This window comes from Nymphalis io, chromosome 17, assembly GCF_905147045.1.
Source record: "Nymphalis io chromosome 17, ilAglIoxx1.1, whole genome shotgun sequence".
Lineage (NCBI taxonomy): Eukaryota > Metazoa > Arthropoda > Insecta > Lepidoptera > Nymphalidae > Nymphalis > Nymphalis io.
The window spans coordinates 4,842,573-4,986,751 of NC_065904.1; the positions used below are offsets into that span (position 1 = coordinate 4,842,573).

General features: G+C 32.8%; 2 protein-coding genes across 4 annotated transcripts in view; both read right to left on the reverse strand.

Annotated features, from left to right (window-relative positions):
• Positions 1–1,129: 1,129 nt before the first annotated feature.
• On the reverse strand, positions 1,130–107,170 carry LOC126775079 (membralin). Of its 3 annotated transcripts, none has more exons than XM_050496831.1 (11): positions 107,028–107,170; positions 106,090–106,635; positions 103,306–103,600; positions 99,113–99,152; positions 97,873–98,107; positions 96,386–96,476; positions 91,132–91,189; positions 80,414–80,497; positions 56,187–56,319; positions 7,462–7,561; positions 1,130–2,339 (listed from the first exon to the last, which is right to left on the reverse strand). In XM_050496831.1, the coding sequence occupies exons 2-11, from the start codon at positions 106,566–106,568 to the stop codon at positions 1,596–1,598; spliced, it is 2,259 nt and encodes a 752-aa protein (XP_050352788.1). In that variant the 5' UTR covers positions 106,569–106,635; positions 107,028–107,170; the 3' UTR covers positions 1,130–1,595. The 3 variants fall into 3 exon arrangements, with proteins under 3 accessions (XP_050352788.1, XP_050352787.1, XP_050352789.1); XM_050496830.1 differs by having other exon boundaries at positions 106,955–107,163; XM_050496832.1 differs by having other exon boundaries at positions 107,073–107,157.
• A 21,095-nt stretch (positions 107,171–128,265) lies between these two features.
• The window catches only part of LOC126775131 (growth arrest-specific protein 1-like), a 19,191-nt gene continuing 3,277 nt past the window's right edge, over positions 128,266–144,179 (reverse strand). Inside the window, exons 2-3 of the mRNA XM_050496911.1 lie at positions 134,375–134,608; positions 128,266–131,705 (exon numbers count right to left, since the gene is read on the reverse strand). Coding sequence (XP_050352868.1) covers positions 131,211–131,705; positions 134,375–134,605 — 726 coding nt within the window. The 5' untranslated portion in view covers positions 134,606–134,608 and the 3' untranslated portion in view covers positions 128,266–131,210. The remainder of the gene's footprint in view (positions 131,706–134,374; positions 134,609–144,179) is intronic.

The window sequence follows — 144,179 nt, forward strand, 5'->3', positions numbered from 1 at the left end:
AGTGTAACTACAGGCACAAGGCACATAACATCATCGGTTTACATTGGGAATGTAAGAAATGGCAAATATTTTTTACATAGCCAATGTCTATAGGCAGTGGTAACCACTTAACATCAGATGGCCCATTTCCCGTCAGCCTGACTATAATATCAAAGAATAAAAAATGGCTTAATGCTGAACAATACCAGATTGTTTGTTGTTACCCGAGGTGCAAAACAAAAACAAATTATATTTTACAGAAACTTGTTTACTTGTTATGAAAATAGAAGTACTAGTTACCACTAGGGAGCTAAATGTTAGGTATCCTATATCCATTTCTATACACCTGACAACGCGTATGCAAAATTTCATGATCGATCGGTTCAGTAGTTGGTGTGCAACCGTAACAGACAAACAAACTCACTTTCGCATTTGTAATATTTGTAATTGTTTGTTTTGTTGATATATGTGATATTCTTAAAATAATAGAATACAAAATTAATTGCTCGCAGCACAATTATGTATTCTGAAATTGGAGTATAAATTGTTTTATTCCAAGAGTTGATCGTAGTGATCATTATTTATTTATATATATTATTATGATTTAAATAAATCCGACTGTGTAACACATTTCAAAAATTAAAAAAAAAACTTTTTTTTACTAAAAATATCATTATGTGAAAACTATTGCATGAATTTTAAGGTTGCCATATTTCTAAGCCCAGTTTAAGGGCCTTTACCTACGTTTTTTTTTCAGACGCCGTCGACGCGCGTTTCACGCAAGTTGAACGCACTGCGAACACAATTTTATCGCAACCAATTTACCTATTGACCGGTTCATAAAATTGTAGTATGCGGACGCGCTGTAGCAGAAAAAAACGTGGTGTGCAATGGTCCTAAGATACACACTTATTATCATGATGTGATTGGATTAGTCATAAAGCTGGATCCAAGTAAACTAGACAAAAAGTAGAACATTTGGTATGAAATAAATAATTACGAGAAAATAAATAGGAAATATTTATTCAAACTCTAATAACAAATCCATGAATGTGGCCCGATAATATCGTATAAAATATCTTAGAATATTAAAATGTAAGATAAAAAGGTCATATCCATTTATTATTTATATAATAAATAATACACGATATTGAACAAAAATATTTATTGCAATAAACTAAATCACTGAATGAAATGAATACGCCGACTTACAGCACCTCTCACTACGCCTATTCGATGTAACAAAAACTTGATACAACAAAATAATATCCAAATAAATATTTATCGACATATAGGTATTTACACTCGCTGTAATGGCAGCCATGACTTACAACTACAATCACCAATGCATATGAGAAGTTACCCATAACGTCCGCCTAAAAACTCAATACAATACAATATCCCTTGCATTGTCCAAAACACATCTCTCATTCTTGTCTATCACGTCAAAGTATCTTCAAGCCTAAATTAAAAAGTACCTTTAGAAATAAGTACCATCTACTTCACAATAGTCGATAAATCTATATTTACGGCCATGACTTTGAATATTTTAAATCTAAGTGAAATATTAACTGAATGTTTTATCGAAAGCGTAGAGGTACATAGTTTGAATGTTATTAGTCTAAATCGTCAGCCTCGGGGGACGCTCTGGGAGCCAATGTAACCGCAGTTGTCGCTGTGCTCGAAACAGGAGGGGGATCGTCTTCATTTACCTCCATGGTCTCTCTTCGTCTACGATCTAAGGTTAAACTCTCAATTTTAGAGTTATTTTTATGCATAATGTCGTCGTTAGCTCCACTTGGAATACACTTTACGTCACTATCAAGTGTTACGGCAGCCGAGCTGCTACTATGCATCGTCTTAATGTCGTCATTTGACTTCTTTCTTTTGATTTCTTCAATTTCTATAGCCTTTTCCTCGACCGGTGTTACTGTTGGAGACTTTTCTCTATTGGTAAGTACTTCTGCAACTTGAGCAGCTACGGCGCGCTCTTCATTTGGATTTCCTGTAGTTGTAGTAGTATCAGTTGCTGTTGTATCTGGTGAAGTACTGCGAGAAGATATCACTTCTCCAGTATGAGTAGTATTTGTTTGGACAGTCGATACGGAGGGTGACGTTTGCGTCGTAGATTGAACTGTATTATGAACAGTTTGCGTTGTCGATTGCGTAGTGGGTGGCGTAGCCTGGGTACCAGTACCGGGAGCGTCGTGGTAGGCAGCACCACTGGCTAAAGCAGCTATACCGGCTAAGCCCATCATGCCACCCATGCCATGATGTGTCCGTAAAAGAAGCTGTTGTAACTGCGCCTGCTGTAGTATCACTGGAAGCTCGTAGTGATGGAAGAAGTATAACATTGAATGCTGAAACAATGAAATTGTTTATGTTATTATTCAAAATATTGAAAATATGAATATATTTGCAGTGACGTTTATTTGAATGTATAATATTTAAGGAATACGTGGAAAAAAACAATCAATTTACGGTAAAGAGAAAAGCCGAGACAGAACCGTGTGCGAGGAGCGGACTCTGTAGATACTACAGATATTTGTGGCGCATTATGAGACACGTCTGTCGAAGCAAACTCCCTTAGACAAATAAATGAGCGACTCGTGACAGTGTCACGAATGGTCCCTGCGTTATTTATTTATTTCTGGGTCAAAGTACCCTCCCCTCGCGACACCCAACGTAAGTTTTAATTAAGAAACTTGTGACCGCTCCGACTCAACTTTTATTTGAAATTATATTTTCTCAATCCTACGTTTTCATTTTTTTTTTTTTGAGTTACGGGTGAACGTAACGGGTTATTAATGAGTATTTAAGACATCTTGAAAATGTGTTAGTGTCGAAGTAAATGTAAAACTTGCTGAAGTAATTCAATTATTATTTATTACAGGCATTACGAATATAAAATATAATTTTTTATCCTATCTTTTGTAATGGCATTAAGTCTTTACGTACATATGAATTTATTGCTAGCATATAAAATATAAAGAGGGACGTGATATGTTATGTGGACATTGGCCGGATCCAGAGGATGCGGAATTAGGATGCTACGCCGCCTTAATTAACATGGACTACGGAATCTGCTCGATGATCATCACCACGGCAAATATAAAAAAGGATCAAACGTTTGAACGTTATTTAATGGAGAGAGATGGTAGCCTTTTATGCGTTCATTAAAACCGCTTTGAGATTTACCTCAACCATATTTGAAAGGTACGTGAATAAAAAACGATGTCTCTTTATCAATTTTCAGATCATTTGTAACAGATTATGTCGGCTTTTGGTAATATTTAAGCTTATATTGCTATACATAAACGTTATAATGTGCTTATATTATATTTACATAACATCGTCATGGTCGTGCGTATATAAATGACTGAAAATACGTCTCAGGTCGTTGAGTGCGAGGGCGTAACCCTCCACAACTGTAATTATAGGACACTTAGAAACAAAGACTACAGACAGCTCGAGAGACGACTAAACTTTTCAAAAAGAGGCCAGACCTCTTTGTGATCGTAAATTTTTTTTTCCTGCAAAATAGTCTTAAACTCTTTACGGGCGGCGCGTTGATTATGCCAAGACGGTAGAAAATTTTGTCGAAAATGAAGTTATTTTGGATTTAAAATGCAAAGAAAAAACAAATGAACGACAACGCTCTGAGCTTTCCACCAACGAGAGATATTCTTCCGAAAAAAAAATCCTTTTCATTTAACTAATCCTGACGTAGACAAAGAGACTGTTTACGAATTATAAAAGAAAATATAAAATTCTAAGAATTTCGAAGTGCTTTATTAAAAAGATATCGTTTTTATTTTAAGGTAATAATAATAACATATTCTTATAGCAACTTAAGCACATATTGAATATATTTTTGCTAACTATATTTAATTTTTATTATAAATCAATATTAAAAAACATCTCTAAACTAATTCTAAGGACAAAAGGAAATTGCGATAAAGACTTATAACTTATACGTTTTACTTCATCACATCTTAAACATAATATAATATTCTGATAGATCGCTCTGAGCGTGATTGTATACGTAAATTTTATGAGGAAGTATTAGTTAAGGGCATACCGCAGTTTGTGTAACTAAGTGTAAACTACGATTAGCAAGATATCTCGAAGATTACGCCACTCCGCTGCGCTTTCATCACAACTTATCCTTGTTTATTTAGGACTTCCTTTAAATTAGCCAAACAATCTGTTTTAGTCCAGCAATTATAACAACGCGGAACACATTTTTTATAGATACAAAACTATGCTTTTATGCAAAAAGATTGACATTAAATTATGTTTAGTATTACATATTTTAACCTTGCCATTTAGGTTTAATATCAAACGCTTTACTATTCTAACGAAAGATTCAATGACTTTATAAAATATGTATGCAGCTTGTAAAAACTTAAATAGTGTTGGTGACTATCAACTTGTTCCGGTTTTAAAATGAATGTAGCGAGTCTCAAGCGTATGCTCGTCGCGTCGACGCTAGCGGGGAGCATGAAATATGATTTTTATTAATAAGTTGACACGCTCGATGATTATAAGATAAGCCCCACTTTGCATTCCGTAGAGCCTTCCCGTTTTTCGACGTCCCTCGCCCTGTAATCTGACAGAGCTTGCCGTTCCCCTTTACGGATCGTACAGCTAAATATATATCTAATAATTCAAATAATAAATCGCTCTTTAAATATTTTTAATTATGATTTAAGTTCTATTTACGTGTACATATTTTTTAAAATATAATGTGGCCCGTGTCTTGTTTTTAAAAGATTATACTTTTAGATTTTTCATGTTTTCAGTTTTCAATCTTGAGATATAGATATCTCTATTTATAGATTCTGCACTTTTAAATGAATTATCTTTCAACTAACATATCTTAAATATAATCAATCATATTGACTGCAAACTTAAGCCAAAGCGAAATTATTGAAGGAACTTGTAGCAGGATGTTTTTCGTATTTATAGGCGAGATATGGGATGTCATTAAAGTAGTGTCTAGTGTTGGTGCGGACCCGTTTGGACTTCTACTCCTTCTTTTCATTCATTTCATTTCATTTCATTTTACTCCTAAATAGTAATAATACTTTATATGTGTGTGTGAGCCGATTAAAAATATTTTGTGTATAGGCCAAAGCGAGTTATCATCAGGTACAACTTGTTCAAGGCGGGTTGTTTTAAATGTCACAAATAAAAAATAATCATACCAAATTGTATAAAAATATACAAAAAAGACATTAACGTTATATCACCTTTAAAAAAAATCTTATTATGGATACCTGTATTATCAGAGATCATATAGACTTTTTAGAATTAATTGAACTATATCTGTGCTTAAGTAGGGTAACTACCATCATAAATAATAAGTATATTTATAAGGTTGTATTATAAATAATACCTCAAAAATGAAAAGAGTGCTAAAACTATGAAGTTTTCTGAGCATTGGAATGTAAAGTAAATCAATGTAAATAGTCAATATCATAATATAGATCATATTCATTTTATTTTATAATATAAAAGTAGTCTTTGTTTATTTAAATAGCTTTCTAAACTGAATACAATATCTGTCAGCTACCGACCGGGGTCCGTGGCATGTTATTAGTTCCGCCCCGGAAATCGACCCCCGACTACTTCCCGGCATGCAACGATGCCCACTTCCCCGTCTCAAATGTTTGTCCGCTTGTTTCTTTATACGATAATTTTTTCCTGCCTTTAACGATACAATGTATTGACTGAAACATGTCATATTATTTATACTTCAATAATTTGCTCGTCTTGAATTTATTACATTATATTTGAGCTAAAGTCTTAAACAAAGTGTTATACAACAAACATATTTAGGACATATTTGTTTATAAAATTTAAATTAACAATGAGTACTTAAAACGATTCAAACAAATGATATATCATATCAAAGTCTTGAATAATTTAATGCGGAAATTTCAGCTTCAATTTTACGTCGACGTCACGTTGAAATTCGTAAGGTGACGGGCGTCAAGAGTGCTAAGTCATAATAACGTATGGGGACGTGATTTGTTGACAAATGCTCGGGGCCCACGCTCTGAGGATAAGAGGCTTTCTCCTTTAGTTTAAAAATAATAACCACGAGGCTCGCGAAGCGGATATATAGTACTTGTGTGCGTAAAATCTCATCGCGGTCCATGATCCCTCCGGCGTACCCCTGACCCGTCTCATTGTTGCTCTGTCAGCACTATCCTATTTATTTAATATTTCGTTGCGTCTTTGACAAATAAATATCCGGTTATTTCTCTTAATATTATATAAAGTAGAAGACTTTCGATGGTCCGTCAAAACGATTTCAATATACTTACTTATAGTATAGCATTATATTAGTATTATCAGAGTACAAATTTATTAAATAAACTTTATCCACAAAATGTTAATCAAAGTGAAATCCCGTTAGTTTTGTGAAATGAGCGTAAATCAACGTTAACTATGAAAAGCGCAATTATTTTGTTTTTATTGCTGTATTAATAACCGCATCCCTGTTTAAGAGCTAATATCGAGTTGTACAAACAGTTTGTCAAGCGGACAGCTTGCCCCGCGGCATCTGACCGACATCAAAGTGGACTGCGCAAACACAGCACTAGCATGACGCGAGCGACGAGTTGTAATGAAACGCAACTGCGTTTTACACTCGCCCGTGTTGTTTTAAATTGAAATATTTGTATTTATAAATAAAATAATACCAATTCATTCGATTATTTTATATATTTTACATTTTCGAAACGACTTTGTTTAAGAATATAATAATGGCCGACATAATTATGTTTACAATTGTAAATAACAGCACCACTTCGTAATTTTGAAGATAAACAAAGTAATATGATTAATGAAATTTTATTCTAAGCGCTCGATTAAAACGGAGCGCAGAGAATTTACTAAAAGGTGTAATACTTTTAGAAGCGAGCAAACTATGGAAACATTTATAAAAAAAGACGAAATGGTTTGTTTGAGATCTGAACTTTATCTGGTAAATCAAGTTCTGTTTATGCAACCAGATATTATATCTCTAGTGTCAAATCTCAAACGAATAAGATTTATCATAGCGTTATTGAAATTGTACTCTTTAAAATACGTTTTTTTATACATTAGTATCTTTTAGCTTCATTTTTTGTATTTATAATGTATATTTTTAAATAACAACTTTTGTTATCTTCAAGCAGTCAAATACTTGGTGACGACAAGAGAGCTTGTTTGTGAAATAACGTATGTGTAGGTTTCGCCTATTCATAGATTATTCTATCGCTAAAAAGCACTACTTAATATTGCTGTATTCCGGTTTGAAGGGTCAGTGGGCCAGTGTAATTTCAGGCACAAGGGATCTAACTACTCAGCTCTCAAGCTTGGTGTCGCATTGACGATATTTCTACGGCGCCAATTCCTATACGTGGTGGTCCACGCTAGGTGGGCTACAATATTATATATATAAATGATATAAAAAGAAATAATACTTACTTGTATAAAGAGCCAAGAGGTGACGAGTGCTAAGCTGCTGTACTGCCCGTTGAATCGGTAATGGTATGCGTAAAACGAAAAATGGTACAGGTAGAAGAATCTGTGGACAATATAATTGTAACATATTAAAATTATATTCAAAGATTTAATAATATTAATATATATATATATATATATATATATATATTTCTTATAAATTGTTGATCAGTTGATTGGTTATTCTACTACCGAAAACTCTACCACAAACACCGTTGAGATTTGATTTGAATTAATGTGTTACAATTCGAAGGGCGAGTGAGCCAGTGTAATAACAAGCACAATGGGCATAAAATCTTGGATCCTAATGGCGAGTGGTTTATAAATTTATACTGTCAATATCTACGGTTAATTGTGATTACTGACCATTAGACTATTTAATAGACTATTTGATAGACTATTTCCCGTCTGCTTTTATAATATCGATAACCTAGGCGATCGAGCTTTATTCGACTCTAATAAATTTATTATAGAGCCGTTTCCGAGATAACTACACGAAATAATTGTATATACAAATTTGCTCATTATAATATTACATAAATAAATAAACGAACCTTACGTTTTCATACACTAATAATAAGGGTTATATAACGGGTTGTATTAAATTAAATACTACATCAAAAATATTTAAACTTAATAACGACTTTTGAATGAGTAGGCACTTTCACCCGCTCACAATATTGATTCTATAGCGAACTTAAACGAACATAATTAAGACCTTTTATTTAAAATATAAAAGCCGAGATGGCCTAGTGGTAAGAACGCGTGAATCTTAACCGATGATCGTGGGTTCAAACCCGGGCAAGCACCACTGAATTTTCATGTGCTTAATTTGTGATTATAATTCATCTCGTGCTTGACGGTGAAGGAAAACATCGTGAGGAAACCTGCATGTGTCTAATTTCACTGAAATTCTGCCACATGTGTATTCCACCAACCCGCATTGGAGCAGCGTGGTGGAATAAGCTCCAAACCTTCTCCTCAAAAAGAGGTGCGGAGGCCTTTAGCCCAGCAGTGGGACATTCACAGGCTGTTACGGATTTAAAATACATACAATCATTTCATTACTAATATTATAAATGCGAAAATGAGTTGGTTTTGTTAACCGATAACCGATAAATATGAAATATTTATAATAATACGTTCACAGGAGTACTGACAAGGACATCGGACAATAAAAGCCGCAGACTTAAACTAGTTTCATATAAATTCTAGCTTATGATAATTTCTAATTAAGATCCAAAGATCTTACTACTATTATATATTTTTGTCAGATAACAATCTATTTGTTTAAACAGTGACAACATATAACTATAAAAATGTATGACGACTTTCCCCATCACCAGTATTCACAATACTTTTTACAGACGTGATAATGGAAATTGTGTTTGTTTAATTTTTATTATCATTAAAATTTATTTGTAGTATAAAATATTAGTTTATAGTATCAGCATTAATTTATACACTTACATACTAAAATATATTTGTAACAGAAACTGTATGTAACCGTGAACTATAAAAAAAATATTAGTTATTTTAACCAACGTGGTTAATGCGGTAGAATTGACAAAAATTTTCACTATTAAGCCCTATTACTGTCCAAAACTTTTAACAAATCAAATATTTATTAGCTATTGTTCTATAATATCGATCAAATGTATCTTTTTCGTCGTTTTTGTACAATTTTTGACAATTCACTTCAATAAACACGTAATCGCTATACTTGAGAAGAATTTTTCACAGTATTATTACTGAACCGAATTAAAACAGTGTTATTACCAAATAACAGATACGAAATTCGAAGCGTAATAAAATAAAATCTTAAATTTGCCATAAAGAAGTTCCGTTCTCAACAAAAAAATGCCGTAGGATTTTTTAAATAGCATAACAAAAGCCTGAAATATTGCATACATGGTATTAAAACCCACAAATGCTAAATTAAATATAAAAATAATTTCCAATAATAGTATATTATGGGTATTGCATCTAGGCTCCGATATACACGGCTTTAATAAAATGGAACTTTAAAAAAATTTCTCTTCTCTCTCTCTAATATGTTCGACACAACACTTAGTGTGAACTTAAAGAATTCTACTATCTTCTTCTTTCTAATGTCAAATTAATGATGACGGAAACAGACAAATGTATGTTAAAACTATTCACCCAATACACAACGTTTATTCAACTAACCAAACAAAATATTTTTTAATAAAGTTAAAATAACTCTATACCCATATTCAAAGCAAATAAAGTCGAGGATATATGTATGTAGATCCTTATAATAAATAAGAAGTGTCATGAAAGACCAGCGTCGAGATATCGAAGAGCAAGCTTGCCTTGTAACTGGAAGCAACAAGTAGCTCGGGCCGCGGGGTGGACAAGGGTGAACAGAACCAATACTTCACGTATAAGAAAATATTTTCAAGATTCTTCACGTTGAAATTTTATTGTAAATAAGCATTAGCAAAATTGTACTTTAAATAAAAAAAAAAAACTTAATAATGCGAGCATGAGAGTAATTTTATTGAAATAAAATGTAAATCGTTCCTTGTTTAAGTGATTTTTTTAGTGTCAATAAAATTTAATGATTATAGTTAACATCATTATGTACCGTGATAACATATGTGTCTCCAACTCATCGTTAAGCTACTGCAACAGGCTGCAGCGCCGATTGCAGCGGCGCCAAAATGGTTGAGGCAAACCAAACTAATATGTACAAGCAACACGTTCATCATATTTGATAAATATTTTCACGTAACATTTAAGGTGATCATTTCAAGTTCATTTTGTTAACATGCATAAATAATGTATGTATGTTACAAAAACTTTACAACCAAAAGTAATGTTAGTTAGATAATTTATAAATAAATAGTGTATTATTACTATTATTAAACATATAAAAGAAATATTAAATCAACAATTAACATGCGTTGTATTTTTAAATGATATAATTATAACACACATTTAATTTAGCATTTCGTTTGTGAACATAGGTATACGAGTTCAAAACTAAAGCTGATGCCCCTATCGTCAAAGGGAGCTATGTGAGACTGATTACTCTGACTAATGATATAAATTATTACTAGAGACAAGTCGCGAAGAGGATCCATCGTAGTTATAGTACTACTGAATAAGTACATATGTATTAATAACGGACATAATTATTGCTTATACGTAATCATTATAAATGAGTCGTGTACTTCATTACACTAAAAGATACAAAGCACTGTTTGTTAAGTTTCACTTCTAATCCAAATAAAACTGACTTACTTATTTGACGTATTAAAATTATTTTATGAGGCAGTCTCTCGATATATCACACTGGTGGGCAAACTTCTACAGTTTTTGAATACACGTGTGTCAGAAAAATATTTCAAAGAATGAGACGAATTTATTGTATGAAATACTCTTGGATTATTATGTAATCTAATTAACATAATTGATCATCAATATTTTGAATTATAAAAGAGATCGTTTCTTTTCGGCCGCCAGAAAGTGGCGTTTTCAACTTAATTAAATAACATTACATAGAAAGAAATAATATTTATATTATAGGAATCTCTAAACGGAATGAAGTATACATTCTCGACAAAAAAGCATCGCCTCTCACGAGCGTCGCGAGGCCAATTCGCACATTCCACGGTTCAACCATTAGCTTCGTTATCTCCTTATTTCGGTGTATAAATTCCCAATGTACGAGGCGACAAGCCCCTGAAAAGGGGAAATATCACCTCGTTATCTGAAAAGGTTGCAATTTTATTTGAAATCGATATTCACTGAGATACAACATTTCTCTTGTCGATGCGAGTGTAAAGGGATGCTCTTTTGTGAGACGCTCTTTGTCGGTAGGCAAGTCCTTACGCTTATTGTGTGGGTGTGATTTCTTTACAGAATTTTGATGCCAATTAGACGAGAGATTTAAAAATACGTATTTTATATATCAATATTCATACAAGTACGAGAAATAAGTAGCATTTAATATTTTAAGCGCCTTATCTAAATTTGAATTTCAAATGTATTTTTTTGCAATTTTTATGTACTTTTATCAAAATATTTTTGAAAATCGAACTAATTTTAAAGAAACGTAATACCCATTACCAGTTACGATATAGAGATTAATATCGTAATCTAAAATTCGCGGTTAACAATCATCCGTAGACCAACGTTTAAAGCTTAACGTAATCTTAACACAAACATTAACAAGTCGAAAACCGTAGCAGGTTAATTATAATTAAGCCGCGCACGTACAAACGCGCACAAACGTATTTGAATGTTAACATGAGGACTGAGCACGGAACACAACAGTCGCTAATTAGTTCGAGATTAATCCGACGTATCCCGTGTGCTCGCATAATACCGTATAAACATGCCCCACGTGTACTGATGCTTCGAAATCAATAAGTGTAAAAGCATACGGATCAAATACACGCTCGGCATGTTACATAACGTTCGTGATAAATATGGACAAACATTTCATATTATGTTTTAAATATCAAAATGCATTTTTGTTTCAGTAGACTTTTTTTATAATACGTTGAATAATTTCTAGCTTAACTAACTTATACTGGTATATTCAGTTGTATTCTTATTTCGTAAGATTAGTTCATTACTCACCATTCATTGCGACAATTCAATATATATTGAGACCTTTTGTTCATTACGGGATGCATTGATAAAATTGAATGTCGTGCAGTGATAATGATGTTTACTCGGAAAATAAATGTTTTAGAATCTTTATAAAAATATATGTATATATAAAGAGACACAATTGCGATATTGAATAAAAGAATTTATTACATAAAAACAACATCGAGGATGAATATAGCTTGGTACACAAAAATTACCAAATAATTTAGTTATGTCTGATTTGAAGCCATCAAAAGTAGCTGAGAATACAAAATCATTTTAAGAAAGAGTTCATTATTGTAACGAGATATCGTCAATAAAAAGGCATTGGGTTGAAAGCATAGAATGATTAAGTACACCTTTGTTTTATTTCCTGTCTCATCTTAAAGTACACGCTCTAGAAATTTTATTACCTATTCATTGATCTTAAGCGGTGAAAATCAATCGATTTAAATTTTGATATTATTTTTATCTATTTTCATAAGGATTGCAATTATGGCACAAATAAATCGTCGAGTCGAAGCACGAAATTGAGTTTTCCATTTTTAATTTAAATCTTAAAACTGTAAGTATGAGAATAATAAGAAATTTTCAATTTTGACAAATTTGTCGTCACATTTTTAATACTTGTTAGTGCCATATTATATGAAAGTTTTTGAAGCACGTACAATACAAGGCGCGTGAGACGAGTAGGAACAATCTTTTTTTATATGTTAAATTGTCATTACGAGCTAGTAATATAATATAAAAATAAATATTTACACTAAATTATAATATAAAAAACCTTTACGAAGTAATGGTTATATGCCTATTGGATTAATATTTTTGTGAAAACTGTACACCTATAAAAAAACAAATCCTTACAAAAAACTTTTTTATATTCTTCGCATGACTAGAAATTCCGTTCCGAAATTCGCAAAGAATTATTTTAAATGGCACAAAATGTAAGAAATCGTTTATCTCTTGTATTTTTCTAAATCTCCAAAAAAGAGGAAGACGAACAAAAGAATGAACGACACGCTAATGTATTCCAAGAGGCTATTTGTAAAACATTTTCAACAGAGATAAAAAGACCACTGCATAAAATAGTTCTTAAGCAACAATTTCACGGACAGATCGCTACCGGAATAATTTAAAAAGAGGGAGTGAAGTCGGCAAAGGTGATTCTCTTGTCCACTGCTAAGCCGCTTCCGAGGCGTCGGGCCTTTAAGCGACATCAAACAAACACTACCTACGCATTAAACATACATTGAGAAAAGAAGCAAGCGCTGTTTTCTTAATGTTATTTCGTACATAAATATTTTATTGGGCTCCAGTTTTAATAGAAATGTAAATGGGGTCACAAATTGACGACCGCTCGGCAGGAGCGACGATTGATCTGGAATGGTGTTATAGGTTAATCTTTTTTACCGTTGCTTTGAAGTTTATTTTAAATTATGTTTTATTTAAAAGTAGACTAGATTGTTTTCTATATATTATTATGCCCAAAAAACTTTAATTCTCCTCAACAAAATAACGCAAGGTTTTATGGTTATATATATATTTTATTTTTATAATCATCATAATTAAATAACATTAAACAGAGACTAAAGCCTGTCAACGTTAGTCTCTGCTTAATGGGTAATATTAAAAATAAAACACTTCATTTTAATATTTATATTTTTCACCCTAAAAAATGAGCCTCGGGCGATGTGTGAAGGAAAATGAGGAGAGGTGCTGTGACCAAAGTTCGTATAAAATATCAAAAGTCGAATGCCCATTTACAATTTCCCTTATTACATCAAAATTATTCAGAAGCCGACGAGGAGGGGCGCAACTGAATCTTGTTGAACTAACTCAGTGCGAAATCACTTTCGCCTTGGCCTTTGATCTCGGCTGAGCCAAAGGAATGTTATTCAGTAAAAACATGCAAATTCGATAAAGTATAACACAATATTACGGCTCAGCTGCCGTCGAGACGTTCCACAATGCTGTAAGCATCGAAGGACGCTTTGAATATTATTTGTTCGATACTGGAACAACAGTCTTCTTCGATAACATATATTTGCAATGAGGTTCTTAAGTTTTTCTTTTCATTACAACATCAAATTTACAATAAAACACTTAGTATATATAGTGTAATTTACTTAACAGCACGGGTAATTATGTAATGAAACTTTTTTTCTTTTATAAATAAGGTAAAAACCTTTATCTGAACGGAGTATCAGTACACACATGTATGTATGTGTAAGATTAAAAGTAAAAACAACTCATAATGCCTGTTACGAATTTCACGTGCTATTTTCTTTTGTGAATATTTCATGGCTTTCAACTTTACTCATAATGGATCGCTAAAAATTGTATTTCTTCCTAAATTAGGTTACAATGAAGCTATTAACACAAATTTTGTTTTAAAATATTTATTATAATACTCAATCATTTTTATGAGGAAAACTCTTTTGAGTTGTTTACATGCTTTTAAAAACAGATGATTACATTTTCGGGATTAACAGAAGCCATGAACCGGGTTGTAAAGGGAGGAGTATATAATGAATGAGAGGTTGAATAGAACTATAGGCGTTTGAGCGTGAAGCAATATGAATGAACGGTCAGGATCCATGGGAGACGGCACGGACGACCGCAGGAATCCGCAACCCGGGGAGCGCCACTAACGAAATGAAATTCCGTGGACATTCCGGCCTGCGTCCGCGGACTACTACCGGTATGAACTTCAGTTAGTGCAACATTGACATTATACATTGACATTGATATTATAATCCTTGACATTTACTTAGAGAAAATAAATATAATTTTTAATAAAACTTAATTAATATACTTTACTGATACTTGGTTTAAGGAAGTGAACCATCAGTAATGAAACCCAGCAAACACATATTAATTAGTTTTTTAAATGTATTCGTTTTATGGTTCAAAACAAATATACACAAATGTATTTGCAAAACACTACAAAATTAACATAATTGCTGTAAGGTATTATATAATTTTGATCAAAGAATACTAACATACGGGTGATTGATTAGTTGAACAATTCTGGGTCTTCTTTTGAATGTTAAACCAATACGTCATAGTTTATTATTATATAACAAAAAAGCCGAGATGGCCCAGTGATTCGAACGCGTGAATCTTAACCGATGATCGTGGGTTCAAACCCGGGTAAGCACCACTGAATTTTCATGTGCTTAATTTGTGATTATAATTCATATCGTGCTTGACGGTAAAGGAAAACATCGTGAGGAAACCGGCATGTGTCCAATTTCATTGAAATCCTGCCACATGTGTATTCTACCAACCCGCATTGGAGCAGCGTGGTGGAATAAGCTCCAAACCTTCTCCTCAAAAAAGGGAGAGGGACATTCACAGGCTGTTGCGGTGTGTAGTAAAACACTTATTCCTCTATTTATATCAACACGTATGTTCAAATTCAATCAATCAATCAATCAACAGCCAATCGTTGTCCACTGCTGAACATAGGCCTCTCCCAAGGTGCGCCAAAGCTCCCTGTCCTCCGCCTTCCGCATCCAGTTGGTGCCCGCCACCTTCTTAAGGTCGTCGGTCCACCTGGCTGGAGGGCGCCCTACGCTGCGCTTGCCGATTCGCGGTCTCCACTCTAGGACTCGTCTGCTCCAACGGCCATCGGTCCTACGACATACGTGACCAGCCCACTGCCACTTCAGCCTGCTAATTTGCAAGCTATGTCGGTGACTCCGGTTCTTTTCCGGATAATCTCATTTCTGATCTTATCCTTCAAAGATACTCCGAGCATAGCTCGCTCCATAGTACGCCGAGCGACTTTGAATTTGTGGACTAGTCCCGCAGTTAGTGTCCACGTTTCGGCACCGTATGTCATGGCAGGTAAGACGCATTGGTTGAAGACTTTCGTCTTCAAACATTGCGGTATAGACGACTTGAGGACTTGACGAAGGTTGCCAAATGCTGCCCATCCCAAGCAAATTCTTCGATCGGCTTCCTTCTCGAAGTTGTTCAAATTAATTAAGGATTATATATTGCTTACGTTCCAGGTGTCCTAATGTACGTACTCGGAAAAATGCTTTGTTTAGTTTGTCCTTTTTAAAAACTAATTATACGCCAAATTCCTCCTTTCATAGAGTTTGTAAGGAATATAACACTAAATTTTCCAGTATTGATTTATTTACTGAATCAATCGCAAACTTTAGGAAGTTTTTGTCAGAGCTAATAAATTCTAATTCATTAATTTAAATTTCCACTTCTCTATTGTTTTTTGTATTATTATTATTAGTTTGTTCTACTCCAATTATGTTTTAGTTATACTTGGGAACTTGACTGGTATGTGTGATAATATTAATATCATAGTTTTAAGAATGAATGTACTGTTTGTTTCCCAAAAAAAAATATATTGAGGTGACATTCGAAAAAAGAGGAAAAGTTTTGTTTAACTAATCACCCCCAAGATTATAGGTAAAGTTGTTAATTTTTTTTAAATATTTCACATAGTATATCCGGCATATAATATTACAACACGATTTCTTTAAAATTTAACATTTTATTATTGCATATTAAATCGTCTCGCAGGTTATTCATAAGTTTCATGAATGTTATAAATGAAAGGTCATTTAAGTCACGTATACAGTCATACTCAAAAGTCAATTGAAGGAGTTAAGAGTCCCTATCGACGCCGCGATTCAAACTCAAGTCGAGCGAGTGTGAAAAGCGTGACCCGACGCTCGACTTGTCAAAAGGAAGCCTGTTGCAAAGAGTTCCACAAGTTTCCAAACCGGGACCTATTCTCCACTGTTTCGAACGACAAAGTTTCACCGAGATCGGTCGGGAGCCGATACCCATATTGTTTACTATTGTTGCCTTAATTCGCTTGCTAAGTTTCAAACACTTACAAAACCCTGACTTCTTGTTTTAAAGTTCTGTTCCATAAAGTCATAATTTATATTTGAAATACAATATTAACTATGGTCATTATGTTATCTATGTATACGCACAATAAAAAAAAGTAAATGTATGGTACATTACAAACATAATTTCATTTTTGTTATTTGCCATATTTCTTTCTTTAATTAAACTACTTCACTCACACATAAGATAGATAATGATGGAATCACATTTTCAAGCTTACTTAACATATTTTGATTGTGTTTTATTTTTTTAAAACATAAATAAAATAACACAAGTAAAATGAATAAAGTCATAATTAACGTTTGAAAAAACATATTATCAACGTTATACAAGAGGTCTTGTTTAAGGTAATCGATACAGTGACAGTTTATTGAAACGTGAATTTAATTAACGTAATTGATGAACTACTCCACTTCATTCTATCAATAAACACGGCCGGTGGGATATAAAGTTATTTAATATAGGTCTCGATTGCATGGGCCTTTGTTATATATATTTTTAGTACTGTCCATTTTAATATGAATACTTTATTCACTACAGTACCTACATAAAATTATATATTACGTAGCATTTCACCGATGTATATGATGTGAGCGTAGGTAATATAACATTGTATTATTATTTTTTTATTTTATAAAACGGAGTAATACTTATGTTAGTCGAGACTCATAACAATGTTTGACGAGCCTGTTGGGGTTGGTTGGTACATACTTGCCTTTCACGCCGAAGGTTGTGGGAACAATTCCCACCCAGGACAGACATTTGTGTGCCTGAACATGTCTGTTTGTCCTGAGTCTGGGTGTTATTATCTATATAAATATGTATTCACAAAAGAAAAGTAGTAAAGTAGTAAATGCCTGTAGAAAATAATAAAAACGTATTTAAATAAATCATTAATACTGATGATAGGGACTTTGTGTAGGTTCACTAACTTATTCTACCGCTAAATTGCAATACCTTGTAATGCTGTTTCGGTCTGAATCGTTATAAATTCAGGCACAAAGAACATAACATTTCAGCTGCCATGGTTGGTGGTCCATTGACATTAAGAGGATTTTTTTCCGACGGTGCCAATATCTACGAATGGAACACACCATGGAAGATCTAAGATCGAAAGAACACAAGAACACATGGGAGATCGAACTGTAAGTATGACCCGTCCTCTTTGAAAGAAAATATCAAAATGGTTGTTTTCTTTTTATTGGAAATGAGAAGAATAACCATAACACATAGCTGAAATGAGAAACTTAACTTATACAATGGGGCAATTCAGAAAATTGTCGGCAAGACGTCAATTGTGTTGCCAGTGATGACTTATAGATCAGAGACGTGGTCGCTCACAATGGGCCTCATAAGAAGGCTCAAGGTCACTCAAAGGGCAATGGAGAGGGCTAACACAAGACCGGCCAACGTGGAAATCCTTGGGAGAGGCCTTTGTCCAGTGGACGTCTTTCGGCTGATATGATGAGATGGGTACCACAAATGTTGAAAACAAAAACCGACCTTTAGCCGCAGCGTATTCTCGAAATGTTCCAGCGTGATGTGGATCTCTTTTGCCCACGTCTTTTCGCCGTTGATGATACGTCGAGGTGTTTGTAGCGCCGGCAAAGTTATGGTCTCAGTGATCTGAGATAGCGAAGGAATCTTTTTCATGGATTATGGCAAATAATAAACAAGTATTTTTGTTTATTTTTTTTATACTATGTTATTGATTCCAAGCACTTTTTAATTCGCCCTCGTATTAAATTTGATGCACTAAAAAACTATCAAAAATAACATATCAACATGATAGACATTATGGTTAAGTTGCTACGAATAAAACAAGATCGTCGTCGACACGCAATCGCGTTGTCTATTATAATATAAAGCTAAATGATATAAAAGTGCGGATATTAATGCAAAGTAGGTGTGGAGTGTCGACGATTTGTCGCTGTCCGCGCCGCGCGTATTAAATTAACTTAGAGTTACCGCTTTATATGATCAAAGAGTAGATAGCTAAGTTCAGCCACTTACCACTCATTTTAAATTCCAAATGGAGGAAATATTTAAAGATTTTTAAAAATCAATGTACATAGACTTGTTTGTACTCTTTTCACAGTCTTAACTAATAATAATATTACGTTGTTTTTGAAAGGATATCTGTGGTTCCCTTTAATAAAACCTATTTTTTTTTTACCGTGGGATCTGCGGCCTTATTTCTAGTCACTAGACCAACGAAGCAGTAAGTTGAATATTATAGAAATTGATGCGCCCCAGCGCCATTTAGTGGCGAATGAAAACAAATTATAAAAACTACCTCCGTTAATATATATATATATATTTGTCATCTATCGGTCGAATATCGGTTTCTATCAATATCAAACAGGAATAGAAAAATCGATTTTTATATTATAAATAAATAAAATATTAGGTATTAATTTAGTAATTATTGCGTTTCTTTAATAATTACACGCAAAATATAAAATTACTAAATTTATTCTATTGAAACGTCTACGCTGGCTCATGGTTTGCGGTCCCGGTCACGTGCCCTTTTATCACAAAACGTTTTTAGAGAACTTCCGCTTTTTGAACCGACGCCAATACCGCAGACACCGCAGATTTAAAAGCTGGCAAATTTGAAGTAAAAACCTTTTCACACAAATGCACTCGGTACGCACCGACGGAATACTGATTGTAATTTTATATGAAATCATAAAATACTGAGTATTAAGAACCAAGAACAAAATTTATGTACAAAACGTAGGATAAACATAAGTATGGATTATATGTTTTTTTTTTTTTATATACAAATATGTATTTTTTTATTGTATCACCCAAAATTATGAAAAGTAACTTGGGATTAACATAATTTATTCATATAATAATAATTTATTAGCAAAGTTAAATTAAAAAGAAAGAAATACACTAACACTACACTAACACTAACAGCCTGTTAATGTCCCACTGCTGGGCTAAGGCCTCCTCTCCCTTTTGAGGAGAAGGTTTGGAGCTTATTCCACCACGCTGCTCCAATGCGGGTTGGCAGAATACATGTGGCATAATTTCAATGAAATTAGACATACAACCTTGGCCAAAAGTTTAAGGCACCCCAATTTTTGCCTTAAAATAATGAATAAAAACAATCTCTTAGTTCTAAACATATTTATTACTGTTTAATTATTACAAAAGGAATATAAAAAACTTAAAACCTAGTTGGTCCACCCTTGGATTTGATTACAGCACTGATTCTGTCGGGCATACTGCGTACAAGATCAGTACATTCCTGCCTTGTGATGGCATGCCATTCCTGCACTAACGCATTTTCTAAAGCCGTTTTTGATGTGATGTTGTGCTCTTTGATCTTCCGCTTTAAAATGCCCCAAAGATGCTCAATTGGATTGAGATCTGGGGACTGGGCAGGCCAATCAAGTAGGTAGATGTTATTTTCTGCAAACCAACGCATCGTAGTCGCCGACTTATGACAAGGTGCGTTGTCTTGCTGGAATACGACTCTGTCACCGTAAATACTCGTTAGCGAAGGCTTAAGTGCAGTTTCTAGTACTTCTATGTACTTTTCGCTGTTCATGCGACCTCACAATTGTTTCACAAACAAACATTTCTCCAACACCATCAGCTGCCATGCAGCCCCAGATCATTATGCTGCCTCCTCCGTGCTTTACAGTGGGTACGACGCAGTCTGGATGGTATTCTTCCCCGACACGTCGCCTCACGAAGGTGACACCTGGTGTTCCAAATACCTGTAGGCGAAAGAAAAAAATTTTTTTTTTTTAAATGATCTTAACTTTCACGATTGAAGTGAAAAAAATAAGTGATCATTCTTATTTATAACAAAAGCAGTAAAATAGGCTTACCTCAAAGTTTGATTCGTCAGACCATACCACATTGGACCAATCGTCCTCTATAAAATGTTTGTGTCGTAGAGCCCACTCGTAACGTTTTCTTTTGTTGGCTACTGAAAGCCAGGGCTTCTTCCTGGCTTTGCATCCTTTTAGGCCCGCTTCTCCAAGTCTACTTCTGGCTTTCCGAGCACTTATCGGCTTTCCGGCCTCTTCGGACAAGGCAGCAGCAAGCTCCGAGGAAGTTTTCTTCCGATTTTTTATTGACTCGCGTACTATTTTTCTATCTTCGCGCTTCGTAGTTATTCGTTTTCTGCCTGTTCTGGGTTTATTAGAGTGAGAACCAGTCTGGGCAAATCGTTTTATTGCAGATTGCACCGCGCAACGCGAACATTTCACCAATTTGGCGATTTCCTTTTGCGACTTCCCGTTTTCATGGAGCAGTTGTATTTTTATACGATTTTCTAAAGAAATTTGACTTCTTTTCGGCATTTTTGAGTAAATTAGGAGTCAACGTAATCGCATAAATGGAAATTGCAGCTTGTTCACTTGTCAGAGTTCCGAACACAAGTGACTAAACTTTCACTGAGATGATCGCAAAAATATCAAATCCTTTGTTCTCGGTCGCCACGTGTTTTATGACCTTTACAAATAGCCGCTTGCTGTTCTAAGAAATTATTTACCACCCCGGCGCGTCATCTAAGATAAGCACTTATTCATTGTTCGATTAGTAAACAAGCTTTGAGCATTTTTTTGGGGTGCTTAATACTTTTGGCCAAGGCTGTATGCAGATTTCCTCACGTTGTTTTCCTTCACCACATACTAAGCACATGAAAATTCAGTGGTACTTGCCCGGGTTTGAACCGTTTGCTGGGGTTAAGATTCACGCGTTCTAACCACTAGGCCATCTCGGCCAAAGAAATACAATAGTTTAAAATACTTAAATTCACAAGAAACTATTTATTATTATTTTTTGTTACTTTTAGGTTATATTATGTGAGACTGATATCTTGATTTCATCAAATAACTAACATAAAAAATTACTAAAAATCAAGGTCCTGGGTTCGAAGCCCAGGTCGGCCCAATAAAATGTTTAAATTAAGATTAAGAAAAACGAGAAAATAAATTACGAAGGAGAGCTTCGCCGAGCCACGAGCTGAGCACAGCACGGGAGAGGCGGCGGATGCTTTATATCAACACGATCCCGCAGCCTCTCCGATCCGTACCGAGGACGGCTATCGCAGTGGTTTTAGTGGGTAAGAATCCCACATAACCCAGTTGCCCCTTTTCCATGGGAGCTAAGTACCTTTCTGAAGGTTTCCACTGCGTGAAAAAAAAGGAGACTTAGGGAATAGAGAGTGCACCTGTGTTTGCGCGCACACTTTGTGCACTATAATACGTCCTGCGCAGTTGGCTATTCTCTCTTGAGATAGACCGCCGTGATCGAAATCGGTCTGGAGGACTATTATTATAATTTCAAAAATATTTCAAATAAATTAAAAATCATAAACATATGCGAAGACGTCTTAAAATAATTTAAGCGAAACGTATAACGGGAGCGAATGGACAGTGGATGCGATGTCGCGCAGCGGACGAGTGTGTTTATTTGTCACAAGACCTGTGTCGGTAGTGTTATTAAATTCCCGTCTTTTTTCCCTAATCTCGTTGTCGACATGCCCTCGGGCGGGCGGGCTCTCATCGGAAATGGCATTATTTCGCGGAGCCCGGAGCGGACATCGGATACTCCCTATTTCGCCCACCCCGAAACTCTTGTTTGAGATATTCAAGCTATTTCGTCGGCATCCGCTTTACATTTTCCCGGACTTTTAAGATTTGAACTCAGAGGATTTCAAAATTAGCACGATTTTACATGCATCACAAGACTTTTTTTTAATTACAATCTAATTAAATTATAAAACGGCTCACGGGTATGTATTTTTGTAAAATAAATTGCATGCATACGTATTGTTTATTACTTTTACTCTGTAAATGAAATTTCTATATGAAAACATTGAATATGTAAAATAACTCATACAAAGAATAGTTAAACGAACATAAATGCAATCACAACAATACAAATACAACACACACATACATAATAGTACACGTGAATTCGAGCACTGCTTTCATGTGACCGCTATTATTTCACGTTTCCACGTAATCCGTATTGTTTTTACATCCGATGTCGATATTATTTAAATACCTTTTCGAACAATAACCACATTGCAAAGCAGGATTATTTTAAATACAGAACGTGTAATACAACAAATTAAATGTCGAATATTCATATAAAATGAGAGAAACGACATGCACATGAATTAATCATATTAAAGACGAAATAATAAAAGCGTAGTCGATGAGAAAACAAAACATGCAATGTTTACTTTCGTTGTTTAGACGGATTGTTTTTCTCTTGCTACTTACTTTTCTTACACTTTGGATATTCGATAGGACTGTCGAGGCACTAATTAAGTTTCAATGAAGTTGTTCGTAGGGCATATTAACATACGCAAGAAACTTATTGGGACGTTATTTTGGTGGTGGTATTTTTATACATATAATAATTAAATATTATTCCGTCGTCGAACAAATCTATTTACCAGTATAAAATTATACTGAATTATAAGAAACATAAATATAATTAACAAGCAAGAAAACGAATATTTTTATTTATATTAAGAAGTAGGTACTTAGAAAAATGTCTTATTTTATATTAAGTAATAATTGTATATATTAAACAGAGTTTGATAACAATGGAATAGACATAACAAATTCAGAGCCAGCGAGCGTTAAACGTTCTTAAAAAATTGAAAGCGTTTCAAAGTATTTCATACGTACGTTACGATAACCGTCCAATGGATACCAATAAGGTAAAGCGATGTATCACTATAATATCATAATGATGCGTATTATTTTTTTCTTAGATAGCTACGAAAGATATTTATTCTCATAGTAATTGTTGATATAGATCATTCTCATAAGCCTTATAGTAAATATTTTAAAGTGCACGAACGCTTAAATAATTCCATTATCGAAATCGAAAATTAGATAAAGATGATCAATCAATGTCGCTTCTGCTTAAACATAGTACCTACCAATTCTTTTTGTCTTTTTTTATGGATCTCAAACAGTTCCACCTACTTACATTTCATAAAGAATGCACAACATAATATTTTATATATACTCCCTATGTATAAAATATTATGGTCTCCTATAATGATAGAAGAACAAAAAGGAGCTTTATATAATTTAAAAGTGTATCAGTGTTAGAAATGGCTTAAAATACAAATTAAAAAATAATGTATATTAAAGACCATTTTAAGATACAAATATTAGTTCACATATATAAAAAATATTCGACTTTGAAGTTGAGTGGTAGTGGTACATCACGGTCTAGTTCTTTCAATATTAAATACGGTTAAAACGCTTCAAATGTGATGGAGGAATAACCTAAGAGCGCCACCTGCGAGAGCTTATGAGGAACGTCTGTCCACCTTTATTGTACCGCAACCACCCTGCAACTTGTGCCCTCGCTTATTGTGAGACTACTCAATTGTTTCGTTTTTAAATCGTTGTGAAATTTGTTCGAGTATATTGTGATATTCCTTTTATTGTATTTTCTGATCACGTTAATAACTTTAGTGATAAAAATCAGAAATTCTGTTGAAATGTTTATAGCATTCAGAACGTCATGAGATTTAAGTTTATAAGTTCTTCGAAGAAAATCCATTTACTCGTCAAGAAACCTTCTTCCAACTTTGTATTTTAAATATTTTAGATGCATTTTTCTTAAAGAAGAGAAGGCATTGCAAAACTCAATAATGTCATATATAAGATATTACCAAGAAAACTTTATTTATGCAACTGAAGATTTATTTATACTATAAATTCATAAAGAATATAATCGCATATAAATATTACAAAATAACATATACAACTATTGAGTCGATTAATACCTCATATTAAAAAAATATTTTCCAGTGAATTCTTTCGATATTCTTTCATAAATTGTATACATTTTTACTTTTATTAGTACTAGTACATCTAAAAGTAATACGAGTACGTTAGTAGTTCACATTGTAAATTTCACACAGTTATGATGGTGAAGTATTGCCTCTGTTGTTTAAGTTTGTTGCTCTCTCAAGCATTGTTATTTCTCGAAAGTGCTGAAATATTGTTGTGTCAAGTTTTGAAAGCAAGTCTAGTCTGCACGAAAGCGATTCTTACAGCGAGTGTTTTGAACGAGTGGTGTGTCCGGTATGAACGTTTTTGGTGTTTACACGATAATGACACTTTAGTGTATTACATTTAAGAGCTCATTTCGCGTGTTTCGTGGATGGCGCAGGTGCAATCTGTGTTGAATCTTGCCTGTTGCAACGCGTATATCTTAGCTCCCGACGTGTCACGCCTACTTGCTCCTTTTACACACTTAGTTCATCATACACTTCGCTTGCATCTTAGCGTAATTAGGAGCGCTTCCTACAAGTTACGCTTCGTATAATTTCTTTAGATTACCTGCTACAGACCAGGTGGCTAATTTATCTGAGAATATTACACAATGAAATAATATGTGTAGAACTTACTAAAGAATATTTTAAAATAACTTCGTTGTTAAGGAAAATTATGTTTTTTTTTTATTTATAAAATAATTAAATTTATTAAAGCTCTAAAAAAACAGTTTTTGTTATTATTATATGTATGTATTTCTTACTTCTAATTACCATTATATAAGCAAAATTTGAGTGTATGTTTTTGTTATAATACTTAATCACGAATCACGATGGGCACCGGAACGGGTTCTAATAACCTGACATAGAAATCAATTCAAAAAAATTAAAATTACTGTCATGATAAAGTACAAACTAATTCTATCACCGGTTCAGAATGCAGATTCTACTACGAAATTAAATTGGTGGAAAAGAATTACTGATATTCTTGCCGGTTCTTCTCGTTAGAATTTTCAATTCGTAAAATAATGTTTTAAAAGTGATTGTTACCTATTCGACAAAAGTACTCGATTAAATATTTGATTTGATTTGAATATAATCAAAGAAATGATCGATTCTACATATTGTCCTGTTAAGCTTAATTAATGACTCTCTTATACCTAAACGATTTTAGTCATTAACACGCATTACGATATGAACATTCACTATAATAAGCTTATGAGATTATATATTCAAATATCAATTGCAATATCAAATAAATCGCTGTATTTACTAATTCGATGTGATTTTAACATAACGCTCATTAAGTTAAAATGTTTTAATAATGTTACAATCATATTCGATGCCAACGTACGTTAAATTAATAAGGATACAATTTCAAATGAGGACCGTTTATTAATCTCTTATAAAGGAAAATTTGAAAAAACAACAAATCTATTGAATCAAATGTGAAGGAAAATTTTGGTAAATAGATGTGGATTAAGATTTTTTTACATGTACCAACTTCGCTACGTAATGCCTGAGCTAGAGTAAATACTCGCTTAGCAATGACGGCTGTCAAATTTGAGGCCCTGATTATTTTTAGGTTTTACATTATATTTAGTAGAATATTTATTATCATATTAACCTTAACGACCTCATACAGGCTACTTTATAAGACTGCACATCTCGAAGTCGGATTCAAGCCCCAATTCAGGCGTTTAATATGTGATTGGGTTTTTTGTCAAGAAATTCTCAGTATAAATCAGCCCTAAAGTTTGGAAGTTGGCTGTGATAACACCCGTTTCTCGGAAAGCCGTTGTACCTGCGCCTTCTCACAGGTCGTGTGGAATTGCCGAAGCATCGGATTATGAGAGTGAGTTTGCAAAAAAACTTGTGCACCATGATATCTCCTGCGCAGTTGGGTAATTTCTCTTTGAGATTGATCGAAATAAAGATAAGTCGATTTGTAAAGACCGATTAATCGATATTTGATGATAATAAAATAATTTATTTCAATTTATTTTTAATTGTAACAACGCTCGGAATTTGATACAGTTAGTTAATAAAGCTTTTCATTTGTTGTTTTTTAACAAGAAATATTTGAGTATAGTTAAATGAAACCATCACCATTTATACAGTAGTAAAGCATTACAAAGAGGTAGAGCAATAAATAGTACGTTTACAATTGAACTGGTATAAAAAATGAACTTATTCTGAATATTTAAGTTGATAATTATCCATATATGTATTTACTTAAAAATCTTTAATGTAGATAATTAAACATCGCATCACTAAATTGAATTTATAAAAAAAACATTTGAATTACTTATTTTACATCAGTATTTTTATTTCGAAGTAATTCATATAAAAATAGAATTAAAATAAAATCAAAAGATATCAACACGGTCTATATAGTTGAGTAGCTGGTATTTCATACACGACACGCGGGGGCAGTGAGTATGGCAGTCCATTAAGTTCTCAGTGTCACACACAATACATGGCCGCGACGGCCGTCCCAGGTAACGCGATATCGACGGCTATGGATAATATTTACCTTGATACATGCTATTGATTGGAAATCAATCCTTGTTACGTTTTTAATCTCAATAGAGATAATAAAACTGGCCGCCATTTTGATACGTGTATTGTTCGTATACTTTACAAAATAATAAAGGTACTTACTATTTGCAAAATATAAAAGTTGATATACTATACAAACATATATTATGGGAAAATATTTTGTATCCAAACAAAACATTGTAAGACAAATAATTTCGTAACATATTCTTCAGAAATAAAAATGTATATCTTTTACTTTTTAGGGTACACTGGTATTTCAAGAGCATGAAATAGATAGGCCACATACCCTTCAGATTTCGAAAGTAACGTACTCAATTCGATTCCGATCGCGCCTTATTCAAACATCTTAGAAGCGTCAGAATATCAGTTACGGACGCACAACGGCGCACCTCAGTCAACGTGTTTGCGCGAGCAAATACAGGGGAGAAGGGTGAAGTAAAAAATATGGAGAAACGCGGCCCGAATAAACACAAGAGAAATAACGACATCAAACAATAATTGAAATCATAGCTCGCTGGCTGGGGAGACGTAATGCGGCGAGAAGCCGCACGTGTGCACCCGCCACTCGAACCGCGCCCGCGAACCAAACTTATCGTTTTCCATAAACTTGCTTTTATTTAGGCTTCTCGCTTCTTTCGTTGCGGGAAACCCCTTCTTACGAAACGGCTCAGACAAAAAAGTGATATCTTTTTAAGAAAAATAAACCGCTCGTTTGAGGCCTCGAACACACGTCGTAGCTATTAATCTCGGCAATCGAATGAAAAGGTAATAGAGACTGGGAAGAGGAAAGATTGCCGTCCTCAATGGGATAGTGGGGCCCTCGCAGTCGCGATACTATTATTAGTAAGTTAAGTCAATTTGCGGCATATTGTTTGAAAGGAGCTTAATAACAGACGAGAGGTCGAGGAGCATCGTCATGACTACCCTTGATCCGCCACAACCCGGACTCAATTTACGGCCACCATAATAACTATCCATGAAACACCTTCTACATACATTCGTTTGACACAAACGAGCTATTTTATGTATAAAAAATCGTACTTTAAATATTATCTTATGAATATTTTAATTATTCATAGGATAATATTTAATAATTCAGTAAACAGTAACGAAATATTCAGCTCTGAAATATTATACTCGATAATTTGATTTCAAAGTAATTAAATCGTAAAGCGTACTTAATCCAAAAACAATACTGGTAGTTGAGGCCTTACGATAATAGACTCGATCAAATATCATAATTTCGCCGCAAATTAACACCCATTAAATAAAGATAGACCAGATTGATTCGATAAGGGAATTAATTATTAAATAATTTATTTATATTTTCACCTTTGTAAAATAAATCAATGCCGTTACAATTCACTAATTAATATTTATTAGGTAGCATTACTTGTCGTAACTTAGTCTACGAGTTAAGTGAACATTAATTAATTAATAAAGCATAAATATATTATTTATATACCAGACTAATAAAATTAATTTCCAAACAACAACTTAAAAAATGTCCGAAATGACTGAATAAGAAAAATTAACTGGCGATTGAATCAACATTAAAAAAATAATTCGTAAACTGGTGTTATTTTAAATAGAATTTCGCAATAAATCTTTTATATAATATATAGAATATCAAGAAGAGACACAAAACGGCATCAACTGTGTTGTTATAACCTACATTACTCTTAACCCATACTATTTCTCACTAAAATCAATGGACATTTTTTGCGTAAAGCTTTGGAACATCGTTTTTAGTAAGTATAAGGAATAAATTATATCGTATGAAAAATCTTATCTCAATCAGTTCAAATAAACTATTTCTGAATGTAAAAAAGACCACTTTTAAGCCATTATCTCAATATAGTCACCGCTAAAGATCCATATATTGGGGTGTTCCGAATTTAAAAGTGAGTCAAAGTAAAGGCCCAGGTGATCTAACATTTTAAATCCTATGACAGCACGTTGTCGGTGTAAGAAGTTGTATTTCGGTTATGACAACCACAGACATAATGTGGCCAATTTTCTTCCGAAAGAAAATGAACGGAATAATTTAAATATACAGTACACTACAATAACGACAGAATTGATGGAGTTTAAGAATCTGGAGATCAATTATATAGCAGGCGAGTTTTTTATGAGTATTACGCTGAGGAAGTAGCAATTTTTCCTGACATGCCGCTTCCCGCTGCGCTGTCCCGGCCATTCGCTTAGACACTGCTTACTATAGTATGTACTACTTGTATACTACTATAAGTATATATATACTAGAAGTAAATACTTTACTGCATCACTAATTTCCAAACTATGTAATATATTCAACCGATTAAGTTACGATGATATTATCGTATCTTAGATTTTTTAAAGTAAACATTTAATTTTTAAGAACAAAATCATATAAAATAAATTTAAATAACATCCTTTTTTGGTATGAATTCCTTTTGAGAAAAATATTAGCAATAACTTGCAAACATATTTATACTATTGGAAAATGACAACACCAATTAGCCTAACAGGCGTCCTATAACGTGACTGATCGTTTCTGAACACACAACTTGCACCGGATATTTAGCGCTCCAGCCGAAACTCGACTGTTTCGTATCCGATATCCGGCCAATAAATCGCTTGCCATTTTAAATAATCACAAATCATATTTTTCAATATTTCTGAATTTGAAGGGCATGGGGAAATGTGTTAAAACAAATCATGTACCTAAAGCGGAACAAATTCAATTATCAATGGAAATAAAACGCAATTTTAGAAATATATTTCGAGAATTCAAGAACCAAATATGCTCCTTAGAAGCCGATAACAAATGATAAACAACTAAGTACAAAACTGTGATTTAAAATAAACAAATTCACACATATCTCTGAAATATATATTTGTTAATAGCGAAGCTACGATGGAAACAACGCTGTTCTTCAGTTGATACATTTTCAATTGCAGGCGGCTGTCAGTGTGCCAATTTCGCGGCATTCACAACAAATTACGTATTAAAGCGAGTGGAAGCGCAAACAAAACGGGCGTGTTCGTGACGTGAATTCACTAGACGGCTCTACGTGCAGGCCAGCTGCGGACACGGTGTGAAGCTTGAAGCGGAGTTAGCAATAACCACCACCTACTGTTGCTATTAACTGCTTCCTTGTAAAGTTGCGTTGTATCTATCGAAACTTGGGAATGAAAGAGACAGATATTTTATACTCTACAACTCTCATATTTGGTCATAAATTTAATATATGATCAAAATAAAAGAATTGAATAAATTCCTAATTGACGGTTAGAATAATCGGCTTTTTAAATGTTGTTAAGCTGGTGATGAGATGAACAATGCTGTGCCTTCTTCTTTTGAATATCAAATCCATGATGACAGAAAGAGAAAACTCAGTGTTTATCTTAATAAAGGATGTGTTTAAACAAAGTTAATACATATCATTGTAAAATAATATAACCATAAACAAAAAAATAATAAATAAGAATTAATAACGCTAGTCGTTTGCAAACCTATAGGTTTATATCAAACAGCTGATTTTACGAAATATCAAAACAGTTTACATCGAATTTAAAATTGAACCTCTCATGGAATGCATTTTCATTATAAATGATTGACGTTTTTGATATCAAAGCTTTGTATGTTCAAGTTAAACATTTTTAAAGGTTTACTTCATTATTCAAACAGTAATGTTTATTAATAAATTGAATATAAACCACTTTTTTTACGTAATCGCCGCATACAAATCGAGATTTGATTATTTTCATTGTTTGACATTCAACACGGTGTCAATGAGAAACACGTGATAATACTAAAAACGCTAAAATACGAATCGTTAACAATTAATCATTGAATCATTTTATAGCAAGCTAAAATTAAAATATTCTTTAGTCCATCTAAAAAAAAATATTTATTGAATACTGTTTTGGTAAAAATCTTCAAGTAATGTTATTTAATTTAGAAAAGACGACGCAATATCAATACTCCTCGAAGCCAATTAAAATATCTGATTAGCAGTTTATCGCCCTCGTTAAGAAATTGAAGGTATTTTTTATACACAGACAGGATTAAATTGTTTACCATTTCGCCTTTTACTTCGAAAGGATTACTTAAAGAAAAGATTTTTTGTTTATTATAATATTCATTCTCGTTATATAAAACAAGTCTAATTAAGGAAGTGCTCAGTAAAAATAACAAAACAAGAAATAAATAAAATTAATGATACAATGAGCAGGCACTGGCATTGCTTGATTTAACAATAACTTTATGTGATATTAAAAATGACCAGTTTTGAAGTCCAGTTTGAGACCAGACCAGACAAGTAGCATACGTTCATCTTAAAGTGCACAATATATAATTTTTTTTTAAACTCTTTTACTCGAGAAGTTTTACATTACTCATGTGTGTACAAACATGTGCGTATAATAATAAAATGCTTGTAAGTTGTGTTGTATAAATATTTACTTGGTTACCTAATTCAATTAAAAATAAATAACAAAAAGTTTGTTGTTAATATTATCATACAAAATTACATATATGTTAAAACATAATAGAATTAGTTAATTTTATACAGGATATTTAAATTTCATTGCCGTTATTGGTATGGTGGTGGTAATAACATGTTGAAATCATTTGTTCACGTGATCGACATGTAAAATTACTGTTTTGATTTTGGTCTCATATAATAATATTACCGGAAAACATACGATCACCAATTGTGACTCGTCAATTTGATTTAGACATGCAATTGCATTTTAAATGAGATGAATGCTAATAATTTGAGAACATTTGAACAAATTCGAAAGCAAATATAAATTATATTGTATGGCACCTATTGTTTTTTCTACTCTTGTGGTTACTACGGTAGACGTTATCTTTGATTTGATATATATCGGTGGTTTCGACATCAAGACGTAAAATTTGTAATTTTGTGATTAATTATTCATTTTAACTAATATTTTACGCCGGTCCTAAAAATATAGTGTAGGTATATATTATAATGTAGGTAGCACGAGTACTAATTCTACTTTCAAAGAGCTTAAAATTTTCTTCGTAGCATATTAAAGTATTTATCTAGTTCTAAACAATTTAAAGCTAACGATAAGTTTTCACGCTTTTGTAAAAAGATATTAAATAAATTCTATTAATTATTAATTAAAACAATACTTTATTATTATAATTTAAAAAAGTATGCATTAGTATTTCTTTAAGAAACCGTCATTGAAATGAATATTTAAGGTAATTAGGGCGTGGGATTCAATCCTCAAATGACACCTTCATCACTGATACGGAATACATAATTAAAATAAAAACAATGTTGCCTGCACTTCGCCTCGTCCTATAAAAGTAACTAAGATCAGTTTATTTTTAAATTAATTCCAGTTGTGCAATTAGATGTCGCAGACGGTAGTCTAATAGTCTAAATATCGGGTAAAGTGAGCTGTTATCTGTCCCGAGTTGAATAATCCCTTTAATTAGCAAGCGCAGTAGACATGATACTACAGAGTATCTACTAAGATAAATAGATAAGCATACTCTGACAGTGAAGTACGTGGGAATTATATTACTAATACTAAAATAAATCGCATGTATTAACAAATCAAACACAGCAACGTGATTGTATATGTGTATATTTAAATATTAATGCAGGTTATATAATATACATTTTTAAAAGAAATAATTATAAATGTTACTTAAAAGTATTTAAATGCAAAAATATTTTTATTGATTATTTAATAAGTCTTTTATTGTAATATTTTTAATAGCAAAACATATCGCATAGTCTTACTGTACGACTCCAATGTTTTTTTTAAATATTTAAAGAGCATCGAAATTAAATTAATAGAACGTATTGAATGCAGACAGCAGGTCTAGCCGGCGACAGGGTCGTCTCAGAGCCCGCAGCGCGGCAGCTACTCGTCGTGAATGCCTAATTACGGCGTTGAGTAAATAACTTTTCTATTTGCCTCGGGTTCGTTCAGTAAAACATTAATCATGATTGAGCTAAGTGGCTTAATACGGGTGGTATAATGGCGAGCAATGATCGCAGAGGGGGGGCGGCGCCGCAGAGGCGCGCTGTTGGACGTCTACGGTGACGCACCGCCCGGACGCACACTCCTCTATGCGTGTTCGGTTATTTTATCGATAACGTTCGACTATTCTCTGCGTCGAGTTGACTGACATCTATTTGTTCGTAGATAAATGCAGAATCTATATATTAAAATCTAAAATATACAATAAAATATTCTCCATATAACTATAATAATAACTACATAGGTCTCATAGATAATAATTACATAGACCTTTTACAGGCAGTTATGTATAGTTGGGTAGTTAGCCCAAACTAACTAAGAATCAGTTGGCCGAAACCGCGATAGCTCCCAAATGGGTAACACAAACATGAGCCATCAAACTACGCTTGCGGCAACCGTATGTTATTGTTTGTTAAGCGAAACTCTATCAGTTCAGGAAGCCTGCCAGCCGACAAAGAAAATCCATAAAAGAGTATATGATTTAAATGACTCATGTTGCTATTAAATAATGACATCTTAATATAATATTAGAAAATCTATATAATCTATTTATCCTATGAAATCTAAATAATCTATTTATCCTATTTATAATAAATAAAAAGGCACTGAGGAAACCTGAGAGTGACTGGTCTGTTTTGCCCATTGACAAGGCACTGCTAAAAATATTAAACAGTCCTAAAAATGTCAAGGCGCTGAGGGTCCGTTATTAAATCGTTATGTTCCTTGTTATTTTAATTATTGCTTTTTGGCGGTTTATTAACTGGTGAATAGAAAACAGTAATCAGATTATTATATTTAAAAACAATACATCGTTTGAAGACTAATTTTTAAATGAACATAAAATATAGCAAAAGTTTCAATGAAGCTTTTCAATAATATAAATTTCAGATAGTAGCGAACATTAAAAATACCGCAAGGTGCAATGGCGGTAAAATATTTACTGAATATAATGTGAGGTGCACACGAGTGCAGTATGTGAAATGGTGGCCCACCGGGGAGCATAGCCGCGGAGAGCTTTTCCTTGTCGCCTCGCATTACGTTAAACGATTATTCTGATACGATACCGATATTGTGAACCCGTGGTGCCCGTGTGCCTTGAATCTTATAGCAAAACAATTGTCGTACGCGGCGGTTAGTATCAATTAAGTAACGAAATATTACACAAACTTAACGTATGAATACGTATGAAAATGAAATGAATATATTTATGAAATTTGGAAGATTTAAAGAACAATTAATATTTACATTTGCAATATAATAAAGACAACCTGCTTTTTTATTAGGAGCGTCTTCGTTCATCCATTCAATATATTTTAATGTTCGTCTTTTGGTCGAAATTCAACCATAAACATTATTGAAAATTTCAGAACAAATATGAATTTACATATTTCGAACAATTTTTTGCTCTTGTTTTCATCAAATAGCTTATTGATAGCTAGTGAACAGTGTTAACTCTGTTAACACTGTTCACTAGCTATAAACTAGTAAAAACGAACAAAGACTACTCTTTTATATTTACCTATTTATATAGAGATATTATTATTAAGAAGAAAACTTGTCTTATTTTATAAGTGTTCACACAAGTCACACAAGTTCCCTTAAATTATGATAACATTTTTCAAATGAAATCTAAAGAACCAATCAAACGTGAGTATGGATGTTGACATCTATTTGAATGTCACGAAAAAGTATTGAGGGGCTTCTTTCCAATTGCTCTTTTCAGAGAATTCGTCTTTCAGGTTTTATGAAACGTTTCTATAATAATTTTATATTCCGAATACTTCTAAAAATACAGCTTGGAATTTTACTAAATAGATATTACTTGAATACAAATATAGGAACTTAGGTCAAGTGTTTGTTGGTATCGTGTTATCAATTGAGGTCATTCGATACGATCTTATCAATGGTATAGATAAGTAAAAACTTGTTGCAAATAATTCTGTTTTATTGTTATCCGACTTCAAAAAGAAGATAGTTATCAATTCGTTTCGTCAAGGGTTTTTTTTCTTGTTTGTATGTTCAAGGAACATAGCTAGCTCCGCCAATCGTGAAACAATTTTGATTTCCTGTTTAATTTGATGTGTTATGTTTCAAAGGCTGAGGAGTTCCATTTAAAAAAGATCCATCCCTAAGAGTACTTTAAAACGGGAGGATTTGTTACGTCAATCAATCACAAGTAATTGATTAGAATTAAAAGTCATGAATTTACTTATTCTTTAAGATTCCCATAATGATTTATTTATAATAGTATAAAAGTGATCGTACAATAAAAATACTAATCAGGTTTCGTGGGAAATCCCCCAGGAGTGGAGTTTCTTACTCATAATATGTAAAATGGAATTCATCAAAGTTATCAAAAAAAAAATTAAATATATATTTTTTTAAATGACTATAACTCGTACATATATATAATATGTAACTCGTACTATTTCTTCTACAATATCAATTTAATAAGAGAAAAATATTTAGACGTTATTACAAACACAATAATATATATTTATGCGCTGAATTTTATCTCACATGGTTAACGTACGCGATGACATTAACTGCCCGTATTAAAATATGCGTTAAAAAGTTTCGCTTCGATAATACAATCATAATAATACAGGTCAACTTGTTTTTATATTTAAACGTTTATTTTTATTTATTTAAGCTCCAAATCTCTACATCAGAAGTAGAGAAGACCTTAGCCCAGCATTGGGAATATTACAGATTATATATAGATCTTTCACAATTGTAATTACATACTCAATATTGACTGAGCTATATAACATGTCACATATGATCTCATCTACAAAAGTTTCTTCTACATAACATAACATAACATACACCAAGATATTTATATAAAAATAAATAAATGATATAATATAATATTGGACATCCTCGAAGAAAACAATTTCCTCCTATCGAACGCATCTCATAAAACGTTACTACATCTTAAACATAGTTTGCAAATTCCAAGTACTCATAGAATTGAAGAGTCGCTAGAAACTTGAAGGGAAATCCTTGTTGTGTGAAGAGCCAATCGAAGCGAGTATAAGTATCCCTAGCGAAGAAATACAAGCTCCACCTCGTGAGTCGTTTTATATTATTACTGTTCTCGATAACTTATTGTCTATTATGTGATATTTCATCGGAACTCAATTTACAATAAGCCGTGCGAGTGCTGATGTTGTTCGAAATTAACTTTGTAGTTCGGGTTTGTTTTGATTTTATATTGAACACATAACACAATATACTTGTGTTTATAAATGTGACCAGGTTAGCTGTATTAAAAGCTTACAAGTTTTTGTAATTTAAATAATGTATTGAATGATGATAAAATTATGCGCTTTAGAAAACCACTGAACTAAATTCTTCTAATTTTTCTTTCAACAAAAGCAACCACTGTTATATGTATACCAAGTATTAACATTACCTTTAATGTTCATTATAACAAACACTTCTCTCTTTAAAATAACAGTAGCCGTTTGCCCAAAAACAACATATCTATACGGCATAATACTATTGCTAAATAAATCTAGCATTTATAATGTAGGTACATAATTTTATTACCACTTCATTGCATTTTATGTAAATTCAAAATAATTATTATTTTATTAGAGATTATTCGCTCTACTGAGTGAGCGTTGAAGACTAGTGAAATCGTTCATGGAATACGTTAAGTATATTATAAATAGTCAGCTTGAGTTATTCGCTGTTAATAGACGAAGCAAATGCATGTCACCCAGTGTATTGGCACGTTTTGGCGTTATAACGCACCTATATATGTACGTGAGGAATGAAGTTTAAATAATAATACATTGCAAAGTGATAAAACATGCACCCTTGCTATGTGTCTGTATGTTGCCATAACTTCGCATTCATATTATCTTCATATTATATTTAAGAACTATTAAGAAAAATAAATAAATAAATATTCTACTAATCGTAACGTATTACCGACGTTTCGCATTGTCTATTCTAGCGCGAAGAATCAGCAAGGCATATACACTTAGGCTAAGACTTTACTTACGTTGCTTAGCGGCTGTTAAGATACACAATAATTTCGTTCTCTCTAACATTATTAATTTGACATTCAAAACAAGACGCAGCACTGTTTAACTCTCGATAAGCAACGATTATAAGAAAGGCCGATAGTGGTAGCTATTTTATTTGACAATATAAAATACAAAGTACAAGATTGTATTGTACGTATCAATCAATACCTACATCGTATTATGAACAAAATGAAGAATTTATAACTTAACTTATACATTAGCAACATCTAAAATCAAATTATTACCTTCGCCGAAACAAATATTAAGAAGATGAAATTTGAGAGCAAGTAGATTATTTTCATTTCTATTATTACAATTATATACTTACTTGAATGTATGTGTTATGTAGGAGTTCGGTCGTTATATAAGAAACTGGGTTTTTTATAATCCAGAATACTTTTCACAAAACTTTCTTTTTTTTTCAAATGAAAATGATAAATTCTGTTAAAGAAAAATATGAACGTATTGTATATTTATATTATGATTTATTAAAAAAAACGGTTTATTTTTAACGTTCACGCTAACAACATCACAGGCTTAACATAATCCTTTTATTATGAAGTCAATAAAGAATATTACAAAATAATAAGATAAAACGATGCTTATATCCTATTAAGGTATTACCTACGGAATTCTTAGATAATAAATTGGTCATTATTTTCTTATAAAGCTAATTAATGTACTCATCTGGCGGAAATCAACGAGACATCGAAGCGGCATTCTGTACCAATAACCACGGATATCCGCTCAGTAAAATAATCTTTATTTGAGAAACAACTTGATTTTATTCATAATAAGAGATATAATATACACAAGGTAACTTACCAAAATTTTCTTTTGCGTAATTATCAGTACCTAGATATAAGAGATGCAACTTTATGATCGAAATAAAGATAGAAAGAAATCATTCTCACACATTAAAAAAATAATGGCAATTTAAATTGCACGTATAATGTTGTGTGGTAAAAAGAACTAGCTCAGTAAAATCAGGTAAAACTTATTGGTAATACGCTTAATCTCTGTAATTTTACTACCTACTTGCCGACCTCTAGGACTATGAGAGTGCACCTATGTTTGCGCTCTATCGTGCGGTATAGTATTTCCGCCATAGTTGGCTAGTTGCCGAGACTAAAAGTCGGTCAGAGAAACTATTAAAGAACATTAAACGCAGTTCATTACATTTTTTTAACTCATTATTATTTTGTTACATTTACTTCTGTTACCTATTATTAGGTTTGCATAATTCAATGGAAAACAGTTATTGGCTCTATTGTCTGTATTTTGTATCACGCAGTTGTTTTCCTTAAATAAATAAATAAATAATAAGTGAAAAGAGGAAATTGTAAGAAAACAGAACGTCTAAACAACGATTTGTTTAAAGTTGTTTTTTTCTTGCAACACTATTTGAGATTAATAATTTTGCTTGGAAGCTATATCAAATTAATTAAAATCTAAAGATAAAACACACTCCTTTCTTTGATACCTCGAGACCAACACAACGAATACGAAGTTAGGCATAAAAGAGATCTTTTGCAAAAAAATCAACGTGACTCAACAACAAACAGCATTCGAAAACGAAACCAAACAAAAATTCGCTCGGGCACGATGCGCGACCGAACGGGACGGGGGTGAGAGGGGATCGAGGGAGTCGGCTCACAATGCTGATTGAAAACAAATAATGAAATCATAGGGAATGGAGCGTCGACCGCGCCCGCAAATACTGTGAAAAATTGCACCCACGATCTCACAACAATGAAAACTTAGAGCTTCGATGCTTCTAGTACAGCTTGATTGCACTTTGTCGACGCTGCGATAAGATATTATCGTAGCTTTTGTTGCATTACCTATTATTATTGCTTTTAGTAATATATTATTAATATTTCAGCTTGTCCTATTTTAGCACCCATAATGAAAATAGTCGAGGATCGATTTAATTTTTAAAACATTTTATTATTATCAATAGTCTATCCTTTACGATATTAAGAAGGAATTAAAATAAAAGGTGTGATATTACATCCTTTGTCAGTTTCTAGAAATTAATCATTGAAATAACTATTAAAAAAACATTCTGCTACATTGATTCATATTTTATATAAAGGTATAAGTCATATTTCATACTTTATATTCTATATAAAAAAAAAGCCGAGATGGCCCTGTGGTAAGAACGCGTGAATCTTAACCGATGATCGTGGGTTCAAACCCGGGCAAGCACCACTGAATTTTCATGTGCTTAATTTGTGATTATAATTCATCTCGTGCTTTACGGTGAAGGAAAACATCGTGAGGAAACCTGCATGTGTCTATTTCACTGAAGTTCTGCCACATGTGAATTCTACCAACCCGCATTGGAGCAGCGTGGTGGAATAAGCTCCAAACCTTCTCCTCAAAAAGAGGAGAGGAGGCCTTTAGCCGAGCAGTGGGACATTCACAGGCTGTTACGGTACGGTATATAAAGTATCTCTATACTTACATATATGATATTTTTACATAAGTACATAACAACACTTAATCTTTTGGACTCTTATATAAAAAAGAGTACATACACAAATAGGCAGAAACAAAATAGTTCATTTTTTCAATTCTGTTTGTCGGTTAATATCGGTTTTGTATTTTTTTATGTGGTAGTGTGCTTGAGTGTTATAAAAAAAAATAGAAAAAAAGTTGATAAAAAAATATTCGAAATCAAATTTTCATTAATGTTTATGGTCGAGTGGACTGAACGAACACTAGTAAAAATAATCATGTACGTAAAATCATTAACAAAATATTAGAAATTCTTACGAGTTATTTAAAGCCATATTTTCTATGATTCCCACGATTCGCATCTGCAAAAACAAGGAAAAAGATGTCGCGTTACTTTGCACGCACTTCGCTCACGTGACAAGAGGAGGCTGATCAATGTTTCACGGTTATAACGACAATGTCACTTGACATATGTTCGTTCGTGGCATTTGTCAAAGATATATTAAATAAATGCTTTTAGTTCCGTCAGTTTTAAACAAAACACAACATTTAATATAGATAAATGTCTCTCATTCATTTTTCTATATGGATAGTGTCATTAAATATTAAAAAGAAAAATTTATAATAATACAAATTAAATTCAATGTTTTGCGTAATATTTCGTATATTTATATTTGAATTTTCATAAAACTGTAATTTTTCTACAAAAAATGGTATTCAGAATTTCATATTACTTTTAAAGTTTAGCTACGTAACATATCTATGTGCGTAATAACATTATAGGGCTTAGTGGCGTTAGCTGCTAGCATTATTTATGTAAACCATGTAATAAACATGCAAGAGTAATGTACAGTTCACCGACGGTAGAAAATTTTATTTACATCTTAAGATAATTACGAAGAATACACACATCACTTTAATTAAGTCTTGCAAGAAAATAGCTCTACCAAGCTCAAGTCTTTAACTTAATTTCTGTTTTAAAATTGGTTTATATTTATACGTTTTTAGAGCGACTTATTTTTTAACAAATAATGAAATTGTTAATGTATAACAAAATTATTTAGTATACATAATTTGACATTTAATTGGAGCACTCAATATCCAACTACGAATATATTTTATTTATATAGGTTATTTGTCAAATTATAGTTCCTTAAGAATACATTTCTATTTATTTGTAAAGAATATTATTAATTTGTATGAAAAAAGATACATAAAAAAATTTAGTGTTGACTTTGCTACGTGCTACGAACCTCGCTACACGCAGCACTTGCTACGAAGCGGCGTAGCAGTCTTAATCTCCGTATAACGCCAATACTTCAAAGCTAAACAAACAGTATTTTATTTATCAGTAATAAGGATAATATGCAAAAATTAACATAAATTAATATCAATATCCAATAAATGTTAATAATAATCGACTACTCTATACATTATTTACTTAAAATGCGTTTGACAGTCAAGTGAACCGTGGCTATTAGTATATTGCAGCTCTAAAAGATGTAAGGTTTATTATTCGTTCTCTTATTATTTGATCATAACAATTTGAGCCGCATAGGTATTCCGAAAAATTCGGATTCACTTACTTTACTTAACAAAGAATATATAAGCCATCTGTTAACAGTGAATTTTTTACGTTAAGAAGGGCCGTCGCCGTAAAGAAGACGGTCAAACAGTGTCCGCAAACACGGGCGCGCCGGCACACCCGTAACAAACAAATGAAACACTCGACCGATCATTCTTAAGCCACGCCATATTTCCTTGTAATAACTTTTTTATTTATTATTATTTTACGTGTGATACAAACTATATTGAATTTTTAACATTGTGTGTGTTTAAATGAATAGAAAGTCAATTAAAAAATACCAATATTTGTATAATATCACAAGCCTTTGTTTCATTGTTGTAAAATGTAATGTTTTACTAACCACAGTGTCGAATGAAATTGTTTCTATTACGTAATCATTTGTTGTTTTTTTTTGGGAAATATATGCATTTGGGTGTATGAATTTATAACAATACCATAAACAAACACAGCTACAGCCTTTTGATGCATTACAAATAAGTGAATAAATAACCTTCTCCTCAAAAAAGGGAGAGGAGGCCTTAGCCCAGCAGTGGGACATTTACAGGCTGTTACTGTACTGAATAAATAAATAAATTGAAAGGAAATTGTAGAGTTTGTCAATATCGTACCAATTAAATTAGCTTGTCACAGACGTGATCAACGCATCCATGCAAATGATTTACAAATTAACCTCGGTGCTCTTTCATCTTCATGTATTAAAAAAAATACATATATATTACAGAGAAGTAGATAGAATTAAACATTTTGTCGTTAAATTTAATACAACATCTAAAATGATACAGATATCGATGTGATATACAATTAATATTTAAGTTAATTTTATTTATATATAGGCGTCTGCATCTTTGACAGATGATTTAAGCGGCATCGCGAAGGCACTTGCGTTCATGACTGAAGAGACCAATGCGAGCGAGGATCCTTCGGCCGCACTCCCGACAAGTGTACGCGCCCCCAGATGGGCGCGGGTTTGAAGCCCGCTCATGACGCCTAGTGCGTTTTTCTTTTACTAATTTAAACCAGGCATCGTCATGCTTTGATTGACCTTCGTGAATAAGGCGTCGCCACTTGGCACGGTCCCCTTTCTCCATCCAGTTCCTCCCATCGATTGCTAGGGATGTTAAACGCAACCATATCACGCTTAGCGCAATCTTTGTAACGGAGCATGGACCGCCCAACAGACCTTTTTGCATCCGCAACCTCTCCCAGTAATATTTGCCTTGGAAGACGAGTCTGCTCCATTCGATGCACGTGTCCCAGCCACCGTAACCGTTTTTTTTTTTTGATAATGCTGTGCCTCGCCTAGAACAGACTCGTTTGTCACGCGATCCTGCCATGTGATGCCCAGAATGTTCCAAAGACAGCGCAAGTGAAAAGTCGGCGTTCTTGTTTTGCGTATGTTGTCCACGTTTCTGCTCTATACTAGTAAGAGTGTGCTTAGGACACATGATTGGTAAACAAGCATTTTCGTTTTTACCGTAAGGTGTCTGTTATCCCAAACCCTTCTACAGAGCCTCCCGAACGTAGAGGCTGCTTTGCCGATGCGGAAGTCGATCTCTGCATCAAGCGAGAGATTGCTCGACAAATGCGACCCAAGGTAGCAAAATTTGTTAACCACCTGTAAAGGTGCGCTGTTAAGCAAGATGACTGGTTGCTCTAAACATCCTTGAGCTAAAATAAAGGTCTTCTTGCAGTTTATGGACATTGAAAAGAGGTCGCACGCTCTGGCAAATTTGTCCATTAGACTCTGGAGTTGAGCTTGGTCATGAGCAACGAAGGCAGCGTCGTCAGCGAAGAGGAGACTATCTACAAATAGGTCCTTCCTGTGGCGTTTGGACTTGAGCATTGAGATGTTGTACAGCCTACCATCGGTTCGCGTGTGTAAGTGGACGCCTTGCTGTTCATCTCCAAAAGCAACCTTCAGAAGCACCGAGAAGAATATTCCGAACAAGGTGGGTGTCAGTGCACAGCCTTGACGAACACCACGGCGTACTTCGAATGGCGTGGATGTGTTGCCATTGTGCAGGACGGTGACTTCCATATCTTCGTGGAACGATTGCACTATCCTTAGGAGTTTTGGGGGGCATCCAATTCTGACAAGAACCGAGTACAACCCCTCTCTGCTCACGGAGTCAAAAGCCTTGTTTAGGTCTACAAATGCAATGATTAGGGGGGTATGTTGCTCCCTACACTTTTCTTGTAGCTGTCTGAGTGAAAATATCATGTCGACAGTTGACCGTTGAAACCTAAAACCACATTGTGCCTCAGGGTATACGCGGTCGGCGAGCCTTTGTAGTTTGCCTAAAATGGCCCTGGCAAAGGCTTTACCGACGATGCTAAGTAGAGATATTCCGCGGTAACAGTTGCAGTCGCCACAATCGCCTTTGCCTTTATAAAGAGTGACGATGTTAGCATCTCGCATATCCTGAGGGACGTAGTTTTCTTCCCAGCACTTAGCCAGGTGGTTATGAAGGATGGGCAAGAGGTACTCAAGCTTGACGACTTCGGTGACAACATCGTCTTTTCCGGGGCTCTTTCCGCATTTGAGCTTCTTGACGGCCAGATAAAGTTCCTCTACTGTGGGTGCAACGTCTAGCTCGTGCCAAGTTGCCAGATTCGGGACAAGCTTCACTGTTTCTGGCTGAATATCCACTGGGCACGAGTAGAGCCCCTTGTAGTATTCTACCCATCTTGCCATCTGACGGGTGCTGTCTGTTATAACAGAACCGTCAGTTTCCTTGAGAGGTGCCGTCTTTTTTGGAGTAGGTCCAAGAGCTCTTTTGATGCCCGCGTACACTTGACTTTGGAAAACGACTTGACTTTTTCCCATTCGACTCGCACTGATGCCGTACTGTCCCAAGTTGCAACTTCTTCGCGGACGAGTTCCACAAATGACTCCACTACTTCCATGTCACGAGTCTTGAAAGGATTTATCTTTTTTCGACCGAGTGGCTTGGAAGAATGGACTCTCCTAGGGACAAGTCGGACTTTAGTAGCAACGAGGCTGTGATCGGTGTCGCACTCGGCACTGTGAAACGCCCGCGTGTGGAGCGTTTCCCGTAGATCCCTCCTGAGTAAGAGTTGTAAGAGCAAGGTCTAATTGGTGCCAGTGTTTAGATCGAGGGTACATCCACGAGACTTTCCGCATCATTTTGCCTTTAAAAAAGGTGTTGGTAACACACAGCTGGTACCTTGTGCAAAACTCCAACAATCGTTGTACGTTGACGCAAGACCATAATCTGCTCAGAAACACCTACAGGTGTCTCTATGGCGTTGATGAGATGGTTTCGAACCGCGAAACCTACACCATGCTCTCGTGTTTTTCCAAGGAACACTTGCCCTTCCAGTAAAGTAGGTGGTTAATGTCACAGCGTCAACGTCTAGCTGTAAGGCTTGTGTTCCGTTCACCCAGGCGGAACAAGTTAACGCTGAGGCGGATCAGTACCTTATTGATCGAAGGCTGCTCGACTTAAAGCAGGCGGTAGCTGATCAATAATTGATCAGCTAATTTTATTTATTATTGCTGAATTTTAATGAATACATTTATTTATACAATTTAACACAATTTAACATTATTACTAAAGTTTAAAAAAGAAAACAATGTTTCTCATAGGTATGCAGATTTTTTTATTAGTAATAACAAATATCCTATATTTAAATAGACATTTCTTATTTATTCCTATAAATGTTACACAAGTGACCGAGATACAAGCAGTTTGTTGTTTAACCGTCGGAACTATACGATGTCATTTGTAATCAACATTTAACCGTGTCGCTCCATAATCAAGTCTACGGCATATCATCCATAATGAGAATTTAATTGAGGGCGTATCCGCGTTGATCCGTCGGATACGCTAACTTCATTAGGCCGGTCGACTATTACGTTACCTAATGTAATTGCTCTGTTCAACAATTTCGCACGCTGATGTACTGTAGTGATTCCTGCTACGGTCGCATCTTGAGATGAGATATAACTCGTTGTGAAATGGATTAAAATAAGAAGTTCAGTAAACTTTTGTACATTAGAAAAGATTTTAAGTTTTATACTATTATACATAAATAAATAACACATAATATTTAAAAAAAAATTATAGTACAGGTAGGCGGACGAGCATATGGGCCACCTGATGGTAAGTGGTCACCAACGCCCATAGACATTGGCATTTACAGTAAGAAATGTTAACCTTCGCTTACATCCTTGGGAAAGTAAGATGTTATGTCCCTTGTGTCTGTAATTACACTGGCTCACTCAACCTTCAAACCGGAACACAACAATACTAAGTTTTGCGGTAGAATATCTGATCAGTGAGTGGTACCTACCCAGACGAGCTTGCACAAAACCCTAGCACCAGTAAAATATATATAAAATGTATATTTAAAACAAAAACATTTATACAAAAAATAAAGTACTAAAAGCAAAAAAAGCAACAAAAAACATGTTTTCTAATAAATTTCATTTTTTCGATCATATAATTCTAAAAAGAGTCACGGTTTTAATATATTCAAAGGTTTGTGCCACTTGTTGAATATTTTCAGTCAACGGAGCCCGCATCTGAACTCTGAAGCATCGAAATGCAAATGAGCAGGCGCGGCGCCAAAGCCGGCGCCAGCGCGACGATCAACGACTATTAGTCGCTACGTCGAGAGCGCCTCGGTAATTTGAGAGAAGTCGACCTACCCATTAATATGCAAGAACCTTGTTATTTGACAAATATAGTGTTGATATACTGAAAATTTATTACGTTAAAATCACATGAAATAGTAATTTTATATAATTCAGTTTGCCTTCATAAACCTTTTTTGATCCAATGTTTTGTATATTTGGTGCGACAGTAAAGGTTTGAATTTTATCAAATATATTGTTTGAGAAACTTTCAAATGGAACAAAATATCTTCGTTATACAAAAATAAAAATCACATAGCAAACATTTTTCACCGTATTAAATATCAGGATAAACTTGGAAAATAAGGCGAATGTATGAGTTTTCAGCTAGTCTGTGGTAGGTGTGCCGCCGGTCAAGCGTAATTAACGCTAGCTAGCAGCCGTCATCGCGCATTGCCACGCTCCAGTGGGCCTGCGGCCGCTTACATCGGCCCCATAGTATGTCCGTTTTCAAGTAACTCAAAGATACTAAATATCTTTTTCATTTAACACGATCTGCTTTATTGAATCCAAATCAATCACTTATACTTTACTATTCAAAAGTACTTGTAAAAGTCAATGTGAATAAAAAATGTTATTATGATTATTATTTTGATTTGCTATAGTTCCGTAATAAAGTTAAACAGGACCTTAATATATTTTACATATTTTTTTTAATTAATACAAATTTCTTTGGCTTTTGAATTTCGGGACTAAAATCGATATCAAGAGATACAAAGAAAAAACTCAAATACATCCGTATGCAAAACAAATCAACTATCACCACATTATATAGAGGTCACAGCTACATACAAATACATAAAAATATGTAGTAGAAAAAAAATGAAACTATTATGTTTTAACAGGATTATGAACTGAGATCGGAAGGCGTTAGCGCAATACCCGCGAGTTTTTCGTCATAATGAAACGTGCCTACGATACGAAACGCCCCCTTAATTTATGCAGGCCCGGTCTATGAAAGTACATCGAACTCATCAACTATTCTATCGCGAATCATCAATACTCCGTATCGTTATGTACTGGTTTGAAAGGTAAGTGAGCCAGTGTAATCAGACACATGCGTTATAACATACTAAGCTACTATGGTTGATGATGACGACACCTTGATTATGTAATAAGTGGTTTAATTATTTCAGCCTATGAGCGATGGTGACCAAATACCATCACTTTTTTGTACGACTGTCTTCCTTAAATACATAAAAAAAACATATTTCCTTTAAAACAATTTAATATAAAATTAAAACAATAAATTTATAGTCTAAAAAAAAAAGAATTTGGAAGTTGCTTTTGCATATGTAAGATTTTAAGCAAGTTCATCTTATTTGTTAAATATACCCATACCAAAACAACCAGAAATAGAAAAATGTTTTGTCCTCTATTTAATTGCTTTAGTTTCCAATGTTTTTAGACTTCACTTTTTTTTGGGTAAGTTCTATGATCTTTATTTTTGACAAAATATTAGGCTACATTGAACTAATAAGTTTCAGAGAAGGGGCGAGAGACGATAATGATTATTTTTTATATTAACTTTGCAGTTCAAGATATATACATATATGTCTTGAATATATATATAGAACTTCTTATAATCGATGTGATACATAATGTTCTTGAAATATATATTTTACTTTATAGTTTGCGCTACCTTGCAATATCAAAGTTTGTTTATTTATCCTCCCTTGATTGGATGACCGGAGTAAATTCGGGGAAAATAGGCGGGGGTAGACAGTAAGCTTAAGTGGTAAAAAAAACACAATTTAATATATAGTATTTTAGAATATCCTATTAAAACTGATTTCGATGCGTAAGCATGCGTTCATATTGACGGCCCAGCGCGGTTGCGATGACGGGCGGGAAGTATCAAACTTATGAAACCGCCGTTTGCGTCCATAGTGTAGTACTGTACTGTAGACTAAGGCGGGCGGCGCCTAGCGCTAGGGGCCCGAGCGAGTTAGCGCGCGTAGTTTTCAAACGTTCCTATCCGCGCATTATGGCTACACTACGAGCCTAGACAACAAGCGAGCTAATGCGCGGTTGGCGGTGGTATCAAACCAGGTCGGTCTTGTCACCCGGCGTATGCGCTTTTGCTAACCTTTTTTTTATAAAATGACGTAAGGTGTTTATAAGTGCGATTCAATCTAAACCAACAGGCAAAGTAATCATCCACACCACAGTAATCACGTATGACAAGAAAATTATTGAGCGAAATAAAAGAACAATTATCAGGGAGTGTATGTAAGTTTAATATTATATGCCTGCTCTCGTATCGGATATCTAATAGGATAGGATCGGACTATCATATAAAAATATCAAAACCTCGTCCATAGTTTACAACACCTGAAATAAGTCTTATCGCTAAAGCAGCTCGCTCGTCACTGTGGCCACCGCGCGCCCCGCCCTCACGCCCGCCATAGGCCCTAGTCACCGCGCATTCAGTGTGGACATAGGGTAAGAATCGAATAAAAAAATCTTTAAATTAAATAAAAACTAAATTATAATCATTGTTTTATAGAATAATCTTCGCACGTGTTTAAACAACATTAAAAATAAGAAATATTAATAACGGTTTTTTTTATAACTTTTTTAAGCGACAAGCTTTCCAGGTTGACTAGTTCCAATGTAGAATTTAGTGATTTCCCTCTAGTTTTGATACACGATCGCGAATATCACTATCGTGTGTTACATGCGGAGAATAATTTTATTATGATAACTATTCGCACAACTGGCAGACAATATTGGGCGAAGCTTTGCAGGCGTAACGTGTGACGGTCATAAAACTGTAAGAAGTGTTGTAGTGATAGATATATCATATATATATATATATAGATAGATAGATCACTTTTATAGGAAACAAAGTTATTGTAAGTAGAAAGTACCGCTTCATAAATGTCCCATAGTTGGGCATTGGCTTTTCTTTCTTGCTTAGAATATATAAATATATTAGAAAATTTAGCTATAATTATACTATCGGTTTTAAAAATCATTTTTCTTATTCAATTTAAAAACAAAATTTATTAACTTGCTAGTTCGTATGTTAGTTTCCATTGGTGCAGTTTCTATAAAAGATTACACTTCTCATTCAATGAAACAATAGAATGTAACAACGTCATGTTATTATTTTCAAATAAAGAACAGACAACGTCAAAGCATAAGAAAACTGACCTCGGCCGAATGAATAAAATTGTAATCGAAGGTTGCCGCTGGAGGCCAAGGCATAAATCAGACTCCCCTAGCTATGACGCCCGCCGAACCTTCAATTTGGTACATCCTTAAAATGACATACGAGAAGTCGCCTAACGATCGTGTCACCTCACGCCGAGCGCCACGATAAATATATCGCACATATTGCCGCCACAATTTATGGTTATTATTCAATTGATATATAAATATGTTAATTTAAATAAACAATATTATTAATTATTATGCTACTTAAAAATGGTCTATTCCGTCAGGATAAAGGAATAGAGATTAAACATTGGTCCCGAACTGATTATCAAAATCATGGTACTTAATTTATTTTTATGCATAAGTAAAGTTATTTAATTAAAACACCTAAGTGAAAATAATCTTTATTATTAACGACAGATTTCATCTAAGATGTAATATAAGCATTATTATTATTTAATTTTGCACGTTTCTTTGTGTTTTTTATCTATATATACATATATTGCTTAGAATATATTTATATATTCTAAGCAAGAAAGAAAAGCCAATGCCCAACTATGGGACATTTATGAAGCGGTACTTCCTACTTACAATTTTTTTTATCTCAATATATATATATATATATTGAGATAAATATATATATATATATATATATATATATATATATATATATATATATATATGTGTATTATACTTGAAACTATATTATGACGAAAATACGCAAAAGTTAAAATGAGAGTTTTAGAAGTAAATTTAATTCACGTATGCATTTAGTATGCAGGGAGTACCCTCAACTCAATTATGTAAAACAGATGCATTCAAAAGGGTTCTCATCCGAATAAACGAGTCCTTATTTACGTCAATATAATATCATATCATAACCCATAACCACAATTGCTTAAAGTCAGTCAGTCAGTTCTTGTATCAATAGATTTGTCTGCGTATGGTATTATCGATTAGACGGTGGGTAGGAGAATCATCCTATAGTATAATGCGTGGTGTGAAAGCAATCAGGGCGGTAGAGGAGACAAACTGTCGAGGCGGACCTTAATTGGCGGTCGCGGAGATTTATGCGGGGTACCGCTCGTCATGTGGTCGCCGATTTTGTACACAGCACCGGATTCGATACAATATTTAGTGTCGTCATACATCTTCATCTTGTATATAAAATATAATTATGGTTTTTGTTTGTTTTCTTTATTCAAGCATCGTTTATCAGATTGAGTTAAAACTCTTTACAAATATAGTAACCATCAACAATACATGGCGCGTATTAGTAGAAAAAAAAGGAAAAATTGCAATGCATACAAAGCAGTAGCTAGTATAAAAGAAAATGCAAAAAAGCTGTTAATGTAATTTGTTTGTTTTAATTTTATATAATTTTTTGTTACGAAAGATATATTATATTAATGATATTCTTAAGTTTCAATTGTCCAACCGACAATTGTTACAAAATTTGATATAGCAGCCAATATTAACCGACCAAAACCGGTAGAACAGGCAATTATTGTTATGTTAGGAATACCTTATACTTATACATATCATTAATCATAACATATCGAATCATGCATCCAACATAATATCCTCAGAGCGTATCCTAAAATGTAATCTATGAAATCTTCTTCGCATTTTTTGTATTTTATGTAATAGGAATATTGCATAATATTTTTCATGTTACGCTAATTTAATCGTGAACGCAAAGAAGCAAGTAAAGTATGCTCTCACAGCAGAGTGCATTATTACGTAGACAAGAATAGCAGACTTAAATTGACAAAGAACTTGGGTACTTAGTGATCCGATGACAAGGTACGGCAAATACTTTAAGAGATTAATTTTTATAGAGCGTTCTTTGTAATTCCAGAAATAGAGACAATTTACAGTATTCCAGGTACTTTAACTTTTATTTATATACAAAATATAATTATATATTTTATAAAAAAATACGTAAAACTATATCCAATTTCTTCTTAAGTACCAAATCGATGGCAGCAAAGTAAATATTCCGAGTGCATCTGCATTTTTGTGAAAATGCTTTTTTTACGAAAATAAGCTTATAATTAACCTTATCTACAAGTCTGTATTAAAAGTTTTTAAATGTTTCTAAGTAATTACAATAATCTGGTACGTAAATGAATACATCTACACTCGAATTTTAAAAAACGCCGCAGTAGAAACGGACATTTGAATTTGTCCGCCTTTACTTCGGAGTATCCACAGATGATTGAACCTCAAACAAAGACATCAGTCACTTATCAAACTCTTGCGCATACGCGGTTATGCGGGTACGCGGTTAATTTATCGCACTTTTTGTTAAAACTATATTGTTTATAGCTTACTACATTTATGTATCCTTAAAATATTAGTTTCTATCAAGATACCCACCATGATCTTTACAAAAATATCAAACACTGTAGCGTAGGAGAATCAACAACAGTTGACGACGCAGAATTTAAATAATAACTTAGTTTATTCGCACCTCATCATTAACATTTTGATGTCTTTTTTTTCATTAGAAGTAGTTTGAAAGTGATAATAATTGTTTAGTTATAAGATTTATTTTTTTATTTTATACTCGGTAACTAATCTTTACTAATATTATAAAGCTAAAGAGTTTGTTTGGTTGAACGCGCTAATCTCAAAAAATACCGGTTCAAATTGAAATTTATGTTAGAGTGAATAGTCCCTTTATCAAAGGCTATTATTATACTTAACATCAAGTTACAACCAATAGCAGCTAAGCATCAATAAAAAATTTAGCAGAAACGGGTAAAATGTATTCTTTTTGAGAGCTTCCGTTGCGTGCGCTTCCTAAGCGGTTAAAGTTAAGCAACAATCACGTATGCCAGAATTGTTTTTTTAAAAGATAAAAAAGCGTCTACGATATCATATATGTATAATTTAAGGATGACTTACTATTACATTTTTTTATTGAAATCAAATTAGTTTTAAAATAATCCATTATTTGCGTAGATTTTCTTCTCATTGTTTTGTTAAATTTATAATTACTCGTTTTTTTAATAGTTAGTTAATCATTAGTACTTATTTTTTAAATACAGATTTACCTTTCTGTTTTAAAAGGATACAAATTCTTATGAAGGTATCGTTTGCAGTCATAATAAATAAAGCACAGAGACAGACATTAAAATATGACGGAACAGATTTAAGGGAATTCTGTTTTTCTCATGGCCAATTTTATGTTGCCCTATCTGGATGCAGAGAAAACCAATAAATACTAATATCCTATGAAAATGAAACTAAAAATGTTGTTATTACTGAAATACTATAAGTCCGCTTTTAGTGATTTCTTTAAGTTATACACGGGTGGAACCGTGGGCACAGCTCGTTACCAATAAAACACTTAACTGAGTGATTACAAATAGTCTGACATTCTGTAAATTTCAAGGGTAATTATACTTTTAAGAAACAGTAATATTCATTTTTTTATCTGTATGTTAGCATTATACTTTATTTATATTAATTAATACAAAAATGATTGTCTTTGATAGTTAATCTAAAGTATAATTTACTTAAAAATAGTTATGATTTTTTTGTCCATAAACAAAAATATATTATTATTATGAATAAATAATAAATAAGACAGTATTATTGCATATGCATTATTATTAAAACAAAACATTTGTGTGGTTTATGAAATTAAATGAGTTTAACTGAGAAACGTAGATGAAGCTATGTGAAATGTTATATGCAAAGTTAATGAAGACATCTACAAAATTTTAGTCTAAAAATGTTAAATACTGTTTTTATGTTGCTTAGATTTCTTTAAATATCATTAAAAAATAGTTCTGGCGGTTGTTACCTTAATTTATTAAATATTTTAAATAGAATGGGCTCTATTTTGATCACAACGAATAAACGAATATCAGACTTTTACAAAGTAATAAAATACATCTACATTATTTCAGAAAAACAAAGAAATAGTGATAAAACACGTTATACAATAAATAAAAAATGTTATTTTAAATCATCATGGAAAATTTCAAGTTAATTGATACATAAATGTCGAAATGGTAACTATTTTTTACTTAATGTGCTCTCCTGAAAAAATGCTATTATGTAGATGTCCGTATCTACTTCGCTGCCATCGATGTGATGTGAACATAAATAATTATCCATGACCATAGCAATGTCAAACCAATACCTGACTAATATGCATAAAACGTAAAAATATATACACGAATATAAAGGAAGAGACGTTTTCGTAATGCAAAGACGCACTAAAGAAAAGATTAGGCTTAGAGTCGATTCAGTCCTCAACCTCATCGATACGTGTTAATCAAGGTTCTTATTATCACACTAACCACCAGTTTCCAAAAAGCTTCTCAAAGTCAGATTTACTGATCTGGCTAATGCTGACCGCTCATTGGTTGACTATGTCGGTATTGCGTCATGGACTGCCATCGACCAAATCAATCCAATCACAATGATTTTAAAGTAAAAAAATCGTTATTTTTACATTTATCGGCATTGAGGCATTGGAAAGTTGACTTATGCCAAATAATTAATTAATATTGTCGTATTTGCATTTAGTATTTGACCAATGAGTTTATTAGGAACTATAATTATTTGACATGAACATTGCATTATCGCATAAAATTACAAAAACATTTAACTACAAACTATTCTATTACATATATGAAATAATTTAATGTATTAAAACATGTATAATTTCAAAATAATTTTAAAAAACATTTTGTAGTACTGTAGTTTACAGTAATTCTAATTAATTATAATATAATAAATATAAATACAACATGAAAAATGAAAATATTTTACCCCCATACAGGCAATTCTTTGACTTTATAAAGTGTCATTTCTAAAACTTGTCTGCGGTCTATACCCAACTCCCCTTGCGGGGTGAAGCGGTGCCGTTTTCAATTTGCTCTATTTGCGTTTGTTTTAATAGCTCTCTCTCCTTATTGCACGCGGACGGCCAAATTGCTTCGTGCCTGGACGCCTTTTGATTAAGAGGCACATACCACGGGTCTAGGCGTAAAAACAAAGTGTCCGACTGTTTGTACACAAACTTGGAAGACTTGGGGAATATATTGAACACGGAATGGATATTGGAACTTTTATAGACGTGACTCGAAATTTAGTAACATTTTTCGCATCATTTCATTCGGTAAAACTTTATGATGATGAAAATTAAATTAAATTATTTATATACCAAAACGCTATATTATTTAAACTTATGCTTTTAACGAATTAAAGTTCAAGTTATTCCGTCAATCAAATTGAAGATGATTAGAAATACCGGACCATCCACAAATTTGACAAGTAGAGATAGGTTGACAGAGAATTTTAAACGCACTCAGGCAAAATTAATAATTTAATAACAATCCTTTGCCATCAACAAGATATTAAATTCAAATACATTATATAAACCATCATTAGCCCCAATTACTACCATAATAGAAAACGTTATATTCAGTAAAATTTTCATACATATTCAGATATAATGAACAACAATAAATTTTGTCAAAATGATATAAAAATCCCAATTACGTACGTAGAAAAAGTAAAATTATCTACCCTTGTAGCAGAGTCAATACAACGGTAGATAAACATCGTATCGTCAAGGAACGTCGATATTCGACGGCAAACATAAAAGGCATACGGTATAACGAGCTCAATACAAACATACAAACATACGTATTAAACTCGAGTGTACTGTAGTGTACCTGTCGCTGGCATATAATTTGACGTACGCGCGGACCGCGCGTCAGCACAACCGCACGTGTCAATGGGCCGCGACAGTCGTCCGTCTAACTCGTGCGGTTATAGCAATGGATTAATTTAATTAACGCCCGAATACGATCCGGATTATTCTAATTCGATCCGAATAAAACAATGAATTTGAAAATTAGAGTATATCACAAATTGGTGAGGAAAACGCATAAATGACTCTCGAGATTATTCTTATGTACCAAATAAGGTAAAGTTCATTATCATATAACATCCCACTACCATTATTAAATTTATTTATTTTTTAATATTATAGGTAGGCGGACGAGCATATGACCGACCTGATGGTAAGTAGTCACCAACGCCTATAGACATTGGCATTGTAAGAAATGTTAACCATCCCTTACATCGCCAATGCGCCCAAAACCTTGGGAACTAAGATGTTATGGCCCTTGTGCCTGTAATTATACTGGCTCATTTACCCTTCAAACCGGAACACAACAATACCAAGTACTGCTGTTTTGCGGTAGAATATCTGATGAGTAGGTGGTATCTACCCAGAGCTTGCACAAAGCCCTAACTCAACCATTAAGATAACACATTTCTTTGCAAATAATTAGTAATTGGCTTAAAAAATCAATTAAAATATTTGTACTTTTCACCTAAACTACCGACCAAACCAAAACTAAATCTCTCAAATGCATACATTTTGCATATTGATTTCACGTATCAAACAAAAGAGTACTAATTAATAGGCAGGTAATTATTTGTCGCAATTTCGTTATTGGACGTGAAACAAAAGCTGTTGTACATCGAAATCCTGAGCACAAACGTCGATGACACCGGCCGCCGTATCAATACGCTAATTAATAAGCGTCGGACCGAACCCGAGTACTTTTCAATAAACTAGAGCCATATCAGCGGCGACACTAATTGGGTTGCCATTTTGTAGGTTAAAACGTAAATGTCATTCGAAAATCCATTTGTGTTAATGCGACGTTTTTAAAATGGTATGCAACGTTTTTTTTAAACAAAATAATCTTTTGATAATGGAAATTGGAAAATACATTTAAAAACAAGCTGACCCGCCCGACTGACGTTGTCTTTTAAGGTTCATGACGACGTCATAAAAATATATTTAAAAATCGTGTATATATATATATATATATATATATATAAATAGGTGTCACTTACCTTAGCCAATGTCTTTTAGCGATGGCTGTGTGGCAACAAATCGCGTCATATTGGTCGGCTATCCATACGATGAGAATAATATAGAATGCTGTTGTTGTATCATTGAAGAACTCTGACATAATGGCTTCCATACCTGTCAAACGAAAGATTTTTATTTTAGTTAAGGCTTCGAGTACAATTTGGCTTAATATTAAGTGCAAAGGGACTGCAATAATAAATAAATAATGAAACTCTTTATACCAAGTTGAAGTAGTAGGTTAATTAAAAATACAGAAACTGAAGATTTGGATTTTTGGAAGATTGGATTTGGATGGAAGGTTTGGATAAAACAGGAGTCTTACGTATGTATATTTTAATAATTATTTTACGGCCTTACATATAAACCTTGTTTAGCGGGTGATTAGTTTACCAATGCTGAGTTTTCTTCTGTCAAATGTCAAATCAATAATAACAAAAAGAGTGAAATCAGTGTTTAACTAAACAATTGCTAAGCAAAAGTACGGCCGTTAGTATAAAAATAATTGTGTAATTAATTCCAATAAAATAAACGTCTTTCTGCTGGGTTAAAGCCTTGCTCTCCTTTTAAAGAAAAGGTTTTGGAGCTTCTTCCACCACGCTGCACCAATGCGTTTTAGTTAAGTGTATTAAGTGTATGTAGCAGATTTTCATGTGAAACATGCAGGTTTGTTCACAACATATAAGAATATGTGGTGAAAGATCACCACTAAGGACAAGACGATAGTTACGATTCACGTATTCTAATACTGAACTATATCGGCAATAAAATAAAAGAGGCTGTATGAAGACGCCTGTTACATCATCGTTACCACTGTTACGTACCATAGGTAACGATATTGTGTACAATATATATTTACTATCGTATATAACCCGATGGTAAATATATATATTGAATTAAAATATATATATTGAATTTTATAATTAAATTGCGAATAAAGTCTGAAGCCTGCAGTGATGAAAAGGCAACAACTTAATTCAACGAAACAACTTTAAACACGTTCTTCATCTAGCAATTAGTCGAACTGAAGCAGGTCCATGTGAGCGCAACCGCATATTTTAGCTCAGCATTAAATATCGCGGGTCATGTGTGATAGTCATAGGAGACGGTTGGTGTCGGGGAGTAGGACTAATTAGGTGTCGACAGTTACACCCTAACGACCGAAATCCGAGCACCGCTAGGAGCTTATTAAGCACCCGACATGCTGTGGAACACCACCTCGACTGCTAAGCATACATTCTAACGTACTATTTTTGTAGTTAATTTAGTAATCATTAACAATTTCAACGGACAAGCTTATTTCTAAATTATCCTTTACCGCAATATGAAACTCATTAAGATGAAAAAACGGATCTCCTAAGTCATCTAAATGAAACAGTGGATAGTTGAGCTTATCTAATAAATATGGTGGACAATACCGACTCTAATAATAATAAATTCACGTGTTTTCAATTTTTTATCTTATTTTAGATTTTAATAAGCTGTTCTATCATTTCAAATAATAATAAATGCGTGAGAGTAACTTTTTTGTCAGAAATTTAGAACTGTGCACTTATACAGTTTTATATTTTTGGAAATACATTTTACATGACTTGCTATATGACTTTCGGGAAAATGTTACCTTTATAAAATCAAAATACAATAAATTATATTATTATATGTACCAGAAAATAGAAACAGGTCTGAAATTTAAAATTAAATTACGCTTTTTGAAATATCGTTCTTTCCTATAAGTATAGTTGAATGTAACAGTAACGACAGCAGATTATGTATTAATAAAATTAAAGGTACAATGGACGTTTGTTACTTCTGAATTGTATTATTAAATGTGTGACATAAGTTCATAATAAAATTTCGACGTGCAGCAATAAATCCCGTATGAATTTCACACTCAACCCTCAGACAATTGGTCCGGAGCGGGAACATAACTCAATATAACACGGACAACTGTCCGGCGCCGCGGCAGAGCCTTATTTGCATTTTGATGAGGCCCAGCACTGATACAATAAACACGTTAGGAGTAGTCACGAGCCTGACGACACGCGCCGACAGCCAACCTAACGCTGACGACGAATCAGCGTGTCGCCCTTAACTATGTTGGCACAATTAATCCTAACTTCTAATCTATTATATTCTTGAATATGTGATATCAACTTAATTATGCACTTATGAAACATATCCAAAATATGCGTTAAAGCTTTTCTGACAAGGATTGTAGTATATAATATAAGAATGCAATTAATTAGAAGAGATATTTATAAGAAATAATTGAAGTAATGATTTTATAGTTAACATTTTACTAACTGATCTTTCTTTATTTCCAATTAATAGTAAAGTTTTTATTGTGCGTTTAACGTACCATACATTTTTCATTAAACATATATAAAAGCGAGTCGTCTTAATGTTTTCGTTCCAGCCATAACAGATTGAATACAGTATTCGAAGGAAGTAATATTATTGTCTATTATTGTATTCATTCATTCAATAATTTTGCATCTGTAGTGTTTCGCGCGTGCTTTTCACCCATCTCCGGCGATCTACGTCTTGTGCCGGAATTAAAATTAATAGCGGACGCCGGCACGTCGGCCGGCCCCGTCTCGACCCGCTCGGTAATTTGTTTACTCGCTTCGCTACGGATTACGTCGCATGCTCCGATGAATTGGTAACAGCCGTGACTTTTTAGCTCTGAATGATTGAACCGCAAATGCGAAACTTCTTAGCATATATCTTTTCATCAAGTAACTTTCTTGTGGTTTTATAATATACGATGATATTGAGACATGACAAATTTATTGCATATGAAAAAATAATTAAGTTAACGCAATTTTTTTTAATATTCATATTACTATGTCATAAAAATGTAGTTATTGCGTGTAACATTAATTTATATACAATAAACGTTTGTTTATATTGGAACCAATCAGACATAAGGGCGCAAAACAAATGAAAACATATGAAAGTCGATTGTACTCGATAACAGCTCAAGAGCAATCCTCGTATAGCCGGAGGTGTAAGATAGCACACAAATTGTCGCTTCTTCCCAGGTTTTAATCAAGGGGGACACCCGCCGCGTCTGTCGTCCGCGCTTCCTTGAACTTGGCGTAAATTGAGAATAATGGTGCCTGTACTATTTTAGGGTTCTTAGGATAAGACAGGACTGAGACATGGCTCCTTTAATGTTCTTTTTGGTATTCATTTATTTACCAAATCGTTTGATTTGCTAAAATTGATTTACATAAATATACTGTTACAGTACATATTTTAATATTTATCGATAACTTCCAGTGCGTTTTTAGATCTCTGTAATAAATAATAATAATAATATCCAGGACATTTTTCACACACGGCCATCTGATCCCAAATTAATCTTGTACAAGGCTTGTGCTATGGAAACCAGACAACTGATATACTACATATACTACTTTTCTTTTGTAGATACATACTTATACAGATAATTACACCCAGACTCAGGACAAACAGACATGTTCATGCACACAAATGTCTGTCCTGGGTGGGAATCGAACCCACAACCTTCGGCGTGAAAGGCAAGTGTTCTACCAACCACGCCAACCGGCTCGTCAAAATATACTGATAATTATAGTCTTGTGACTAAGGATGAAACCTGGGTTTGCCATTATAACCTTGAGTCAAGTCAAGGAAGAGCGGAAGTTAAAATTGTTATTTTTTGTTCAGTTTCTTCGTACCGTGATTCGTGAGAGATTCGTGTTGCCTTAATGGTACATATCGTAACTCGTGGGTAGAAATTTACCATTATGAACAAATTAACAAAGTAGGTTGGACGCATATTTCACACTAAGTAAAAATATTACTTTATAATTTTAAATTAATTGAAGGTATTCAATTAATTGAAAGGTCTTAAAAATGTAATCTCTGATAGCGTGGCAGTTGACGCTATAACAAAAAGTAGAAATGATTTTGTATTTTTAAATCCCCTTATATCTTTCATTCCGCCCACTTTTAAAAACTCCCACTCGTAAAAACTCACAGTTGTATGACTAATATAGAATTTCAATGACATATTTATTCATTTTCTTCTTTTATAATGATATTTAGTCTGGCTTTAGAATCACGTATCATTACGTAATTAAGTTTGCGACACATATTGATGGTTCCGTATTGGCAATCGCTTTCTATCCCGCGGCGATTAAGTTTCGGCGCTAAGCCGTGCATTGGTGATCCGCCTTTACGAGCTCGTTAGGGTCTGTAATCGCGTTGCAGGAGCCGGATTACGCCTGTGCATTATTAGTGTTTTTATTGATTCACTCGCCTCCCGTCGTAAACTGAGATTATTATTCGCGACGCGCCCCACCCCGCGTCACCCGCCCGCCTCAGCTGACTTGTTTTGTTACTTAATCGCAACGATAACAACATTTAACGACGGCTAGGTGACTGGCTTAATTCCACTCCGATGTTTAGTGCTCATTCTATTTTCATTAACCATTTACCCACTTAATGATCCAAATCCTAAGGGAGTGATTCAAAGACTTGGTGTCCATAAAATTAAACCTTGGCGTGACCTGCTACACATAGTTAGGCGAATGTTGACCTTTGGCCTTGATTAGCCTATATACCGTAGCACGATCATCTAGTAAAAATAATATTTAAAATATATTTATAAAGCCGGTCCGTATTTACTTATAACGCACTATATAAATAAATTCATATTTAATATGTTAACTGCAGATGAAGAACTGCATGGAAGCAAATGTGCATCTCCTGCTGCCGAGAACAGAAATTGTCTTTAAGTTTTTTAATTTCCCCTTATCTAAACTTGATCCCCGATCTGTTTAAACTTTAACGATGTACATATGTTATGCATTTCATACATTATATTTGATTTTTCATACATTACATTTTAAACGGCGATTCGGATTTTATTCAGCTCGTGACCACGACCAGATGGAACTTTGTCGATACGCCGTACAACATAAAAAAGTATGGTCATGTTTAAGCCATGAATATAAAATATGAATTGGTCTCCACAATCACATTATAATTTAATCATACAAAATTTGACCAGATAATAGTCATTTTTTAATTTACTTTACTTGTACAATAGCTTTAATGTTAAAAATGTTAGTATAACCGCATTGATTAAAGATATATCAAAATAATACAAAAAGCAAGTTGTTTTGACTACGTCGCTACGCCTCATCCTAGCGAGTCTGACACACGATCATTCTATTATGTCAAAATATGCGTTCTCTTTTAGTTATAGTTATGGATATGTAGAGAGATATTATTTTTTAAACAAAAATATATATAATTTTGTTACTTTTTTATTCAGAAATAATCAAAATACCATTATAGGCTTTTATCGATAATATAGTGTAAGGTTTATATATTTGTTATTATTATTAGAAAATCTCTCACTATTCATTTTATAATAATGAACTTTACTTAAATTAAGTCTTAGTTATACGAGTACAATATCAAACAACGAATTGCGTCATTTTTTTTACAAAACGTGTTGCAGGTATAATTCATTCAACTCGATAATAAACTTTCGTTAAAGAAAATATGATAAACTAAAGTGATAATACGTCTAAAGTATCAACCGCCAACTATCAAACGTATAGTAAAAACTTTCTCGTTCAATGAGATTACTCCCTCTGAACCTCGTTTCGGGGACGGGACAACGGCATTACACATTTGTTATACTCGTCTCCGCCGGTGTTCGTTTTTATAGCAATATAGCCTTTATTACATACATGGTAAGATCAGGTATTCTTAGTGCAACCGCAAGTACATCGAACCGTCGTCAATTTGTATCGAACGAGCATGCATGTTAATAAAGCCTATTGTGTGCCTCGCCTTAGCCAGATTAGCTCACCAAGACGGTCTTTGCCAATCTAATACAGACTTATGCTTTCGATACTCGACATCGTTATCATATACACAGGCTATGCCTAATAAATGTATTATTTGTGACAATTTTAAAAAACCTATAATACATAGTAATAATAATAGGATAATGCGCAGTCAATCAGTTTTAATTCTATGGCTATATCGTACGTTCTTTTAGAGAACAACTTATAATTGCGATTTTTTTTTCACTTTTAATAAGTTAAACAAAAAGTACATGTGCAAAAACATTGATATATAATTAAACAAAGAAACAATCTCGGCACGATTCATTACGCATAATATAAAATTTAAAACGTCTAAGTACCCGGATAATAATATAAATTAATTAATTTACTACCTAAACATTTTCCAATAATCATCGAAGGTAAAATATAGCGATATTATAATAAGGATTATTGGCCCAAAACGTTACGTAGCGTCTTACGAGAGAACCCCTAGCACTCGAGTGGAAGAAGAGTCAATCATTAGAGCCGATGAAGAGGTTAATTTCGATAATCCGCTTTACCACTCACCTAAAATCTGTTGCCTGACTCTCGGCGCCGACAGCGTTGAGGAGATTACTGTCATCGGTACACAATGGTATAATACTTAGGTATATCGGCGATACCGTCGGTTCATCGTGCCATTAATGAAGCGTACGTGTCGGGCTAGTCCGGTCCCTTGTGATCAAGGCGAGTGCGGGCCGTAGTTTAATTAGGGCAGCGGTTTAACAAACTGCTAATGGTGAAAATGGATCAGTGTATCGGTCGGTCTAGCTAGCTAGATGTGGCCCGCGGTCAAATCAACATTTGCCGACGGATCGAATTACGGTTCGCCGCCACGTCACCCGTAACGTAATTGATTCAGTGTCCGCTGGGCGCTGGCACGCCTTTTTGTCTCTCACCCGGAAAAATGCAAAATCCACCAATAATTCAATATCCTCACACTGTCAACGTTGCCGCCGCCGTTCCAGCGACGATATAACTTATAATTTGCTTTTAAAATATTGTGCTGCTTTATACTTCTACAAATAATTTTAGATTTTACGCACATGAAATTTTTAAAACTAATGTATTAAAAGTATAAAATACCGAAATTTAAACATGTGTTGTCGAAAAATAGCCGTATTAAATAAAGAAAAGATATGAAGACTAATATGGTTTCATTTTAAAAGCGAGTAAAGAATATGCAGGTATTTATTTATACATAATTTATTCTTGTTTACAAATATAATATAAAAAATACTTTCGTTCTATAATATCGTCATTAGAATTTGATTTAATCTATGCACTTTTGACAAGTAAGCATGTTACAATAATAGCGTGCAATATCAAAAAGGCAAACACCAAGTCGAAAGCATACGATTAGGTGCCTTAATAATTTTATAAAAATATACTAAAATATTATACACAAAATACAGTGTAAAGTCCATTCGCGTGAGTACATTCTTACGTGCAATTGAACAGCATCCGACGTGGAAACAGATACACGACAAATGCACAGAAACACTCATATCGAAACGAAAACATTTCACCGATACGAAATATCGGAGACGAATATTCGTATTTCATTTGTTATTACGGTAGGGGTTATGAGTTGCACCTATAATACATCTCTATGTGTGGTCTACGTGAACAGTTCTATTTGTACTCATTGAAGAACAAATAAGTAGTACGAACTTAATCTTATAAATTAATAGTATAAAAAAACATTTTTCAAAACAAGATATACAAAATTTCTTGTTTATGCCGATCATTGAGAAGTTCCTTTGTCTGGAGCCGATCCTGGGTGTAGAATAAGTCATGCTTACCATAAAAATGCATTAAAATGTAAAATTTTAACTCCGTTGGATAAGAGGAATTAGTAGTAATGAAGCTTGCATAATGTGACCTTAACAAACTACATATATTGCATGTTAATAATATATACATTGCAAGTTAAAAATATCTTGTAATAACAATTAATGCAAGGAAGACCTATGCATTTCAATCATAATATTTCTTTATAATTCAATCCAATCAGATTATATTACTTTAAGTTTATTGAGTTTGAACTTCAACATCTTTGCTCTTTCTAACAAAAATCTTTAATAGTTTTTATAACCTATATATTAAAGTATATTTGATACCATATAAAGTTTTTATTTCTTAACACATTCATATTTAACAATATTATCTAATGAATGTGTTAATAACATAAACAAATACTTGAGCGAAAACTCATTTTCTTCCTCTATATTATTAAATAATCCTTAATAACGTAGTAAATATACGCAATATTAAGATCGAAATTATATTTAATGTAGAGTGTTGGACTTATATCCTGTGGGAGTTATCCGGTATATTTGAAATTGGCTTCATAAAAGAATCGTAACGTAGTGTACGCATTTCAAAATGAAAAACAACTAGAAAATCGCCAGGGACGATGGCGCAAGCAATATTGCAGGATTTGATTTAAAACTACGACATGCCGTTCTATCAAAGTGTACCGATAAAAAACAAATTTCCAAACGACACAGTTAATTCCCTTGAAGATCAAATAATTCCATCTATATATTTTTAAATTGTACCATGACTGACTGACAGACAACGTTCAATCTCATCAAAGCTACATAGAAATATGAAATTTAAATGCAATCTTCATTTTATAATGTAAGAAAGATAGAATTTACTTATATTTAGATTTTCAAGAGGGCGTTTCTGGGATATTAACACTATATTATCGCGGTATAACTAATAATCTCCACCAACTATAATTTTCCACCAACCCGCATTGGAGCAGCGTGGTGGAATAAGCTCCAAACCTTCTCCTCAAAAAAGGGAGAGGAGGTCTTTAGCCCAGCAGTGGGACATTCACAGGCTGTTACTGTAGCTAATAATAATAAAAAAACACCTATGAGCGCCTTTATTATATATACACATGTATTTTATAATCAAATTAATTTCAATTAATTCATGTTGGTCACAAAATATTTAAAAACCTTTTTAATTATTTTCTATGAATTTTAATACACAATCTTACAAGCTTACAATGATGTTTATTCCTTAATCAAATTTATCAAAATGTTTAATGTATCCTTACTTATGTAAAAGTAAAATATTTCACACTAACCGCCTAACATGAGTGACATGATACAATCAAAAGTTGGGCGACAGACACCGGTCGCTTCCGTCCGCCTCGGATGTAGACAATTTGCAACTAAATTCATCAATGCTTACGAAACCCACTTACGTCGGCTTTGATGTAATTGGGCCTCAAGGGCGACATTATGCTTCATTTTCCCGAGTACTGGTAAAATAACACGGCGTTTGTGGGGAAGTAATGCAGTTTGTGGGGAAGTAATTACGAGAACTGCAATGGAGAGGCTGAAGAAAATATGAAGGAACCGAAACATTACCAAAGCAACCAAGATCCGGCTCGTACAAACGCTTGTTTTCCCCATATTTCTATACGCTGCGGAGACGTGGACTTTGCGGCAGGTCGAAAAAAAGAAGATCGATACTCTGGAGATGTGGTGCTGGAGACGAATGCTAAGAGTTTCGTGGACCGAATTTCGCACCAATATCTCCATTCTTCAAGAACTCGGCATCAAACAGCGTCTTTCGGCGCTGGTTCGAAAGCGCATACTAACATTTTTTGGACACGTCTCCCGGCATTGAAATGACTCCATTGAACGCCTTGTTATTCAAGGCAAGGTGGATGGCATCAGACCACGTGGAAAGACGCCCATGCGATGGACCGACCAAATAAAAACAACTGTTGGCGGTCCTTTGCATGAATGCACCAGGCTCACCACTAACAGGGACATAAGGCTAAGGCTCGTGAGGCGAATAACATCTGCGCCGAATAATTCATAGATACATACTTCATTGCGACCACGACCGCTCTGACAAGAGTGTCACGACGAAGAAGAAGAAGAATGCAGTTTGGCAATCGTGAAAGGATTTTAACTTTTAATATATACATGATTATTTGTAAAAACGATCAAACCTATAAACCTCGCAATACCTTATTACTAACACAATAAAGAATAACATTTTGTTCTAAGACTTGTTCCAAAACCTAATGGATTTTCCAAAAATAGACATTCAAGTTTTTGTTGTTTTCTCTGACATTTTACATCTGTATTTAAACCCTATTCCAATCGGAGTAGGAATAAAGGTAAACATGGCATAGATTTACAAATTGCACTCGATTTTCTAATTGTTCTGTTGTATTACGCACTATAAACAGTTATTGATTAATTTATCTTTATTTAAAATACAACACAATTTCACTTAACTATTTATAACCACATTAATTTAACTTTCGAAGTTCCAATTACAACTTCGCGGATATTGAAAACGCCATTTTTTCGCGAGTCCATGGTGAATATGATAAATTATTCAAGATCTTGACCAATTATATCGCGTCAATTGATATCAAAAAAACCGAGATGGCCCTGTGGTAAGAACGCGTGAATCTTAACCGATGATCGTGGGTTCAAACCCGGGCAAGCACCACTGAATTTTCATGTGCTTAATTTGTGATTATAATTCATCTTGTGCTTTACGGTGAAGGAAAACATCGTGAGGAAACCTGCATGTGTCTAATTTCACTGAAGTTCTGCCACATGTGAATTCTACCAACCCGCATTGGAGCAGCGTGGTGGAATAAGCTCCAAACCTTCTCCTTAAAAAGAGGAGAGGAGGCCTTTAGCCCAGCAGTGGGACATTCACAGGCTGTTACGGTACGGTACGGTACGGAATTGATATCAATGTCAGTTGTTTTTTTGGGTTTACTCCTCTGGTGGTTGGAATAGGTTATAGTAGTGAGTAGTTACATCACGTCTACCGTGCTTTGTGATCCGTAAAAATATTTCGGAGTACCCATCGAATCATGGGCCCATGGAATTGTTTAAATTGCTTGCTAGACTTGTAGGTACACTGCAACCACAATCGCTTCATACTCAACTAGATTTAGGACTGTCTACAGAATAAAAAAAATTATACGCACTAAGTATCGAAAATCGACAAAGACATGCTGCGCGAGCGCCTCTTAGTGAAAGACGAGTGATAGCAAATAAATTAGCGTGCTACATCTTAGACCGTGTCGATGCTTTACATCAGGCAAGTCAACGGTCAAACGCTGGCCTATTAGTAGTAAAAAAAAATAACTAGCTTTCTTCGAGTTGTTAATATTTAAAAAAATCATTTTTATTATGTAAATTCTTGTATGAAAGAAAATTCTAATGAATTATTTAAATTCAAAGAACTAAAGCCGTTAATTATGACGTTAGTTATATGGTACGGCGAGATTATTAATGTTATACAAACAATTTTGTATACATAATAAAATAACACAACAAAATCTAAATTGTTAACTTTTCGAAATATTATTAGTCAGCTTGTGTTTTTTATCCTTCGATTTATTGATGATTTTTATTTATTTTTGTATATGTCTGAGGCTGAGAGTCGTTATTTCGAATTTAAAGTGGATAATTCCGAATGGTCAATAATGAACAGGTCGATGCGCACCCATAAAACCATCGACTCTAATAACTTATTATTATTATGAATAATTCATTGTTTTATTCAAATAATATTATATCTTATTTAGTCATTTTATTAGTTGCAGCCGTTTTATTACTACGTGTCAATAATACTCGTTACACTAGTAATATTTTAAAGAAATAATTCATCATTAAGGAATACTAAGAAAATGTCGAAGATAAGGGTTATAATTATTGTATCAAAAGTGACATAAATCTATCCGAAGCATCATTTGCAAGCAGCAGCGGATGTTGGCAATTTGAAACTAAATTCATTATAGCTTACGAAACCGACTTACTGGGCTTTGAAGTAATTGAGCCCCTAGGGCGATGTAACGCTTCGTTTTACAGATACTTGCAACGCGAGACAGATACGCTTCAACGGCATGCAAACTGCAAGTAAACCGTTTTTCACGAAAGTTCATTTTTACAAAAAATATCTATTATATAGGTATTAAAAAAACATTATCTAAATCTGAAAATGTTGAAAGTCAACATTTTCCCCTCTCCCCTCCCTCTGTGATACTCCGCTGGTGATGCAAAGCAAAATCGCCATGCTGGGGATTGACGTTCGCTGCGACCTTAGTCCAAGGGATTACATCGAGGCTGTTATAAAAACAGCTTCACGGAAACTCGGAATTCTGAACAAGGTGCGGCGCTTTTTCACGCCACAACAACTGTGCCTGCTGTACAAAACACAGGTACGGTCTTGCGTGGAATATTGCTCGCACCTTTGGGATGGCTCCGCTAAGTACCTACTTGAGGATTTGGACCGGTTGCAGCGACGTGCCGTACGCATTATTGGCGACGTAAAGGTCACAAACACCCTTGAACCTTTACAATTGCGTCGTGAGATAGCAGCACTGAGCGACTGTATCACGGCGAGTGCTCTGAGGAATGATTCTCTCTAATTCCTGCTTCCCCCTTCCTTCTTAAGTCCACGCGAGCTGGTTCTCAATGTCACCGCCTAACTGTGACATCAATTCCATCGCGAACAAAGAAATTTGGCAACTCCTTTCTTTGTCGCACTTCCAAAAAATGGAATTCCTTACCAGCTCACGTGTTCCCCACCTCTTACAACCCGGGTTCCTTCAAACGAGGCGTGAAGAGGCATCTTGCGGGCCGGCAAGGCGAAGGCGGCTAGTGCAGAACGTTTTTCCCGTCTGTACTGGCCGTCGTCGCGTTTGGACTCTACTACCACTTACCATCAGGTGGAGTAGAGTCATTTGCCCTCCCGGCGAATATAAAAAAAAAAAAAAAAATCTGAAGTGTAAAATGTGTCAAATATGTCAAATGTTAAGGAGCGCTTATGCGGGCAAATGTTTTGGGCTATTTATTTATTAGTTAGGTACAAAAACAGAATAAAATCAGAACGTTCATTAAAATTATAGGAATACAGTCAGTTGCTATTTATATAATAATCAATAAAATTACTAAATTAAGGTAATTAATAAATTAAATTATGATAATTAAACCATTTAAATTAATTAACTAAGAAAATAAATAAATTATATGTTAGGTGTGGAAATTTAAGTCAATTTTTTTTCTTTTCGTTTCCATTTTATTGCTTTTAACTTATGATAAAAGCGCTAAAAGATCGATAAAATCCTCCGTAAAGAACAAAACATTTGATGCCAAAATGATGCTTTTTGCCGTAGCCGTAAATCGCGTTACTATCGGCCAATATTAAGATTAAGAGCATCTTTGCATATGTGTGTACATACTGTAATTTTGATTATATTATTATTTGAATGTAATGTTAAGTAATATAAAATATAGTATAAAAAATATAATCAAAAAAATTAAACGAGCGTGCTATTAATACAAGAACATGCTATTATATCTTGATACTTACTACAAAAGACAGGGTTAGTAATTATTTTTTGAGAAGCTTACAACAGGATCCCAGAAAACAGGTCACTAATGTTCTATGGTAAAGTTAAATATTATTAACGAACATTTAGATACTGAAGGTTATATCAAAAGTGACGACTTTATTGATGCTTTGTCTTGCTAATGAAACGATCACATTTCAACAGTATAAGCAATTTAAAAAAAAATTAACCGCTTAATTTTTTGTAGCCGGTTACATTTTATATATTGAAAAAAGATATTAACTGACTTCGGTTTGTCATACTGTAACGGAAATTTACAGACCTTGAATACTCGACTCGATTGAAGAACGATTAAATAATGTAAATTCAAAATACACACTAGCGAGAGAACAGACGTAGACATTGACGTTCATTGTTTGACTTGATCCGGTCGATCACGAACTAATTGCAGCCTCGGGCTGTCGCTTTGGATGCGCTTTTCGGTAAGTTTGAAATATTCTCACCACAGTTCATACATATGTGTCGCGATCATTACTCACACATATATACGGATTCGTGTTGATCTCGTTTAAGAAAAATCGGAAACGAAGATAGGAAATATAATTTGTATATTTGCCATGTACTCTATTATAATCGAAGATAAATTTAATTTTAATTTGAAACATTATGGATATTTTTAGTATACGTAAGACTTATTTTCTTATACTTCCTAAATAATATTATATAAAATTAAAACACCTGCAAGATCGAGAAGGTTTCCTTTTTAATTTTATAAACAGAAACTAAAATTTTACTATTAGGAAAGAAAAAAAACTCTAAAAAAGTAATTCTTCTAAAAAAGTTATAACCATTTGCTGGTTTGTGGTAGAAAGAAACTTTTGATTTAGCAATTGAAACTCTCACATTATAAAAACAATGAAAAACCTCAGGCAAATTCTGAATATATATGATTATATTTAACAGAATATAACTTTCAACTAAGGGTTACAACCCTCTGACCTCCATAGCCCTAAGTGTGTCGGATCTACGTAGGGGGGCTATATTTACAGGTAGATTAAAAGATGTGTAGTTATCTATTAAATGTATGATCTTATTCTTATATTTGAACCAGACTAGATTTAAAAAGTCAATACTTAACTAAATCATATAAAATAAATTATATATTATTGAAAATTGCTATTTAAAAAGACAAACTTAAAGTTAATGAAGTTAAGATAAACGTATAGAAACGACAAGACCAAGTTCATCGCCTTGAAGCATGTAACGTGATATAACCACCGAAACTCGTAACATTCCACTTTCCGCGGTTGCACAACTCCGCTGAACTTGTTGCATGCTTCCGACGTCGGGCACCCGAGGTGTGGAAGCGGAGAGGGAGGTCTTTTTTTCTGTTTCCCTTTATTTTCTTTTCCGTTTTCAAGAGACGGCGCATCTCATCTGTACAGTGGCTCGGGGGAACGAATGTTCTATCTAATTAACTTTATCATAAAGCGCCGGTTATTGCCTCGCCGGCGCACTGTTTAATCGGAAACACGCTTTATGTTACAGTTTTTGTGTCTGTAATTACTATGTTAATAAAGATACAAGTAATTGAAATATGTCCACATTATTAAGATTCGCTATAATTGGAAATTTTATTCATTACATTTAATAATCTTCACTATATATTATCAAGACTCACGAGTAGTTTTCAATTTAAAACACTTAGGAAGTTAAGGACGTTATAATATAATAATAACATACTTTATTTTTTATTTAAATTTAAATTTAAAATTTAGTATTCAAATGTATTTCACAAGAGCAAAATATGTTGCACGAATCGGGTCTAATGCTATAATCATTCTCTTCCTGCCGATGCATCTAATAATACTTGTTTATTCACGTCTATTTAATTTCTATTTAATATTTAATTTAATTTCTATTTATTTTTTATTATATAATATTGTTTTGCTGTTGTTAACTGTTTGAATCTTAATAATTATTTTTATACATGAATTAGTTTTGAGTGGAAACTTGATTGGTGTGTGATCGAGTTAATTTGTTGTGTAGTATATGTGGCGTGTACTGTTTGTTTCCCAGATATAATAAAAATAAAATAAAAATAAATAAACATAAAAACTTCCGAAATATATACTTTCCTATCATCACAAAAATCATAATAATACTGATAGATTATAATTAAATAATCTAGAGAAAAAAGTCCTATATTATTTATAAATTTATATTTACTAAACATGTAAATGGTAAAAATGGTATAATTCTATACAATATTATTCTATAATTCGGGATAGAATCTCTCATATAAATGAAGACTATCACAAAAAGTAATCCCTTAAAAGTTATTCCCTCTAAAAATGAAGTTTTCTCAATTAAACGCAGCGAAAGAACGTACGGGCAAAGTTTCAACTTTGATCTCAGATAACGCGGCGTCTGGCGGTTTCTATCCGCTAGGATTAATAACAAATGAGCTAAGTATTGACGGAGATATGAGATTTACTAAACTTGATATCAAATTGAAATTACTCTATCGCTTTTAAGTTATTTTATAATTATTAAGGTGTAAATAGGAACATTTGAATCACATAATAGTGTAACTGGTAGTCTCATGTATGTTTCCGTTTTGAACATTGATTGTTCGTCATCAGATCCAATGATTAAAGCCGCATGGACGATTGAATGTCTATAAAGCATATAAGTTATATATGTGCTATTGCTTTGCGTTACTATATAGATACATTTGCTGGTCTGTCTTCTTGTAATAGAAAAACTATTTGGTTTGAAAGTTTATCCGAATTTGTTGCTCTTGTAATCGGGATCTGATTAGCTTCAAAACTAAATATATTATATAATATACAAAATTGTGTCTATAGACACGCAATAAAAACAAACGTGTAATTTAAACGATACTAAACGTAAATTTAATCCTTCCTTAATTAATTATAAAAGGCTTTTACTGAAAATTCAATCAAGAGGCAAAATAGTTTTCAAAGCAAAATACAAATAGAAAATGTCTATTATTTAATTTTTTAGTTTAAAGCTGATTTGAAATGTTTTCATAATATCACAACATAAAATGCATCACATGCAAACTTGTTCGTACAAGTCCGTAAGGAAATAATAAAACTATCACCGGCAACTGCCCCGAGTATCGGAGATAGAAGAATCAAGCAAACGTGCCGAACTTCGATAAACTTAGACCGGTGAGTCTTTCCGTCTAACTCTTATTACAAACTCGTCGTAACTTATAATAAGCTTAAGAATATCAATTTACACATTTCACATTTATTTTTATTTAATACTTTGAAGTTTAATACTTTAAATACACTAATTTTAAGCAAAGTCTGTTACTTTGCTTGTGAATATCATACTGCTGAATTAAAACCTCCTCTCCTTTTTATAGTCTGTGGATTCGAACCCGGAATAACACCAATGAGTTTTCATGTGCTAACTTTGTATTTATAATTCATCTGTTGTTCAGCGGTAAGGAATCTTTTGAAAACCTATATATGTGTTGGACGAATACTGTCATACGTGTATCCAGCGACCAATCAAACAACTTTTTTCAAGAAGCTTCTTTTGAATCATAGTTTAAAAAATGTCTAATATGAAGCTGGACATTGAACTACAAATGTATGTAATTAAAAGAGACATAATATACTGGAAATAACCGGTTAATCAATTGTTACTATTTATAAAAAATATTAGTCAATTAATTTTATATAAAGGGTTTAATTTTTTGTTTTCACTCGCCTTTGTTAATAATACACGGATCAAATACCCTCACATAATACTTATGAATTATAATTTATTAGTAAAATGTTTTCTTCATACATCCAGTTCAACGGTAACATGAGTTCGCAACAACATACCGTTTCATTGCATAAAGCCTTTTTAATCCTCCATTATTCTGTGCTCGGATATTATAAATCATTTGTTTTGATTGCATTGTATGTACTACTAACTAGCCGACCAGTCACAACTTTACGGTTCAGATTTTTAATTGTATTTTTTTATAAATGAATTCAAAAAAACTTCTGAAATTATAATAAGCCTTATAAAATGTTATTATACAAGAGAAGTTTGTTAAACATTCAAGATTTCTTATGATAGTATTCCTCTGTCCAGTTGTAATCCATTGTTTGTAGATAATATTTTATACTCTCTGCTCTAAAATCTAAATAATACCTCAGTTAAAAAAAAATTAAACAAAGCATAAATTACACTAAGATCATCTTAAGTCACCGATACATGGTACAGGAATAATTTTAGATTCGAAACTTTTATTGAAACCTCAAACATCGTTCCTAATAAACACAATTCCGCAGTATGCGCGGTTAAAATATTTAAAACTAAATCAATAATCAGTACATTTTTATTATATTCACAGTATTATGTCGTTTTGTAAGGCTACCACATATTATTATTTTTTTCTAAAAGTTATAGCTGCCTAGGCAGGATATTTTTAACGAAATAGGTATTCTTACAATCATTTAACATAATATTAACAATAATCTTACGTATATTTCAAATAGTATTGATATAATATTGATTTTTATAGAAATACGAGAAGTAGATTCTCTTCTGTTTCTTCTCTACTGTTTAAAACAATCCAAATACTCCATACTACCTCAAACAATAGTATGAGTTTCTCAAAGACATGCAACACCACAATATGCCAATATTTTTTTAATATTTCCAACTTATAAAGATCAAAGAACACCTTGCTTCGGTTATGCGTAAGCGATGATCATCCATGCGTTAGATTATGTGTACACTAAATATGTCAATTTTGTATGAGAACTTCCTTCCCATACATTCGAAGCGAGAAAACGCAAAATTGTTGAAGGTGTTATAGCCTCTTGATCCATAGGATCATTATTGTCTTTTATTAATGTCTTATGGGTTAAGTATCATAATTTAAGGTCTAGCGTTATATCATTGGATTATTAAACAATTAGGGGTCAAAATGTTATGCACAGGAATGACGCGATAGTACATTTAAAATCACTCTATTGAAATTCTTGTTCCTATTGCTTCCAAGATCTTTGATATCTAGAATTAATATTTCTTTTTCAGCCACGTCGCCTCATAGTATTTGTTCGATAATTTGAGCCTTAGAACCATTTACTTGAAACAGGCCATTAACAAAATATGTGTGACCCATCAATCGAATCATAGTGATACGCCATATTACAGGGGATGAGGAATATATCAGAGTAATGAATGGGGCTAAGATTTTTCGTTACTTTAAATTGTTTGTATCCATTGCGTTTTACAATCGTAAAACATTTTTCCTACATTAAGCTGAATTTGTCACAGTAACATTGGAATGCATTTTTCTTTTTATCTAGTAAAATAACTTGCAGTATAATAACTTGTACATACATCCTACGATCACATGGTTGGCAGCATATTGAAGTTGTATGAAACAATTACACTGTTTCACTTCTCACAGTGCCTAAAATAAAATACTTATAACTATTCATCTTCTCAACAGCCGAGATGGCCCAGCGGTTATAACGCGTGAATCTTAACCGATGATCGTGGGTTCAAACCCGGGCAAACACCACTGAAATTCTGCCACATGTGTTTTCCACCAACCCGCATTGGAGCAGCGTGGTAGAAAAAGTTCCAAAAAAGAAGGGGAGACCTTAGCCAGCAGTGGGACATTCACAGGTTGTTACTCCGATTTTATTGTATTCACTGACAAAACTTTAACTGTATTATTTGATCACAATACCACCTAAATGCATACTGTATGTCTTTATCATTATATAATAACAAATTAAACAAGCCAATAAACACACGAATGCATTTAGGCGCAGAACACTAATAGTTGAAAACTAATAAAAGTAATAACATCCACACACATGTTCCTACGACATAACCAGCAATACAGGACATCAAACGGCACCTCAAACGACATTTTAACAGTACATCGCAAAATGCAATAAAAAACCACTCAGGTTGATTTCCTCATCGCAGTTCCAAGAGCCGGACTCTATAGGACGCATCCTGTACAAGCTGCAGCTTTTATTTTTAGATATCCTTTAACCTATACCATCGATTTCTTGGAATTGTATTAAAAAACAATAATAAATAATAATTTAATATCGGTTTTCCCTAGAAATTCCCGAGGAATCCGACCCTAAATCCCAACCCGAAGAAGAAAAATCGTTTCTTTAAAATCAACGATTCAAATAAGGTTTCTGAAATTGTAAAATCCATCCTGAGTAAAGAGTCATATAAAGAACGTATAAATTAAACAAATAACGAGTTTGATCGCGTAGAATCATTTGCTTAATTTTATAATGTATTATATGTTACATATTTAAAATAGAAAAAACATTTGGAATAGCGAACCTAGAAATTCTAATAAAAATTATGGAAATCTACAATGGGTCAACACGTCAATAAAACTAATTTTATTGACGAAGTTAAATAATAAAGGACATGAACAAATTTCTGCTACTACAGAATCAGAGATACAATTATAATTTACCTTTATATTACAGAGGTAACTAGAGCCAAAAAAAACTTAAAACGCCTTATAAAAGTGCACATAGGAACGTGTGACAGTAAATTGAATGGGTCGGGCGGGTGCGGCGATGTTTGCACGCTCATCAATCATACCCGTATGGATTTCATTTTAATGCGACGTCATCGGCGTCTCGCGGCCGCACCGTCATGCCACTATCATCTATCTATTGTTTCACGTAACCGTCACGGATAGGTAAATGTTTCGTCACATAATTAGCCGCGGTTGACACGACTAAGATCTCAGGAGCGTGTTTTCATTACGAACTTTCACGTATTTTTTTTTTATTCACAATAATAACACTAACTGGAATTTCATATAATGAGCAAGTAAGAAAAAAATATAAACGTTACAGTTAGAAGTTACTTAAAAATTTAGTCGACAACAGTATAAAATGTATTACGAAATAAATTACCACAAACTAGTCAAAGGAACAAAAGAAAGTTGCCGACTAGCAGAGCTCTTAAATTTTTATGTCATTCAAATGTTCCGGACATGCAATTATTAAAGCACTCAACAAACATATTGTAGATTCATAATATTTCACAACATCCGGAATATTCAGTCCACCGAAACTCTTGTTATTAGCCTGACCCCTTCTTCGTTCGAGCGGACAGGAGGTGGAAGCACAAATTTTCGTCTATTGTATTTACGGATACGGCAAATTAAATCCCCATTTGTAGAGGCAGAACACCTAAGGGGGAACTGTAATCCACACCGGCCGCCTCCATTGTCGTCCGTACTTCGCTTTACCTAGGCTTAAGAGCTTCGCAGCGATACGAGAGACTACAGACAATTTGCAAATTAATAACCAATCACATCGATATTGAAGCCTATGTCGTCCATTTATTTAAAAGTTTTTAGCTAAAGGTAACGCTTTCAGTTTTTTTTATTAAGGTTTAATTTTAATATAAAAGCTTAAAAATAATATAAATTTGAATAAGTTGTTCAAGATAAGGGCATAATTCTTTATATAATATAAAACATATCGCATAAATATAAAACAGAAGGAAAACAGTACGGGTCAAGTATAGAAAATACAAAACTAGTTATATCAGCTTGGCCCGAATATTGACTAAAACAGATTGCTTTATGCAGATCGAGCGCTATTGGTTCATGTCTCACTCATCTGCACCAGGATTATCAATTCAAGAGATTATGTTTCGACATACGCTTCGAATTTACATTTTTATTACAACATGAAACTATTTTTATATTAGTAAGGAAATATTTATTTGCCAGACATCAAAATGTCTTTGAGACACTATAAATAATACTTTATTTGTAAAAAGGATAGACAATAATACGAATTACTTGCGCCTATCCAACATATAGCGTCGTATTTAAGCGGATGCACTCCGTCTGATTGGGTATTGTTTCGGACAGTTCAACGCTAATACCGTGCAGTGTGTGCGACGCGAATCCAATTTTCGGACGCGACCCGCGATGCGCCCGGTCTCTATCTATTAGTATTCAGCGTAAGTCCAGTGTACGTGTTCGCGCGTCACGTGATGCTATGTGCGAGCAAACAAAAACACGTGAGCGCCTGAAATAGGCCCCACGCTGCATAGACTCTCCGTTGTATAATATTTTCACTGAATTCCAGAAGTTCTAGTTCGTTTTTCTTTTAGTCCCTATTGACTTCACTGAAATTCCAACTATGGATAAATTCTTGTATGAAATTCACATGGAAAAGAACTCGCACGGGATAAGCGACTAAAAATTTTAATCTGAGCTGGGGTAATTGAATGTCTTCGAGTTCTCGAGGACAGTGGAGTAGATAATAGAAGTTATTAAATATGCCGAACTTCGCTGGCTGCTGGGAACGGATTGAAAGTAATCTCTTCAGTCGACATTTTTCAGAGTTCTTGAATGAGTGACAGGCTGAGGCACGAGATAGCATCTTCGAAAGTAGATTGGAAATTTGAAATGAAATCTACCTCAAATTTTCTTAAAAAGAAAATAGATAAGAAGAAAAATCTTTATTGCTCGTTTGTTTTTTGTCTGTATTAAATCTCCGTCCTTCATCTTTGTACATATTCTATATTTATCCATGTAATTTTTGTTTAGACTGTAATATTTGAATTTATATTAATATTATTAATTCAATAACAATTCGAATTTCACACAAAAATCCGTTTTTAATCTAGAAATATATTGGAATCTAACGCAAAATGTATTCCAATTCATATGTGGTTGTATTCGAAAGTTGTCAGATACCGTACGACGACACAGCTAGGGGCGATATTAATCAGACGATATGCAATGCGGGCGACGGTCGCACACACCAACTTCAAGATTAGAATTTCTAAGCTACCTCGTAACAATAATTGAGTCTGCCGAACTGCAATTTGTACAACGTATTGGTGAACTCCACTAATTTCGTTGAATCAAATTTGTTTTAATAATATTCCTTAAAATAAGATTTAAGATCTTATTAGGAGTTTATAGTGACATTATTTATATTTTGATGTAGACGGCTTCTAAATAAAGTCGAATAATGACTATGACTATGCCATTTCAACATAAAAAGTAATAGAAGAGGAGAACCTGCTACGCTGACTCTAGATTTATGTTACTGGTAAACGATTGATGAATATTTTACCAATTTTGATTTTAACCGGTATTGTCCACAGAAAGTGCTGTGCTGGGCCTTAAGTATACTTTCACATTTTATACAGGGCATAGAACTACATGTTTATGTCTGCTATAGGTTTATGGCTGCCAAAAGCAGACCTGTTTGACCAGGTTCTGGGAGGATAGGAGTTCTTGCCGCCCGGAACTTGCGGTATTTTCATTGGCATGGAAACCACGTCAATAATGTGCGATGAGCCAGTGTGTTGTCAAGTCCGTATAGATTAGGAGTGCCAGATGAGGCAGAGGGGATAAAGTTACCTTAACCAGTTGACCGAGGAACTCAGGAGCACCAGAGTCGGGTGCTCATTGATGGTGTCTGTTGTAACAAAATTAGCTAAGCCAATAATATGGTGTTTGCTGAGTGCCTCAATTAGTAGCATTATGAATTGAGGGCCCGGGGAGAAGATTATGCGGTAAAGCATTGTTTATAATGCTAAGAACGGTGCAGTTATGATATTCGATGTTGAGGTAGAATATCCAAATAAAATCCCACCTATTTAGTTGAATTGTATTGCTCTGATAGTACAATTTCAATGTATTGGACATGTGTTAACCCCCAGCCTCAAAGATGATACAGACATATGAGCTAACTTTTATGAAATAAAAGCTTTTTCTAATATGGATTATTAGAAAAACTTCTTTTGACGTATTATATATTACAGGTTGACAATATTTTCGTAAGTATCCCCGATTGTAGAAGAATTGCCTTAATTTGTCTTTACCGTGGACATAGATTTGTCACAGTGATTGAGAATTTAACTGAAAATGTTGCTTCGGTTTCAGATTGCTCGAATCGAACAATGTTTATGAAAGATATTTCTACAAATCCTTAGGCATCACCTATGCTTGTTAACTTTATATATATATATCCACACATATCCATACCTAGATCTCATTTATAAGATATTACGTCAATATGATTGAAGATGTAATATTAGATATCGTTATTTGGTTAAAATGGGTCAAAAGTATTAGGACTTGATCATAAGCTAGGCGGGTGGGCGGCTGGCGTCTGTAAGGCGCAACAGGCGCCCCGCCCTACCGCGCAACAGGCGCCGCACCCGACTTACTTGTTGAATCGACCGACCTACTAACGTTACAATGAAGATGCTACATACGTGAAATCATTATTATATAAGAAGTTCCTCAATAGAAACACAGCCATTACACGCTAACATCAAAGTAGCGCCCGAGGTGGGACCAGTTACATCCAAGTTATATGAAGTCATTCAATTAATGAAGAATATTTTTTTCCTTGACTGTTTATTGTTTTTCCATATAAATAAATACAACAAAAGTTTCAAGGCCATGTGGAACGTGATAAATTCAATCTTTGAGAATAATGTTGAGTATCATCTGTTCAAATCGTTTGTATAATGTAATGTCAATATTTGTAATATTTATGTAATATTTATTTCAAAATCTTTCCCAAGAAATATAAGATCAATAATAACTAAAAGATATTAGAGAGATTTTTTTTCAATATCAAATGTACAATTCCTTCATAAAATAGTAAGTGCAGATGCAAGTGCAAACGTGCGAGAATTTCGGTGTGTCAAACGTCTTGCAACCATAAAAGCTCCCTTGACGCGCTAAATATGCGACTTCATTTGCAAGACAAGTCTGCTTATCGCGCTTTGCGGATAGAATCGCAGCAATTATTACGCGAACTAGTAATTTGTTAACTCTGCGTCGTTCATTAGGAATTTTCTTAAAAAATTTTATCATTTTAAAAATAGGTTTCGTTTCGTATATATTGATTTTGTCACCGCTATAAATGTTAAATGATAAATATGCACTTACCAACTAGAGCTAAAATAACTGTGAGTAGTGGCGCCGCTGGGAACGACACAGTCACGTTAAATTCCAGCATCTGCAGCAAATCCACTGAAACAAGCACAAATATAATAACAATTATTTATGACATTCATATTCTTATATTAATATCATAAATAAATATCAAAATAGATTTATGAATTACTATCCATAATAAAAAAATATTATTTACATCTATTATGTCAGTTATTATATCTTTTAAATAGATAGTTTATGTAAGCATACGAAAATAATTAAGATTTAATATGCAGTGAATGCATGTTAATAAAAGTTATGTAAATCCAATTTAAAAACAAGTTTATGGGCGGAACATTAAAGGTGAGAACGCTATAAGCCATTCTTAGGATCCCCAAGAGTGCGCGCGCGACTATGCGACGCGTTAACGCGATCAAACGGCATCTGTATGAATTTTTCATGCGACACGAGAAGTAATGGTGTCGCCCGAGACGTCGGATCATTCTTTACGAGCCGACAACAGAAACCTTTAAAAATATACGGTTTATTCGAAGCTAAAACGAACGTCGGCACGGATAAACCTACCTTGCTTTAACGCTATTAAAGTGTTACCCAAACTACTTAAAAAAAAACGAAAAATACGAGTTTTCCTGTATATGTACCTGACGCATACTATGAACATCCAGTTTGATCCTGTTTCAAACAGGATTTCGTAGCTGGACTTGATACTTTCGGGGAATAGAGTTTAAAAAAGCACATTGATAATAAGATAAAGGTTTTATCGTTAGCTGTTTCCATTTACCTTCAGTTCGTCGAAGTACGTGGACGTTAGTGGGTGTGATAATCCCAATATAATGGTACGCTCTTATTATATAACCTTTTTTTAAATAAAATAAAAAAAATAAAATCTTTTTTCATCAACTCAAAACAAAGAGTGTGATATTCTAAAATACGCATCTATTGACAAAAAATATATAAATTCCATTCAATGGTAATTTTTAAAAAATATAGAAAAAAATGCACATTATTTATTGCTATTGACGCAAGCAAACATTATACCACTTTTTGCAAAGCTTTTCACTTGATTATATTAAGTTTGTTGGTTGAAAAAGTACTCGTGAAGTTTTATGAACTATAAATTAGTGATTCAATTCCTTTGATATAAATTAATGCATGGTGTAAATTTTCAAATAAATTTGGCATGACAATTGTATACTAAAACGTTCACACGATCCACCTTTCGCAGATCTACATTTTTCCGGTACAGATAAGCTAATATTTTCAGTGGAAATTTTAAATTGCATCGTCATCGTTCATCATTCATCATGCGAAATTAATTTTGCCGTCGCTTTCCCGGCCTCGTTTCGTTCCGTATTTTCTACAATTTACTGCTTCCTAGTCATATTATTATAAAGCATCGGTATCTAAGGCAAATATTAAAATTGAAAAATGTTACATCTCTGTACAATTATTTATTATTAATATACAAATATTACAACAAAACAAATCATATACTAGTACTACAAATTTGACTGATACAATGTGTAGTCTTCGGGTTCCAATTTAATTTAATTTTTGTATTGTTTTATAGTACCCACATTGGAGCAGCGTGGTTTAATAAGGTCTGAAACCTCTCACAAGGAGAGCAGGTCTTAGCACAACAGTGGGAAATTTACAAGCTGTTATTATTTTTTTAACTTTTATTTTAGTAATTATACTTTTAAATAAGAATTTTACTTTTTTTATTATTTGTGTATATTTTAAGTAATAGAAAACTAAGCCAATGTTAAGGATTAATTAACTTTTTTTATAATTAGCTCCATTTTAATACTTACAAATATTTTTATAAGTCATATTATTATAGCATAGCATAGCATAATACAAATCATAAGGTGCTAGCAGCTTAAACTCTCAATAGAGATTAATTCACGAGGGGGTTTTCCCATAAAATGAACAGAGTGAATCCCTCATCACGTAACGAAATTCTAAGAACAAATAGGGATGCCCTTTTTCTGAATATGAGTTCAATATGTAATAATTTTTAGTTTCAAGGTCATATCTCTCAGAATTAGTATTAATACATAATCATTTCACATAGTCAAACTAAATCAAAAGAAATTAACACGCAAAATTTATAAAAATAAGAGCAGGAAATTTCGGTGTATTAAAGTGGCAACCCTAAGTGATACTTGACGCTGAGAACAATATAGCGCAGGTAATTGGCATTAAAGGCAGCTCGAACGATTGTTAGCGCAAAGTGAAGTGGACTGCGAGCTGGCGCCGCTCCTGGTCCTAATTAGACAAAAATACGAGGTAAAATGAGTCTTCTCTTGTATAAGCCACGCTGTTCACTTTGTTATATTTTAAAAAGGATTTTTCGTTGAATAAAATATTTATTCAACTTCTTTTCAATAGCATTGAAGCAGTTTTAACCTTTGCCGTGATCTTACGGATTAATCTAATAATTATATACATATTATATAGGACTGTTTTATGTAGCACTAATCAAAATATACTTTATTCAAATAGGCTTTTACAAGCCTTTTGAATCATTTTAGTAGGTAATGTTTTCCGACAGTTAGTAAAATACAATTAAGTTATTTAATAAGTAGTTTCGTTCGTGACTTATCGATCTTTAAATATGACAATCAAAAGCAATAACACCGCTACTCAATACAATTCTGAACTCTCTTTAAGATTAGGTACGCAAAATCACGGAGCCAGTTAATATGATAAATAAAAATAAACCGTTATTACTAACCTTTTTATTATGTTAAAAAGCAAAATATTTATTGACATTCACGTCATTATAATCAGCTTATATTCGCTTTGAATACCACCCAATGCTTTTTGTAAGATTACGCCTTATTTGGAAGCGAAATAATTGATCAAATTATATCTCAAATCGCCTTAACGGAGCAAAAAAAATCCTCCAATAAATATTCATTATTTGATATTCGACAATCCAAATTATGTTTATAATATTACAAAACAAAATTATAAGAATGAATACTTTCACTTTTCATACTTAAAAAAGCGTTGATCGTAGTTATACTGTTATCTTAGAATGAGAAAAGATTTGTCACTGAATTTTAACCTTATATTAATATTAGTTTCTATACTTGATAGAAAGAAGAAATAATCTCCACAAAAGTAAGGTTATAGCAACGGAGAAGAATACAATACCCTGAGATAAAATGTACGACGAAAAAACTACATTTCCACGACTGAGTATCCCATCCAGTCGTTCCAGTAACGCGTCATATTAAACTTTAGCGTAACACACATAAACTTATGAAGAGGGAACAAAAGGCGACTAATAAGGAGTTTCTGGAGAATGTCTTGGCTTTCCAAACCGATTTCTCACTACACTAATCATTATCTTATCTTTTTTTTATGGCCACCTGATGGTAAGTGGTCACCAACGCCCATAGACATTGGCATTGTAAGAAATGTTAAACATCGCTTACATCACCAATGCGCCACCAACCTTGGGAACTAAGGTGTATGTCTCTTGTGCCTGTAATTACACTGGTACACTCACCCTTCAAACCGGAACACAACAATACCAAGTAGTGCTGTTTTGCGGTAGAATATCTGATGAGTGGGTGGTACCTACCCAGACGAGCTTGCACAAAGCTCAACGACCAATAAAAAGCTCTACCATCAGTAGTATCTGTGTTCCTAAACCATATCGCCGATACATCGGCGTTCAACTAAGGACGATCAACTAACGACTAAGCGGCGAAGAGAATCTTATCTTTATATTATTATTATGATCAATACATTTATACTAATTTCTTCTTTAGTATTGTAATGAGACTATCATTACTTCTTATATAATATCATTTGTATCAAGCAAGAAATGGTAACTATATTTTCTTATTTATTCACCGTATTCAAGTGAAATGCTAATGTAAAGACGATACACATTCCCGTTTGCATGTTTCTAGTAAGCGAGCAATTTACTTGAAGCGGGCGAAGCATATGAAGCCTCGCAAGCAATTGGCAAACCAGCATTGGAAATTACCAATTGAAGACCTACATAAAATGTCCTATTAGTTCACTCTTCCGAATTGATCGTAGACTTGAACGGCACAATTTTATAGGTAAGTCCTTCGAGAAACATTAAATTATGCATTTTAAATTGGAAAATGCTTGCAATAAAATGCAAAACCGTAAAATGATATCTATTTTATTTTCTAGTTAATTTTATATCACTTTTGAATTTAATGATAGTATGAAAATATAAGTCATGTTGTATCAATAACCGTGGGATATACATATGTACGTTACGTGCTTTGAACCTGTCATTATATAATTATTGTAGAGCTATGGCTCTCTCAATCTTTAAATCGTAACAAAGCAATACAAAATACTCTTGTTTTGTGGTAAAATAATGGATATGTGGGTGGTTCTTACACCCAACTACCTACAGAGACAGGCCAGCACAAAGCGTATCACCTCTTAACATGTGACGTGTATCAATCACGTCATGCCATAACGCGATGAAAACTACCACATTATTGACTGCCTCGTTGGTCTAGTGGCTTGATATAAGGCCGCAGACTCGGAGGTCCTGGGTTCAATTCCCAGGTCGGCCCAGTAAAAAGTTATTGGATTTTTCTGTCAGAAAATTCTCAGTAGCAGCCCGGAGTCTGGAAGTTGGAAGTGTGTACACTCCCGTGCCTCGGAAAGCACGTAAAGCCGTTGGTCCTGCGCCTGAACTCTTTCCGGTCGTGTCGGATTGCCGTCCCATTGGATTATAAGAGTTAGGGAATAGAGAGTGCACAAGTGTGTGCGCGAACACACACTTGTGCCCTATAATATCTCCTGCGTAGTTGGCTAATCTCTCTTGCGATTGGCCGCCGTGGCCGAAATCGGTCTGGAGGACATTATTATTACTTACCACTACACAGTATGTTTAAAACATGTTTAAAAAATATTTTCTTGATGTTTTAATTTCAGTTGCAATCCCCATAAAATTTAATGAGTGTATATTCCAAGTAAGCCACGGTTTGTCAACGCGCTTGGTTAATTAACCAAAAGTCGGTCGCTTACCACAGATTTGTGTTAATTTAATGCTTCACGGGTCGGCGGTACCTTTAAATATTAATCTGAATGTCATTACAATTTCGTTTCAAAAATATTTTTGACAAATGACAACATTTATCATTTCTTATCAAACTTGAATTTGTTGATTTATTTTGTTTTAAATTTAAAAAAAAATCATATTATTAAGTATTCAATATAAGTTTTGTCTATAAACATTATTTTTGTTCAATAAATAAGACAATTAAATTTATATTTTATTGCGTTATTTTTTTAATTAATTCGAAAATCGAGTACGTTTCTAATACTCGACTTTCCCACGCCTTTTTCGACGAGAACATTCACTGATATTTTTGTCTATAAAGAATAATAAAAGCTTTTAATTTATATTTAAATGGGAAATGTTTTCGTACCGTCATTATAACCTTTTAAAAAGAATAATATTGTGCCTACGCATTCGCCTGCGCGTATAGACGATTTATGTACACCCTATTGTACCCCTTTAAGACGTCTGAAAAATATAAATATTCTCTTATTTGTTACAAAAAACAAAGGCCTTTAGAGGTTATATTTCAATAATAATAATTTTCTTATGATTAATATAAAAAAAAATGATAATGCCAACCGATAACGATATTTAGTACTTTTACAAATTTTATCATTCTTTAGAGCTTGGATATGAAAATGACTAGTAACAGTTTTAAAGTTTCACAACGTTCTCAGGATTCTAAGAAAAAAACATCAGTTTTTAAAATATCATCAATCAATCACTTCTTTCCCTACATTATTACATTATACTATGAATGCAAAAGAGTTATTAACTCTTTAACTCTTATAGTATATCTGTCTGTAGTTATTTTTAAAAAATTATAATTTATTGTCAATAGCTTACATTAAACATTTAAAAAATAATTATAATCAATAAAGATAATTAACATGTTTAAGATTCGAACGAAATGTCGTACAATGAGAGAAAATAACATTCTCTAATGACTATTTTTAAAGTTAAACCCGTCGTATATTTTTAATTCATTAACTCGACGTCTCTGGTTATTGGGATATGGGCATCGACGAAAGTTGTTTTTTATATTATCCATTAGCGAAAACGAAAGCTAAAGGATAATGTTTAACTTCCGAGAAAACATCAAAAGGTAACCAAACATCGGAAATTAAATAAGAATGATTTCCGTTTAAGTTTTGATTATTTATCTATCAATATTGATACATAATCTTTAACTTTAAACATAAAAGCGTTTACGTTTAAAACATAAAAGCGAACTAGATATCATGTTTGAATTAAGAAAAGAAAACTTCATTATATAGATCGAAATGTGAAAATTATAATAATGAAGTTCATGTAATTTTCAAACATAAAAAACCATTATATTACTTTTGAAATACTGCCACATGTGTATTCCACCAATCCGCGTTATAGCAGCGTGATGGAATAAGCCCCAAAAAAAAAAAGAGTAGCCCTGCAATGGGACATTCACAGACTATTACATATAACATTAATTATGTATGTTAAGCAATTGACGTAACAAATAACTCATCTTCTTTGGCAGTTTTATTTCATAATCATTAAGATTAGAAATCACACAATCACTTATTTTCTCTTAGGTTCAGCAACAGTAATTTTACATTAAACAATTAGTAAAATCAAGACAATACGTTTTGTCGCCGTATGTTATATCGTACGATTTTATTCTATTATAACCCATTGTATTATATCCTTGTAAATTGAGCATCTTAAAATTAACCATCATTAAATTACCTCGTCGAGATCGGGAAGTTAAGTCCGATATTTAATTATGCAAATGTTGGAGTCTTTTTCCTCAATAGCACCTCATTATAGCTAAATCTTTATAAAATACTTGGCTTAATTAAAAAATCAAATATTATGGCAATTTATTTTTAAAGTAATAATAATAATTAATTAATTAATTAAATTAATAATTAATATAATAAGGCCGATCGTGTAGGTTTTTTTGCATTAAATTTATGCGTAGGAAATAATACAATCGTTTTTAAAATAGTGCCGAATCCTGCTTATCTTTAAATCGTCTGATTTCATGCCTTTTTCTAATAAAACTTAACTACGTATTGTTGTAAATTAGAAAATTGTAGCTCATCATTAAAGACAAACTTGGTTGGTAAAAAAAGCGTTTAAAAAAAATACAAATATCTTTTATGATGGGCCGAAATCTCACAGGAAAATTCCACTGCGAAGTGAAAACGCTTGTAATTTTCTTTGAATTTTTACCATAATATAGTCCGATATCGAATTTAATTAGGTTGAACAATTAAAATGCGTGCAGTGGCGTCGCGCGGAGGTTTGTTTGTCACATTGTATGCGGTCCCTTTGTACGTGCCGCGGCATTGTACAAATGATGCGTAAAACCATATTTTCCGTAAATTAATAAATGAAAATTATGATAATTAGGCATCCATCGAGCAAATATGTACATACATTGTGTATCACTCCAACTAATGTTCTGAATTTGAATTATTATTATACCTGCTAAACATATTCATAATAATTTTGATACAAGATTAAAATATGAAAATAAAATGTAATTTTTGTATCATATAATATTACATTTATTTAATTGCTATAATATACTCTTATATGATTTCTTTATGACTAAACTGTTCTCGTAACTCCATCCAATTTTTCACGTAATTTTTTTCCGTTAGTTATATACGTACATAACACAGGCAACAACAATGTTAAATTTTATTGCGTTTGGTTCAATGTTGTAATGACGTAACAAATAGACAATTAATATATATTTAAACATAATGATTTCACATACTCGGTAAGCAAATATAATCATTGGATTTATAAAAATAACCAAGACATTTAACTTCATTTAAATATTTCTTTGAAAATAGAAAAACGCCATCGACTTTGGGTACTGAGATGCCTGTGGTTGCACTGGCGCAAATACCCTTCCAACCGGAACACTACAAAACTAATTATTGCTGGTTGGAGTTAGATTTGTGGTGACTGGATTGTACCTACCAAACCCTTCCAAGTACTTGCAAGTAACTTGTAATAATTTTAAGAAAATTTATTATTTAAAATTACACTAAAACCTTTTGTATCAAAGAGTTTGTTACGTTCCGTTTATCCTTAGAATTCTTAGAATAGTTTTATTGTATACTATATAAGAATAATACGATCTGTGGTTACAGAGACACAGTACAGACGTATCAATGTAATCCTTCCTTTGCAGTGGCCGGTGCTAGTACACAATGGGTAATCCTCGGAACGTTCGAGAATTCGCACACGTTTGTTTCTGCACTATATCGGGTCAGCTGAGCTTTGATACCGTACCGTTCCATTCACGTATTAATCTATGTTTATTGTTCGAAAATCTATTCGTATTTCATAAATGTAACGGGGTCATGTCTGGATTTAAATAATCTGTGTATTGTATGGAAATAAAATATTACAAAAGTTCTACTAGTATAAACTTCATCGGAGTAAACTTACATAACGAACATCTATAAATGGATGAAAATGTTTAAAGATCGATTCCAATGATATGAAAAACCATTTCGTAATTCAAATTATCACCACATAGAATTGTCGTCGTAAACGTCTTAGATACACAAACATTTGAATGTCTTATACACTCAAACATATAAAAAGTTTCCTTCGCTAGGAATGATACGGCTGTTCTCATCAAATTCGTATATTACAGTGCTAAGTAAATACGCAAAAACAGGTGAATTATCGATTGATTATATTTGAGAGTGAGTCTCATAAAATCGATGGGAGGACATTTCGTCACGACCGGAATGAGTTTAGGCGCTTAACCCACGGTTTCCGACTCAAGGGAGTAAACAACAAACCAGGGCATCACGATCTGCATCCATATAAACTAACTACTAGACTAGAAGTCTGTAAATAAGAAAAAAAATATATATACAAAACATTTACTTATAAGATAACATAAAACGATCAACGAAAACGACATCGATACGAGAAAAACAACAAAGATAAGTTAACTTTTAAAAAGAATTAGGCATCAAAGATATTCGATATTCACAGCGTCTTGATAAGAATATATTTCAGTTTTCTATCTAAGTATATTTTTCAATAGCCTCAGCGGGGATGAGTCGTCATAGCGACCAACTGGATCCCATTGAACAGGTCTACCCTCATCCGATATTGTGAGATTGAATAGTTTATTCTGTAAACTCGAGAGCTGCTTACTGATAAAATCACCTTTGAATGTTTTAAGTTCAGTTTTACTCTTAAATACACAGATTCAAATGTTGGACCGTTTAAACTTCAAAGGCATTTGATAATACGCTTTCAAAACATTTTTTAACTAAATTTAAAACGGGGATGTTTCGGAACTTTTCTCCTAGAGGTTTCCTCACGGTGTGAATTATAAACAGAAAATAAGCACATGATACTCAGTGGTGCTCGCCCGGATTTTTGCACGTGACACTCTCCACGTGCTCAATCCACTGGACTCAACTTTATATTTTTTTATACTTATTTTAGCTGATTTCGTTTTTTTTACAAAGCATCACAAACCTAGCCCTAATTAATAATACTCATTTTTAACAAGAAATCAATAGGAACATTCTTTAAAAGTACAAATATGTATTATTATTGAAAAGAGCTAAATAAATAAGGTGCTTACATTCGAAATCCAACATATTATTGCTTCGTGTATTTAAAACCACGTCATATAAGTTTTGGGTTTTCTTTTTACTATCTCAAAATAACACAACATTTTAAAAGATTATAATAATTACATATTAAGTTACAGTTTATGATTAAAATGTAATACAAATATATTTACTTAGATATAATTTATTTATTAGATTTTTTCACTTCGTTTAATCGTATCACATTTGAGAACGTGAGATGATAAAAATAATTACCGTAGTTAGTTTAGGAGAGGATATAGCTAACCTGATCCGGCGACACGTGAATCCGGGAAGGCTATAATAAGCTTAACAAGCGTACGGAGCGAACTTCCTCTGAAAAACTCTTGTTTTTATCGCATCGACGCCTCGATAAACTAAGCAAATATTGTAAACATTTCCATTTACTGTGAAAATTCAAAGGTAATCCCGGCTTATATAAAACAAACCACCCGACGCTTTATAATAGAGTAACAGAAGACGTAATTGAGATTTTTCATTCTCTCGGCGAGAAAAAAAGACGAGATTGAAATTGAAAACAATCATCGAATCGAATCTCTTAGCCGAGTGGCTAGAAACAAATGGAAAGAAACAAATTATTTGTAGCCAGCTAATTGTCAACAGATCAAAGCGGGGAGCTAGGTAAATCCGACCTGTTATATTTTATTTTCGAATGGCAAGTGGGCGCGGGGTGGGACGGCCGCGGGCGCTATACGCAATTATTGTTATTACAAAGAGATTGCCGCTGATCCGGCTCAGGACTCGAGTTTTTTTACACAATTTATTCCAACAACTCATAATTGTTGTTGTGTCGTAACTAGCTATAACTAAGTCAAACAAAAACAGCATTTTAGTTGTTGAATATTCATCAGGTTTGGTGTGGATTGGTTTCAAAGGTTCTCTGTCATATTAAAGTAAATATAAACAAGTACACATATATGTATATGTTGTATAATAGTTGCAATAAAGAGACATAAAAAAAAACATATATTAAAAATGCGACTTACCAATAAAAACGAATATCTGATGATGAGCATACCTCAACAGCATTGATATTGACACGGTCTGTAACAATGGAAAGGTTAATTAAATAAGCCGACAGGGATACATACATACAGAACGAATTTTGAATTTCGAATATAAATTAGTAATTCGAAATTCAAAATGTGACAATATAAGTGTAACACACGCTAATCAAAATGCCTACAACAAATGGATAATAGAGCAATTAGGAAATTATAGTTTCAAAACGTACATCGTTCGAAAAAGTCGTGTCTGTGTACAGGAAACATTTGCCGAGGCCGATCGCACTCCCACTTAAATTGATTCAATCCGCACTAAGCGTTTCATTAATGAAATTCAATCGTGGCGAACCGCGCGGGGAGCAAATGATGTGGCGAAAAGATTGATAGCGGCTCCAAGATATCCCCACCTGGAGTTGTATAAGCAATCCTGTTTCGTCCAGAACTTTTAGTAGTATTGTAAAATTATCATTCAAAATCAATTCGATCGTTTTAATGCGTGGAACCGAGATCACAAGATTATGTTGTTTCAGTAAGAATTTCTGTTGCCGTAACATATTTTTATATTATTGCCAAAATAATATCAAAATCTATAATAAAAATTTCATTTAAGTTGCCTTTTACATGCACTTTGGTATCGTTATTTTAAAATATTATATTAAATGTAAGCCAATGGAATGATTAAATGAACTTAAAAAAGGGGTTTTTTAATTTGGACTTATTTTAAAGAAGCACACTTTATTGTCTGCCTAATGATAAGTGGTCCACCCATAAACATTGATACTCTTTCAATATACATTTATAGCAATTTCTTACTAAGTGAATGCACCACCACCAACCAACCACGGGATTAAGCCTATTATGTAATAACACTGTCTCAAACAACCTTGCAATCAGAAGACCAACCGAATAACTCTTGACTGCGTAGTAACGCCCGTATGTGGATATATAAAGCGATACCAGTAGTAGCTGGTACAACTAAGAATTGATTTCGAATATATTTAAATAAAAGCGCTTAATTATATAACCACTCTATAATTCTATTTATTAACTAAGAAGTGGATTATGTGGAAGGTTCTAGTGGAACGACCATCGCGTATCGTCTCATCAAAGTGCTGCATATCCAAAACCTTTTCTGACATGGAAATCGAATTGTCGAGCAAAAAATTGCATCGAGCGTCGAAGCGATCACCGCATCCACGCGATGGACCGTATGTAACCACGTTCACGGGCGACGGGCAAGCCATAGTTTTTACAGCCACCGTAAAGTGAAGCATCGATCCGACCGTTAATATTAAAAGGCAGTGCCGTTAATATATGGCAGCGTGTACCGCCCCCACTAGATCGATCAATCACTGTATCGCTTCTTGTTTTTACGCACAAGTTTCGGTTGCACTAGTACGGCTTGGTATTCGAAACTACTCATTGTTTGAGTGTTCCTACAACGAACTCAACTCTATAACATTAACGGCATAAAGAAAATACGAATAATAGGAATGTTTCAATGCGATTACAACGAACTTGAAATAACTTCGATACGTATTAACATCGAAACTAATTTTATTTCTTAATATAATTCATGTAAATTAAACCTACTTTGCTTTTATTCATAAGACATTTTTTATATTCTTCTCCTTATAAGACATGGACACTTTTAAAATGACGATTCAAAAGCCTAAATTATTATATTTTGATTTTATTGATTTTTTTATTCAAAATTATGTATGGTGTAGGAATTATTAATCTATAGCCCGTTATATAGATACCTATCTCATAAACGAGTGTGCAACACATTTCGCCGAAGCCAATACAATTGATATTTCCGTCAGTTATGAGCGATAGCTAGTAATAAATGGTATTTTGGGGATAGCTGCATTCCACAATTTACTTTGTCCTTTGACAGGCTCCCGTGAAACCGGAGATATGTTAGGCAATACGCCAGCCGTTTGACAATTGATTAATACAATTTCTCTGCGAGTTGACGTCGCTATATGAGATTAGTCGATCGGCGCTTATACCGATACGATGTGTAGAAACGATGTTAACAAAGGACAACGCTTTTAATAAAGCCACTCTCAGGTGATTCAACACTCAATAAAAATTAAAGATATTATTTTTAAAACCCTCATCATTCACCGAAATATTGAAAATCATTATTTTACGCTAGTATTTTTATGTGATTATTTACCTTTTTCGTCTTTAGCAAAAACCTAACTTTGTTGGTACTTTAACCAATATTACCATATCGTTTTTATTAATTAAGAATACAAAATATAGTATTTCTACGTAGTTACATTATGAAATTACAAAATACATTTATCTAAAAAGTTCGATTCTCTAATTTTCCTAAAACCCGAACGAAATGCTGTTAAGGAGTTTTGTTAAACACACATAAGACGTGCGCACAGTATAAAGGTGGAATTTGGAACCGTAATAAACTTTGAAAGGGCTGTAAAAGTGCAATAACTGTAACTCGGGGAGAGAGTCCTGATTTTAGTGGCGAGCGAGGGGCCGCGCCTCCCTTTAACTATTAATTGATCTATAATGCCACTGGCTATAACTCTTATGGTATGTGGGACAATATTTGGGGATATATTCGCCGAATAATTGTCATTTTGCTGCTTATTTTATAATAACCTCATGGAACAAACTAAAAGTATTTTTACCGTTATAGAAAGGAAAAATAGATAACATTGAAAAATTTTCGAACGGGTGCAATTTTCTTTATGTTTGGCTCACTTAATATTTAATGTAATCCGTCTGAGAATACAAAAGCGGTAAGTCTTAGTTTTAAAGGTCGTTTAGTTTAATCGATTACAACTTTTTCAAGATTCCATTCTTTTATCATTTTTAAGGTATCTTGTTAGTTGGTACTGGATTTCTTTGTTTAACTTGTGTTCCAAGTTTATCTCTGAAAGTTTATATCTATCAGATTAACCCTAAGTAATCCTAAGCTGCAATATCGATATTCTAAGTTATTTTAAAAACACAATCAACTCACGTCTGTGCTCTTGTCCAAATGCCTCCCTATCTATACCATTACGTGTTATACTGAGCGTATTTTTCTCCGGGTCATCGTCTGGCTTAAAAATGCCGCTGACAAAATCGGGGTTCATTAATTAAAATTCGTTACTTCACGAAATATCATTACAGTGATAAGATGCTCTGATATCTCATTATGGCATCCCTGTACTCCAGCCGGATCCTCTTTATTTCTATGGTTTTGATGCTTACTGTGACTTTTCAACTTCCTGAAGCTAGATCTTACTCGATTGACTGCCGTTATGTTACTCGAAACTAGCAATGTTTAAGCAAATTTGTTCTAAGTGTAAAGATTTTCTATTACAGATACAGCATACGAGATTTGAGCTTCGCTAAGGTTCGGAAATGTTGAGTTGAAATGTCTATATTGATCTAATTTTAAGGTAAAACGACATACAACGATAGTTTTTTGAATAAAAATTGAAGTTTAATTATTGTAATTCCAAAAAAGAAAAACCAAATTTAAAATTTATTCTGTTTAATTCCATTAGCTGATATAGATTGTCAATATGTAATGAAAACATAATAAACACTATTCCGCCATTCATACGTATCTCTTATATGTCCGTAAGTGTTATATTAAATAAAAACGCTTTTATTATTAACACATTTTATGACGGCAATTTTGATATATAAATCTTATAGTACACAAGAGTCTATTTTAAATAAACAAAATGTGTAAAATTACAGTCATTATTTATTATATTTAATTATAAGTCAAACCGTTAAATGGACCTTGTTTAAAACTCATTTCGCACATGCTAAAAGGTAACGTCAAATAAAAGCTTGTAAGCAACTATACTGAATTGTACAAACAGAAACAAATATTACAAAAACTTGAAATACATATTTGAATGCTGTGTGTATGTACTGAAACGTGAACCATTCTAGATCGATTCGCTTTGTTTTACCAGATAGATTTAAGTATACATGCCAAGAGCATACTTAGTTTTGTTCTATCAATAAATTGTGAATGATGCTGATATATTGAAATCATAATTTATCTTGAGGTACGTTTAGAGATTTGAAACGTCAAATATCGCGTTTACTATTTAGCCTAGGTAGGGTAAGTGTAGATGTTAAATAGAATTTAGTGTCATATTATGTAACAAGCTGTTCGTCGCCTAGCTTTATTTTTATTGGATATGGAAATTATTAAAACCTTTATTTTTCTAGAATTCAAAAGAATGCTCGTGTTGACATGAAATTTAATTTGGTTTTAAGTTCATTCGTTAAAATTAAATTTATTGCCAAAATATTATGAAGTATGGAAATCACTTCTAGAAAATCACGCAGAAGTAAAAAACATAAAACGAAAGCTAGTAAAATTTATTTATTTAATTAGGTGTTGCAGTTAATTTGTGAATAGTAATATTTATTATACTGTTTTTGTTTTTATAAGGCATTTTTTATTTTAAAAAATCAATCATAAAGGAAATTAATATTTTTAATTACGCCATCTATGAACGAGAGGATACATTAAAAAAGAACTAAATTTTCGAGAACCGTATTCCTGTATATTCATATTGGTTATGCTACACGACGCTAGATGGCGGTTTTTTATTTGGTAGCAATGGTCTAAAACTGCAAGTTTATGATTTTGGGTTAATTTAAGTAACAGTACAGTAGTAACAGCCTGTAAATGTGCCACTGCTGGGCTAAAGCCTCCTCTCCCTTTTTTGAGGAGAAGGTTTGGAGCTTATTCCACCACGCTGCTCCAATGCGGGTTGGTGGAATACACATGTGGCAGAATTTCGATGAAATTAGACACATGCAGGTTTCCTCACGATGTTTTCCTTCACCGAAAAGCACGAGATGAATTATAACAGAAATTAAGCACATGAAAATTCAGAGGTGCTTGCCCGGGTTTGAACCCACGTTCATCGGTTAAGATTCACGCGTTTTACCACTGGGCCATCTCGACTTAAGTAACATATAATCTTAAATATTATCTCCTGTGATACTCAAAGTGCAATTTAAGATAAAGTTTGTTAAAAATGCCAATGCGCCACCATTCTTGAGAACGAAAATGTTATGTCCCTTGTGTCTATAGTTACACTGGCTCACCCACGTTCAAACCGGACCATGATAAGTGAATGGTACCTGGCGGGCTTGCACAGAACCCTACCACAAAGTAACGATAGTATCAGACACATGACCAGTCATTAGTTTGAAAAAAATATAATGGCGTACTCACAAAGACGAGCATTATGAAGAAAGCGGCGATGTAGGAGCTGCGCGCAGTCAACATAGAGACGAAGCGATAGTGCTCACCGGTTATAACATTTCTGTAACAAAAACAATTTTTAAAATATAAAACTCAAAAACACAATCTGATAAAATAAAACCACCTTCACCCTATTCCAATCGTAGTAGGAATAAAGGTAATCAAACCGTAGGCTTACAAATTGTATGCGATTTTCTAATTGTTCTGTTGTATTACGCACTATAAACAGCTATTGAATAATTTACCTTTATTTATAATAAAACATTATTCCACTTAACTAGTTATAACCACATTAATTTAACGTTCGAAGTTACGATTACAACTTCGCGGACATTGAAAACGCCATCTTTTCGCGAAATATATAGATCATATAATAGACTATTCAAGAACTTGACCAATTATATCGCTTCAATTGATATCGGTGACCAATGGTATTGGTGTCAAAATTGTTTATTTGGGTTTACTGCTCCTGTGGTTGGAATAGGCTATACCTCAATTTCAAGGTAGCACGCGAAAGCGATCCCGTAGCGCTCCGCGTTAAGACGGAATGGGTACCGCTGGTTTTTTAGTGGGTATTTCGATGTTCGGGGCGCACGGCGCCTTGGACACCGGCAAACCCCACATAGCCCCCCACTGTTCCCGTGAGAGAAACTCGTAACGCGTTTTTCCAGCGATAAAAAAGCTGTATATACCTCAATACTTTCGAATTTTTTATAATAAAATATTACTTTGTTAGTTTTCATACTGTTATCTGTTGAGCGTGATGTTGAGATAGCTCTAAAATCACTAGATCCTAATAAAGGCTTTGGACTTGATGGTTAGCACTATTTATTAAAATAAATTATCGTTACCTATGTACTCGACTTTCAAAGATCCCTTTTAAAATAGCGTAAGGGTCGCGAATTTTTCTATTGAGTGGAAATTGCGAATATTATTCCCGTTTACAATCAAGGAGATAAGTGTCAATCAATCAATCAACAGCCAATCGTTGTCCGCTGCTGAACATAGGCCTCTCCCAAGGTGCACCAAAGCTCCCTGTCCTCCGCCTTCCCCATCCAGTTGGTGCCCGCCACCTTCTTAAGGTCGTCGGTCCACCTGGCTGGAGGGCGCCCTACGCTGCGCTTGCCGATTCGCGGTCTCCACTCTAGGACTCGTGTAAGTGATATATATATATATGAGGTAAGTGTAACATAAAAAAATATTCTTTACTCTTTTTTTATTCCAAATAGGTAAGCGGATAGGTCAACTAGTGGTAGGTGATCACCACCGTCTATATCCCATACAACATCAATGCACCAACAATTGCTTGTAGTTACACTGGCAAACTCATAATTCAAACCGGAATACTACAATAATAAGCTTTGCTGTTTGTAGGTTGAATACACATATATTCAGTGGGAGGGCTTCTGCAAACCCTACCACCAAGTAAATCTTTATCCAAATAAAAACACACTAACCTCAAATAACCCTTATTGTCCTCTTGTTCAGCGAGACTCTTAATCGAAGCCATAAGAAGGTCGTCGTAACCCAGGAACTCATCAAGAACAATACGAGAGAACGTATCGCCGAAGCATTCGTCCCTCTGCGGGTCCAGGGTGACGATTTTCACCGGTATCTTCAAACGAAGTCTTGCACTCGGAGATAGACGAAGAAATCCGTACTCCAGTGAATACTCCAGGATATAATCCTCATCTTGAAAACAAAGAAAATCAAAATGATTAATTATATTATATTGTTCAATAATATGAAACGCCAACTGAATAATTCAACTCTCAAAACAAAGAAGTCACGCCTAGCTATGAATCCTTGTTACAAATCTTTTCAAATCCCATCCAAGTATATTTTCAGAATATTATCTATTATATGATAAACACGATGAGAGTTCTGGTGCAGGACCACCTGCTTTGCGAGCTTTCCGAGGTACGAGAGAATGAACAGTAACAACGTCCACGCTAACTCGACCCGGGAATCGAACCCAGGACCTCAGATCCAAAGTCTATACCCTATTCAAATCGGAGTAGGAGGAAAGGTAAACAAACCGTATATATACAAATTGCATGCGATTTTTAATTGTTTTGATGTATCACGCACTAGAAACTGTTCTTGATTAATTTACCTTTAATTATAATACAACACTATTAAACTTAACTAGTTATAACCATTGAAAACGCTATTTTCTCGCGAATCCATAGTGAATATGGATGGATGGATGGATAAAGTGTGAAAAGATTATTCAAGATGTCGACCAATGATATTGCGTCTCTTGATATCGGTGGCAAAGTTGTTTATTTGGGTTAACTCCTCTTGTGGTTCGAATAGGCTGTAGATAAGCTAGCTAATAGACCAACGAGAATATTTTTTTTTTTATATTTGCCGGGAGGGCGAATGACTCTACTCCACCTGATGTTAAGTGGTAGTAGATTCCAAACGCGACGACTGCCAGTACACTCGGGAAGAATGTTCTGCACTAGCCGCCCTCGCCTTGCCGATCCGCAAGATGCCTCTTCACGCCTCGTTTGAAGGAAGGATTATATATATTGCATATTTTAAATATATTTTATTCAAGGAAATAGATCGCTAAAAATTAACAGTTAACAAAGTATTGGTAAAAAACCAAGCAACGACTTCGTTTTGAGGTCGATTATGAAACAAGTGCCTATAAGAGAAACTCGATTGTAAACTGTTACGAAATCTCACCTTTTGTAGAATCACTATCCGCTGATTCGTCGATCGATTCCTGAAATAAAATATGAAAAATAATTAGTCCAATAAACTATTTTGAACAAATCAAGAACGTTTTTATGTCGAGACGAGATAACCTTGAATATGCCTTACGGATGGGTTTTTTAATCAAAATTCGTAGTCGGACAGTCTTTTAATTTTGTGTTAGGATATTCGCTTAAGCATAAGTTTATAATAAATTCATCAAGCACTCTGCGGTCAACACCTCGTAGCCTGGAGTTTTTTTTTATTATAATTGGGAAACAACATACACACCACATACATTACACAACAATTAACTCGGTAACATACCAATCAAGTTTCCACTTGAAACTATTTCATGAATGGTAGTAAACAAGCAATTTAGTAAATTATAAATAATAATTATCAAGATTCAAATGTATTATGAATATACCCTAATATTACCCTACAATATACCCTAATATTAGGAAAATAATACTTATACAATAGAGCAACTTGTTACAATAAGATTCAATTTTTTTTCCTATACAGGTTTAATAAAAATAATATCCATCCAACATAAAGGCCATCTGATTCCAAATTAAGCTTGTACAGAGCTTGTACTATGGAAACCAGACAACTGATATACTACATATACTACTTTTTCTTATGTAAATACATACTTATATAGATAATTACACCCAGAGTCAGGACAAACAGACATGTCCATGCACACTAATATCTGTCCTGGGTGAGAATCGAACCCACGACCTTCGGCGTGAAAGGCAAGCATCCACCAACCACGCCAACTGGCTCGTCAAACGCAGATTTATTTTTGCTCAACGAATAAAGTTATTTTAGTTATTTTTTTAGTTTATCATAGTTATTTTGACATCATCTTATTCAAAAATTAATACGGCGGATATTTTTTTTTAAATTCAACGCCATCAGAGCATTATTAAAATTTGAATTTTTTTTAAAGATAAATTATTCATGTACCACTGAGCAATAAAAAACACTTGTCTAATTTATAATAAAAACAAAACTAAACAAGAAGTACAAGGATAATTCGACTCGTTTTTTTTTCAATTCAAAATTAATTTCAAGCGATTTTTTCTCTATACAAAAAAAACATGATCAGATAAGCTACTAACCTTTGCTACCATACTATATTAATACCATGCGTCAGAAAATCATTATACTTTTAAATAATAGAATATTCAACGGTGACAATATTCTGTTTCAGTATAAAAGTTTTTAGATAAATGTTACCAATATGAAAAACATTATAGAACAGAGATGGCCTAGTGGTTAGAACGCGAGAATCTTAACTGACGATCGTGGGTTCAAACCCGGGCAAGCACCACTGAATTTTCATGTGCTTAGATTATAATTCATCTCGTGCTTGACGGTGAAGGAAAACATCGTGAGGAAACCTGCATGTGTCTAATTTCATTGAAATTATGCCACATGTGTATTCTACCGACCCGCATTGGAGCAGCGTGGTGGAATAAGCTCCAAACCTTCTCCTCAAAAGGGAGAGGAGGCCTTAGCCCAGCAGTGGGACATTAACAGGCTGTTACTGTATAGAACAGACTTATTTTTAATAACGCTATGTGTTAACTGATAAGAACAATAACAAACAAACATCACATGTTATGCGTAACAAGACTATAATTTGAAACTAAACAGTTTGCTTAATGCGTAGACTCTAAGAGAATACAGAATGTTTAATTTATAACAATGGACTTGACGTTATCCATTATAATATTGGTTTAAAAGTTATTAATAACTAGTTTCCACGCGCGGCTTTTTTCTTCGATTTACCTTAGAGCCGAGATAGGTTAGAGTACGTAAATCCTAAACGAAAATCGCATGGTCAAACATGGGCGAATGAATTTTCATTGGCATATTCACTTTTATTTAAATTCATATCGTGCTTTGCGATGAACGAACACATCATAAGAAAACTTCTTGTGTCGGATGGACTGTGTTACATGTGTATCCACCGACCCTCATCGACCCAAGCTCCAAACCTTCTTCCCTAGAGGAAAGGGTACGTTTGCCCAGCAATGGAACATTTACAGGCAATTACATGACTATCTCACCTTATAAGCTTAGCTACAGTTATATAAGCTATATACTTTCAAAACCGAGAACTCTTCTTGTAAATAAACACACACACACACACTATATTTCCATAATCGATTTCCTTTTATTTTTTTACATGTTATAAATCATATCGGTTAATTAAATTGCAGTGTAACGCATTATTTTGATAAAGATATTTATTACCGTTTTTAATTTTAATCATACATGTATATATTCATAGATTAACATAATTACTGGTACAATTGTATAATATGTCACGAATATATTATATATATTTATTATATTCAGAAAATATAAGTAATGCAGCGTCATGATATACGTAGTATCGATTACAATATTATCTTTTCAATGACCTAACAAAACTTGAGGAAGAACCTTTACAATCTAGTAATCTATTAATTAATTACATGGACGGTTCTATACCTTATTTGTATATGCATAATGGTTATAATACAAATCACGATAAGCTGTATCAAGTTTTGACTCTTTTAGGGGGTATTTCTGGAATTCGGTGTTCGGGGTATTAGGTGTATGCGGTTATATTTTTCTATTCGGCTGAATATCGAATATTTAAAAACAGAATTAAAAAATAACATAAAACAAGGTAAATTTGTTATGTATCTTTTCTCAATGCTGATGCAATATGTATCAATGCTTTGCAATCATACATTTCTGATCTATGTATTTATTAGAATTATATCAATGGCAAGTAACATACGTACGTAAATATTTTTTTCTTAGATATCAAAACCAGATAATTTATCAAATTTATTTTATATATTTCATGATTAAATATTTCTATTCTATTTATTAAAAAAAATACATTTGGAAAAACACGCACAAGCAGTGCAACAAAAAAACATTAAATAAACAAAACGACTAAATAAATGCTAAAAAATCAAAATCGTTTTGGTTATTATTTGCACACCAAAAATATTAAGTTTTTGAAGATATCACAAATTTAAGCTAAACGAATTGATATATGAACTATAAAAGAAGTAAAAGTTGTATATTACGATACACAAATATATTGTCTTCCGTATTTTTCCGATTCGTATGCTAATTCTTGAACATGCATTAATAAAGTCGAATATTCGGTAATACGGAAACGCAACTGAGCGATTTTGATATTTTTTTTAATATTTGCCGGGAAGGTATTTGACTCTACTCCACCTAATGGTAAGTGGTAGAGGTAATGTACTGGTACTGGTGGTAGGGCTTTGTGCAAGCTCGTCTGGGTAGGTACCACCCACTCATCAGATATTCTACCGCAAAACAGCAATACTTGATATTGTTGTGTTCCGGTTTGAAGGGTGAGTGAGCCAGTGTAATTACAGGCACAAAGGACATAAAATCTTAGTTCCCAAGGTTGGTGGCGCATTGGCTATAAGCGATGGTTGACATTTCTTACAATGCCAATGTCTAAGTGCGTTTGGTGACCACTTACCATCAGGTGGCCCATATGCTCGTTCACCTTCCTATTCTATAAAAAAAAAAAGAGTCCAAACGCGACGACTGCCAATACAATCGGGAAGAATGTTCTGCACTAGCCGCCCCCTAGTTACCTCTGTACGCCTAGTTTGAAGGAACCCAGGTTATAAGAGGAGCCGGTAAAGAATTCAATTCTTTGGAAGTGCGACAAAGAAAGGAGAGTCGCCGATTAAGACGATATTGCTCTTTTGGAAAAATTGATTTAAAATTAAAAAAAACTAAGAGAAACTAACTAACCTAAAATAAAAAAAGTACGAGTACCTATATTTCGATTTAATTACACATCGCAAATTTCGTAAAACAAATAATTGGTTGACGAGCTGGTTGGCGTGGTTGGTAGATACTTGCCTTTCACGCCGAAAGTTGTGGGTTCGATTCCCACCCAGGACAGACATTTGTGCGCATGAACATGTCTATTTGTTCTGAGTCTGTGTGTAATTATCTATATAAGTATGTATTTACAAAAAGTAATATATGCAGTATATCAGTTGTCTGGTTTCCATAGCACAAGCTTTGTACAAGCTTAATTTGGGATCAGATGGCCGTGTGTGAAAAATGTTCTAGTATATTATTATTATTAATAATAATAATAATGAAAAACTTACATCTTTCATCTTAGAATCCCTATCAAAGTCCTCAACGAGTCCCATAATTCCTTCCCAAATAGACGACGTAGGTTCTACGTCTTCACCTGCTACTATTGTTTGATTGAGATCCGACTGACCATCACTCTGTATCATATCCGGTTTACTCTCCACAAAGAATCCAGTTTCGATTACTTGGCTCGGTGAATCCTCGTTTTCGTCATGAATGCGAGTGATGTTCCCATAATCTGTACCGTCTCTTAAGTACTCATCTTCTTGTATATCTTCGTTCGTTGAAGACTCTATATTGATGAATCTGGAATAAATGAGAATTTTAAAATAAACAACATTGCCATGTAAAGCTTTTAGTAGTTAATGTAAAGAATATATCGTCTTCAGGTCTTTAATTTATAAAAATTTATGTTGATAACGCAGACTAATATTTAAATCGAAGCATTTTGCTTTAAATGATATAGCATATTTCCTTTTAGCATATTATATGCCCAATAAGATGCCGAGCCCAACAGGCCTTTAAAAATAATTCCTTTAGTAAGTGAAGCCTTACAGTAAAAAATGAGAAAATTAGGGAATAGTATTATTAGATTATCATGTTTCTGAGGTTTCTTAATGCCAGTGTTAAATCACACTCAATGAACTTAAACATGACGTTACACACTGTAAAGACAAAAATTACTTCTTGAATTATAAATTACTAATCAAAAACTCGAATAGAAATGACTTGAAATGTTTCTACTCTGATTTTTTTAAATACTGTCAAATTAATTTGGAAATTCTGTAATAAAAAATATAATAGATTTTGTAATGTCATGAAATATATTGTTGGTGAGACCGAGAATATTTCGTGGTTGCAAATCAGTGACATTTCAAATTTCATCAACAATCATGTTCATGTTTATTGGTATTATTTACAAAATTGAAATTTCAACTATTTTGATTTATATATGTAAGAAGTAATACTTTGCTCTAGGCTCAAAAAATATTATTTTTCACTTATATAAAGAAAATTTTTTGGAGGCCAAATGTAGAGCTTTGTTGTCTATTGGAACATAAACTTACCTATTTGTTTTTCTTCTCACAAACATACAAATGTAATCCAAACCATTTTATGTATAGAAACTCAATTATTTAATAATTAGTTAAAGAATGCTTTAAACATAACTTGGTGGAGTAGTTCAGTCCTACTGGACTACCACCCAGTATCATCAGATATTTTACTGCTAAATGGCACAATGGACATAATATCTCAGTTTCTTAGGTTGGTGGCACCTTAGAGATGCAAGGAATGGTTAATATTTCTAACACCCCAATGTCTACGGGTGATGGTGAACACTTATCCTCAGGAGGCCCATTTGTCCGACATAGTTTATAAATAAAATTGTAAAATTTTAACTAGACAAATTTTAAAGCTCTTCCTAACTAATATAAGTGTGTAACATTACTCTATATTAGAAATAAAAAAAGAAACAATTACAATCAATCTGACCTAAATGACATATATAATATACATGTTTGTTTACAAATTCAATGTTGCCTTTTTTTTTGTATCCTATAAATAACAGTTTTAAGATTTTTGAAGTAAGTAAATGAAGGTTATTTTAGTACCAAATAGAGAAAGGTCGTCTTTCAAAATTGTGTACTTATAGTTACAATTAGATGCACATCTATTAAGCACTATAAAATTACAAATTGACCTAAATTCATATTACAAAATCCGTTAAAGATTTTTTTATATGTTTATTTATACAAAAATAGAACTAATAAATTTTTTTTATATAAATTATAATTTGATTCCAAATCTTTTTAACTAATATATATATTTTTTTTTAATAATTCATTTCTGAATATCGTAATAATTCAACAATTACATTAGTTTTACCTGAAAATATTATTTTGTTAATGTGTTTGTGTGCTAATAGTTAGAATTAGATGCACATCTATTAAGCACTATGAAATTACAAATTGACCTAAATTCATATTACAAAATCAATTAAAGATTTTTTTATATGTTTATTTATACAAAAATAGAACAATACGAATACTAATAACAATTATAATTAGCTTTGTTGATTAAAATAAAAAATATTTTTTAAGTAAAAGCAATTGCAGTTGATAAGAATATAAATAATTGATTATCATTAATACTTATTTACTGGTGGTAGGGCTTTGTGCAAGCTCGTCTCGGCAGGTACCACCCACTCATCAGATATTCTACTGCAAAACAGCAATACTTGATATTGTTGTGTTCCGGTTTGAAGGGTGAGTGAGCCAGTGTAATTACAGGCACAAGGGACATAAAATCTTAGTTCCCAAGGTTGGTGGCGCGTTGGCTATAAGCGATGGTTGACATTTCTTACAATGCCAATGTCTAAGGGCGTTTGGTGACCACTTACCATCAAGTGGCCCATATGCTCGTCCACCTTCCTATTCTATAAAAAAAAAAAAAAAACAAAAGAAATTAAAGAATCTATTTTGTAATATGTAATTGTTACAATAGTTCAAAAATAAGTTTAAAACATGTACAATATAATCCATATTTCATATTATATAAACACTAGTTGCTCAATTATCCCCGCGGGTCAAAGAGTGATGTTATGTAGTCTATAACCTTTCTCAATAATTGAGCTATCTAATAGTGGTGTTCAAACAAACAAACTTTGAACCTTTATAATATAAGAATAATAAGTATATATATATATATATATATATATATTTTAAATTATTTAACAATTTACAATGAATAACTAATAAGTATATATGTAAATTATTACAGAAAATTAATCTTACCCTTCAGTTGCTAGCATTCCGAGCATTGAATTTAATTCCTCTTTATCCTTCTTGAGCTTCCTCTCTTTAGCATAGCTTTGTTCAATCGTATAATCTTGGGAAGGGTTTCTTAAGATTTCAACTCTCAATATACCATCTCTCGGCCATGAATCTTTGATGTGATTCAAACATGTAGTTGGTGTTCTTGAGAAAGCTATATGTATATATGCAAGCACAAAGAATGCTATGAGCGCTTTCAATAGTACAAGGAATTCAAAAAATCTCCTCACAGGCCGAGGGAATGTACGAGCATATGCAATAGCAAACTTGAAAAATAATGCATGAAATAGTCTTTCTCTAACATTAAATAATGGATTTTGATTATTATTCCTATTCCTATTCATTCCTTGGTTTATAATAGGTCCACCAGGCAATAGGTTGTTCTCGGGATTGACACCCGGCGGTAGATTGTTCATGGCATTAGCCCCTCCTGCACTCATCTCTTCTATATATTATGTATTATAGAGTTTTGTAACTTAATTTATTCGCATTATACACGTGTGTACGCTAAAATAAAAGAAAGTTTTATTTATCATTTTAAAAACACTCATGCAATTTTAATGTTAATGAATATTAATTTAAATATATAAACGTGGTTAAAAACTTGACAGATGTTGCGAAAAACATTGAAACTTAGTTATTGGTAATGTATCTAATCGATCAAAATTCGACATTGACCTCAGGATTACTTAGTTCGAAAAAGAATATTTTTTGTTCTTCATACATATCTAACGATGAATAGGCAATATTATAATAATTATATATTACAGGAATGGATAATAATTAATAAAAAATGAAGATGTAGATGTCATATCACAAAATTTACCCAATAAAAGTAAAAGTAATCAACAAGATGCTTAAATGTCAAAAACACTTTCACAATATAATTATATAATAACCTTGATACTCATTACATTAAAATGTTAACGTTATTATTAACATACAATTGTGCCCCGAATCACTTTTTCATAACAAAATTAAAATAAATAAAACATGCCACTATTTATTCTGTTAATAAAACCAGGGTACTGTCAAATTCCAGTAATGTCATTTAATAAACAATTTGTTCACAGACTATAGTTCAGGTGAAATTGATGCTGCTATAAACTTTTATCTAAATAAAGTTTTAAATTATGTCATACATAAATACCATATTACAATTTGCTTTACAGAGAATCTATCAATATATTAGTATATTTTTTATATAAATTATAATTTGATTCCAAATCTTTTTCACTAATATATATATATATATATATATATATATATTTATATATATTTAATAATTCCTTTCTGAATATCGTAATAATTCAACAATTACATTAGTTTTGCCTGAAAATATTATTTTGTTAACTGTTATATCTATTCGCCCTTTTAGTTCATTATTAAGTATTTTGTTTTTGTTGCGGGCAATAATATTTAAAATGTTCAAGCAGTGTCTATTATCGGCACTAGATGTCTCTAGTGTCATAAAAAGATTTATGTAGCCAATGTATTTTTTTTTTCAGATATTGTTCATGGATGCTTATCTTTTTAGTATTTTCCTATTATTATTAAAAAATTACACCCCGCCTTATTACCTCTACTGGTGACAGGAGGGCAGGTTCATTTGTCACCCAGAGAATTGGAATTGCGATTCAAAGGGGAAATACTAGTATTCGTTCCACCATTCCACGCGGTGACGATTTGTACAGTAGTTATTTTGAATTTTTATGTGTATATATTTAAGGCTTTAATGTAAATTTAATAAAAGCCAAGCTTATTAGATAAGTACATCTAACGGGTCACTATAAAACGCGTTACTTCTTTTTTAATGCGTCAAAATTGCAAAAATTATATTTAGAGAAAATTTTATTTGTACTTGTTTATTGTAATAACAATTATTTAATACTATGTCTTAAATTAAACATAAGTTTTCTTTTTTTAATTAAACCTAAAAATAGGTATTGTGTTTTATATTCACATTATCTGTACGTAAATCAATGCCGTTATAGACTTTTATTCTTCATTTTTAACATCTACGGTTCAGTTTGTACATTAATTTGATGAAGGTTTTTCACATAGAATCGTTAACTTCATACGACAATATTATAAAACGCATCGAATTTCTACATTATCATTAAATATGTTTACAGTAAATACTCTATTATCCACGATAAATCTTATAAATATCAATGAAAATAGTAATTGCAACACATTTCAACGCATATTAGTTACAGTTTAAACACAACAAACGCAAAATACACATTTTATACGAATACTTATATAGAGAAAGATGCTTTTATTTTATAAGTAATAAAAATGTACTTTTTATAAGCATAATAAATAGTCGCAATCGCCTGCAATGGTACAGAAGTTGCTGTGATTTTCTGGATCATTTCTAATACAAAGCAACGTCTTAAAAGCCTAATAGTCTTTGTAAAAGCGTCGCATGCGTACACCGAACAAAAGTCCATGAAAATTTTACAAAGCCAAAGAAGCAGTAAGCTTGATTGACGTCTAAATTGTGCGTTAGACCTAAAAAAAATGTTTTGTGCTAACGAAATGTCAGCCATTCAAAGTTGCATTAAAGCTCTCTACGTGATGAATGTGAATAAAAAAAGTCTATTGAAATAAATTTTATTGAAATGATTCTTATACCTGAAATGTGTTGCATAAATGGTTAATCGCATTAATAGTGTCATTGTTTTATTCGTTTCTTTCAATTTGAGTTGTTAAAAATCCTTGAAAATTTGTAAACCTAATATTTACAATTAGCCTATTTATACCATGTACTTGTAGTTATTTATAAAGTCCGTTATATTTCATGACTTATCCTTTAACACAAATGAAATAATTTTGGAAAGTAAATAAGTAGATGAGCACAGTGTTGAGCCTCTAAATACCAAAATGTTTGATGCATTACCACATTGCATAGAATATCATAGATAACTATATTTTAAACATATGTATATTTTAAATGATGTAAATAGTTTCACCTTAGCTTTACAATATATAAATATATTTAATATAAATTAACTTCCTTGTTTGTCGAGTAATATAAGTCCAAATTCTGGAATAAAGTACCAGATCCGGTCTGTAAAAAGTTGTTGGGTTATAACGTGAAGAAAATCTCAACGAGAGCTTGATCTTTGGAAGTTGGCAGGCCTGATATTCTCATGCTTTGAACATACCGCTTCGCCCGCGTGGAGTTGGGTTTGTGACTAAATTTCCTGTTCAGATATTTTTTTGACGACGGTTTTTAGTGCATAATTGTTATATGCACTTCAAACAACCACATATTTTATCACATTTTTTGTAACTTAAAAGCATATATTAAATAATTTGCAGATATACCTTTGCTTTGCTCGAGAGGTGAATTAGATAAGTAGCCTATTTCCTTTCTTCGGCTCAAGCTACGTCATAATTTTATAGATTCAGTTGTTTAACTAAGATATCATAATATTGGTCTTAATGTTTACATTTACATACACTAATTATTAAAAAAAAATCAGATGTTAAATATTCAAAACGGTTTAGATCAGCACAATTCTACGAAAGGCATTAAAAATGTAACTATGCAAAGCTTCGAGGACAAGTTCGTATTTCATCTAGCGGTTTTTTTTTCTTCGTTTGAACACGTTGGAATCCACATTAATCGGTACCAGTTGAAACTGAGTTAGATAGAGGCCCCGAGATAACGAGAAGCAAAGTTAAATTACGGTCCGCTCACGTTATAAATATTCAAAAACCCGAAGCGGACCGGTTGAAAAAATTGACGTCTCAATTATCGGAGCCTCAAGATGGACGTTAATTTATATTATTCTCACGTTTCTTGTTTCCTGGTGTCATCTCGCTAGGATATAGACGGTTAAAAATCAAGGATGCGATTTAATAATATAACACTTACGGCCAATATTCGGTTAATATTTTTTAAAATACATTAATAGATTACAGTAAATACTTTCTCTAATAAAAAAGACTTATTTATTATAATTTATTTAATTTTAGTATAAAATTCCTTAAAACGTTCCTTTATAGAATCCAACCACACCTAGTCAATTTTTTAAGTTACATCAGATCAGATATCGGCAAAGTTGATGAATCATCTAATCATGTTATTAAAATTCGTTTCTTCAGCGAGTTTCAAATTATAATTTACTCGTTATAGTTTTGTTATATAACTATCAGTATTTTAATACATTAAAATTGTGAACATAGCCTTATTTGTTGACTATGAATCAATCTATACGCAGTCAATTAATACAATCCGACCGACTACAGCCCTTCTAAAACATCAATTCACTTTCCATATTTTAACAAACATATTATATATTTAAATACTCTGTGTATCGTAAATAACTAACGATAAGCAATATCATCCTTTCCCGTGTCTTATATAAGAGTCAAGAAAAAAAATGTGTATTTAATTTAAAAAAATATATTTAAAAATACAGTACAAAAATACAGTTTTTATATAAACCAAATACAGAAGCAAATGACTTGTAGTATACTGAAAAGCTATTCTGTAAGAATCATATAAGAAACTCACTGCAAAAAACGGTCGTAAAATATGGGATAATTATTATCGTCAGTCGCAATTGACCATAATAATTAAACCAAGAACATCATAATAGTATATATCACCATAAGACGATTGTCAACATTTCATAGGTGAGTAATGGAGTAAGTCCTTACAGGATAACACCCTATGTCGTGTAGAACTGTTTGAAAATTCATTTGCATACTAACATGTGAAGTAAAATAAATATATATGTCATTTACACTACTAATAATAATTATTGTTTGAATTAGTTATATATTGTATCAGTATGTAAGTTTTATGTAAGCGAATATTTATATTTATTGTGATATAATCGTAAATCACAAATACACTAATATATATTTAGAGAATATTTCCGTTGTTATGTATTGTGTTTCCAATTTAAAAACATGATTACTGAATATTCATAGTCCCGTAGCTTCGTAACGAACTCATGTTAATTTACAACTCGTTTCTAGATGACAATAGGTAGGTGTACTTCACCCACGCTTAAGTTTATCAGCGCTCCAATTAATTAATACGTATTTCACTACTATTTCAATATATATGTGAAAGTCCCTTTATTTTGTCAGCTCATGTCTAATAATGAATAACTAAAGCGAAGATTTACAAAAGTGACATTCTAAAAATAATACTATTTCGACACAAGAACAGCCACAGAAGCTAATTAGTTTAGTTTGTAATTACGTATAAAGTAGGTACTAATCATTTTTATGATGCAAAAATATGATTGCAATGAAAACCATTGTCATTAAAACATTACACAATTATTAATTATTAGCTCATCGTTATGGCTTCGCACGGGTAGATAAGAAGACAAGTGTATTTTGAATAGGATTTGCGTAAAATGCGTTCTTAATGAGCGTCTATGTCGGGGAAGGAGTAACTGCGACAAATTTCAAATCAATCAGGCGGATAGTTTAGGAGATTTCGTGATGAGTGGTATTTCGCTTGCATATATATAGATTATTCAATATATAGGGATGTAGGTATTACAAGGTATTTATTTGAACTGTTAGAACTGATATTTTCTCGAAATCTGTATTTCAAATTATGGTTAAGGAAAATCTTATTAAAAAATGTAACCTAATATCGTTAGAAACATTTTATTAACTTAAATAACGTCTCTATTTCACGAGATAATTTGTCTAACTTTACGGATTACGTGACTGTTTGACTTCGTGCTTTATAAACATTTGCTAAGCACTGAACAAACGAATCCTATAACAAACAGGAATACAGATGCTTGTAGAAAAATACACTCATTCTGGATTTTTTCCCTATCAACCTTTACAATAAGGTAGATTATTCCATGAATTTATTTATTTTCAAATGCATTATACATAAAAATTCACCTGTGGCATGTTGGCAGCTCCCGTTTTAGAGGTTTTCTCTTTGTTTTTCTAAGTAAATCGTTTTATGTTCATATATTTAAACAAATCTAATTGTCATTTTTTGTTTTATGATAACAGATTATATTTTTTTTATATAGATGGATAATTCCGGATATATATGATGACTTAATTGTTGTTCTGTATATTTTATATAGAAATATATATTAGTATGCAAAAATAAAACGATTTGTCGTCCGATAATTTACACGCCTTGTACATTATTTATGTTCTTTTATGTTTAAGGCCAAAATAATAAAACTTGTGTTTTATATTTAAATAGATGCTACGCATCCGCTGGCTTGACTCGCGTAAATCATTGCAGTTTCGTCCTCGTTCATAGTAATGTAATGTTATATAACCGATTTTAACTCGTCATAATATATTCTTAGGAATACCGAATATGTCAAACCATTGAAAGTAATAAATTGTCTATGGGTTCAACTTAATATTTTTTTACACATTTTTACACTTTTACACCTTTATCTCAATCTGTGTCAATTATTTTTTATATTTATTTCACATATATACTACATAAAAAGTTAAATTAAAATACATATCAAATTATATTAAGGTTTTTAATATTTCCTTATTAAGCTATACTTTACGATGCCATCCGTAATAAAACGAATTATAATTCTTTTATTTCGTAGGCTTGACGCATCTGTCTGTGATCCTCTTATCCAGCTGCGATATCTTCATTTGGCGGCCGGCAGGTGTCACGTGGTATAAACTTTTTTATCTCACTCATACTAATGCTAATTCATATAGCCGTCTCTTTTCCCTTTGTGCCTCATCTCCATAGGAAAGCTTAACAGGGTTTGTAAGCCTCGGGTCTTATTTTATTTTTCAAAGTTGAAGGCTTTATTTATTTCTCCCGAGTTCCTGTTGGATAAAAATACATGTATGTTTGTATAGCATTCGAGAGATTTGTAGTTTGAATTTCTAACTAAAATCGCTTTCGGGTAACATCATAGTTTATGGTAATCAAGTTTGTAGATGAATTTCCGATAGGCTTAAAATATTATCTTTTGGTAAACATAAATTTTCGATTATTTAAATAAATCGAATGCTAGAATAAAATTTACACTTAAATTGATGATAGGATTCGTTTTTTTTTTATTAATATTTTTTATTCATATAGATATCTATAAAAACAATTTAGGACACTTGACTTATTTCAATCTACAGACTACATATATACAACTAAATACTACAATAAATACTAAAAACTCCAACAATGGTTACTAATTATCATAGAAACAGTGTAAAATAATTGCTTGAGAAATATATTCGAAGTGTTACTATGAAAATGATAAACTAATAGTCAAATCCGCGAACACGAAATACATTTTAACATTTCGATATGTATTGAATAAAGTACGTAGACGCATATAAATCATTCCCCCTCAGCGATCAATCATCACGGTCAATAAAACATGCGGCCGAGAACCGAACCGCTACCTGACATGACAGCCGCTTTCATGCTACAACAGACAATGCCTTATTGAGTTAAAACATTGCCTTTACTAGATAGTTGGTTACTCTAGTTGCACTCAATACTCTGATATATATAGTATTACTACAGTCTCGTTTTCGCCTGCAGTTTTGCCAGCATATCGCCAATGACAGGTTATATTAATAGCTAAAATTCATATCAAGAGAACCCATTAGTCATTACACAGAAACAAGTATTGCGAACTTAACTTCGTAATAGTTAAATATGGATTTTTCTATGCGAATAAAACATTTGAAGCCGAATTTATTCAAATGAAATAAACTTTCTAAATATTAATATGCTATGTATATACACTACTACTGAAATAAAATATATGTATATATATATATATATATATACATATATATATACTGAAATAAAATTGTAAAAAGAAACATCTGAATAAGACGCATACCGAAGTTTTACTGCTCTCAGCAAAAAGTGGACATCATCCAATTTAGTACTGTAAAACCATTAAGATTTCACAGCGGGCTCGATTACTCGAATTGTTTCTTTTACATGACCAGTTTAAAGTGACTCAGGGTGGTACAACAAGTATTATAGGTTATACAAACTTGATACAGTTTCAGGAATCGTCTTCGATAAGAAATAAATTAAAGTCCATATTGTTATGCGTATATTAAATCGCTAATGATCTTGTTAAATTTATACTTAAACAATGCAATAATTTAACTTGTCCAATATTATGGCAAAAATTACATATTAAAAGTCAATTTATAATCATCGTATTCCAAGTAAAATTATTTATAGATATATAGCTGTCAGATTGTAATAAAGATTTAAAATGGTGCAAAGCGAATAGCATATGCCATATACTTATACGGCTGTCTTAAAACTAACATCGGTGTTAATTAAAAATTTATATGGATCGACATGGTTTTAGAGTTTTAGAGGGAAGTTGAACCAGTAAACCAGTTTTTAACTCAACTGATGTAGTCGTTATAATAATATAAATAATCCTATGATTTGAAAATCAATTTTTATTTCTTAATTTTCTAATTTTATTTTAAATAAAATCTTTTGGTAGGGACCAAAAATGCGTTTGTTACGCTTTTCGGTCACGCGTTATTATAATATGTGAGTGTGTGTGTAAATATATGGTCAGTGTTGCCAATCGCCAGTAAAATATGGGGTATTGTCTGTATGTATATCGATGGGATGACCAATATAAAACTGTTACGCGTTATATTAGAGAAACCGGGAGCATAAATATATGTGAAATGTTCCCAATCAGCGGCCAATAAATGCTGTTCGCGGGGAGAATCAGGAGTTTTTCTTATAGTAGGTCGTGAATATCAACAGAAAGCCTGTCTATGATTTCTAGGAAATATACATTAGGTAATCAAATAATAATAATAATGATTATTAAAAACTTTTTGCGTAAAAAATATGACAATTGAACCAAATAAAATGTTTTATTTCTGTAGTTAAAATACGAGATAATGTGTGGAAAGAAACATATTCAGGTGTGTTAATTACAGAATCTTCGCGCTGAATTCATCATCTTGATCATGTTTTATAATTGAGACATCATCAATAAAGGTAGAAACGTTTCCCATTTGAACATTAATAGTCATGTAAGTATGAGTAGTTCAGAGGAAAGCGATCTCCACGCAAGCCTTCCAACCTTTCGCCTCGCCGCCTCGCCGCCGCCGATAGAGTCATTATCTTCCATTATTAACACACCACCTCAAACTTTGTGTTTTACGAGCTTAACGAAATGCTAACGAACCATGCATAGTTTTTGTATGTTCGCTCAATAGCTTTATTATTATTTATAATTACTTGGAAATAATTATTTAAAGTTTATTGCTTTATTTTGACTCATCTACGAAATGTATTCATTACAAACTAGTTCTCGCCCGCAGCTTCGCCCGCCTTTATTAGTATTATTTTTTATTATTACGTGTCATTCATCCTCCCGCTAACCATTAATCCCTTGTATTACTCTGTTGCAGTTTGAAGGGTGATTGAGCCAGTGGACAAGGCACAAAATTTAATATTTTAAACAGCCTTTGGAAACGAAAAAGCTTAGTAAAATACATTTTTATGAAAACTTTACTTGTGTGGTAAAAAAATAAAGTTTGACAATATATGGTCGGTCTGATTAACTCGTCGGGCCGGCCGGTACGAAAAGAGTGTGCGGTGCATCGCACGAAGACCTAATATTTATTACATATATAATTTTGTATCCTATTTTATTCACTGCAGGCTAATATTATATATAAAAACTGCAACTTTTGTTTTTTCGAAGATGTTACGATGGTATGAGAATTGTGTGTAAAATAAACATAATTCTCAAAATTTTATTATTTAATAGAAAGACCTCTACCACCATTAATAATTCTATAAGACAAATTATATTTTGTATAATATTTTTTTTATAAATAAAGCACATTAAATTATGTTATACCCAATGGAATACGTCGCATAGCAATATTTGCTATGCGATGTCATACAATTAAAAGAGGCATTAAGCCGCTTAATTTACAAAACAGTAATTATAAAAAAATGAACGTAGGAGACATAAAATTTAAATTTTATTTTAAAAAAGTACGGTACTTTTACGCCTAAGCCATTAAAATACAATACCCTTTTGATTATAATAGCTCAGTACTGTCTTGGAGACATTTAAGTAAATTATGCAATAGCAATCCTTTCATGGAACTATGTGCCTTGTACGAATAGCGGTGGGGTACTTTATTGCGTGTAAATTTAAGGTCCTGCATATTTAAGGGAAATATTGCGTAGGCAGGAGTGACGCCCACTAAGAAACACGTGTCCCGGATGTGGATGAAAGAAATTGTACCTTTTGTTAGATGAGTTTGAGTAATTAAAAGATTTTTGAAATCTTTTTAAACATTATTATATTTATTAAAAATTAAAAGGTTCTCGGGAAATTATACTTTTGAATCAAAAATCGTAAGAAACGGTCTTTAAGTACTGAGACGTAATAAAATCGCGTACGAAGCTTTTCAATTCAATCTTATATTTATTAGGTGTGGAGGCTACAGTCGCCATATTCCGGTCCTCAGGCAGTCTCAGTGAGAGGTAACTTTTATTGTCTGAAGCCGGACGAAGATGCAATAACCTTTTTTACCCGATGGGTGCCGTGTTAAATAATAAAGTTGTAGCGTGTCCCCAGAACAGGTTCTCGTTAGCGCGAATGAAGTTGTTATACGTGACGGCGCTCGCTCGTTTTTGTTATTACACGCCCTTTTATCCGACGCCACTCGCCGACGCGCCTTGAGATTGCTGATAAGCCTGAGTCACGTGTATAAAACATTTTTTTTTTAATTAGCAATATCTCATAATAAAGGTATGGAATACTATTAATGGAGAAGGGTGAAAGAAGGTCTTATATCGAAAACGTTAAGAAATTAGGAATCAAACGTAAAGGCCCGACACTTAAAGAAATAGTTGATCTGAATACGCCTACTAATTAACTCTCTTGATATTTATAGTTTTCGACTATATTTGTTGCTGTTGTCCTTATAAGTTAGTGTTGCTAACTATGTTAATTCTGAGGCCCGGGGCTAAAATCTCGAAAAGGGCCTCTAAAAACGAATCGGGTTTCTGCCAAAAACTTATCAGTAGCAGCTCAGAGTTGACGGTGCTTACATTGATGTGCCTTAAAAAGCACGATTCATCCTAGTAGGGTCGGAATACCATCCCATAAGAATAAGTTAATAAAAAGTGCATGTGTATGCGTACTCACTCTTGAACTATTATTTTATCTCCTGCGGTGTTCTTGGGATCGGTGGCCCTAGTAGGCTACGGTCAGGCGGACTGCTTCAGTCTATATATATATAAAGACAAAGTTTTTAAGCTATCGTCTAATAAGTCATATAACTCACCATGTCGAAATTAATTACAATTCATTTCTCGTCTTATTGCCTCTACTGGTGACTGGAGGGCTGGTTTATTTTTCGTCCAGAGATTCGGAATTGTGATTCAAAAGGTATATGCTGCTAGGATTTTTGCCACCATTCTATGCAGTCACGATTTGTACAGTAACTTTAAAAAACAGCCAAAGCGGTCATATGCTGTTCTTTAAGGAATGACTTTATGAAAGTCATATTAATGAAATCTATATATAAAAATAATTATATGAATATAATGTCAAAAACTACGTGAGCTATAGATATTTAATAAAATAAGCGATTTGACCTTATTAGATAATCTTTACAATATGTGAAACAAAATGTTAGTGTCACTTCATTTGTGTTTTTATGTAAGTTTAGAGAATAAATATATTTTAAAAGCAATTTGTGCTTAGTTTAAGCAAAATGTTGAATTACTTTATCTATATTGGTTTATCGACTTCATTACGTGCCGCAAACTTGTCGGCGCTATTCCTATGCTCTAATACCAAAGTAGAGTTCAACGCACGGCTACAACACGATACTAATAACTTGTTTCCTTGTACTGATTAAGAAGTACTCATTTATAAGTAAAAAATATTATTACAATGAATAACTAGAATCAAATGTAATATTATATGTATTGTTAAAAATATAAATAAACTTATTCCATTTGTATTTTTATACCCCTTAAATGTTCCCATTAGGATGCGAAACTGTAGAATATAAAATTTTACATTTATATTAATTTTTTTTTATTATAAATTACATTTGTAAAATGCTTACAAAGAAGAAAATTATTTTTTCCTTTAGAAATTCAAGACAGATATTTTTTTCGAAATTATTAAAATCTCGTCCAATTACTTTTCCCAACGAGAACTAAAAACGATAAAATAATTAACATAGTTATTTAGAACGTAATAAACATGTCAAAAACAGCTGCAGTAATTAATAATGTGCTAAAGCAAACCCCTTAGATTTATAACATAGCAGAATTGTAAACAAATCGACTATATCTTTAATGAAGCCTTCACGGCTTTCGGCTCTATAGAAACGACTCTAGCTTTGAAGTTACCGCCGCGGCCGAAGTGGTTTTTTCACAATCATTTATTCTGTCCATATCCGACAGGCGCTGACAAATTTCTTGTAACTAAGAGTGTTTGATGAATAGTTTAATAAGAATAAATTTGTAATCAACTACCACAAACTAAAGAGTATTTAGAAAGTTATAATTTAAATATTTATTAACTATATTACATTTGATTATTACTGTAAGTATAATTAATGTATGTACATCAGAGAAAGAAAAAAAAATGCAGTTATTTAATCCAATATATTAAATGAGAAATGTTGTACTTTAAGGTATTTTTTTTAAAACATTTATTTAAAACTATAAACATATTATTAGTTCATATTTTATATAATAAAATAACTTAAATATCTATTGCCTTCTGTCTTCGTTTCTTATAAGTCGGCTGTCAGCTTTGAAGCCGACTTACATGCGATGACGCCTCTATAAAACCCTAATGATTAATTCCACGTCTATCCGACTACAGTGAGTAACAACTTTATCGTAATTCGTTACACGATACAAAGAAAAATAAAATTTAGATATGGCAACACTTCACTAATACAAAATAAAAAGGAGGATTATCATAAACAAAGAACATAAATTAGTTATTGATGGGATTATTGACATAGTTTACTTAATATAACTTTTTATAAAAAAAGAGCGAACTCATTTATAGGCTTATTAATTAGTGATTCAATTTTAGAACCAAGTTATAAAATATATTCCTTTTTAAATAATCAAAATATATTTTTAACTAAAATTGTGGTTCAGCTTGTAAGGCATAGGACAGTAACAGTAACAGCGTGTTAATATCCCACTGCTGGGCCAAGGCCTCCTCTCACTTTTGAGGAGAAGGTTTGGAGCTTATTCCACCACGCTGCTCCAATGCGGGTGGATAGAATACACATGTGGCAGAATTTCAATGAAATAAGACACAAGCAGGTTTCCTCACGATGTTTTCCTTCACCGTCAAGCACGAGATGAATTATAAACTCAAATTAAGCACATGAAAATTCAGTGGTGCTTGCCCGGGTTTGAACGTACGATCATCGGTTAAGATTCACGCGTTCTAACTTGGCCATCTCGACTCTTAAGGTTGGTACGTCAGGAGGTGAATTCGACTTTGGCCAAATCAAGGCATAGGACGATATGTTTGAATGATTTTCAAAAAATATTGCTTTAACCATAGAATTAATTTTTACTCGTAACTATATGACCTGCATTTGACTAGTATAGTAGCGCTCTGTGCGTGCTCTTATATACTTATTGTGCGTACTTATGTACTCGTATATATCTTCGTAACTCTAATTGGAACATTAGAAAAGATGAGAATATTTAATTTTTTTGTCCCTGCGCTACTTCAACAACGGTTAAAAAAGGGTGTTAGATTTTACAAATAAAAACAAAAGTTTCACAGTTGTTATTGCCCTTAAATAAGTGTCAACTGTGATTTGCCTTCTTGTAATTTTTAAAAACACTATAGAATACTAAATTTAAAATCATACCTAAGCAGTCACTGTAAAGAAACAAGATCTTGTGATATCGAATTTATAAAACTAGCTAATTATAACCTACTAGTTTTAACCCGCGTGTTAGGGGAAGGGGGTAGATATCAGGTAAAAAAGTAGCCGATGTCCATCCTTGGGGTTCAAGCTTGCTTCATACCAAATTTTATCAAAACTGGTTCAGTGGTTTTACCGTTTTAAAGCGTAACAAACAAACCGAGTTACTTTCGCATTTATATTATTAGAAAAGATAACATAATTAATGAAAATGTTTGCTGCAATCGTCGCTAAGGAGACGCTGGTATTATTAGTTAGGGTTTTCTCAAATTAATTTCTGGTAACAAGTTTTGTGCTGTGTGCCCGTATTGTATTTTTACCTCATTATAATATTCCAAAAATATTTCGTGCGATTTTTCTTAATACAAAATAGAATACAAAGTAACAACACGTAAATGCCCTATTACTGGTCCAAAGGCATACCTACTTATTTTAAGAGGAAATTTACACTACAATTTGCAAACGTAAACAAAGTAAAGCTCAATTGCAGATTGCAGTTTTCATTCACTGTTGAGCACGCGATAAACTGTAAGCACTAAAGGCCTTACTTAAGTTGTTGCTAAATTAAACAATGCCATTTTTTTTTAATGTCAAATCAATAATGATAGAAAGTGAGAAATTAGTATTTAATTAATCAATCGCTAAGAAACGTTTATAAGTATAGCCGTAATTTTTCATTTATGTGTTTTTTTGTAATTTCAATACACAACCTCCATTAATAATGAGCTTGTTCTATTCACTGGGTCTAATCTTACAAATAATAAATATTTATTTCGTTAATTGTTCAAAACTTCCTACTCCATATAATGTCAAGTGCCCCTTTCGGTCCCAGATTAAAATGTACTTCAAAGCATTGTTTATTTCTTTAAGAAGATACGGTTTAAGAACGGATTATGTCAACAAACCACTAGAAGTTTTAATAAAAACTACAAGAATAACTATTACTTTGAGGATTAGCGCAGAATAATCTTGAACTAAGAAGGAAATAACACAATGCTAATAACTATTTAGCGAAGGCATAAAAGCAAACAGTAGCAAAGAGAGGTTATCAAACTTTGTTTTCAAAGGAACTAAGAAACGAGTTTTTTTTTAAACTAGTCCGCAAAGAGACCGCCTGCAAGTTGTGTAAATGACAGTATTTTGCTTAATGTGTTTCATCATTATGTCACTTTTCTAAAGAATTCCTCTATTATTATATTCCTCGCATCATTTCCCGTGTAAAATATGAATACGGGTATTTCAGACGATTTGCCTGTCAAGTAATTACGAGTAGCTTATATTATGTATATTTATATGTACTTGAAATTTACTGGTGGTAGGGCTTTGTGCAAGCTCGTCTGGGTAGGTACCACCCACTCATCAGATATTCTACCGCAAAACAGCAATACTTGATATTGTTGTGTTCCGGTTTGAAGGGTGAGTGAGCCAGTGTAATTTCAGGCACAAGGGACATAAAATCTTAGTTCCCAAGGTTGATGGCGCATTGGCTATAAGCGATGGTTGACATTTCTTACAATGCCAATGTCTAAGGGCGTTTGGTGACCACTTACCATCAGGTGGCCCATATGCTCGTCCACCTTCCTATTCTATAAAATATATATATATACATATATATATATATATATTTCTATAAATGTGAAGATAATAAATAAAAATATGATAATTGTAATAATATGGGGGCAATGTTAAAAGGAATATAATATACTTATTTATAAGTACATGAACACCGAATGCATTAAGTTATAAATTTGAAGAATTTAAAATATCACTCGTCAATATACATATCACAATGCAGTCAATCGGTAATTATGTAAATACTTACATTCTAGAATTCTAATTATCTATATTAATATTATAAAGAGGTAAAGTTTGTAAGGTTGTAGGGGGTAATCTACTTTGAAAAATTATTTATTTAATAATTATATTAATATTATATATTATAAAAAAAAGCCGAGATGGCCCAGTGGTAAGAACATGTGAATCTTAACCGATGATCGTGGGTTCAAACCCGGGCAAGCACCACTGAATTTTCATGTGCTTAATTTTGTAATTATAATTCATCTCGTGCTTTACGGTGAAGGAAAACATCGTGAGGAAACCTGCATGTGTTTAATTTCACTGAAATTCTGCCACATGTGTATTCCACCAACCCGTATTGGAGCAGCGTGGTGGTATAAGCTCCAAACCTTCTCCTCAAAAAAGAGGAGAGGAGGCCTTTAGCCCAGCAGTGGGACATTCACAGGCTGTTACATCAATTATAATTTTGAAAATTCTTTTACCAATAGAATGCCACATAATTTGTGAGTGTCATAGGCTATATATTAACCCGAAAAAATAAAAAGACTTTTTCGTGTTAGTGGGATTTCCAAAGTAACTCGGAGAAAAAACGGTCGAACGAAAACGGTTTTTACGAACGCTGCCTTAACGATGAGAGATATATAATTAAGTTCTAGAGAAAAGTTGTGGAGTATGATAATGCCTACAAAAAATCACCGACAGCATGTGTCTAACTTTTATATTTAAGACACAAAAAGTAGTTTTTTATATTAAAAAATAATTTAAGTCGTTAGGTCATGTTTATTAGTCATATTATCAACAATTATGAATTCTTATCAAAATAAATAAATTTATCCTCTCAAGTGTTTAAAACAAAAGACTTTTCCATTTACTGCATATAATTTGGACCAATGGTTAAAGAGGTAATACGACGTTAGGTATGGAACCGCGACCGTGTCGTAATCTATTGTGTGATATTTCTATTAGACGGTTTTTTTAATATACAACTAGTCAATCTATATAAAAATAAAAAAATTTATTACTAAGGAAATTTTATTTAGATAAAATTAATTTTTTACAGTTTGTTTTTTGGCTGCATGGTTTAAGAGATAGTTTAAAATATCAAATATTCGAGAAAATTTTTCATTCCTTTATGAATAGCTAACAATTAATAATAATATTTTTAACATAATATTGCATTTAGTTCAAAATACTGTAAAAGAAAAAGGTTGAATATTTTGTCATCACATTTTTTCTGTGACACTAAAAATAAAATAATAGTGACTGGAAGGCATACCCTTTTTTAGAATTCCTTTTTTCAAAACATCAGAAAAGCATAAAGTCAGCAATGATAGTGAATTTACAGCAATGGAAACATCATCTAAAATATATTATTTGTAATAAACTTATAAAAAAAGACAATAATTGGTCCCTTGCGTGTATATATTAGAAATATGTCGCTCAGCATGATTTGAACGGTACATTTAAAAGTTCGAAGAAACATGCGCCACACACGGTGTATCAAATGATGTAACAATGAGGAAACTAGTCGGTTTGGAGGTGTAATTACGAGCATCATCAGCGATCATTACAGAGCGAGTAAACGTGGTGAGGGCCCACCCAGAACGGGATACTGGCGCAATAGAATCGCCATCCCAATTTTGTTAATAACTAGATATTACGTAAGAAAATTGGCGTGGATCGCAAATAAGAATTGAATCACATTCTATTCAACTTTACCGTACATTCCTATGCAATTTTTTTCTGATTCTATTTTTATATGTGTAAGGTATGTACATTTTTTTTTGACATCATATTATCCTGGTTTTGTCAATGACACTTATAAAATGACAGCTTGAAAAAAATCGATAGTCTTTACTATTTATCAAAGTACAGAAAAATATTGTTTAAATTTATGATTAGGTTGAAAGTTACAAAACCTTGTAGTTTGTATATCTACCATCCGGTCGTCAATGAGGCTTAGCAAACTTAAGTAATAGCACGCTAATAGCCAAGTAAATCTAGCCAGTAATAAAACAATTACTAGTACGTAGACGATGTTTATGATATGTCGACGTCTTATGTTCACGTACGACGTCTTCACATCTCAATTAATATTGCATACTTTATGTATATGAAATAAATAGAAGGCTTTTACACGTGTATGATAAATATAATAGAAGCTTATATTTATTATATAATGTTAATTATATTCGAAGTTTTTTTGTAATCTTTAAATATGTCACATTGACTCAAAAAAATAATAATTATATAAGTGTAGTGTCATTTTAAGATGCATGTTTGTATTTTTGAAATGATTTGGGGTTGGGATGCTTACGTAACAAGACAAAGTAATTTTATACTATCGTTTAATTTAACTTTTTTACGGTGCACGTATCGTGTACGTGTCCGTCCAATAGCAATAGATACCTCTTTTCGCCGTTTGTCATCTAAATTAACTGTAGGCACATAGTTTTCAGCCTAAATACATAATTTCATCGATTAAAAAACATAACATAAGTAATTTCCAGTTTATACTTTTTACAGTGCATGTATCTATAATCGAGGGTTATCACTTATCATCAGTTTACCTGATTATTTGTTTTAGTAAATAAAAGAAAAAATTACAAATTCAAATTTAATCATAAATTTATATCTACGTCAAAGAAGCCAAAGAGAATTCATGAATATCATAGTTTAAAACTAAGGCCATGCTATATCGTCCATAACTCTCAACCATATACTCCTTCGCTGATTATAGGATTATCCGTACGACTCTGATTATTCCACCGGACATATATATATATACGAACTTAATTTAATACATATTTAAATAAATCTTTAAATAATTAGTTATTAATAACTTACATAAATTCAAATTAATAATAGTGTGTATTTGTTTCTAGCTGTTTAAGATTTACAATATGATGGAGTAGTGATGGATATAAGACTTAGATGTTAAGTTGCAATTTATATGCAGACGGGAAGCCATAAAAAGTGTATTGTAGTGGTCATCTTTGATATACCGCGTATGAGGAAATGGAAGAATAATGGTGATTGCTACATAGAATGCATGAAACAAAATAATAATAACCAAATGGTAGATTGCACAGGATATTCAAAATAACTGAAACATTGTAATGGAACTACGTTTACGATGGATGTATACAGAATTACTTGTATTAATTATTAGTTTATGAGTTCGAAGTTTATATCTGGAAATTTGAAAGATAATTGAGATTAATACTATTGATTTCTTTCTTTATTAAATATATAAAATTTTGTGAATCGTGATCAATGTTTGGTTCTCACAATCCTATGGGATGGCAATCCGACACAACCGAAGTGATTTCAGGCGCAGGATCAGAGACTTTACATGCTTTCCGAGGCACGATAGTGTTAATGCTGCCAACTACCAAATTAAGGGCTGCTATTGAGAATTACTTGACGGAATAATTTAATACCTTTTTGTTAGCCCGTCCCGCTGCTAAATCCAGGATTTGCAGCCTGTATCATACTGGAGGTGAGATAGTTATAATATATATAATATAATTTATGATTCTATTTTAGGAAGGTAAACGAGCAATGGGCTTTCTGATAGGAATTGATCACCTTTGCTTCTTATTGTCAATGCACCAACGACGAGATTCAAGAAGAAATGGCTGTTATTACACTTGCATGGAATGAGCACTCACCATTTAAACCGTAAAACAGCAATAAAAAGTACGAGTATTGCTGTTTGGTATATCCACATAGAAGGTATAGCATGTTATTTATGTTTTATATAAAATAACTCGAGCTTTGTTTTAATATAATTGAGTCCCTAAATAACTATATTATTTATTTAATTCAAATTAAAAACAAGTCAAAATACCATGACGATTACAAATTAGGTTGCCACTAAACGCTTGACCAATTTCGGAGTCCAAGTTCGGCGCTGTCTTTTTATTTCTCCTCTGTTTGATGTGTATTATTTTTATTAGTATTCCTCAGTAATCATTTTATAGGCTATATGTGGACAGAAGGACCACCCACTGAGCCACCGGTAATCGCCGCGGGCTTTAGAGAAAACAATACAGCTACACGCGAATTTTGGGTGCGGAGTCTCGGCTAACGTCACACTAAATCATTGATTTGAAGCTAAGGCCTCACGAAAATACATTTTAAATTTTCGTAAATTTGATTTTTTAACATAATAACTTTTTGACGTATTACAATAATTAAACAACATATACATGTTTTAAGACTATAGATTTTTAACTTGAACTATTAGTATATCATATGATATGAGTGACCAATACGAGTGATACAATTGCTTTAAGATTCAGAAATACTTTGAAAGTCACAATTACATGAAATTACCGACGGATAAATGTTTAATATTTTTATATATCTAAGAAAAGTTATTAAGTTCTAGAAAACATTCACTGTTAGAACCTGCCAAAACCTAATCTAAATCAAAAAAATCAGAATGTAAATTAGTATATATATGTATATTTATAGTTAGATAATTGTCTGACTGACTGACATATAAACGCACAGCCCAAATTATAGTGTCCAGTACCATAAAAATTTGCATACGGTGCTCCTTTTTACACAGATTGCACTTAGCAAGGATTGATAAAGGGGATGAAATTTTATATGAAAATCCTTAATTTTTAAAGAAAAGGTATTGAAATTGGTACAAGGATAATATAAATAATTGGAATTGGTTAACAATTCAGAATTAAGACGAGAGATAAGCCGCGGTTAAGGCGCTAGTATTTTATAAGTCCTTTGCATCTTAACGTAAAATTATAGGCATTCACACGGCCATCGCAAAACGGATGCCGCCTCTCAGGATATTCCCTATTGAAATACTTGTTGAGAGACAAGTGCTAAATCATGGGATAAGTACACTTCGCTTATAATGGAAGCTGATGACCCTATAAAGTAGCTGACCTGAGTTAAGTGCAGATTCGTCTTGTGTACGTGATTATTTTGGCAAAGCAATGCTTAGTTTCTGTGGGAACGGATATGCTCCCCATATCGGTAGACAATTCAGTCGGCAAAAAAGTGCTTAAAATGTTATCGACATGTGTAATTTCATAAGGAAATTACGTGAATGTATTTAAAGACAAAAGCATAATATAGTTTTTATGTCTACTTTACATAATACTTTACTCAATAAGGTTGGACCTCACGTGAAATATATATAGTTATTAAGAGGTATATAAAAGGAGTATCTAAGGTACTTATTTTGAAAGTGCCCACCTAGTGAGAGGTAATTAAAAAAAAAATATCCTTCTTTTAAGTAGTAGTATTATATGAGTACAACATTCGCCTTCCGGTAATTTCAGACAAAACCTTATACTAATTAAGTGGTTTCCTGCAATACAACTCTGGTGTATATGTACTTAATATGTACTTCAGTAAGATATAAAAAAAAATTAGCTACAAGAATGTTTGTTAATAAATATATTTGCATATTTAGATTACGATATAATGTCACCAAACCAAACAAATATGAAAAATATAATATTAATTATGGTTGGTGTGATTAATAGTATTTTTTAAAACTGCTATTTGTATTACTATTGTACTATTTGTGTTTTAACAATGTATATTATATGTGCTTAAAAGGAGCCTTGAAATACTACTGGTTAAAAAAACTTGATTAATGATTAACTTGATATGGAAATAAAGAAATTTTGTATATTACGTCTGTGGAATTTATAAATGATATTTAAATTATTACTATTACTGCGATTGTCTTTAGAACTAGGAATAGGTAAAAATACATTACAATACAGAAACAGTAATTGTTTTGTAAGCTTAATGTCTTCTTCAATGCTTACTGTTCTCAATCTCATGCATCCAAAATATTTTACTTAAATCGTATCACAATGTATAAAAAAAACGTATTAATGAACATTTATTCTAAACCTTTATATTTTGCGCACGTTCAGATAAAAGACTGACTAGGTTGTTAAAAGGCTGTTCTCTGCTTTACATGGAATACTAATACTTGCGATATATTAATGCTTCTCTTTATTGTGTTTCTTGTAATTGAGTCATAAAAATAATAACACTACTTCTATTTTTTTTTTTCTAGCGTGTAGCTTCGGTTGTTGAGCGCAAAATATTCTGCCAATTTCACGTATTATGGAGGCAGATTACAACTAGATCACAAAAGTAGATTTCGAAAACAACATGAAAAATACAACATTAGTTAGTATTTACTATTTAGTTATTTAGGTTAGTATTTACTGAAAATCAATTTAGTTAACAAATTAAAACTTTTTTCTAAAAATGAAACGATTATAACCTTTTCTAACAAATTCGTTAGTTAATTCCTCTAAAATAAAAATAAAAAAATTTGAGACAATAATGTTATTGGAGAATGTTTTATAGGTATGAATAAAAGATATATTTAGAAAACAGAAAATTTTATTTTTTAATTTTGTAAAATAAATACAACTAAAATCCATAAAAGGTTTTTGCGAAAACGAAACAAATGCAACAATTATTATATCTAATTCTAAAGTAATTAAATAAATAATTAATATTAATCTAAAATACTTTGTACGATTACCATATACGATGCTAATTTATTTACAATTTCTGAACTATACTAATAATCTCACTTTGGTAAACTGTGGTTAATAAGTTTTTATAAAAATCGATTTTAACGTAAATATTTATATTTAGTATAAATAACGATTTGCACCTTTGCCTTTGCATTTTTTTTATTATTATATACACATATTCGGTCAATATTATTTTTACTTAGCTTGATTTAGTAATGGTTTTTAAATATTTACGTTAAAATATATTTTTTGAAATACATAATTATCAAACTAAGTACATCTATTACAAATGATGAATCTAAATCATAACTGGCATAAGGAGGTCAGCTACAACAGTCAAACAATTAAAACACATGCAAACACACTCACAAAATGACTATTTACATTATTAATACTTATTTTTATAAATTACTTAATATATTCACACTGGCAGTAACACACTGTACACGGTATTAAAGTGAAACCTCTTTTTTCCTTCCAACAACGTTTCATTTTGTAACGTTATATAATAAGAGTTTTTGTCGCCGGATATTCAAGTCTGGGTGATTTCTTAATCTGTTATTATTTAATAAGGACATTTGAATTCGAATTCAATAATTTTTAGATAAATTTCTCCTTAAATATAAACTGATCTATCGTCTTCTTCTAATATAGACAAGAAGAAGACAAGACATCACTTCAAAATAGACAATAGTTAGTATAAATTCAATTTGCGTAATGCAAGAAGTCAAATGAATATGATTTCACATGAAAGTCATTCTGTGTGAAAAAAAAATAAAGTGGACTATACTACTCCATGCATAGTCTGTGCATTATCGTGACTGCTGCATTATGCATAAAGACGACATCATTCTGGCGATGAAACATTAGTAAGCAATTGTTTGCGAGTTGCATACCAAACAATACTGATGGAAAAGATTTAATGTTTTATCCAAAGATCCTTTAGGCCTTCGAAGAATACAAGTAGTAAAAATAAAACATAAAATCTATTTGACGCACTGCAATTCAAACGAAAGGAGTTACTATTTTAATACTTGCCTCTATGCGATATGTTTTTAAAATCTAAAATAGATTCGACTTACACTTCACCTCAATTTCAAATCGAACAATTGCTCTATTTTAGTAACACCACTACGTACGAATGATTGATGAACCGCGCCTGTTTTTTTTTATTATTACATTCATATATTTACACGACTGAAGTCTTATATAGTCATAAATTGTTCAGCACAAATATCTTTAAAAGATAATTTTTAAAATACAATTCCAGGTAAAAAAAAATATATTAATCAAACTCGCGATACCGAGAACAATCTATTTCCATATAAAATTTAACGCTTTTTTGTTAAACGATCAGATTACATGTTCTCCGACCTTTTAGAAAGATGATACAATCAACAAAAGAAATATAAAAAATATACAGAATGAGTGATAAAAACATGATATTGGTCCAATTTTTAATTTTAACGCGTAAAAAGAAAATAAAATTAGGTTGGAAAATGTATTTTATGTGTTCACTTTCGTATTCAACTGTTTGTAGGACCTTGCTCTGTCAGAACCGGTTCCGAACCTCTTCATTACAGGGCGACTCAGCTTAAGGTAAGAAACCACGATTTAACTTCCATCCATGGACTCTTCATGGAAATATCACGACTTTGTATATTACACGGTGAATTCACAATTACACTCGCTATTGAAGTCAACGTCATGTTCTAAATTAAAATTAGAATATGAGAGCTTTAAAATATATATCCTTCAAATATGACAGCGCCGCTTGACACGTAAAATAAAAATATTTTAAAAATAGAACATTTCAAAGGTCGAATCAAAATTCGTGTATGTAAATGTCAGATCGAGTTCATTTTTTTCTGTCATACCTGGTACAGAATAATAATGTTTTATCAAATACTTAATTGAAAATTAAAAAAGATATTTTCCGTTATGAAAAATACGAAACATTGTACCCACTAGTTACATTGTACCCACTGGTTAGTTAGAGCCTCTAATTGTACAATTTCATAATAGTTCGCCTCTGTATTAGCTTTCTTTGCTTTACAATTCTTAAATCGTAATTAGACCTATAAATGTAATATTTTCTTATTCAAATTTTAAAAAGATTTCATTTATAATTTTACCATGTCGTATTTATTAAGTTGAAAGAAATTTTAATGATCCAATATAGATACAAATAAAATGAAAAACGTCAAATGCTTTGCTGGTATCTAATCCTGCATTTTTGTAGCGCAACGAAAGACGATTAGTGTTTCGCCCGACGGAATTACCCACTCCAGACATCCACTTCCCGACGACGTGTCGCTAAACGTTCGACTCTTTGAATTGCATTCTTTTCTGATCTAATGAGATCGAGTGAGATGAAAAATGGCCGAATTTATATTCATCTGTTTGACATGTCGCTTAACCGCCTAGCTTTAGATCAATCGGCGTGGCGCCGCGACGGGAACAACCCTGCATTTGTCACCGGACCACCGGCACCGCTGTATTTATAGCGCGACGCCTGCGCATGCCCCCGTGGGCGGCTAAAGCTTCACAGATAAATTTATTCGGATATCTGTATTAACCATAAACACAAACTCATTCACACGCACACATATAAAACCTTATGTGTAACCTAAACGCCCTAGCCCTTGCAAACCCTCTCTTATAAATTAATATATTTTAATTTAAAAATAAATCATACTCGTCTATACATATCTACAAAGACTAATTGATTAAGATTAAAATATTTGTATAAAATATAAGCTTATGAGGTAGATCTTGAAGCTTGTGTCACGTATTATAATTCGAAGAGATAAATGTACATAACAAAAACAATAGAGTCGTTACATTAATGGAATTCGTTGCTGATGGCAGCTCTTCGTGGTGGTGCTTTTTATGTTTTGCCCCGTAGCCTCTCTCGTGACTCTTTGTATGGTTCTTTGGGTGCTTGTGAAAGCACAGCCTAGCAAGGTTGTTCTGCATCCTGGGGCAATCGTAGTTTTCGTTACCGTCACAACGACACACGGTTAAGGCCGCCGCTTTCTCTTGCTTCCTCAAAATTTCTATGGAGTTCAAACACTTATTAGAGCACTTTCTGCCACGATACACTGATCTACATAATTCGTTGTAATAATCTAAAGCTGTTGCACACTGCGCGTCAGCTAAACAGATGAGCTGGGCGAGGCGACATGAAGACGTTGCATTAGCAGCTCCTCTCAATACTTGAGGTCGACATACCTCAATTCTTTTCTTCGCATCCAGGCAATACTGGTCTTCGCATTGGCACTGTAACAAAAGAAATATCCGATTTTATTACCAATATTAAAAGTATGAGGAAAAAGCGTAAACACGGTGCACACAATAATAATATTTTGAGTTCGTAAAATATTTTTATGACACCAGAAATATCTGACCAACGACGTTTTTACAACGATATATCAGTTTAGCAGTTACGATGGTGAGCGTTTCTTAAAATTACTAATTATTATGTTATTATTGAATAACATTTTTCGGTATTTTTTATTATGGAGGTTATTAAACGAGTCTATGTTAACGGTTAACGGTTTTATTGTTCGTAGATATTTCGTAACGATCACATCAATATAATTGTCATCAGCTTAACGGTTGATGGTTGTTACGATAGCACTACGAATTTTAATGAGCCTAATGGAATATTTTGCGTAGCTTGCGCACGTTCCATTGTCGTCTCTAACCAAAAACGTATAGGAATAATTTCGAAATCCGGATGAAAAATCTAACTCATTCGAAAATGACGTACGCTATGAAGCTAATTAAACGCTTTTGACGGCATCGTTTAATTAAAGGTCAATTTATGGTTCTTTATGCGATGTTACAGATAAATATGCCTCCGTCTTACGCTATATTTTTTGTTGGGAGGCAACACCTGCGCAAGAATGAGCGCTGCGGTAGGTCCCGATCAAGACGTCAAATCTCAAGGCTGCGCGGCCGCTTTGCCCTACCTTTCGATACACATTGCCCAACCACACCACCATAATCACACCGTTACAACGACATAATCAACTCAACCGGTTCCTGATAATACCACGTTTCCTTAAAAAACCGGACGGTATAAATCTTGCACCGACTTCATAAATAGTATTAAATAATTTCAAAACTCATATACCAAAACTAGTTTTATTAACACAGATCCGTTTTATATAGGATAACAAATAACAAAAATATAATTGCAAATCTATGTCTGCTCATAAGTACAATTGAAAGTAATAATCGTGGTATGTCTATTTTCTTATTAACATCACGCCAAAATAGCCTGCATATTTGCTTTTTATGAATAATAAAAAAAAAACAGTTTTCATTTTTATTTATAATGAAAATTTACTAATTACTTTTTGATAGATCGATTTGGCGGATTCCCAATGATTAAATCAAATAAATTCAGTATTGTTAAAATTAAAGCATTTGCAATTAGAATGCAAACCGGTTGAATTCAAAATCATGCATGAGTATAAATGCATTCAGTCAAAATATAATCTACTGATCGCAATATTTAAGCTAACACTATCATCTAGTACGATGGTTCACGAGATTTTGGCGTCATTAATGTCATCAAAAGGTCGTTTGAACAGACGATTCAATGAATATCCCATTACTGTAATTGTGTGTGTTGTTTATGTCGTTTATGTTGGTGGTCCAGCAGATGTCATTTCCAAATATGAAGTTTTATTATTATATATTTAGAAAGTTAATGATATGCATCTGCAGAAGGTATATATTGAATTTTAATGAGGCTTCTGGTACTATTCTATGTAATTACTTGAAATTAACAATGTTACACTGAGCAGCTTTGCCATTTCAATTATTACCATTTATCATTACAATTAAACGCCAACATTATAGATATAAATAAGCAAATTAGGCATATTACTTATGCTTCTATAGTACTATATATGTTTAAGGTGTTCACCTTTAAAAGTTACGTCAATGAGAGGTCGTCAACCGGGACCCTCAGCTATGAAGCCGATGCCTCGTGTCCGACAAATCTGACGTCTAAATTAGATTTTATTGCGGGGCGTCTGTACCAAAGTAAACCAACATAAATAGACCTCCCATGACTTGCATGAAACCCATCACGTTCAATTAAAGAAACTAGCCCTAATAGTAGCTCACAATAATTTGGTCGTCTTCTTCAATTGAGAACGACACTGTAAACGAGTTGTGATGAAAAAATACTGTAGCAAATACGACCTTTGCCACAACAGCAACATAAAAGCACGAATACGATGCGTTACTATAATAATTTACAACGTTATTTAATATAAATGTTATATCAGCTCTTAACAAGATAATGTTACAACAAATGCGAACCCTGACCTGAAATATCCATTCATTCTTGGAAATAAACATGACGTTGTCATTTTAACGAAGCTTAGTTATCGAATACTATCACGAATTATTTAAACGTAGATGTGATCGTCCTACTAAATCTTTATAATAGGATAATGCCCGACATGCGTTGCAATATCTCATTAGTTATTTAATTATTTTCCGATACGTTTACGACCCTAAAATATACTCTGTGCTCAAATATCTAAAAATTATTCTCACAGCGATCGGTTTAGGTATAAAAGTTAATTTGCTAAATCTAATAGAGAATTACAACAATGTGGACAAATAAAAAACATCTCTTGAAGAAATACATACAAATATATTATGTGCCAACTTTCACGGCGTGTCGACACCGTTTAACCGATGTTAAAGTCTATTAATGTCAAACAGATTAAAAGACTTCAAGATTGAAAGAATTGTTGTTATTCGAAATATAAGTTTAATAATTCGAAATTTAAAAAATATGGATTTTGCTGACGTAGATGCGATAACGACGGCATATTTACAAAACCTCTTTATCAGTACAATAAAATACTGCAATTTTAAAAAGTACTAAATAAATGAAATATGTATTAAAGTTCACTTACGTTCATGAGTTCCTTTCCCTCCTCGGTGGAAGTTAACGCGATGAGTGCGTGCTCACAAGCCTTCGGGCACACGGTGGTAGGTTTGGAGAGAACTTCGTTACAAAGATACACGTAGTTGTTGATTGCGGCGCCACAGCCAGTACGGTAGACACATCGCATTCGCGCATCCTCGCACGACGTGCTGCCGGCCGCCACCACCGTCAGGCTCAGCACCGCCACTAGCAACCACATTACCTACCGAAAATAAAAATAAATCAATTAAACTGTTCTTTTTATTATTTACTTCAAACGTAATTCAGTTAAAGTTCAAAGGACACGGATATATAACACAGAGACTTCAAGACAAAAACTAAAACAAATCCGGGTTGAATGAACACGCTAATTTCACTATCAGGCTATCACATCTGACAACATTAAATAGTACCTACTTATCCTAAATTATTGAACATAAAACATTATAAAGTAGTGAAGGAGTAAAGTCATTGGCCTAAATCTTGAATAATCTATGTATTAATTAAGCGAAGTTGTTACAGAAATTATAGAAGTAAAATTAAAGTAGTAGTAGTAGAATATGAGTAGATCATTGGAATAGCGTTGTATTATAAATCAAGAATTGTTTGTAGTATATACTACATCAGAACTATTAGCAAATCGCATGAAATATGTGTGTTAATTTAGGGTTTATTTATGTTTATTCTTTCTTCGACTGGAATACGCTTATTTTTTTTGTTATCACCTTCCCGTCTCGATCAATGTGAGTTTCTAACAGTAAGATTTTCTAGAAAAAATCGCTATTAAGCGATGTAGCTGCCTTATTGTACAAACGGGTATATTATGCAAAGTATTTATATATTTCTTTTACATACGTGTTGTATAATAAAAGAGTATATATCTATCAACTATGAGAGAATATATGGCTATATTTTTTTTGTATTGAACCAGCAAAACTTATCATAAACACAAAAGAGACATATATCATTATAATGTTACAAGCTGCTAAATTATATAATTATACAAAAATTTTCATTCATCAAAAGCTTGTAAAATAGTTGAGTAGCCTATATTTCTAGTAAGTTCTATAATCCATATAACTGATTGCTCAATCAAATATTATAATCATAATATCATAGATTTATACACACGAGCGACCAAGTAGGTATAATTTCTTGGCAGTCAGTAAACTTATTCATTACTCATTCTGCAGAAACGTCATTAACCTCCAATCACACAAGCTATTAACACATTTAATCTCGCGAGCTCTACTTCCACTTCATTCATAAGCACAAGCCATTAAAATTTGATTACTATCTTTATATAACCATACTTTTTTAATATGAAGTAATGATACCGTATAAGGAAATCATCATTATGCCCAAAATTACAACTTAGGCACTCAATAATCTACTTACATTTATGGTACTCACAACACAATCGATTAAGTTATTAAATAAAAAAAGCAGTTGCTTTCGTGTAACAACATAATTATTTTATACACTTTAAATATTATTAACATTGCTACTGTCGACATTCAACACAATACACTGACACACATCACAATATTTTAAAAAATATATAAATTATATTAATAATATTAAATCGTCTTCCTTTTAAAAAAAAACTCCTAAAGAAATTTAATTCGAAAATTTCCTGTTCCCGTATTCACATTTAATACATTAATCAGTGACTTGTATCTCATAACATGATATCAGTATTGCAACGCTATGTAAACTCGTTCGGGTCGACTTGGTAATCCTTGACTGATCCCGAAGCCTTCTCGGAAGCTGGGTAAACAAACAGAATCGCCTCACGTACTTCTCACTCGCTACTAACTTACACATTTACCGTAACACATTAGGGTTGACAGAAATCATATCTTAATATTATATTCTGAACTAATCATATATTTCAATGATAATAATTTTAATGTAATGTAAAGATTAAATTCCATCCAATTAATAAGATTAATTATACAATATAGAAGCTTGAAACATACTCATGTTTTGCCAATTAAAAACTACCACCGGTTCGGAAAAAAGAAACCCTGATCTTAGAAGAACTGGCGAAGAAAATTCAACTGATTTTTAAAATATGAATAAAGAATACCTAATAATCGAAAAAAAATTGGATTTTGTATCTAAATGTATGAAAAATATGTTCACTTTATTAACTATTGTTACTGTAAGAAGACAAGACGAGACACATTGACAACCCTTAGAAATAAAGAGGCACAGGCACAGGTCGTCGTACGGCGAAGTGCCCAATGGTTAAAGAAAACAAAGTGACAACTCGATGTCCATCGCCTCCACTCCGAGTGAGACATTACAATAACAATTGGTACCTGCGATTCTTCGCCTAGCCTTTATTTCTATTGAATTAAAGCTGACGAGAACGTATCGCCTACGGTAGCAAAGATAAGCAGAGAGCGAGCGTGCGTCTTTTGTTTTGTTTGTTAATTAAATTGTATTTAAAGCAAGTTTATTCAAAGGTAAGAATAATATTAAATAGATTTTATGAAGTTTGTTAATATTCGTGACTTGCGAGTTACGCTGCCGGAATTGTAAAGGCAGCTGTCGATAGCGAGTCGAAATTTCGGAGAAACGTCGTGAGACACGAAAAGGTCCAAGTAAAAATGTATTCAGCCTTAAAAACGGAGACGACATCGGACATTATCTAAATCGAGATCATGGAAGAATCTCTGCGACAATCCCCCACTCAAACATTGAACGGTTAGCGTATAAGTGTGAAAAGCACTAATAATTGCTCGCACACAGTCGATATATACGACGTGGGTTTTTTATTGAAGTGAGTTTTTAAAATAAAATTTAATATACAAAATAAAATACATTATATAATCGAAATATATAAAAAAAAAACTTACCTACAGCGACAAAAAATAATTTGGAATGATCCGACAAATATTACTTTTTTTAAACGAATTACTTGTAAGTTATTTGGTATAGATAAATTTATTTTATTGTATAGATAGGCGGACGGATAAATGGGCCACCTGATGGTAAATGGTGGCCCATAGACATTGGCGATGTATGAAATATTAACCATTTCTTACATCGCCAATGCGCGATGCAACCTTGAGAACTAAGGTGTTATGTACCTGGTGTCTGTAACTAACACTGACTCACTCACCCTTCAACTCGGAACGCATCATAAGCATTGCTGTTTAGTGGTAGTATATTAAAAAAAAAAAGCCGAGATGGCCCTGTGGTAGGAACGCGTGAATCTTAACCGATGATCGTGTGTTCAAACCCGGGCAAGCACCACTGAATTTTCATGTGCTTAATTTGTGATTATAATTCATCTCGTGCTTTACGGTGAAGGAAAACATCGTGAGGAAACCTGCATGTGTTTAATTTCACTGAAATTCTGCCACATGTGTATTCTACCACCCCGCATTGGAGCAGCGTGGTGGAATAAGCTCCAAACCTTCTCCTCAAAAAGAGGAGAGGAGGCCTTTAGCCCAGCAGTGGGACATTCACAGGCTGTTACAGAAGCGTAGTAACAATTTTCAGTAAATATTTTTAGGTAGTTAAAGTAATTAAATAAGAAAATTGTTTGAAATGACAAAATAATAAAACTGAAGATCGTGCACGTGTAGCATCGGTAAGGCTCTAATGTCTAGTACTAAACACAAAGTCAAACATACGCGTTCCCGCTCACCTCATTATGGCGTGTCGTTAAGCTACAATAGATTCGACAAACATAGGACTGTCAGGTACTATCTGCGGTACAAGCGGCTATATAACACTACACATAATTATTGTACAGTTCAGTAATCCCACTGCTGAGCAAATACCTCTTCTCTTCACGGTAGCATGCGCAAGCGATCCCGTGGCGCTCCTCGTTAAGACAGAAAGGGTACAGCTGGTTTTTTAGTGAGTATTCCGATGTTCGGGGCGCACTCAGTGCCTTGGACACCGGCGAGCCCCACATACCCCCGTTCCCGTGAGGGAAACGCGTAATGCGTTTTTCCAGCGATAAAAAAGGCCTCTTCTCTTAATGACTTTTGGAGCTTATTTCACCGTGCTGTTCCAGTGATTTGATAGATGTATGTTTTTCCAAGGACAGATTGGCAACCGCGCAATAAAATATAATAATGCCTTAATGAAAAACCCAGACAATTCCGTTTACATTCGAGAAAAGAAAGATTCGATTTACAATTTAAATTATCATTAAATAATTTAAAAAAAGAACACATTTCATACTTTTCAATAAAAAGTGTTAAATGAAACATAAGACAAAGGGATCTAGAATAAAGCCCCATCTGCTCTTTGTAACGTTATAAAAAACGATACGCATTTACGATTCTTGCCCGTGTTATAAATTACGCGTTTTTATGTTTAGAAAGTTGAAACGGACACATTACGGTATAAATGTTTTTCTTTTACTTCTGAGAACAACTGTGTAAAGATTAAAAACATTTTTATTATTATTTTGAACTCCTGTATATAGTTCACTATATCATAAATATATTCTGTATATATTATAATCTGCAAATAAATATATGGATATATTTCAGTTTGAAAAAGATATCTATATAAATTCCCAGTAAATTTCATTTTTTTTTCAACGAACACGTTCAAATGTCAGTCTGGATTCGGTTTATAAAATTTGCCCTTTTTAGTATAAAATATGACGTAGGAAGAAATAGGCAACTTAGGTAACATGAGTTAAAATAAGTACAAATCGCTTTAGTGGCTGGGTTGACTACCGAATCGGCCCAATTAATGTAATCTCATTTAAGCTATATAAATAAAAGGAAAGATTACGACTGCTGTAATTTATTTATTTTTATTATATACATTCATATTATTGTTACTAAACGCCCCTAGGTTTTATCTCTCTCAATCCTATTGCAAGGACCAGAGAGAGAGAAAGAGAGAGAGAGAGATAAATAAAGAGAGAACGAGCTTCTACTGGACCAATTTGTATGTAACGAAATAAACATTTTGTTTGACGTCTTTATGTTTCATTTATTCAATTCAGCATCATACAATCTTACGTATGCTTAATTTCGACATTAAATGTATACTGATATTTAAAATGCGAAAGCATCATGACTGTCTATATGTCTGTTACCTCGTAAAGTTAAAACCACTCAACCGATCTTTATGAAATTTGACATTTAGGTAGCCTAGGATCTGGATAAGAACATAGGCAAAAAAATTAACAAGGATGGAGCCGTAAAGAACATCTACTCTGATCATAAAAATAATCTTAAACTTATTTAGTAGAAAATATATGTAAAAAGTAAAAATATTCAATTAAAAGTTGGCATTTCTTTGGTAGTGTTTAAAAAGCTCGTAAGACTATTTGAATAGAGTTTAAAATATTTTGTTTGAATGTGTTACCTTCGTCCGTACAAATGATAAATATCTTCAAGTTAGTTAAGAAATTACCGTATGTATTAGCAAGTTACCTTGGCCACAAAACAAACGTTACACTTATTACCCGGCCTTGCTGTTGTTTTCTTAACGATTACTTGTGTTACGTATGCTAGACAATTTAATAATTGCGCAAACGACTTTAATTCTATGCGACATATATATATAAATATACATATATAATTAATTAGTTAAACTTTAAGTGGATTTTTTTTTAAGTAATTGTTATTCTTAGATATTAAATTTAATTCCATTACTGTTTAAGAAATTTGCCGGTATTGTTCGAGTATGTTCTCAATTTGTTGCAAATAACATTTGAACGATATATTCGTTAAATAACACATAGTCTTTTTTTCACATAAATTTAACAGTCCTTTAAAAATAAAATTTAAAATTCCTCCACATTTTTTATTTTTTTTCGTCAAACGGAACGCCCATAACGGGCGTGATAAGCATATCCATTTCATTGCAACATTAAGCGTTTCCGACAGTAAAAGGTTTAATTATTTCGGCTATCTGAATAAAAAAATATTAATTCAACCGACAAAGCATACATGAGTACGATTAAAAATTTACAATGTAATATTGCAACGTTTAATGCCGCAGCTGATAACGCGACCTAAATGAATTAACACAATCAGGCTAAGATTACACGCGCGAAGACATCGCTAAAATGATAAAAGTCGCTGCGGTTATGACCTACTAACTGGACCTTATTTTTTTTACACACATACGCATTTCGTTACATATTACCTAAGTACGAATTAAGACAGAGGCCATTTTTAATAAGTGATTCATTTTAGTATCCAATATAAATAAAAATTATTAAGCTTCTTTATTTACATATTTACTGAGTCCCTATATGTCCCAATATGTATTTATAATCACGGTTGAGACAAACGAAGAAAAATCGAACCCAATCTATCTATATCTTTATATATATATTATTTATCTAGCTAGAAGATCATTGTAAAGTCTGGTCTTCACCTTCTTCATAATTATGAGTACTGACACTTCAGCTGAAACTTTATTTATGTACTAATAATAAGTGTTTTGAACTTAAAACTACGTAGCCTATGAAAAAGATTTGATTTGTAGTATAAAAATAACAATGTCGTACGAATTTAGCAATTTATCTATTATATTTGAATATTCTTTTTGCCCAAAATGATTTTATTTGTTTACAGATCTTTAATTTATTTTATACTTTACACACGTGAAACAATAGTATTACGCAAGTACGAAACGCATCCCGCATTGTAATTACACGAAAACGAGTACTTAAGATAACGTATCGCGTTTGATAGTCTGCATTGCGTTAGAATGTTACAAAGGTCTTAATGTAACTGATTTTTAAACGTTCGTTCCATATTTGAAACGCAATACTTGAGAAAATAGACTTTAAACAAATTAAAAAAAAGCACATAGAAATCGCAGATTATAATTAAATTAAATAAAATCAAATAATTCAGTTGGTTTACGATGAGATAGAATAAAACGTATTTACATTTTACATTTCAACTGTTTCTAATTTTAAAATTTCGTCAGTGTTATTTTTTTAATTTAAAAACAGCTAAGCCCGTGACATAAATTACATTTTAAAAATTATTTACTCTATACTCAATATGTTTATATATGTTTTGTAAATATTATAAGCATTATATATATAATTTTTTTCTTAACTTTTATCATAAATTATTTACACTTTAAGCATTTAAACTAATTCGTTAGAGTTATTAACAAATGAAAAAGGAAAACGTTATAAATAGAATCGGATCCACATCTTAATTAGGTTTAATATGTATCTACATATTATAATTATATATGTATGTATATACATCCTTTTTATGTAGAATGTATGATATTAAAAGTTCTAAATAATATAATATTTCATGAAATCAACATTTCACATGAGTGGGTATATCAGTGTAGTATTACCCACATCGAACGGTTAACATAACCAGTTATAAGTTTAACATTGTAACCATCATAATGAGGTTATCGTGGTTTGTTTATTTTGCTCAATATAATCTTAGCTTAGAACTTTGTGACATTTTTAGACACAGAGCCAAAAATAAAAAATAAAAAAATATTTTAACACTTTTTGTTTTCGGTGAGGCTTTTAAAATGTATTCTTGTTTGATATATTTAAAAAATTACTTAAAACGTTTTTTAATAAGATATCTAGATAAAAACCCGAAGGAGAAATAATGTAATTTTATCAATGCAATGACAAACTTAACTTGACCCCTACTTTATTATATCCGTTTTGATTGATAACACTTATATTGCAATATTTTAATAAAAAGACGAAGTAACTAATAAGTAAAAAATAATATCAAATCTCAATGATATTAATCATAATTTAAAATCTTGCTTATTTAAATTTCATCTTTAGAAACATTATATACCTTAAATGGCATTAAAAAAACAGATTTCCTAGTAATAGGTATACTTACACGAAAATTATACAAGAATAAATTATATTATAATATAGTTTATTTTATATATTATAATTATGGAGTATAATATATATAAATATATTATGTTTAGGCATTTTAATTAGCTGCAATTATATATCGTCAACTGAAACTAAGTCTGCTTGTAAGTTCGCTCTGCTATCTTTGGCAATGCAATTCCAAGTATAAATAGACGGGACGCGACACCGCGTGGAATGTCACTAGGTTTATTTCAGGGAATCAGTGCAAGTGAACAGGACACCGTTATCATTGCAATACATATTAACTGATCTGCTTACACGTGAGAACACGTGAGAGAATCGAACATGCAAATCACTCATCATTCGGTTGCCCTTATCAGGGCACGTGCCCAGGGTGCCCATATATATGCGTTCGATAAGGGCACCCTAGTCCCTGCCACATCACCAAACGATAACCCATATTTATTACCGAAAAAATATATTTTAATGGCACGGTCATAAGGGCCTCATTTTCCTGATGTATCTAGGGTCTCCAACAGGTTAAAGAGGGCCTTGGCCCTTTTTTTTGGGCTCGGCATCTTCGGCGAGTGTGGTTTCCTGATACATATATATCTATAATCCCTTTCTTACACATTTAATCTCCCAGGTCTGACATACTATAATTGGATATGGAAAGTTTATAATATAGTTATTTTATGTATCCAGTTCCTATATAAGATTGCCTTGTATAATTGGATACGAATATCATAATGCAAATGTATACTTCAAGAGATTTAAAACATGGCTTTGAGACTGCATTCCTTTCGTAAATTAACTAATGTTAAACTGATCGCTTCGAATTTAGATAAATTTATAAGAGTGACAAAAGTCAATAAGTTATATGTCACAAATTTAATTCTTAACAGTTTCGTTAGTATGTATATTAAAACTAATTCAGTATAATTTTTGTGACCCGGAAAAAAATATTTTGGTTCTACAGCTACTCTGCCAGTCCCACATCCCTCCGCCACGGTAGCATGCGAAAGCGATCCCGTGGCGCTCCTCGTTAAGACGGAAAGGGTACCGCTGGTTTTTTAGTGGGTATCCCGATGTTCGGGGCGCACTCGGCGCCTTGGACACCGGCAAGTCCCACATACCCCCCCACGTTCCCGTGGGGGAAACGCGTAATACGTTTTTCCAGCGTTAAAAAAAAAAGTCCCACATCCCTCACATCGACATCTTTCATTCTGTGTTCGTCTTTCGATGAAAACATTCATATTTTACTTCTTGTAACATAATAATAACTAATAATTCAAATGTCTAAGAAAATTGGTTCTTTATTTATTCCAGAAAACATCGAGAGCGATGATTGTGACTGTAATACTGTCGTCGTAAAAGGACTAGGCAAGATCTTCATGTTACAAAAACATGCGGGCGACTTAATAATGAGCTCGATTTCTCAGGCCTCTCGTATTTCTTCGACAAATAAGTGCTTACGCTAATATTAAACAAACCTAACGTAAGTAAATTTCAAGTAAAGTTGTAATTATGAGAATTACTACAATAGTTACTGTTTTTATAATACAAGATATTTTTCACGTAGTCGACTTGACCTGACTTCACTTTTTTTTCAACTTAGGTAGATCTTAGTCCGCAGATGGTAAGATGTCCCTTATTTTGGACATGACGGACCAGTAATAAATCACAAAGATTTAGGGCAAATTTGTCACATGTGGCGTGCAGCTGCAACGCACCAACACTCTGATTTTGTTTTATTTCATTAAATCATTCGTATATTCTTATTAATTGAAACATTCTTTAACATAAGACATTAATCTCGTATAGGCGAATAAACATAGGCCTTAATCCATACAATGGAAATAAAAAAAACAATCATAAAAAAATCAATACTGTATAAACGTCTAAAATCATGTTTATATTAACTTAAAATACCTATAGTTTTAGTCTATGATTGCGTTCAGAAATC

Excerpts from the sequence above, each read along its gene's own strand:
- LOC126775079 (XM_050496831.1), bottom strand. The coding sequence starts at position 106,568 with ATGAGTGCAGGAGGGGCTAATGCCATGAACAATCTACCGCCGGGTGTC. Across the intron at positions 80,498-91,131 it reads TCAGATATTCGTTTTTATTG|TGGATTTGCTGCAGATGCTG; the intron begins GTAAGTCGCATT and ends TGCTTGTTTCAG. Across the intron at positions 7,562-56,186 it reads GCTAAAAGACATTGGCTAAG|ATTCTTCTACCTGTACCATT; the intron begins GTAAGTGACACC and ends TATTGTCCACAG.